Genomic DNA, 144,179 nt, shown 5'->3' with positions numbered 1-144,179 from the left:
CGTGATTTTCTCACTCGAGACATGTGTTTCTGATTCAGCCCGGGAGTATAAATCTATCTAACATTACAATCCAGGCAGTGTATTTTATTCATTGTTATCAAGGAAGCATCTAAAGTTAATGTTTCAGCTGAGATTCTCCCATGTAACATCATCAGTGAAGGGTTACAGCGATATGTCTGCAATGAATTACAGAGAAAAATAATGCATATTGTACAATTTATTATATTTGATAACAACTACTTACTGACAAAATGAGTGTCAGACAATTTCTTCAAATTTAACATGCGTTGCAAAAACATTTTACATGGTGTCTAATTTTACATGGCATTTATTAGAAATTAGTCACTCATTAGACCTGTCATAACAAATGTTATTCGACTCACTGTTGCCATATGGTGACTGTCATGGGGTTCTCTAGCTGTGACTCTTTATAAATAGAAAGGTGAGCACAGATACCAATTAGCCTTTTGTTCCAGTGGTTATCGCTTCTCGGCCTTTTGGCTAAGATCAAGTGTAGTATCTGTTCTTGCACAACCTAATGTTCTTATAAGAACAGTATAAGAGCAGTATCTGTATTGAGGCGTTGATCATTAACGAGGAGCGGAGGGAGGTCAGAAGCACGTGTCTGGTTTAGGGGTGGATCCATGCTGGTTGGGTAACCAACCTAACACCCTTATCCAGATGGGATGGCAGCAGCAAGTGGAGCTGGAGGGCAGGGTATCCGGAATACCCTGTGTGTATCGGTGAAGGACCTCAGGGAGGGGACCCCTTTCTCAAGGGACCTCTTCATCAAGAAGGTGCTGCTGGAGGCCTGTGGATTCAAGGCCGGGGACATCTTCTGCCTCCAGGACTTCCCAGGTAACGGATATTTTGACGTTACCTTCCAGAACCCGGCGGGATGGCAGAAGATGCTGCAGGACTTCCGGGAGAAGGGGAATGAAGCCCCGCTGTCGCTCCTGAAGGTGCAGCCGCTCTTCACCCTCCCCACCCAGAGGGAACGGATGATCACGGTGCACATGTTTAACTCACATGTGCCCGTCGTGGATGTCCTCACCTTCCTTGCGCGCTACGTCGAAGGGGCCGGGAACTGTGTGGACATAAAGGACTTGTTCGGGATCTGGACGAGCAAGAGGCAAGTAAAGGTGAAGCTGAGGGTGGACGGGAAGGGATTCATCATCCACCCTCCCTCGGTGTTCGCCATCGGAGGGAACCGGGGCTAGATGACTTACGCGGGGCAGCCCAGGGTGTGCAGGAAATGCAACAAACCTGGGCACGTGGCGGCAGAATGCAGGACAGTCGTCTGCAGAAACTGCAAACTAGAAGGCCACGAGACAAGGGACTGCAAAGAGAGTAAGAGCTGCAACCTGTGTGGGGAGGCAGGCCACCTTTACAGGGCCTGTCCAAAAAGAGCTAGCACGTACGCACAGGCGATAAGAGGGGCCGCTGCCAGCACACCCAGGGTGGACGAGACGCCTCCTACCACGGCAAAAGCCCAAAAAGGAAAGGAGAGCAGGGGCGATGACAGCGCGACCACCAGGAGCCCCCAACCGCAGGACAGAGCCCCCCAGGCCCCTGCCCACGAGGGCGAGTCGATGGAAGAGGGGGAACAGGAACAGGAAGAGGAGGAATGGAAGGTGGTACAGTCGAGGAAAACGTTGAAGGCTGTGCGCACGGAGAAAAAGCCGGAGGGGGCAAGCAAGTCCCAAAAAAGAGTCCTCTCCCAGGACGAGGCCAGCAACCTCTCCGGGTCGGAGGATGAGACGACCGGGAGGAGCCGACAACGGAAGCAGAGGCAGAGGAAGAAAACGGGGGAGGAGGAAGGTAAGAGAAAGAACGTGTCTGTTGCCCCCCAGCCCCAGGAGACTGGGAGCAGTGCCAATGGGCCACAGCTCCGGGAGACCGGGAGCGGCACAACGGCCAATGGGCCCCAGCTCCGGGAGACCGGGAGCAGTGCAGTGGCCTCGCCAGAAAATACACCCTGTGCTGAGGAAGCCACCAGCCTGTACCACTACCTGTGCGACAAAAATGTGCAGGAACTCAGCCAGATGATGGGCTTGCGGGAGGACCGCCTGGAACTCTAAAGGACAATGGAGCTGAAACTGGCATCCCTAAACGTGCGCAGTGTGAAGAGCACTGCGCGATGTGTAACCGCCTTGCAGTACCTGGCCAAGGTAAAGGCGGATGTGACTTTTCTACAAGAGTGCGGGCTGCCACACCTTCGCTGCTATCGGAGGTGGTCGCGATGGTGGCCCCACGGACTGTCGGTATGGTCGGGGGGCAATGATTGTCGTGCGTCCGGTCTGGGGATCTTGCTGCGGGGAGGGGGCTTCACCATCACTGAGGTAAGGGAGGTGGTGGGGGGGGCGTCTCCTGGTGGTGGATGTTATGTACAGTGGTTCTCCGCTCCGGCTGATTAATGTGTATGCCTCACCCAGGCGGAGCGAGCGGTTGGCCGTCCTCCAGCAGCTCCCACCGCTGCTGGCCACGTCAAGACCGCTCGTTCTGGCCGGTGACTTCAACTGCATCATCGATGCGGCTGGACGATCCGGCAGTGCCAACCACAGACTGGACGGCACCTCTAAACTCCTGGTGGAGACGGTCAAAGATGCAAAGCTGCGCAACGCCTTCAGTGACCCTGCAGGCGGGGCCCAGCCGCGGTTCACCTGGTCAGGACCGAACGGTTCAGCCCAGTCCCGGATAGACTTCCTCTTCACATCGAGGGCCGTCACGGTCAGACACACCGACCTCGCGCCGGTGTTCTTCTCTGACCACTGCCTCCTTCAGGCCACCTGTCACCTACAGGAGGACCGGAAGGCGGGCAGAGGGACGTGGAAGTTAAACGTGGAGCTGTTGACCCCGGAGAACGTTGAGGAGCTAAAGAGGGACTACGCATGTTGGAGAACTGTGAGGCCCCTCTTTGACTCCCTGACACTCTGGTGGGAGGCAACAAAGGAGAACATCAAGAAGTTCTTCGTCTCCAAAGGTGTTCAGAGAGCAAGACAGGGTAAGAGGGAACTGTGCCAACTCCAGACAGATTTGCAGCAACTGCTCCTTCTGCAGAGGAGAGGGGTGGATGTGAGGGAGGAACTGAGAGAGTTGAAGGGCCGGCAAGCTCGGCTCTTTACCTCTGAATCCTCCAAGATCATCTTCCGGTCCAGGGTCCGCCATGTTGAGCAGGATGAGACGTGCTCACGTTACTTCTTCCATAAGGTTCACAGGGAGAGCTCTGTGATCAACAGCCTTAGGGAGGAGGACGGCTCGGTAACATCCTCGCAGTCAGACATGCTCAAGATCTGCAGATCCTTTTATAAGGATCTGTACGATGTAAAGACCACAGACAGCACCGCCTCCCAAGACTTCCTGTCCTCCATCACGGAAGTCTTGGACGACAGCAAGCGGGAGAGTCTGGACCAACCACTGACCCTGGAGGAGCTGACTGGCTCCATCCGTTCCTTTGACTCGAGTAAAACTCCCGGAGGCGATGGCTTACCGGCAGAGTTGTACTCGGCTCTGTGGGACTGGGTGGGCCCGGACCTGCTGGAAGTGTACAACGATATACTTCTAGCCGGCAGCATGTCAGACTCAATGAGGAAGGGCAGCATCACCCTGATCTACAAGCAGAAGGGGGAGATGAATGACTTAAGGAATTGGAGACCCATCACATTGTTGAATGTAGATTACAAGATCCTGTCTAAGGCCATCGCCAACCGGGTCAAGTCTGCTCTGGGGCAGGTGATCCACCCGGACCAAACCTGTGCTGTACCTGGCAGAAAAATCTCAGACAGCCTGGTGCTGCTGAGAGATACCATTGCCTACGTGCAGGACAGACGGGTGGATGCCTGCCTGGTCAGCTTGGACCAGGAGAAGGCCTTCGACAGGATATCGCACACGTACATGAGGGACGTGCTCTCCATAATGGGCTTTGGGGAGGGAATCAGGAAGTGGATACAACTGCTCTACACCGATATCTGTAGTGCAGTCCAAATTAATGGGTGGGAATCAGACAGCTTCCCCGTCAGGTCTGGAGTCAGGCAGGGTTGCCCTCTCTCCCCTGTCTTGTTCGTCTGTTGCATTGAACCCTTTGCCGAATCCATCAGGAAGGATGCGAGCATAAGAGGAGTGACATTGCCAGGCAGTGGGGGCACTCAGGTCAAGGCCTCCCTGTACATGGACGATGTTGCCGTCTTCTGCTCGGATCCAGGGTCGGTCCGCAGACTGATCAGCGTCTGCGACCAGTTTGAGTCGGCCACGGGGGCCAGGGTGAACCGCAGGAAGAGCGAGGCCATGCTCTTTGGCAACTGGCCCGACCGATCTTCCATCCCCTTCACCATCAAGCCTGACTTCCTGAAGGTGCTGGGGATCTGGTTCGGGAAGGCTGAGGCATGTAACAAAAATTGGCTGGAGCGGATAGCCAAGGTGGGGAAGAAGCTGGAGCTGTGGAAGCAGCGCTCCCTCTCCATCACGGGGAAAAACCTGGTCATCAGGTGTGAGGTGCTCTCGGGGCTGCTGTACTTGGCGCAAGTGTGGCCCGTCCCTCCCTCCCACGCCAAGGGGATCACCCGGGCCGTCTTCCGCTTCATCTGGGGGTCGGCGATGGACCGGGTGCGACGAGCCACAATGCACAAGTCGGCAGACAATGGGGGTAACAGCGTGCCCAACGTCGCCCTCATCCTGATGGCCACCTTCGTGTGTGGCTGCATCAGGCGGAGCATAGAGCCAAGGCACGTGGGCACCAAATGCCACTACCTGCTGAGGTTCTACCTGTCCCCGGTGTTGCGAAGGATGGGCCTGGCGCAGATGCCACGCAATGTGCCAGTCAGCTGGACATTGCCGAACCATCTGTCGTTTGTGGACAGGTTCTTCCGGACCAACACCTTTGACCACAAGTCCATCGGGCAGTGGTCAGCACGGAACGTCCTGCAGGCACTGCAGGGGAATGACTCCATGGATCCTGTGGCGTGGTTCCCAGAGCAGACTGCCCAGCTTGTCTGGCAAAATGCCTCATCGCCAGAACTCACCAACAAGCACCAAGACCTGGCTTGGCTGGCGGTGAGGGGAGCCCTCCCAGTCAGATCCTTCCTGCACCGCCGGAACCTCACTACCAGCGCATGCTGCCCTCGGGACGGCTGCTACGGAGAGGAGACGGTGGCTCACCTCTTCACAGAGTGTGGATTTGCCAAGAGAGTCTGGAGAGGTCTGCAGGGGTCCTTGTCACGATTCATTCCGAGCAGCTCCGTCACAGAGCTCTACGGACTGTTCCCAGGGACGCATTCCGAGACTGACATCGAGTGCTGCTGGAAGGTCATCAACTCGGTGAAAGATGCTCTTTGGTCTGCCCGATCCTTGTTGACCTCCCAGCGGAGCGAGCTGTCCGTCAAGGAATGTTGCCGACTGGCCCACTGCAGACTGCAGGAGTACGTGCTGAGGGACGCACTAAAGCTTGGTGCAGCCAACGCGAAGGCCCTGTGGGGGAGGACCACAGTCTAGGGTCCTTCCGCTGCTGGACATGGGGGGCAGGGTGTGGTGGAGAGAGATGCCCCTCCAAATAAGGGATACTGGGTAAATGTCTAAATGTAAGTAAATGTTTAAGTGAATGTCTGTACCAAATGTAACCTCCGGAAATGTCGGATGGGCTTGTTTAAGAATATGTTTTGTGAATGATATTTATTATTTGAATAAAGTATTTTTTGATATTAAAAAAAAAAAGGTTATTAAGTGAACACTGTGAGCCCATGTGCCTTGGCTCTACACTCTGCCTGTTGCAGCCACACACAAAGGTGGCCATCAGGGTGAGTGCAACATTGGGCACGCGTTTACCCCCGCTGTCTGCTGACTTGTGCATTGTGGCCCATCACACCCGGTCCATCCTCGACCCCCAGATAAACTGGAAGACGGCCCGGGTGATCCCGGGTGGCGTAGGAGGGAGGGACAGGCCACACTTGCGGCAAGTACAGCAGCCTCGAGAGCACCTCACATCTGATTACCAGATTTCCCCCCATTATAGAGAGGGAGCACTGCTTCCACAGCTCCAATTTCTTCCCCGCCTTGCCTATCCGCTCCAGCCAATTTTTATTGCACGCCTCAGCCCACCCCCCGAACCAGACCCCAGCACCTTCAAGAAGTCAGGCTTGATGGTGAAGAGGATGGAAGATCAGTCGGGCCAGTTGCCAAAGAGCATGGCCTCGCTCTTCCTGTAGTTTACCCTGGCTCCCGTGGCTGACGCAAACTGGTCGCAGACGCTAATTAATCTGCGGATCGACCCTGGATCCGAGCAGAAGACGGCGACATCGTCATGTACAGGGAGGTTTTGACCTGAGTGCACCCACTGCCTGGCAATGTATCTCCTCTTATGCTCACGTCCTTGACAGAGGAACAAGACAGAGGAGAGAGGGCAACCCTGCCTGACTCCAGACCTAACAGCGAAGCGGTCTGATTCCCCCCATTGATTTGGATTGCACTACAGATATCGGTGTAGAGCAGTTGGATCCATTTCCTGATTCCCTCCCCAAAGCCTATTTTGGAGAGCACGGCCCTCATGAATGTGTGCGATATCCTGTCGAAGGCCTTCTCCTTGTCCAAGCTGACCAGGCAGGCATCCACCCATCTGTCCTGCACGTGGGCAATGGTATTTCTCAGCCAAGGCACGTGGGCAACAAGTGTCACTACCTGCTGAGGTTCTACCTGTCCCCGGTGTTGCGGATGGGCCTGGCGCAGATGCCACGCAATGTGCCAGTCAGCTGGACATTGCCGCACCATTTGTCGTCCGTGGAAAGCTTCTTCCGGACAAACACCTTTGACCACAAGTCCATCGGGCAGTGGCCAGCACGGAACATCCTGCAGGCACTGCAGGGAAATAACTCCATGAATCCTATGGCGTGGTTCCGAGAGCAGACTGCCCAGCTTCTCTGACGAAATGCCTCATCGCCAGAACTCACCAACAAGCACCAAGACCTGGCTTGGCTGGCGGTGAGGGGAGCCCTCCCAGTCAGATCCTTCCTGCACCGCTGGAACCTCACTACCAGCGCATGCTGCCCTCGGGACGGCTGCTATGGAGAGGAGACGGTTGCCCACCTCTTCACAGAGTGTGGATTTGCAAAGAGAGTCTGGAGAGGTTTGCAGGGGTCCCTGTCACGATTTATTCCGTACAGCTCCGTCACAGGGGACTGATTTATGGACTGTTCCCAGGTATGCACTCAGAGACTGACATCGAGTGCTGCTGGAAGGTCATCAACAGCGGAGTGAGATGTCCATCGGGGAATGTAGCCGACTGGTCCACTGCCCACAGGAGCACATGCTAAGGGACGCACTGAAGCTTGGTGCAGCCAATGCCAAGGCTCTGTGGAAGAGAGCCACAGTCTAGGATCCTTCCGCTGCTGGACATGGGAGGCAGGGTGTGGTGGAGACGCCCCTCAAAATAAGGGAAAGGATTCCACACCAGTGGGCCACATGAGTGGCAAGGGTGGGGGGTAATTTTGTGTAATTCGTGTATTGAATGTATTTATAGCCTCCGAGAATGTCGGGTGGAGTTTTGTAAGGAACATATATATTTTGTATATATTTATTTCTCGAATAAAGTATATTTTGATTTTTTTTTTTTAAAGTGGTTATTATGTGAAACATAACCATGGACAGTGAACGGTGAAGAAAACATTTGTTCATTCTTCAAAGATATTTTATACCTAAATTCAAAACATAAAATGATGAAAATATTCAGCAGATCAAGTGGTATTCGTGGAGAGAGAAACAGTTAGCGAATCAGATCAATACCCTTTGTCAGACCCAATAATCTGTTCTCTCACCACAGATGCTGCCTGACTGCCAGTACCCTCACCACATTTTGTTATTTCAGATTTCCACCATGTACAGTTAAAAAAAAAAATCTATTTTACTTTTCTATTATCCTCAGCGACTGCTACAAACATGTTTCAGTCTGAGGAAGGGTCCCGACCCGAAATGTTACCTATCCAGTTCTCCAGAGGTAGCTGACGCAAAATGCTGGAGTAACTCAGCGGGTCAGACAGCATCTCTGGAGAAAAGGAATAGGTGACGTCTCGGGTTGGAATTCTTCTTCAGAACCCATCTTCGGTATAAACCAGCATCTGCAGTTCCTTTCTACACAGTCTCCAGAGGTTCTGGCTAAGTTACTCCGGCACTTTTGTGTCATGCGCAAGATTCCAGCGTCTGCAGTTCCTTGTGACTCTCGAAATGATGAACCTACTCGATCATGAGAAGCATTGCTGTCACACTGTTCTGATCCTCTCAAAACAAATGGGCTCAGCTACTTTGTTCTGGAAATTTAATTGCAGCCTGAGTGTAGTTTATACAGTTGTGGGTTGACATTGGGGCATGATTTTGATTGCTATTTGTGTTTCCCATATTACTGTGCGCCGCAGGTTTTTTTTAAAGTTTAGAGACACAGCATAGCAACCCGCCCTAGGGCCCACCACATCCAAGCTGATCATCGATTACCTGTTCACACTAATTCTATGTTGTCCCATTTTCTCTATACACTAGGGGTGATTTACAGAGGCCAATTAACCCACAAACCTGTATGTTTTGGGGATGTGGGAGGAAACCGGAGCACCTGAAGGAAATGCACGCAGTCACAGGGAGAAGGTGCAAACTCCACACCGAGGTCAGGATTGAACCCAGGTCTCTGGCGTGGTGAAGCAGCAGCTCTCGCAGCTGCGCCACTGTTATCTTGCATTTAGGAATGCATGACCATGACATATCCAGGGCACACAGTGGTGATACCAATACTCATGCAACACTGAGTTGACTTGTTACTGGTTAACTGAGTTGCATTCATCCAAATTCCCATAGAGCCAGGCTTCAGAAGTCTGGTCTGTGATGTAGGCACCTGCACTATTTGAAGGCATCCAATAATAATAATAATAATAGTAATAATATAATAATAATAATAATAATAATAATAATAATAATAATAATAATAATAATAATAATAATAATAATAATAATAATAATAATAATAATAATAATAATAATAATAATAATAATTTCCTTTATTTGTCGTACACCGGGGAAATTTGCAGTGTTACAGCAGCAAAGTGGATAGCAAGAGACATTAACTATAAATAAAAATAAAGTAAGGATAATTGTCATAATTTACTGTGGTTTTTTAAAAACTGTTACTGTTAACTGGTCTGTTGACTGGTCTGCTGGGAGTAGCGCTGGTTGTGCAGTCTCACAGCAGTGGGAAGGAAGGACCTCCGATATCTCTCCTTCACACACATGGGGTGAAGGAGTCTGTCACTGAAGGAGCTACTCAGTGCAGTGACAGTGCCTGCATGGGGTGGGAGTCGTTGTCCAGTAGCGATGTTATCTTTGCCATCATCCTCCTCTCTCCCACCGCCTGTACTGAGTCGAGGGGGCAACCCAGGACAGAGCTGGCCTTCCTCATCAGCTTGTCAAGTCTCTTCCCCTCCGCTGCTGAGATGCTGCTACTCCAGCAGACCACTCCATAGAAAATGGCTGATGCCACCACAGTGTTGCAGAAGGTCCTTAGGAGTGCCCCCCTGCATTCCAAAGGACCTGAGTCTCCTCAGCAGGTAAAGTCCGCTCTGGCCCTTTTTGTACAGTGCATTGATATTTTCTGTCCAGTCAATTCTTGCACTTTTGCTGGGGACTGGAGTGGAGGCGAGTTTACTAGGCACAAATGAACTGCACTTTGCAGTTTAAGAAACTGAGGTCATTTTGGCTCATTATTGAGGTGAAGCTAGTCTATCTAGTTTAGGTTAGTTTAGAGATACAGCATGTGAACCAGGCCCTTCAGCCAACAGAGTCTGCGCCAACCATACTCCCCGGTACACCAGTTCTATCCTCGCAGAGGCAATTTATAGAAGCCAATTAACCTACAAACTCACAAGTCTTGGGATATGGGCAGAAACTGGAGCACCTGGAGAAAACCAACGGGAGAACGTAGAAACTCAAAACAGACAGCACCCGTGGTCAGGACTGTCAATTAAACTTTCTCGAACTTACACAGGTGTGCGGCAGAAGGCATATTGACTGGTTGCATCATGGCCTGCTTCGGCAATTCAAATACCCAGGAATGAAGGTGATTACAGAGAGTGGTAGACACTGCCTACTGATCACATGTACTGACTTCCCCACGATTAAAGGGATCTATCGGAAGCACTGCCTAAAAATGGCAGCTAATATCGTCAAAGATTCACACCAATGCTCCCTCTTTCACTTCTCCGATCAGGAGGAATTGGAGACTGAAAATTGTGATCACCAGGTTCAGGAATAACTTCTTCCCAACAGGCATAATAGTCTTGAACACAACACAACACTAACCTATGAACTATGGACTGCCTTTAGATGCATTAAGGACGTCAGGATTTTTTGCACCTGCATTGCATTTATTAATTTATTGATTTTTTGTTTATTATATGTTATAGACAATGACAATAGACAATAGGTGCAGGAGTAGGCCATTCGGCCCTTCGAGCCAGCACCGCCATTCAATGTGATCATGGCTGATCATCCACAATCAGTACCCCGTTCCTGCCCTCTCCTCATACCTCCTGACTCCGCTATCATTAAGAGCTCTATCTAATGAAAGCATCCAGAGAATTGGCCTCCACTGCCTTCTGAGGCAGAGAATTCCACAGATTTACAACTATCTTTTCCTCATTTCTGTTCTAAATGGCCTACCCCTTATTCTTAAACTGTTGCCCCTGGTTCTGGACTCCCCCAACATTGGGAACACGTTTCCTGCCTCTAGCGTGTTCAATCCCTTAATAATCTTATATGTTTCAATAAGATCCCCTCTCATCCTTCTAAATACCAGTGTATACAAGCCCAGTCGCTCCAGTCTTTCAACATACGCCATTTCGGGAATTAACCTAGTGAACCTACGCTGCACTTCCTCAATAGCAAGAATGTCCTTCCTCAAATTTGGAGAAAAAACTGCACAAAATACTCCAGGTGCGGTCTCACTAGGGCCCTGTACAACTGCAGGACCTCTTTGCTCTTTGTATATTGTATGTACAGCCCTGTTATGCTGTTGCAAGTGAGAATGTTCTACTGTTGATACATAAGGCAATTAAACAGTCTTGACTCTTGAAGGCTTGTAGATTTTTGCGGAGAAATTCAGTTTAGTTTAGTTTATTGTCACCAAGGTGCAATGAAAAGCTTTTCTTACAAGCTAACCAGTCAGCGGAAAGACAATACATGATTACAATCGAGCCATCTACAGTGTACAGATGCATGATAAAGGGAATAATGTTATGGTTAATGTTACAGTGCAAGGCATAGTCCAGTAAAGTCGGATTAAACATAGTCTCAGTCAGTTGGAGCTTTAGCTGAGGTCTCAATGGAACTCCAGGACAGCCAACATTAGAAGGCAAGGGGCAGAAGCCAGGCCTTCGACACGAGGCTGGTAGAGGAGGGCTCTGGCTGGGAAGGCCTATCCTCTGGGTCTTCCACCAGCAATCTTTATCACAGCATTTCCAAACAGCAATGTCTCAGATGATTTTCCAAATAAGTGGTCACTGAGTTCTGCCACTTTGCTGCACACAGCAAAGCACCTGTTCATGGACCAGTCTACATGGGGAGAAGGTTCAGGTGATCTCAGCTTCTAGACCAATCCAGGCAGCAGACAGTGATGTAAGCTGAATAATGCAATGGCAACACACTGCTCCATTTACTCTAGGAGAGAGTCATCCTACTCAAGGACAGGTGTTCATCCCCTTTAAAGCATCAGATCATGCATAAGTAGACAGATTGTTGCTCCCTTAAGGCTCATGAAGCGATTAACCATACTCAACGCTGTTTCCAGTATGTTAGGTCTCCCTGGATCCCATGTGATCTAATCTTCCACAGCAGCCTACCATACGGAACCTTATCAAAGGCCTTGCTGAAGTCCCGAGAGACTGCGTTTATGGCCCTACCCTCATTAACTTTCAAAAAACCCATTTGAATTCATGAGACACAATCTCCCACGCACAAAACCATGCTGACCATTCCCGATCAACTCCTGTCTTTCCAAACGCACGTATATTTTATCCCTCAGAATCTTCTCCAGTACCTTATCTACCACAGATGTTAGTCTTACTGGGGGTCTATAGTTTAGTTTAGTTTAGAGAAACAGCTCAGAAATGGTTTAGTTTAGACTTCAGAGAAACAGTGCGGAAACAGGCCGTTCGGCCTGCCGAGTCCACACCGACCAGCGATCCCGGCATGTTAACACTATCCTACACATAGTAGGGACAATTTTACATTTATACATTTATACATTTTTACCGAAGTCAATTAACCTACAAACCTGTATGTCTGAATGAAACCAAAGATCTCAGAGAAAATCCACGCAGGTCACGGGGAGAACGTACAAACTCCGTACAGACAAGCACTGTAATCAGGATCGAACCCTGGTCTCTGGCGCTGTAAGCCAGTAGCTCTACCGCTATGCCACCGTGCCACCCAATAATTCTCAGTTTTCTTCTTTGCAGCCCTTCTTAAATAGAAGAACAACATTAGATGCCCATTCATCTTCCAGCACCTGCTCATGTCTAACGATGATTGGTCTATCTCAGCCAGGGCTCCTGCAATATCTTATGCATATCATATATATTTATCTTATATGCTGCCTTATAGTCCTATAGAGTCATAGAGCCATACAGCATAGAAACAGGCCCTACGACCCAACTTCCCCATGCCAACAAATCTGTGAAATGTTTCCAGCATTTAAAAAAAAATTCAAGTATATTCTTTAGGCGGGGAGGCTACACTACTCCAAATCAGCTTTTATCAAAGCCGTCTATAACTGAAAGAAGACTCCCTTGCAACACTAGCCAAAATGCCATTTGCTTTCCTATTTGATTGCTATTCCCTCTCCATGAGCTAGCGCACCAAGATCCCTCTTTGATTCCTCTGCCCAATCTGCTTTCTCTCAACATAACTTTTAGCTGGAGTTCAGATTTGACTACACGATGTTGCCATCCTGTGGAACATGAACAAACTGCACTGGTTCAGTGCCAAAAACCCTAACTGGAACCATTCCAAGACATCACTCCTGCCAGATCAACAGATGTAGAAATTATTTTCCATCTAATTTCAGCTATTCTTTAACCTTTTCTCTGATTTTTACATTGAACAGTAACATGAAAAGAATACAAGAGGTTTCAAACATTATCAATGATATTTCCCTGTTGTAGCTCCACCTCAGCTTTCTGGCAAAGTTCCATTACTGAGAATTGTTGTTACATGAACAGCTCGCATGTTGGAAATGCGGCCGGGAACTGGGTTCCCATGCAGCAGAAGATGCCTGCAGCCCCACAGCAGCCAGCAAACCATCCCGCCAGTCCCCCAAAGGCACGTTTGTGTACACGAGTTGTACTTAAGTCGGCCGTTCATTAGCTGAGGAGGACCTATATCTCAAACTAATGTATCTTTTCTTTCCCAGTTCTGGTGAAGGGTTCCAGACTTGAAAATTAACAAAACCAATTTTCACTGATGCCGCCTGACCTGCTGTTTTCCTGTTCCCCTGCTGAAGAGCCTGGTTCCGCGCTGTATGTCTAAACTAAACTAATGGCTTTAATGTTCAACAGCTCCCTGTTTCTCTTCATGAATTTCAATGTTTCTTACACTGCCCACAGCCAGAAAATGCAATGACAAATGGCGCATACGTTAGATACTGTCTGTAAACATGGACCTCATGTGAAGGAAAATAAAATAAATTGACTTCTTGTCAAAAACTCGTAGTACGATACGATACGATAGAACTTTATTTACCCCAGGAGGGAAATTGATCTACCAACAGTCATAAAACATACAAAATACATGAAACATGAAATTAAAGTGATGAATGGAAAGGCTTGGGGGATGTGCAAAGATTTGGGAGGGGGGTGATGGGGAGTCAGTCTCAGTCTCAGTGTACCCCACGACAGAAGGGGGAGGAGTTGTACAGTTTGATAGCCACAGGGAAGACTCCATCTGCTGCTAAACATAAGTAAGGTTTAGGCTTAGGTTTATTATTGCCACGTGTACCGAGGTACGGTGAAAAGCTTTGCTTTATATGCTTTCCAATCTAATCAGATATTCCTATACATAAATGCAATCAAGCCAAACTCAACTACCGTAGGTAGAGCAAAGGGAAAGATACAGTGCAAAATACAATTTTCAGCATTTTAGCACAACGGTTCCAGAAACAAAGTCCAATGTCCGTAATGAAGTTGAGGAGAATCAGAGTGTTCAAATTCAAGCAGCAACACGTGGAAATGATTTTTAGATTAAACAACGGAAAAATATTGGTGGTGAAAATATGCCTACAATAATTTATTCTATAGAGGAGCATTAGGAATAGGTTTAAACATGTGCACTGTGAGAACAAATATTTTAATGCCAAAGAAAACATCATTTGTTTTATTTGGCAAAGTGGAACAAAACTACAGAGGTCATTTCATTTGAAACCTTCTCTGTTTCTCTCTTCACAGATGCTATGTGACCTACAGAATATTTCCAGCATTTCTGTTTCTAATTCAGAACTCGAGCATGTCCAGGTGATGGGTATATTGAATGCGCTGCCAAGGGAGGGAGTTGAGGCAGATACTATGACAATATTTAAAATATTTGGTCAGATACATGGTCAGGAAAGGTTTGCAGGGATATGGGCCAAATGTGGGCAGGTGGAACTGGTGTAGATGGGGCAGCTTGGTCGTCCTGAGCTCGTTGGGCTAAAGGGCCCATTTCTGCGCTGTAGGAATCTATGACTCTATCTGCAATAATTTGTTTCTTCATGAGTTCAGTGGGTTCAATGTCATAATGAAGGACCTGTGATAGCCCTGCAATTGAGGCACCTTTTGATCATGTGCTGTGTTTCAAGTTTGTTTGTATTTTAATCAATGTGAAAATGTAATGTAAACATAGAGAATCTCCTTTGATTGGTGAGCAAAATTGCAGCATCTTTGGAGATAGCATTAAGCAATGCTAGAGAATCTCGTCCAATGTAGGGTACAAACTGACCTAGTTAGTTCACAGAAATAGCATGTTACAATTTCAAAACAGTGTTGGAAACATGTGGGTGAAAAAATGCAAAAATGCAAAAATGCCATCCGCTGGGTATTTGGTATTTTTTTAAAAGCAATCTGTTTTAAAAGTCAGGAAGAAGAGCAATTTCCTCAGCATGCAACTCAGATCAATGCAACCAGTTGTCTAATTTCTTCACAGACGGAGATTTCACAGCAAAAAGGCGCAGAGAGGAAGTCTACTCAGTACTGAAACTGATGAGAATGATAAAAAAATGACAGCATGCATGTCACCTGTGGCAATAACGGAAAGCAGAGCAACATCAAGACAAAAGTATAGCTGAATGTTCAATGCACCAACATGGGCAGCAAAACTAAGATTCAGTGAAGAAGAGCACAGTGAACTTGAAAACATATTCAGGTGAATTAATGAAGACGTGGTCATATTGGTGAGTTGTGAATCACAACAGTCAGCACATAGAAAATTACAATGTGCTGTAACTGATTATAGTAGTCACAAACATTGGTGGGAAAAGGTTGGTGCAGGTTTGCATCTAGTCTGGGGGGAAGTGTTCAGCACTGATGTCTCAAATTCACACTTAGACCTATTATCGGGATATAAAAATTAGCTTGGGTACCCACATGGACATTACAGGTCAAAGTGCCCATATCCATATCCAGCCAGGTACATAATCACTCTATAATAAGCCTTGGTGTGTCCCATGTACATTGAAGAACCAGGTGAAAAAAAGCGTTAAATACATCAGAATGGAACAAAGCTCTTTTGAAGACAAGCCAGTGTGGTGGTAAGAATATAACATCCACCAAGAGAACTGGTGAAGAGCAGTACCCATTGCCTACTTCACAGGATCTATATGTGGAATCAGCAGGAACTAAGGTTTTCATGAAACAAGATTGTATTTTCTCAGCTGAATGATAAGAAGCATCAAACGTATTTGATAGTTAATGCATGAAAGGATTTGTATTCATATATAAAATATTGTTGTGTGAAATTGTCACCAAAGATCTTTCATGCTGCTATGAACAGGAGGTTGGATCATGCAATCAAGATAACATATTTAGAGCTGCAAATACCTCTAAAAGCTTCAGGCAGTTACATAGGAAGAGGGAACCGTACATTTGAATAAAAGTGATTCAACTTGGGCTGAATTCAGAATCAAATGGATTGTAATCTGAGAAAAGGAAAAGTGGAACAGGCGAACAAGGTCTCGACCCAAAACATCACCCATTCCTTCTCTCCAGGGATGCTGCCTGTCCCACTGAGTTACTCCAGCTTTTTGTGTCTATTAAAGGAAAGGTGGAAGCAATTTGAAGTTAAAGGAATCTGGAAATAATGCTGACCTTTGATTATTCCTAGGCATGGTATGCTAGATAAAAGTAACAGTTTAATTAGATTAAAGAATGGAGCAAAGAACAGTTGTTGTTAGGGATGGGTAATTAAATGCTGGCTCTGTGTATAAAGCTCGTTCCTTGAATGACTAAAATGGCTTATCACACAAGAAGAGTCTGGAGCTAAGTCATTGTCACATCACAAATACATTGGAACATGCATTTGATGCCAGAAATTATTTTATAACCAAAGTCATTGTTCTCCCTATCAAAACATTTGACACTGGATGATGTAGAGAAATAAGTGGGTGCTTTTAGAATTGAGATCCATAAGAAAAGGTATCTCAATTCTTTAAATAGCATGCTCTATTGTTTTCCCACAACTATCTCGACTACACTTCTTCCCACCCTGCTTCCTGCAAAGACTCTATCCCCATCTCCCAATTCCTCCATCTACCCTGCATCTACGCCCAAGATGAGGTGTTCCATACTAGAACATCTGAGATGTCCTCATTCTTTAGGGAATGGGGGTTCCCCTCTCCCATCATAGATGAGGCCCTCACTCATGTCTCCTCGGTACCCTGCAGCTCCGCACTTGCTCCCCCTCCCCCTCGTCGCAACAGAGACAGAGTCCCCCTAGTCCGAACCTTCGACCCCACCAGTCATCGCATACAACACATAATCCTCTGAAATTTCCGCCACCTCCAACGGGATCCCACCACTAGCCACATTTCCCCATCTCCACCCCTTTCCGCCTTCCGCAGAGACCGTTCTCTCCGCAGCTCCCTGGTTAACTCATCCCTTCCCACCCAAACCACCCCCTCCCCAGGTACCTTCCCCAGCAACCGCAGAAGATGGAACACCTGTCGTTATACCTCCTCCCTCGACTCTGTCCAGGGACCCCTCCCGGGGGAGGGGGAGCAGGTTAGGCAGAGGTTCACTTGCACCTCCTCCAACCTCATCTACTGTACTGTTGTTCAAAATGTCAAGTCAAGTCAAGTCACACGGTAGCGCAGCGGTAGAGTTGCTGCTTTACAGCGAATGCAGCGCCGGAGACTCAGGTTCGATCCTGACTACGGGTGCTGCACTGTAAGGAGTTTGTACGTTCTCCCCGTGACCTGCGTGGGTTTTCTCCGAGATCTTCGGTTTCCTCCCACACTCCAAAGACGTACAGGTATGTAGGTTAATTGGCTGGGTAAAATGTAAAAATTGTCCCTAGTGGGTGTAGGATAGTGTTAATGTACGGGGATCACTGGGCGGCACGGACTTGGAGGGCCGAAAAGGCCTGTTTCCGGCTGTATATATATGATATGATGATAAGTCAATTTTATTTGTATAGCACATTTAAAAACAACCCACGTTGACCAAAGTGCTGCACATCTGATTAGGAAAAAAAAGAAACATACAGTGGCAGGCAAATGTGGACTCTTATACATCGGCGAGACCAAACGCAGACTGGGCGATCGTTTCGTGGAACACCTTCGCTCAGCCCACCTGAACCTACCTGATCTCCCGGTTGCTGGACACTTTAATTCTCCTTCCCATTCCTACACAGACCGTTCTGCCCTCTGTCTCCTCCATTGTCAGAGTGAGGCTAAATGCAAATTGGAGGAACAGCATCTCATATTTTGCTTGGGCAGCTTACAGCCCAGTGGTATGAATATTGATTTCTCTCACGTCAGGTGGCCCCAGCATTCCCTCTCTATCCCCGCCCCCCACTCAAGTCGCACCAGCTTCTCATTTTCACCCTACAGCTTACAATGGCCTGTTGCCTTTATCATCGTTACTTTTTTGCATATCTTTCATTCATTGTTCTTTATCTCTCCACATCACTGTCTATATCTCTTGTTTCCCTTATCCCTAACCAGTCTGAAGAAGGGTCTCAACCCAAAACATCACCCATTCCTTCTCTCCAGTGATGCTGCCTGTCCTGCAGATCTACTCCAGCTTTTTGTGCCTATCTTTGCTCTATTGTATTGCAGGATCCAACACGTTTTCCCACAATCTGACACTTCGCAACAAAATGATGGGGTGATAGTTGATGTTTGAAGTAAAATGAGATACCACGCAAAATTAGGGGGCAGAATTTAAAGAGTAAGTGTAAATCACTTAATTCCAGCAAGAGATAAACAAAAGGATGTCAAAGAGTTGTGAACATATTCTGGAAGCCAACTGGTGTAAAAAATAACCCAAGATTCTACCAAACTGTGTCAAGAGGTGACATCATCCTTGAGTCACTAAGTGGATACAATGCCAACAACAGAAATTCCTCAAGAAGATCAAAATGACTCAGAAAATGTTTTACTAGGTTTCATCTAGCAATAATGATGAACATTTTTCATAAACTGGGGAGAACAATTTAAAGTAAGAAAATATATGGTGTATCTGTATCTGAGTACGTACATTGTGGTTAGTTGAATGCAGATGCACGTCCCAGCAGGTCTCCATGATTATTTGCGATTATCAACATTCCCTGCACGACCCACAAGAAATATGTGCATAAACACATACAATACAGATTGATAGCAGCATATGTTCATTAAGGTTACTTCAATAGCACAACGACCCCACAAGCTTGACCATTAAAAGGAACATGCGTGTCATAGGAACATCATCACCTTTTATTATCTCTCCGTGCCACACACCACCCATATTGGATACATCTTAACATTTATGTGTTGCTGCTATATTGATAGTCCTGCACCGTTACATAATAAGAACTGGCACAGTTTTCAAGAAAGGCTCACTATCTGCATGACAACACCACAGAGATGGGCAATAAATGTGGAGGGGAACAGATGTACAACCATTAGGGGGCTGTTTAAGGCTTTCCAAGCACCATCTGTAAATCCACTAAATTTGGCTCCAATTGGTTCATCTCAATAGGAGGCACTACGTCACCTCAGAAACCTAAAAATGAGTAAAAGATGAATGATTTCACGTTTCATTTGATGTTAATATCTTATTTTACAGCAATAATGTCAAATTAGATTGTCACTTTTGTTTTTTTAACCTGTTGCAGTGAAATTGAGGTTGCTATCACTCTACTCAATTAATTTTTACCACTTTCGTTCAGCCAAGATAGTATTTAACTCTGAACCTATGTTTTCCAGAATCATTAAGTTTAATGGATGTGCAAGACAGGTTTTTTACACAGAGGGTGGTGGGGCCCTGCAACACATTGTCAGGGGTGGTGGCGAAGGCAGATATGATAGTGACATTGAGGAGATTTTTCGACAGGCATATGGAAGTGCAGGACGGGTCTGATGAGTAAACCCTTGTTATAGCAGAGGGAGTAGTGTCCATTATTGACGATGACTGTAGATGATGGCTAATAAACAAAAGGACACAGTGCTGGAATAATTCAGTGAGCCAAGATCTCTGGAGAATATGAATAGGTGATATTGGGAGCCTTCCTCAGACTGATTCAGTCGACTGAATTACTGAGCTACTGTGTTACTCCAGCACTTTGTGTTGTTTCACTTTAAAACTAGGTGTGGTTACCTTAGGGCTCCCTCCCCTCTCACCTGCTGTTGCTTCGAGGGTGGAGTATGTTGGTGACTCTGGGAGAGGAAGAGGCGGCAGTGGAAGTGGGGGTGGCAGTGGGGGTGGGGGAAGAATCGGCCGACTGGACAGAGCGACGGAAGAAGCAGGAGGTGGTGGTCGACCTATGTCCTCTGGTTCTCGATTCCCTTACAATGGACATGAGACTCTATTCGTTGACCTGATCTATTCCTCTCATGATTTTGTACACCAGAAAAAAACCATGGTTGAAACCATGATTCTCTTTGTGTGCCATGACAAACTGCAGTGGCACCTCAGGCTCCGCAAGGAGTCACTTGGCTTTATCATCCCACATCACCCCACAGATCGGCCAAAGCGGTGAACCTGGCTGTGTGTTGGGGATCTCTGGGCAATTTAATCAACTGAGAGGTGAAGATGAGACGGCCCCTATACAATAGCTATGTGGCATTAAGCTACACAGCTCTCCTAAATGAATGGTGGGTGATTGATTCTTGTTTCCCACCAACAAAAAGAGGATTCCCAAGCTTTTGTTCTGCAAAGGAAATTTGCATTTCTATTGTAACATATTCAAAGAAATCCAAGAACACCTTACGGGCAAAAGCTGCAAGGCAAATTCTAAATGGAGAAGCAGCCAAGAAAGTTTGCTTAAAAAAGTAGGGTCTTTAATTGGAGCGATAGCTTAGCTTAACTATAGCTGGAGGTATGGATCCTATCACCAACTAGAGAGTGGTCCTGAGCTACCAACTACTTCATTGTGGACACTTGGACTATCTTTAATCGGACTTTACTGGACTTTATCTTGCACTAAACGTTATTCCCTTTATCCTGTATCTGTACATTGTGTATGGTTCGATTGTAATGTATAGTCTTTATGCTGACTGGAAAAAGCTTTTCACTATCACGGTACACATAACAATAAACTAAACAAACCTAAAGCTTGGAGGAAAACAACATGACAGAGTATTAAGCAAGGTCCACAGTGTCTGAAGTGGAGCTTCTAGTATTGAAGCATGCAATAAGGGGTGGGCTGGAGTGGGTGTGGAAGCATTTCATGTTGCAGGAGATCACTGAGGAATTGTAAAAAACACTACTGTAGGATTTGGAAATGAAAATGTCTAAAAATCAACTCACTGGGACAGAGGAAACAAGGGGGAGGAGACAGCCATAAATTCAATTATTAGTTTTTAAGACTTTCCCTGACTTCTGGCCACGTTGCAGAATGGTCCTTTGTGGTACACTGGTACCATGCTAATAATGTGAGATTACACAAAGTTGATGTCTTTGGGACATAACTCCTGCATGTATTGTAGGTCCCTGCCTGTTATACTAGAGTTTTGGCAAGATTGTTAATCATTTTCCAGCCTGGAATGTGATGCAATTTTAAATTTCAAGCTTTAAAACACACACCCTTTCCTGTCATTTGGGATGGAGAAGAGGCTTAAAGTGCTGAGCATGATGTCATTCTGCCAGAAATGGGGTACCTATTAAAGCTAATGGTGGAGCAGTTTAATTGTGTTGGAATGACAATACAATTGACCTATTCAAGATCTGGTGCAGCTCACCCTTGACATTCTTGCACACACCTCATCAACAAGATGGTAACATCCTGTGAAAAACATTGTGTGTCCATTCATAGGGTTTAATTTTAAGAGTCATTAGAATCAATGGACATAACTGGTATTGCTTGCAGCTCTTTAAGGTGATGTACTTGCTCCCCCTAAACAAATACTGGAAACCAGTGCATAGATTTAGATTTGTTTATTTTAGAGATTCAGCGCGGAAACAATAGACAATAGACAATAGGTGCAGGAGTAGGCCATTCGGCCCTTCGAGCCAGCACCACCATTCAGTGTGATCATGGCTGATCATTCTCAATCAGTACCCCGTTCCTGCCTTCTCCCCATACCCCCTGACTCCGCTATCCTTAAGAGCTCTATCGAGCTCTCTCTTGAATGCATTCAGAGACTTGGCCTCCACTGCCTTCTGAGGCAGAGAATTCCACTGAATTCATATGTAGTGAAGCTGATTATCAATAATTACAGCGGGATCTTGATCAGCTGGGCAAATGTGAGGTGTTGCAATTTAATCATTCGAACCAGGGCAGGACCTGAACACAATGAATGGTAAGGTTCTGGTGAGCCTTGTAGAGCAGGTCCGTCAGCCCACCAAGTCCGCACCGACCAGCGATCACCATACATTAGCACTATCCTACACACTTGGGACAATTTACAATCTTTACCAAAGCCAATTAACCTACAAACCTGTAGGTCTTTGGAGTGTGGGAGGAAACCGGAGGACCCGGGGAAAACCCATGGGGTCACAGGGAGAACGTACAAACTTCATACAGACAGCGCCTGCAGTCTGGATCGAACCCGAGTCTCTGGTGCTGTAAGGCAGCAACTCTACCACTGTGCCACTGTGCTGCCCCAAGTGACCTTGATGGAAGTGTGACAGATTAGGAGATGAGAGGATGATCTCTGATTTACTGCTCTTGGGTATGGAGCTCCAGGAGTTTTGACCCAACAACTCTATAGGACCAGAGGTATATTCCCAAGTCAGGATGGTGTGCTACTTAGGAAGGAAGCTGCAGGTGATGGTCTCAATAGTCTAGAGTGTTCAATTATCATATGCCCCAGGTCAGACACACGGAAATTCTTACTTGCTGCAGCTTTACAGGTACATCAAATGCAAAAATATAACAAATAAATATTCAATAAATGATCCGCTATTCCAGATAACCAGACTATCATAGTGAAAATCAGTCCATAATATTTCAGTGTTGAGCTAAGGCCATGGTTCAGGTTGTGAAGGGTGTTTCAAGAGCCTGATGGTTGTTCTTCAAACTGGAGGTAAAAGTTCTCAAGGTCCTGAACTTTGCTCCAGGTGGTATGGGAGAGATGAGAGCATGGGCAGGATGGTGTGGTTCCTTGATGATATTAATTGCCTTCTTAAGGCAGCGCTTCCTCTATATCCCTTCATTGGTAGGATGGTTCAGGCTATGTCCACCACTTTCTGCAGTTCCTCCACTCCGTTGTTCCTGAACATTTGAATTACCAGCCAGGTCACGATGTGACCAGTCAGCATACTTTTCATTGTAAACCTGTAGAAATTTGACATGCTGAATTTCCTCAAACATCTGAAGAAGTAGAGGCATTGATAAGCCTTTTTTTGTAATTGCACAAATGTGCTGAGATCAAGATGTTTATGGCAAGAAACTTGAAGTTGTTGACACTCTCCACTGTCGTTCCGCCAATGAAGATAGGTGTAGGGTCCCTCGACTTTTCCTTCCTTAAGTTAACAATCAGTTCCTTGGTCTTGCTAACATTAAAAGCAAGTCTTCTCGTGTGCTCGCTGCCTTTATCTTTTCATAGTAGTAGAGGTCGTGCGATGCTGGTAAAAGTAGTTGAGAATTAACTGCAATGCACTTAGTAAATGTAGCCACTCAGTATTGATAACTAAAGGAGTATAATTCCAGCAGGTACCTGGAGTTATACTGATCCATTCGGGGTGGAGGGTTTTACAATATACTCCCGATGTGAGACATAATGCTACAAGCAGATGAGCCAAAAATTGCAGATCATGCCTTTGGCCTGCCTGTATAGCCACAGTTTTTATGTGCCTGACCATTTGAGTTTCAAATGGAACTTGAAACTCCATTTGCGCCCCATCTGACCTCCAGTATATTGATGGTGGGTCAATCTCAATGGTTCAATGGTTCTTTATTGTCACAAAAGCACAGCAGAGTGTAATTCTTTTCACCACCCACAAATGCACAGTCGCCATATTTTGGCAGTTTTACAAAGACAAAGAAATAGCCCAAAGTCCAGTCTACATATTGGAAGCCAAGGTATGCCCCAGGCTGCTGCAGGCTCTTAACCTGACATCCCTCTCCTAGCCCTGACCGTCTCTGTGTCCCGGGAGGGGTGGGGGGTGGGGGGGGCGCCTCTTCCTGCCGACCTTGAAGACGCTGGAGGCAATACCCTGGTCCCACTCCTCGCGTCAAATCTCTTGTTGGAGATGGTCATGGCCTGGCTCTCGAGTGATATAAAAGTTACATGCCTTTTGTCAGCCCATCCTGAATGCTGTCTTGAATTTGCTATATGCAGACACTGGTTTCTCCTTTTGCTGAGGGGTTGCAAGTGGAAATGAACTGTGCAGTCAGCAGCAAACATCTTCACTTTTGATCGAAGGTAAATCATTGATGAAGCAGCTGAAAGTGGTTGTGCCCAAGACATTCCCTTGAGGAACTCCTGCAGTAATGTTATGGGGTTTGATCTTTGAGCTTCAACAACCACAACAATTATCCTTTGTACACTTATGATCTGGCCATTGGAGTGTTTGCCCTTTAATGGCCATTGACTTCAGTTTTCCCAGAGCACCTTAATGAAAACACTGGTTAAATACTGCACAGATAACACACTCACCTCACCTTTGGAGACTTTAGAGATACAGCATGGAAATAGGCCCTTCGGCCCGCTGAGTCTACACCAACCAGCCATCACCCCGTACACTAGCACTATCCTACACACGAGAGACAATTTTGCAATTTTACCAAAGCCAATTAACCTACAAACCTGTACCTCTTTGAAGTGTTTGAGGAAACCGGAGCACGCGGAGAAAAGCCACATGGTCACCGTGAGAATGTACAAACTCCATATAGATAGCACCTATAGTCAGGATCGAACGAGGGTCTCTGGCGCTTTAAGGCAGCATCTCTATCACTGTGCCATCGTGCTGCCTCTTCAGTCCATCTTTGGACCAAGGCCGTGAAAAGGTCGGGAGCTGAACTGTCCTGGCAAAACCCAATTGATGTCCTTAAGACCAATAACTTTCTAATGGCCACACGATAAACTGTAGATGCTGGATTCTTGTGCAAAACACAAAGTGCTGAAGGATCTCAGCAGATTAGGCAGCATCTGTGGAAGTAATGGATAGGCAACATTTAGGGTCAGGACCTTTCCTCAGACTGATTGTGATAGGGGGAAGAAAGCGGAAAAGAGAGGTGGGGGCGGGACAAAGCCTGGCAAGTGATACAAGTGACGGTTATTTTACTGGCAGATGAGTGGATAAGTGACAAACACAAAGGATGAAAAATAGATAAAATGGTGTCAGATAAGGAGAAAAGAGGAGTGAAATGTAAAGTCTGAGAGAGGGGTATGGGTGGAAGGGATAGGGTTTAGAGTAGTGGAGAGAGAGTAATGGTAATGGTTCTGTTGGCAATGGCAATGTTCTAATGGCTTTCTATTGGCAATGTTTCAGCTGCAGTGGTTATTTTGGGGCTAGGCTGTTGGAGATAATAGAGTAGATGAAGCTGCAGTCAGTCCATTGGTCATCAGAAGCTGTTATGGCATCAATAAGATGGGCATCCTTACAGTTCCTGTTCAGACAAAAACATAATCTAACGAGTGTCACTGGCTGGAACAGAGATGTTGCCACGAGGTTTAGTACTTACCGAACAAACAAGATTTAAAATTGTGTCAAGGCCATGCTCCAAACAATTTGTCAGGTTAGAACTCCACTGGAGTTAGCTTTCTCTACTCCTTCCTTGCTAATACCATCGTGTATTTAGTGTCTCGGACACTGTGGGAAACTAGAGAGGAAATTGCAGGAGCAAAAAAAAAGAACATAGGTGAAGGTGGGAAGATTTAATAGGAGCCAGAAGGGTAACTTTTTCACACAAAGGGTGGTAGGTGTATGGAACGAGCTGTCAGAGGAGGTAGTTGAGGCAGGGACTATAGCAGCGTTTACCAAACAATTAGACAGGTACATGGATAAGACAGGTTTAGAGGGATAATGGATCAATAGGCCGGCAGGTGGGACTAGTGTAGATGGAACATGTTGGTCAGTGAGCACAATTTGGGCCGAATGGCCCGTTTCCATGCTGAATTACTCTATGACAGAGTATCGTGCCTTATTGTAATGTTGAAGTCACCCAGGGTGATCAGTTTGTCTCCATTAAAACAAGGCACTTCAGTTGCAGATCTCCAACTGGACAGTGGTGTCACTCCTGATCACATCTGAACAATTTATAATCAGCTAATAAAATAAATCCTGCTAAAGATGAATAAGACCAACCAAAAGCAGACACAATGGAAACAATGAAATAGCACTATATTAGGAAAAATCAACACAAATCAATGTCATTAGCCAGTATTACTGGATCAAATCTGAAACGTCTAATTTTAGAACTTAAGCCTTCCTAAATCTGAACAGCATATTGGAGCGACAAAATAAAATTATACAACATTTTGTTCAGGTATTTCATCAGCCTGATGAAGCAAGTTCTAGCTGAAGAAATCCTTAAATCCTAAATCTTGTTTCCTCCCCTATCAAATTATTCAAATACTTGATCAAATTACTCAAGCTCAATCTAAAAATGTAATTTTCAGGAAGAAATCTATCTTATTTACCAAAACAGTTATGTTTTGTTGAAAATCATTGTTTTCCAGCACTAACCACAGTATTGTATTCTAAGATTCTATGTCAGATAAAAAGTGTATAAAAACTTCAAGAATTGGCCTACTACTTGTTGGCATGAGACTTCACAGTTTCCTATTAAGAGCTCCTATGTTAAGTCTCATGACAGGACCACACATCATATCATTAACTGGGATCCTAATAACATCGAAATACTTCACATGAACATCATAAATACAACAATTTTACAATTGCAATTAGGTTTAATGAGGCACCTTATGGTTCTTGAAGTCTTTTATTGGCTTTGGGAAGGTTAATTGGGAGTTATAAATGGTTTAGTAATTTGTGCAGGCTTAGAATTCATAGCATATTCATCTTTTTCATTAATTGATGGTTATTTTATTAATTAAAATGAAATATGATTTTAGCATATAATGGAGCAACTTAACTTCTCTTTCTGACCCCATCCATAAAACGCACAGTAAAGAATAAGGCCATTTGAACCCAACCGAACAATGCCAATATATCTATGCTCCGTGTAAACTTCCCCATCCATTTTTATCTGACCCGTATCTACATAGGCTTCTGTTTCAAGAGTGCTTAATTGTCATATGTATCGGTAACCGAACAATGAAATTCTATAATTCCTGCTTGCTGCAGCTAAACAGAGGCGTAAATGCATAACACACAGATTATATATATTAGTCAATAATACAATAAATCAATAACAGAGGGTAATGCTAGGTAACATAATAGTGCAAAACTGAAGTTCGTAATGCAACCAACGACACAGTCCATAGAAAATCATTGTTACTGAGATTAGTGTTGTGTAGTGTTCAAGAGCCTGATGGTCGTTGAGTTGAAGCTGTACTTGAACCTGCTGGTCACGGTTTTTAGGTTTCTGTATCTTCCTGAGGGCAGTAGCAAAATGAAAGCATGGCCAGGGTGGTGTGGGTCTTTGATGGCAGAAGCTGCAATTTTGAGGCAGCTCCTCCTATAGATCCCTTTGATGGTGGGGAAGTCAGTACCTGGGATGAACTGGGCATTCTACGACTGTCTATTCTCCTCAATTTCCGGGCAGTTGAGTTGAGAACCAGGCTGTAATGCAACCAGTCAGTATGTTCTCTACCTTTCACCTGTAGAGGTTCGAAAGAATACTCGTCAATATAGTGAATCTTTGTTTGTTTGTTATCTATTTATTTGGCTTCCTATCAAATGCATTAAAACAGATCATCTCCATATCTCCTCAAATTCTAATTGTGAGATGATGATGGTTCCCCTAATTTTCCTCTTCGATACCCTTTATTTTCCCATAATATTGATCTCCACAACACATTTCATTACCATCACCTATATTCTGTTGAAAATATCATCTCTGTTATATTAGCATTCTTATAAATGTTTTTACCTTATCCAGCGCCTTTAAATGATCTTCTAAAACAGTCCACAATGCTCCAGTATTTCTTTAAAATAATTATATTCACTCTGTTTTACAATTCTTTCTCCCAAGAGATAAAACCCAGTGATTTATTTAGATTATTTGGCATGATTAACCTGCTTTATAGAAACGTAGAAACATAGAAAATAGGTGCAGGAGGAGGCCATTTGGCCCTTCAAGCCCAATTCATTGTGATCATGGCTGATCATCCACAATCAGTAACCTGTGCCTGCTTTCTCCCCATATCCCTTGATTCCACTAGCTCCTAGAGCTCTATCTAACTCTGTTTTAAATTCATCCAGTAATTTGGCCTCCGCTGCCTTCTGTGGCAGACAATTCCACAAATTCACAACTCTCTGGGTGAAAAGGTTTCTTCTTACCTCAGTTTTAAATGGCCTCCCCTTTATTCTTAGACTGTGGCCCCTGGTTCTGGACTCCCCCAATATTGGGAACATTTTTCCTGCATCTAGCTTGTCCAGTCGTTTTATAATTTTATACGTCTCTATAAGATCCCTTCTCATCCTTCTAAACTCCAGTGAATACAAGCCCAATCTTTCCAATCGTTCCTCATATGACAGTCCCGCCATCCCAGGGATTAACCTCGTGAACCTACGCTGCAATGGCTCAATAGCAAGGATGTTCTTCCTCAAATTAGGAGACCAAAAATCCACACAATACTCCAGATGTGGTCTCACCAGGGCCCTATACAACTACAGAAGGACCTCTTTGCTCCTATACTCAAATCCTCTCGTTATGAAGGCCAACATGCCATTAGCTTTCTTCACTGCCTGCTGTACCTGCACGCTTACGCTCAGTGACTGGTGTACAAGGACACCCAGGTCTCGTTGCACTTCCCCTTTACCTAATCTGACACCATTGAGATAATAATCTGCCTCCTTATTTTTGCTGCCGAAGTGGATAACCTCACATCTATCTACATTATACTGCATCTGCCATGCATCTGCCAACTCACTCAACCTGTTCAAGTCACCCTGCAATCTCCTAACATCCCCTTCGCACCCAGCTTTGTGTCATCTGCAAACTTGCTAGTGTTACTTCTAACTCCATCATCTAAATCATTAATATATATTGTAAATAATTGCGGCCCCTGCACCGAGCCTTGCCTGCCATTCCGAAAAGGACCCGTTTATTCCTACTCTTTGCTTCCTGCCTGCCAACCAATTCTTCATCCATATTAATACCCTACTCCCAATACCATGTGCTCTAATTTTGCTTACCAATCTCCCATGTGGGACCTTATCAAAGGCTTTCTGAAAGTCTAGATACACCACACCCACCTGCTCTCCTTCATCCATTTTACTTGTCACATCCTCAAAAAATTCCACAAGATTAGTCAAGCAGGATTTCCCCTTCATAAATCCATGCTGACTTGGACCAATCTTTTTACTGCTATCCAAATGCGCCATTATTACCTCTTTAATAATTGACTCCAGCATCTTCCCCACCACCGATGTCAGGCTAACTGGTCTATAATTCCCTGTTTTCTCTCTCGCTCCTTTCTTGAAAAGTGGGATAACATTAGCTACCTTCCAATCCACAGGAACCGCAATGTCATTTACGTATAATTTGTTTTTGTGTGTTTGTCGATATGCTTGTGATGCTGCTGTGGGCAAGATTTTTCATTGTACCTCATCATATTTGTGCAGATGACAATAAACTTGAGACCATCTTGAGAGATCTCTCTATTATCTGCACCATTTCCCGCTGATACAGGTCACCCCTACATCCCTCAGCAGATCCAGGTTGGCTTTGAGATGGGGGAAGCTTTGAATAAGGCTCTCTTCACTCTGATTTTCCAAGATGGTAACACCAAAGGTACAAATGTTGATTGGTTATGATACTGGATTAGCAAGCAGAGGTTGAGGGTTCACATCGCCTCATTTTAACTGAACAAATATAACCAACCAACATATTAGGAAATAGACGAATGAGCCAATTATCATGCACTTGAGAAAGGGTTTCAATTTCCTATGCCAAGTTTCTGTATAATTTCCCATTGCACATATTTTCAATGCTGTACCCTTATAAGGAACCTGGATTTCTTTTGGTCCGATCAAGAAGCGCATTTAGGGCAGAGTTATCTTGGCAGAGTACACAAGAGAGAAATACATCAGAAGAACAATTTGCAGTAAATTAATTTACTGGTGCCAAGAACACAAGTCACCTCAAGTGAATGTGTGAATGGGCAGCTGGAAGGAATCTTCTGCTAGCAATGCAGATGATGCATATTTTCATTATTAGCCAACACATTCACCCCTATACTTTAGTAACTTGGCACAGAGAAAAGGCAGAAAATGAGCACAAGCATTCACCAAATGCTGGAGTAACTCAGCAGGTCAGGCAGCATCTCAGGAGAGAAGGAATGGCGGCCCCCTGACATCAGTCTGAAGAAGGGTCTCGACCCGAAACGTCACCCATTCCTTCTCTCCTGAGATGCTGCCTGACCTGCTGAGTTACTCCAGTGTTTTGTGAATAAATACCTTCGATTTGTACCAGCATCTGCAGTTATTTTCTTACAAGCATTCACCAGATCAACACCTGGCAATGTTCTATGAATTATTTTTCTATGATGGAGTGAAATATGAAAAGCATGTGATCTTTTTTACAACCTTGTATGGACCAGGCGTGACTTCTTGAACTGCTTCCAAATTCAACCCATATGGTAAACTGCGTTGATGTAAACTTGTTTTCCTGATATATGCTACTTCAGGGGAGGTGTTTATGGCAGGATGATCATATCCTTCATATCAGTCAACACTCTAAGTTGAAGACTGCCAACATGCAAGGTCATCATGTCTAGAAAAGAACTGCAGATGCTGGTATATGTTGAAGATAGACACAAAGTGCTGGAGTAACTCAGTGGATCAGGCAGTAACTCTGGAGAAAAAGAATGGGTGACATTTCGGGTCAGGATGAAGAAGGGTCCTGACCCGAAACGTCACCCATCCTTTTTCTCCAGAGATGCTGCCTGACCCGCTGAATTACACCAGCACTTTGTGTCTCTTCAAGGTCATCGACCTGATATGCCAACTCTACTTCCCCCTGATTGGTTGAGCACCCTTAGCATTCCCTGTCCTCACATTGCAACTGACCAATTCTGAAACAAACTAGAAATGCCATTTATCCAAAATTGTTGAATTCATAATTGAGTCCCAAGAGCTGCACTGTACTTACATCACCAATGAGATGTTGTTCCTCAAGCCTGTATTGGGTTTTTGCATTACATCTTCTTGATGTGGCCGTTTCTTCATCAGTTGGACTAAGTGCAAACTATGTAGCCGCTTTGCCGAGTACCTACCCACTATCCACCATGGCCACCTGGAGCTCCCGGTCGCGAACCATTTCAATTCTCCTCCCCGTTCCCAGACCAACCTGCCTGTCTTCGAAGATAGACACAAAATGCTGGAGTAATTCAGTGGGACTGGCAGTATCTCTGGAGAGAAGGAATGGGTGACGTTTCGGGTCGAGACCCTTCTTCAGACTGAGAGTCGGGGAGAGGGAAACTAGAGATATTTAAGGGTACAAAGAGCATGTAAGGTGTGAACTGGACAGATCAAAGCAGATGCTGTTCAAGGAAATATACAATGGTTCAGTGTTGGCTGAGGGGAAGGTGATAATGAGGCATACAAACAGTAAAATTAATCAGGGCAGTGAAACTAGTCGGAGAACTAGGGTGTGGGAGGGATGGAGAGAGAGGGAAAGCAAGGGTTACTTGAAGTTAGAGAAATCAATATTCATACCGTTGGCCAAACAAAATATGAGGTGCCCAAACAAAATATGAGGTGCTGTTCCTCCAATTTGCTTTTGGCCTCACTCTGACAGTGGAGGAGGCCCAGGACAGAAAGATCAGTGTAGGAATGGGAGGGAGGGAAGGTTAAAGTATTTAGCAACCGGAAGATCGCATAGGCCCAAGTGGACTGAGTGAAGGTGTTCAATGAAATGCTTGGTTCAGCGAAATGTCCGTGCCTGTTCTCAACCTCCTCCATTGCAGGGTGATGAGAAATGCAAATTAAAGGAACAACCCTTGGGAAGGAAAGCTTTAGAGGGATATGGCCCTAACACATGACCAGCTTAGATGGTGTATCTTGGTCAGCATAGACAAGTTGGGCCAAATGACTCTATGACACTTCATATTCCATCTTGGTATTAGTATTTATATTTATTTGCATGCTATCCAGTCAGATTATACTGTACTCTAGCAAATTCAAACCATCTACAAAAGGCAAAAAAAAAATACCAGTGCAGAATATCGTTTTGCAGTGTCATAGCATTACAGTTATAGAAAGTGAACACTGAATTCTCTTTTTTCTAGGGGTGGTACAGTGGCTCAGTGGTAGAGTTGCTGCCTTACAGCGCCAGAGGCCCAAGTTTGATCCTGACAATGGGCGATATCTGTATAGAGTTTGTACGTTCTCCCTGTGACTGCGTGGGTTTCCTCCCACTCTACAAAGACATACAGGTTTGTAGGTTAATTGGCTTCTGTCAATTGTAAATTGTGTCTAGTGTGTAGGATAGTGCTAGTGTTTGGGTAATTGCTGGTTGGTGCGGACTCGGGGAGCCAAAGGGCCTGTTACGCGCTGTATCTCTAGTCTAAAGTAAAGACTAAAGGTAACCAATTCCTCCTCAATCCTTTTATCCACCAAGAGCCTCTCTTTCATGCCCTTCGTTCCCACAACTCCGCAAACCTCTCAACCACTTTCTTCCCCACCCACATCATCTGCCTGTCATCCACACACTCATCCCGTCCTGTCTCCCGTTCCATCTCATCCCCTCACTTATATGGCCCCGTACTCCAACTTTCTTTCAGTTTCCATCATCTGTGGCCCCTGGTTATCTCCACCCCTCCATTCCCCACCTGACTCCATTTACCAATCCACTCCTCCTCACCTTGATCCACCTATCATGTGTCACCACTTGCACTTCCCCCTCCCCACCTCTTTATATAGGCTAGAACCCCCTGCTCCCCCCCCCAAAAGCATTCTAAAGCCTGAAAGGTTAAGCAGGATGGGGTGCAGAGATTTACGAGGGTCTGAGCTATTTGGAGAGTTGAGTAGGCTAAATTCCTTGTAGTGTAGGAGGATGAGGAGTGATCTTAGACAGGTGTATAAAATCATGAGTGGAATAGATCAGGTAAACTAGATAGTCTCTTGCCCAGAGTAGGGGAATTGAGGACCAGAGGATGTTGGTTTAAGGTGAAGGAGGAAAGATTTAATAGGGATCTAACGGATAGCTTTTTTTACACAAAAGATGGGTGTATGGAATGAGCTGCCAGAAGAGGTAGTTAAGGTAGGCACTATCACAACATTTAAGAAATAATAGATTTGCTATGTGGTCTGTGCATGAGTGATGGATGGATAGGACAGGTTTAGAGGGATATGGGATAAACGCTGGCAGGTGGGACTAGTGTAGCTGAACACGTTGGCTGGTGTGGGCAAGTTGGGCCGAAGGGCCTGTTTCCATGCTGAATGAGTGTGACTCTAACTCTATTAGAACACTTTTCTTCCTCATCTGCCTTTGCTGCTCTCCTTCTGCATCATTTCAGTTAGTTATTTTCAATGGTTACATATTTCACATTCTTAGCACTCTGGGTAAAAAAAAAAGTTTCTTCTGAATTCCATTTTGGATTTGTTAATGAAAGTTCAAAGAGAAAGTGAACAACTCAAGAACAAGAGCTGAAAAGGCTTTGGCCCAAAAGGAGTACAACAGATGCCACAAAGAAGTGCGAAAGAACATCAGGAGGAACAAGAGAACACTGGTGGAGAGGCTAGTCAAGGAGGCACAAATTGCGGCAACTCAAAGGAACACGAGGAAGTTATGGACCATCACAAGGAAATTGTCCGGGACATACCTGCACAGTAATAAACCAATTACAGACAAGAACGGCCAACTGCTTTCAACCCAGGAGGCGCAGCTCGACAGATGGGTGGAGCATTTCGAAGAAGTCCTAAACAGGCCACCACCGGCAGTGCAGCCACATATTCCCAAAACCAGGATACCACTACATATTAAATGTGATAGACCAACAAAATCAGAAATAAAGGCTTAAATCAAGCAACTGAAAACTGGCAAGGCTGCTGGCCCTGACAATATTCCACCTGAAGCCCTGAAAGTAAATATAGACTCATCAACAGACATGCTTTACGGCTTCTTTGGGAGAATTTGGGAATAGGAAAAGTCCCCCACAGAATGGGCAGAGGGATACATTATGAAACTTCCGAAAAAAAGTGACCTAAGAAAATGTAACAACTACCGAGGGATCACCCTACTTTCTGTACCCAGTAAAATTCTCAACCGGGTCATCCTCAACCGTGTTCAGGAAGCTGTAGACGAGAGGCTATGGGACCAGCAAGCAGGATTCAGGAAAGATCACTCATGCACAGACCACATAGCAACACTACGCATCATCATTGAACAGTCACTTGGAGAAAGCGCTTGACAGCTTAGACAGGACAACACTATGGTGCCTAATGGACCACTATGGAATTCCCATCAAGATCATAAACTTAAGAACACGTATGATGGAACCTCATGCAGTTATGAATGCAGGCCAGCTCTCCCAGAGCTTTAGTGTCAAGACGGGCGCCAAGCAGGGATGTCTACTGTTACCATTCTTGTTCCTCCTGGAAATTGACTGGATCATGATGGAAACAACTGCAGGGAAAAGAAATGGAATTCAGTGGACAATGTGGGAGCAGCTAGATGACCTTGACTTTGCAGATGAATAAATATGCATTTTTTTTATTGCAGTTTTTTCTATTCCTTTTTATCACTTAAATAACATGGAAATTAGAATTATGCTCAGGACTTAAACATGACCCAGGCAAAGTTTAAGACGACATCTGTTGGTCAATTTTATCTCTCTATAAATTAAATTGCTTCACTTTTTAAAAGTTGCCCCTTTAACCTGCAGAGCTACAGTGGTGACCTATCCATCTGTACTCTGAACCCTTATTGTTTTGTAGTTAGCTTGCTATTTACCAATGTGTTCCCTGGCCTTTGCCTTAATAATGAACTTGTCTTTTTAAAATAAGGGCGCATGCCATCTGTTTATGTATTATCATATGCAACTTCAGCAACTCAAAGAAACTACGTGGTGTCAATTTTTTTCTTAGATCACAAAAAATAAGTTATTTCAATAAAACTTGTTTATTTGTATATGTTATACAATGGTTGATAAAGGCTGCATATAATCATTTATTGTATCTGAAAATGTGATGTGATTAGGAATGTTCTTTTTTTAATACAAACTCTATTACAAAAGTTGCAAAATGTATATGGTTGTTTAACAACAGTGAGGCATCATTCCCAGAGAAGCTCAATGAGTTCTACACATGCTTTGATGTTGGGTTATATATTGGGGTATTGAACTTTTTTTGGTTTTTATTATATTATCTATTGAGTACTGTGTTTACAAACAGTAATTTCATTTTTTCCGTTCCAGTACATATGACAACAAAGCACTCATGACTCTCATATAATTGGAGTTGTAATTGGTATAGTTTAGTTTATAATTGTCACATGTACCAAGGTACAGTGAAATGCTTTTGTTGTTGTGTGCTGTCCAGTCAGTGAAAAACACTATACATGATTACAATCAAGCTATCCACAGTGTACAGATACAGGATAAAGGGAGTAACATTTAGTGCAAGATAAAGACCAGTAAAGTCCGATGAAAGATAGTCCGAGGGTCTCCGATGAGGTAGATGGATGGTCAGGACCGCATTCTTGTTGGTGAAAGGATGGTTCAGTTGCCTGATAACAGCTGTGAAGAAACTATCCATGTATCTGGAGGTATGCTTTAACACACTTCTGTACTTCTTGCCTGATGGGAAAGTGGAAAAGAGGGAGTGAGATGTTCTTGATGATGCTGGTGGCCTTGCCGAGGCAGCGTGAAGTGCAGATGAAGTCAATGGAAGGGAGGTTGGTTTGCGTGATATTCTGGGCTATGTCCACAACTCTGCAATTTCTTGCGGTTTTGGATGGAGCTGTTCCCAAACCGTGCTGTGATGCATCCCGATAAAATGCTTTCTACGGTGCATCTGTAGAAGTTGTTGGGGACATGCCAAACGTTCTAAGCCTTCTAAGGAAGTAGAGGCATTTGTGTGCTTTCTTGGCCATTGTTTTGATATGGCTAGTTGAGGACAAGCTGCTGGTGATATTTACATCTAAGAACTTTCAACCATCTCTACTTTGGCGCTGTTAATGCATAATGATAATTAGATGATCAATTTCATTCCTGTGCTCCGTCTGTTCATTATTTGATAACCGGCACACAACGGTGGTATCGTCTGCAAATGTATAGAGTTAGTTGGATTTGTATTTGGCTGCACAGCCGTAGCTGTATAAGGAGTAAAGAAGGGGGCGGAGAGCGCATCCTTGTGGGCACCATTGTTGGGGATTATGGTAGAGGATGATTTGTCATCTGTCCTCATTGATTGTGGTATGTTGCTCAGGAAGTCTAGGATACAGTTGCAGCGGTGAATGCTGACTACAAGTTCTACGAGTTTGGAGATGAGCTTGTTTGGGATAATGGTATTGAAAGCAGAGCTGTTGCCTATGAATATAAGTGTGATGTCGGTGTCTCTCTTATCCAAGTATTCCAGGGATGAGCATCGGGCCAGTGAGATGGCATCAGCCATGGACTTGTTGTGGCAGTAGGTGAACTGCAGTGGATCAAGGTTGCTTGGTAAACTGGATTTAATGCATTCCATAACCAGCCTCAAAGCAATTCATGATAGTGGATGTCAAGGCCACTGTACTAAAATCATTAAGGCATGGGATCTTGCTTTTCTTCAGCACTGGAATGATAGTGGTCTTCTTGAAGCAAGTTGGCACCACAGAACGGAGCAGGGAAAGATTAAAAATGTCCGTGAACACTCCTGCCAGTTGGTCTGCACAGTTTCAAAGTCCTCACATTTAATATTAGCTGTAAATCCAGTATTTGTACTTCATGGCGCCTCTCTTACTTAATGTGCAATATAACCACAAAGTCATTGAGGGATCAACCATTAATTACAAAAAAAGATATGGGGTAATCGCCTGGCTCATCGAAACCAGTTGTAATCTAAAACAGAGAAAACTAGTGCCCATACTTGATTAAGAGTGAAGTAATGATCATCTTGTCCTTGGCTCACTGTTGAAAAGTCGCAGAATCCTTGAGTGCCTGTCAAAATCGGACATACCTTGTAGACACAAAATGCTGGAGTAACTCAACGGGTCAGGCAGCATCTTTGGAGAAAATGAATAGGTGATGCTTCGGGTCGAGACCATTCTTCAGACCCTGAAGAAGGTTTCGACCCGAAAAGTCACTTATTCATTTTCTCCAGAGATATAGCCTGATCCGCTGAGTTACTCCAGCATTTTGTCTCTGTCTTCGGTGTAAACCAGCATCTGCATTTTCTTCCTATCCACAATACCTTGTATATATTGTTCCCGATTTTAACGTATGATGTGGAGTGTCCTCTGAATGATGTGCGTGAAATCAATAAAAATCTTAGAAAGGAAATAATGTCAACATTGTCATCATAAAAAAAAGCTGGTATTTACTCTTTATAGCTTTACTTCCAGTTTGAGGACTTGCAGTTCAAAACAAGAGAGGTGCATTTCAAACAGCAATCCTCTCCCCAGGGCGTACCATGTTACAGACATTTTAATGTTAACAAATTAAGATATGTTGTCAAGGCGATTTCTAAGAAAGATCAGTCTGAAGAAGGGTCTCGACCCGAAACGTCCCCCATTCCTTCTCTCCTGAGATGCTGCCTGACCTGCTGAGTTACTCCAGCATTTTGTGAATAAATACCTTCGATTTGTACCAGCATCTGCAGTTATTTTCTTATTCTAACAAAGATGTCGGTCAAAGGATCATTTTCACATACCAATATTAACCCAGTAATGGAGAGCAGAGAAGGCATCATGACAGAGCAGAGCTTCTACACTTCAACCCAGTCCTGGCGCGCCCCCCTCAATACCGCCCCCTGGCGTCCGCTGGACGAAGGGGCAGCCCGCCGCAGGATGAGAGACGCCTTGCTATTGGGCGACTGCAAGGGAGGGTTTTCTCTGGAGGGCTGTGATTGGGTGGAGGTGCCTCATCCTGAGCTGCTCGCCTGGTGGCTGACTCTGGCTCCCGAAGGGGGGGGGAGGGGATGGGGGGAAGCGAGAGACGGAGATGGCAGCGGGCCGACGTGAGGGCGACCGTGTGGGGCGTGTGTGATAGCTGCCGGCGGAAGGGAGGCGAGCAAGGCCGCGGAGCTGGAGGAATCGAGAGCCGGCGCCAAGGCAAGGCGAGGCGGGGAAGGGCAGGACGGGGACGGGGACGGCGCCTGAGACCCATCGGAGGCGGACGGGGAGCGGCTGCTGAGCGGGCGATCCCGCCGCCAGACCCCGGGCCCGAGTGGCGGCTCGGTGTTGGCGCAGTGAGGGAGGCAGAAGGAAGCGGCGCCGGCGGCTGCTTCAAACAAGGGATCCGATAAAAAAAATTTTTTAAAAATTCCTCCACGGCCCGGCACCAGCGGTGGGGAGACTGCAATAAAAAAAATAATAATAACCTTAAACCCAGTAGTTGCAACAACAACAGCAGCAGCAGCAGCAGCGAAGGCCCGGATCCCCCCCGAACCGCCTTCCACAGGATGAACTCGGTCAGGGCAGCCAACAGGCGACCGAGGCGAGTATCGAGGCCGCGCCCCGTACAGGAGAGAAACAACGCCGCGGGTAAGAGAGCGAGTGCCGTGGGGAGGAAGGAAGGAAGGAAGGAAGGGTGGGAGGAGGAGGCGGCGGCTAGGCTGTGGACCATGAGTGAGGGCCCGAGATCATTCCCTCTGCCGGCTCCCCCTGAGCAGCCGAGCGCCCCCAGGCTACAGACCGACCGGAGAGACCGAGGCTGCCCTCCAACAGCTTAGGCCGCGCTTTGTTTGTGGTTTGGTACAATCCTATGGTGGTAGCGTGTTTGACCCCCCTCACCGCCACCTTTCCACACAGATTTCATATAAAATGGAGCCGATGCCTTTTTCAGGGAGAGCACAACATTTTAAACTCTCTGTATTTAAAATGAACATTAACTATTTAAAATGTGTATTGTGCTGTTAAAATTGTGCGTGAAATCGCACTTCCCGTATGCTGTCGGGTTCACTTTGTCTTTCACTCTTTAAATAGTCTCTCGGTGTCTGAATGTTTGCTGCGTAGTTGCCTGAAAGTGATCGAATCGAATCAACGGAATCAATCAATCCATCCTGTGCCACTCAAAGTGCATGTCTATATTTGAAGTGGCTTTCTCTTTAATTTAATCGTGTGTTTTTGTTTTGTTCCAAAGCAACTGGCTTGAAGTTTTTTTGTGTAAAGTTTTGCGTTTTGACAGGCCTTGTTTGCAGACTAAAAAAACAACATTCTGGCGTTTCGTTATTAAACCTTATATGCGAGTTACTTTTTCATAGATATCTTTGCATTGACATAAACGATCACTTTAATTTGCTTTCAAGCATGACAAGTATCAAAAATGGTTACAATTTTTGTACAGGTAATATGATAAGGTCAATATTTTGTCAGGTCTAGATATTAGTTTGTCACAATGTGGGAAGAATGCACACACCTTAACTAGGTTTGTCCATTGAGTAACTGCTGTAATGGCTACTAAAGGCTGATCATATGGTGTTACATCAGATCTCAAAATGGTGTCAGATTAGAAGTTATAACTTATATGCATAAAATTAATTATCCCAATTGATATCACTTCATCTATGTGCAAAATGTTAAAATATGCAAATTGTTTAAACATTTTATCCAGCAGTTTTTGCTTTGATTTTTTTGTGCAGTTATTTTTGTCAAATTTAATATTTCAAGAGTATGAACAGTATTTCTGTATTTTAGTATGTACGAATTTCATGGTAATTTTGACATAACATTTTTCAAACATAAGTAACATACTCTTCTAAATTTGTTTTTTTTAAGCGAAATCCCACTTATTCAAAATTTGTTGCTTTCCACACAAGCAAATAAAAATAAACATATTGAAATAGTTGTGGATTTGTATTCCTCTGCTGTCAATACATATGGTGATATATAAATGAATTTTGTAAAGGCATTGCAGCAAAAAAGATTGTTTATATTAAAAAGTAGTAGTATGTGAGATGAGCATGGTCAATATTCGAGATAAGAAGATGAAAGGTTGTGAAGATGTTGAATGTCCTCGATGGCTCTGGAGATTTGAATACTGAGCTGTACTCAAATCTGCAGCAAAGGTTACCCAGGGCCTGCTATATGTTGTTTGATCTCAACTGGGGGTGAAAGAGGGTTTGTACAATTGTTTTTCCTGTGGAAAATTGTGGAGTTCCTATTTGCTTCAAGAGATAGTGATGGCACTGTACTACAGTGACTGTAGAACTCTGATAATAAGATTGCTTTTGAATGTGACAGTTTTTCTTGATGAGTAACCTGCTGACGTAGTGAAGATTGGTGTGTATAATGAGTTTGTTGGAAGCACCATCAGTGGGAGAGTATCTCAGCAAGATGGGGAAAAAAAATAAAGGGTACATTTGAGAGAGGGGGGGATAGATGAATGCAACACTTGAACATTTCTTGATTTTTATTATGAAGGAGCATGGCAGGTTCCATTACTGTACTTAATGTTATTAATAACTTGCTACACTTATTTTTGCTGGTGTCTTGTCATGAAACTTAATTGACAGATTGTTCCATTAATAACCGTGTAATATGGCACAATCAAATTAAGCATCGAGCATAGCGTCTCGACCCAAAACGTCACCCATTCCTTCTCTCCAGAGATGCTGTCTGTCCTGCTGAGTTACTCTAGCTTTTTGTGTCTGCGGTTTTAACCAGCATCTGCAGTTCCTTCTTACACAAGCATCTAGCATACACTGGAACATACTAAGATGATTGAAATTCATAAAGGCAGCCGTATCATTACATATTACTGATAACTTTGAGGCAACATCATATAAATTTATTAAAATGTACATCAAATGTTTTTCTTGACCATAGTGCTTATAATGGAGCTATTAGATGTATTTCAATTTGCAGAAAGTCCTTGACAAGTTGCCTCACAAAAAAAGGTTAAGTCGCAAAAACCAATGGCAATGGGAGCAAAACATAAACAAATGTAAAGGAATGGCTAGCAGGCAGGAAACGGCATGGTGGGATGAAGGGTGCGTTTTTAGGTTGGCAACCTGTGTCTAGTGGACGCCACAGAGATCATTGCTGGGATAGCAGCTGCTAATAATATATTACTAATGACTTGGAGAAAACAAGCAAATGTACAAGATAAATTTGTGGGTGACACAAAAAGTATAGGTGGAAAGGCAAGTTGTGAGCAGGATACCATTTAAAGAGATATTGATGGGTTAGGTGAGTGGGCATAAAATTGCCAAAGTAAGATGATGTAATTATTAAGTCTATTTATTCACAAAATGCTGGAGTAACTCAGCAGGTCAGGCAGCATCTCGGGAGAGAAGGAATGGGTGACGTTTCGGGTCGAGACCCTTCTTCAGTCTGAAGAAGGGTCTCGACCTGAAACGTTACCCATTCCTTCTCTCCCGAGATGCTGCCTGACCTGCTGAGTTACTCCAGCATTTTGTGAATAAATTGATTTGTACCAGCATCTGCAGTTATTTTCTTATACTAATTATTAAGTCTAATTTGGAAGAAAGAACAGAATAATGTTAATTCTAACAATCTTGAGTTTTGCTATCATTGACTGATTTCTTTCTAGTTGAGGATGTCTCTTTCCCACTCCCCCCCCATCCCATCTGGCCCCCAAGGCTTCTTCTCTGCCTTTGGCAGCCCCTGCTTGAGCTTCTCTCAGGGACCTGGACCCAAACTGTCCCCAGTTTTCACAACTGAGAGAGGGCTATAATATGAGATTTTCATTTTAGTGGGAGGAATAGAAAACCATATTTTTAAAACTGGGAGCAGCTATTAATTGTTGGTCTTTGGGTGTTCTTGCACAGGAATAATCAGTTTAGCATGTAGTTGGAATAGTAAAGGGCAATGATGTCTTAATTGCAAAGGGATTGGAGTACCACACAATGTTTTGTTACAGTTGTAAAGGACTTTGTGTTGACCATATGTGGAACATTGAGTAGAATGTTGGTGTCCTTACCTCAGAAAAAAACCTACTGGCCTTGAAAGCAATTCAACAGATGTTTACTAGATTAATTCCTGGGATGAAAGAGCTATCCTTTGAGGGATGGGTGACTGGAATAGATCAATATTCTCTGCAGATCATGTTTCTAGATTGAGCTAATCAGAAATGATCTTTTTAAAGTGAAGGCCCTTGACAGAGTGGGTCAGCGTTTTTTTTTCTTGCTACAGAATCTGGGTATGGGGCAGTGAAAAGGATCAAAAATTTAGAACTGAGGCTTGGAGAGTTTTTTTCCACTGGATAATTTTTGACTTTAATTTCTTAACTGAGAGGGTTGGGGATGGTCAGTTCTTAAGAGTATTCAAGAGTAAGATGAATAGAATTTTGCAATCCAGTAATGTTGGAGAATATGGGATTGGACAGAAAAATGAAGATGATCAGAAGACCAGCCACAGTGTTTTCACATTCTACCTTTGCCTTCTGTAATAAAACCACAATGTGTACAAGAAACAACAGGAATAGACCAATAGGCCTGTTCTGCCATTCATCAAGATCACAGCCTATCTTTTGCCTTTGGCACAATTTTCCAGCAATATCGCTTTCTCTCTTGATTTCCCTAATACCCACAAATCTATTGTCTCTTCGAAAGAACATAATGATTAAGTCTTGTTCTTGTACCAGGGATAGAAAATTGGTTGGCGGACAGGAAGCAAAGAATAAACGGGTCCTTTTCGGAATGGCAGGCAGTGACTAGTGGGGTACCGCAAGGCTCAGTGCTGGGACCCCAGTTATTTACAGTGTATATTAATGATTTGGACGAGGGAATTGAATGCAACATCTCTAAGTTTGCGGATGACACGAAGCTGGCAGTGTTAGCTGCGAGAAGGATGCTAGGAGGCTGCAGAGTGACTTGGATAGATTAGGCGAGTGGGCAAATGCATGGCAGATGCAATATAATGTGGATAAATGTGAGGTTATCCACTTTGGCGGCAAGAACAGGAAAGCAGAGTATTACCTGAATGGTGACCGATTAGGAGAAGGGGAGATGCAACGTGACCTGGGTGTCATGGTGCACCAGTCATTGAAAGCAAGCGTACAGGTGCAGCAGGCAGTGAAGAAAGCGAATGGTATGTTGGCATTCATAGCAAGAGGATTTGAGTTTAGGAGCAGGGAGGTTCTACTGCAGTTGTACAGGGCATTGGTGAGACCGCACCTGGAGTATTGTGCGCAGTTTTGGTCTCCTAATCTGAGGAAAGACGTTCTTGCCTTAGAGGGAGTACAGAGAAGGTAAACCAGATTGATCCCTGGGATGGCGGGACTTTCATATGAAGAAAGACTGGATAGACTAGGCTTGTACTCGCTGGAATTTAGAAGACTGAAGGGGGATCTTATAGAAACGTATAAAATTCTTAAGGGGTTGGAGAGGCTAGATGCGGGAAGATTGTTCCCGATGTTGGGGGAGTCCAGAACCAGGGGTCACAGCTTAAGGATAAGGGGAAGTCTTTTAGGACCGAGATGAGAAAACATTTCTTCACACAGAGAGTGGTGAGTCTGTGGAATTCTCTGCCACAGAAGGTAGTTGAGGCCAGTTCATTGGCTATATTTAAGAGGGAGTTAGATGTGGCCCTTGTGGCTAAAGGGATCAGGGGGTATGGAGAAAAGGCAGGTACAGGTTACTGAGCTGGATGATCAGCCATGATCATATTGAATGGCGGTGCAGGCTCGAAGGGCCGAATGGCCTACTCCTGCACCTATTTTCTATGTTTCTATGTAATAGGAGTGAGTTGGTGATTTGTTGGAGACCAGGCCAAAGGAAAACATGAAGCTATGGTTGATCAGATCAACATTTACAGAAGTTGCAACCAGCAAGATTAAGAAAAACCATGCTAAGTGTGCTGATTTAGTAATATGGGGGTAAATAAATGTCTGTTTCTGGGTGAAAAGAAAGAGGTTAGAGCGTGCTGCCCGACCTGCTGAGTTACTCCAGCATTTTGTGAATAAATCGATTTGTACCAGCATCTGCAGTTATTTTCTTATACAAGAGGTTAGAGATGTCTGTGTTAAACAAAGGATGGCATTTTGTGAGATTCGCCTTGAAAATGAATAAACATTTTTCAATGCCGGGAAATATTTAACAATGACAAGAAGTGTAAGCATATTCAATGGAGTTTGTACAAGAGGAACATAACTTGAAGTCACCAAGAATGAAGAGTTTTTGTGTTTAGAGAGGAAAGTAGAAAAATTATTCTGTGAAACGAATTTGGGGCTGGTTATAATTATTTTAAGTGTCAAGAAATGTGGAGCAAAGTAAGCACTTGACAAGCCACTAGCATCCAAGTCTGAGGGAATGTCAGGGCATGAATTTGAATTGTATTCTACATTATTTTCATGAAGACAGTTGTGAAAATGGAGTAGATTCCGAAGGCTTTGGGGGAGAGGGGTGAGAACCAGACATATTGGCTGAAATACATTAACGCACATGGAGATGATTAGCAGTTGTTTGAGATTCCTGCAGTAAATTCTAGCCTTCCTAAAAATGAAAATGTGTGTCTGCTGGTAATGAGAAGGAAGAAAACGCAGCTGAATGTGTGTTCCTGATTTTGTGAAATTTAGGTTTATTATTATTGTCACATGTACTGAGGTACAGTGAAAAGCTTTATTTTGCATGCTATCCAAACAGATCAGATATATCATACATAAATACAATCAAATCAAACTCAGATATAATACATAGAGCAAAGGGAATATACAGAGTGCAGAATATAGTTCTTAGCATTGTAGCACATTGTAGTGCTACAGTCCATTGACAGAGTCCAATGTCCTCAATGGGGTAGAGATGAATCGGACAGTACCATAGTTTATGGAAGGCCCTTTCAAAAGCCTGCTAACTGGAAGATGCTGTTCATGATTCTGGTAGTGTGCATTTTCAAGCTTCTGCCAGATGGGAGCAGGGAGAAGGAATGACTGGGGTGGGACAAGTCTTTAATTATGTTGGCTGCTTTTCTGAGGCAGCATGTAGTGTAGATGGAGTCAGTGGTGGAAGACTGGTCTGTGGTGGACTGGGCTACACCCACAACTTTCTGCAATTTCTTGCAGTCTTGGGTAGAGCTGTTCCAAACCAAGCTGTGATACAACCCGACAATATGCTTTCTAGGGTGCATCTGTTGACGTTTGTAAGAGTCATTAGAGATATGCCGAATTTCCTCAGGCTCCTCCGGAAGTAGTGGTATTAGTGTGTTGCCTTGGTTGTTGCATCAATGTGGTTGGTCCACAACAGATCATTGGGAATATTAACGCCAAGAAACGAGAAGTTCTAAACCATTTCCACTTCTGCACGATTGATTGGGCCATATACTTCAGCATGCCCTTTACAATGGTTGCAGCATAAGAGACTGAAGTGCACTGGCATTTAGTGTCCTATCAAGTCTGGTTATTGAAAATTCAATTGCATGCTTGTTACGGTCAAGCATGTACATGGAAGATATTGGAAAAGGTGGCAAATTTGGGAGAAATACCAGGAACAAGTTGAAGATTTGGTTACCAGAATATACAGTTTAGATGCAAGTGGAAGTAGACTAAAGTGACAAGAAGAATTATTTAGACATTAAAAATGGACTGATTTAGAGTGGTGAAAAAAGCTTCAGTTAGTGATTTTCAAAAAAGTATGAGATTACTACTTGATAGAGGAAAATGGCAAAATACAGTGAAAAAAGCAAAGTGTGTAGGACTAATTGCACAATCCCATGAAGAACAGCACAAGTGGCTGAATGGCCTACACTGCCTGCCTCAGGCCAAACTCCAAGCAATATAGAATGAACCCTATGGGTGGTGCAGCCGGTAGAGCTGCTGCCTCACATCGCCAGAGATCCAGGTTTGATCCTGACCTCCAGTTCTGTCTGTGTGGAGTTTGCACGTTTTCTTTGTGACCACGTGAGTTTCCTCTTGGGTGCACCAATTTCTTGGCACATCCCAAAAATGTGTGCGTTTGTAGGTTAATTGGGTTCAGTAAATTGCCCCAAGCGTGTAGGGAGTGGATACGAAAGTAGGATAACATAGAAATTGTGTGAGTGGATGATTTATGGTTGGTGAGGACTCATTGGGCCAAAGAGCCTGTTTCCATGCTGTATCTAAAACTAAAATTAAAACACAATAATAGTGAATTCAACATATTTGGATTATAATCAAATACTGTAAGAATATTGATTAAGCCTTTCAAACTTTTAAGTTCACTTAGTACTAAATTCTGTATTGTGCATGGTCTGCAAGGTTCTACAAATGGAATATGTAGTTGTGACCACAGAAAAGAAACTCTGGAAAAAGGTACCAGTGTCAAACAACTCTCAATCAAATGATTGGATACTCTATAAAGAATTAAATACCATACCATGTGATGGATGCCTTTCAATGTGTTTTAATGTCTTTTGTATTATCTTTTACACCGTGCATAGAGGTGTTTCTCTCTTAACCTGAAGAATTAAGAACAATTGCATTGCAGATGCTTTGATAGGTGGGACTGAGCATCAGAAAGCTGATCTCAAGTGAGTTTTCTGAAAGACAGGAGGTCTGTAAAATCAGCAGTCAAGAAGGATTTGAAATTACTCGCACAAACTGATATTTTAAGTATAAATACATAAAACTGGTTCTCAGATAAGTCATATGAAAAATATTGCTTCCTTGTGTGAAGGTAACTACTAGTTTTCTTTTGTATTGGACAAAAGAACTCTCTTCACAATGTTTCCTGTTCTATCTTCAATCACTTCCAAATTGTTTCTTTGGGCACTTGTTCACAGATTCTTCCTATTTGCATAAATTTCATCAGTCCCAATACCCAATTGGAAATTTGCCTTATTACCGACCTTCATAGGAATAATTCAAAATCTTAAGATGAGAAGAAAAAGATTTGTAAAATAATTTGAGACCTAATAGGATTTTGATTGTTAAGTGTAGTGGAATGGATGGGAACATAATGGACTGGTAAAGGTGAGATGGATGAGGAAAGTAAAGTTAGAAGGAGATGGAATATTCAGGAAATGTAGCTGGTGAGGTACTATCAAAAAGATATTTTAAAAAAAATGTGATTCTGTAGGATTTGTATTTGTGTAACTTCTCATGTACACCAATTAACTGTGATATATTACAGCATAATTGCACATGGGTTGAAACAAACATTTTCCTTGGATATTCAGATGTGGAATGTTTCTGTTAAAGGTATTAGAAGGATAAAAGAGGTGCAATTTGTAAAGCCAGAGGAAGGAATATAGGGGAAGGGGAAAAATGGGTGTAAATTCAGTCTTGGTTCACTCAACCCTGCCCACCCAAAACTACCGTGTCCCCAGGTACATTCCTTTGCAGCCACAAGAGATGCAGCACCTGTTCATATACCTTCTTCCTCGCATCCATCCAGGGACCCTAGCAATCCTTCCAGGTAACTCAGAGGTTGAAGTTCATCTCCTCTACCCACATCTATTGCATTTGTGGTTTCTGATGTGGCATCGTATAGACTAGGCAACTTGTAGTCCGCCAAGGCCCACTGGATCTCCAGGTTGCTAACCATTTTAACTCCTCTTATTCACATTTTGTTCTGGGTCACCTCCATTGTCAGAATAAGGCCATACACAAAGTGGAGGACAACACCTCGTATTCCACTTGGGTGGCCTCCAACCTAATGGTATGAACTTTGAATTCTCCAATTTTAGGTAACTAACCTACAACCCCCCCCCACCCTTTTATGTGCCCCACGTGGATTCACACCCATTTCTCCCCTTCCAACTATATTCATCTCTGGCCTTCGTCCAACCATTTGCCTATCAACCCCCCCAGCCAAACCTACATCCACATCACTCTCCAGGCTTTGTCCTGCCCCTCTCTTCTAGCTTTCTCTCCCCTCTCCATCGCAAATGGTCTGAAAAAGGGCCACCTGTCCATATTCTCCAGATATGCAGCCTGACCCGCTGAGTTACTCCAGTACTTTGTGTCTTTTTAAGATATAAATTTATATCTGTTGAAGATGTAAGTGGACGATTAAAAAACAAAGTCTTGTTTGGTGTTCCTCACATGTGTGTTGAAATACTTCACAAATTGACAAGATTGCTTTAATACTATGAAATTGCTGTGTGGCATTAATATGGTACATATGTTTTTCAAAAACCCTCAGACCAGTTACTGTAAGTGGCATAAACATGTGCCATTTAACTTTGGAAAAACTCTTGAAGTTTAGATTTGACGCTACGTGTAAGATGGAAAAAAGCCTTGGAGGACTTTTTTACAAAATGCACATTATATTATGAAATGGACATGAGCAAAGCAGGTTCAGTGCAAAAATATCTGAAGTTAAAGGATCCAAATACAAAAAGCTATTGCAGATAAGATTGTTTGATAGCAAAAAGCAGAAAATATGTAGGAATGACAATATTGGATTTTTAAACAATTGTTTTTTTTAATAGTTCTATAAGAACTATAATTTCATTGCCAAGGATGGCTGTGGAGGCCAAATCAATGGATATTTTTAGGGCAGAGATTGACAGATTCTTGATTAGTACGGTGTCAGGACTTATGGGGACTAAACAGGAGAATGTGGTTGAGAGGGAAAGATAGATCAGCCATGATTGAATAGTGGAGTAGACTTGATGGACTGAATGGCCTAATTCTGCTCCTGGAACTTGTGAACTTAGATACTTATTATAAACCACATCAGAGAAAGGATATGGTGGCATTGGAAAGGATGTAGAGAACATTGACATGGATGAAACCAGAAATGTAAGGAAATACCTATCGGCAAAAGGCAAACTATTTCTCTTTTCTCTCGATTCAAGAAGACTGAAGGGTGACCTGCTGAAGGCCCTCAAAATTGTGTTAGGTTTTAATAAAATAATTGAAGAGAGTATTTTTCCACAAGTGGAGAAAAACAGAATTAGAAATTATCAAGTGAATGGTACAGATGTAATTAAGCAGAGTCTGGGCACAAATAAAAAGGAGGAAGAGAATAGTGAGTTATGATGCTAGATTAAGAGGAAAGATTGGGGATGACTTAGAAACTGTTTATTGTCAGAGTTTATTATTGTTTGCCAGTGGGAAATTGACTTTTAAAGTTTTCCTATAAAATCCTAAAACAACACTCTGAGGAGCTTCAGTCACAAATCCACAGCTTCATTGTCTGTATCTGGGAAGAGGAGAATATTCCAGTGAACATCAGACGATGTAGTCATAGCCATCTTCAAGAAAGGAGATAACTGCTAACATCAGGTGTTCCTGTTGTCTGCCGCTGTAAATATTACATGGGTTTTCTTCAAACTCCTTCCCAGTTGCTGAAGAGCTGTTCCTGAAATTGCATTGGAAATTCTGCCCATCCAGTGGTGTGGTGCTGAGAGAGCAGCCTTAAAACATGGTATTTTTCAACCAAAGCTGTAACTCCACTAATTGGTTTGGACAGGATGAATCCTCCTCAAAATTGTCTGCATGCAGAAATATGTCTCCATCTTGCATTTGCTTCACAACAGCAAGTAAGATGAAACAATCGGTTTCGAACGGAACTATTCCCTGAAGATCAGTATCAAATAAGGCTGTGTCTTTGACCGACACTTTTCTCAATCCTTCTCGCTGCATTGTTGCATCTAACCTAACAACCCTCCTGCTGGAGTGGAGCTAAACATCACCCATTCCTTCTCTCCTGAGATGCTGCCTGACCTGCTGAGTTACTCCAGCATTTTGTGAATAAAACTAAAGGGAATCTCTCAGCCACTGGGACACTCTGGAACCAAGTCAGACTCCTGACTCAGCTCTCCGTACTAAGTTAAGTGGGGAGGAAGATTCAGGACACAAGTTTAATGCATGTGGTGATACAACATTTGACAAAGTAATACTATCACTCTTGAAAAATATCAGGTGGTCTTTGGAAAAGGTTCAAAAATGTGTTCAATTCCTCCTTGAAGAAATGCTTGTTGACTTCTGTGATTGCTTGGCTTATGACTGGTTAAAATGGAGCAGAGCCGTCAGTATGGTGTTGAGAACTTGTGTCCTGACCCGCTGAGTTATTCCAGCTTTTTGTGTCTATCTTCGGTTTAAACCGGCATCTGGAGTTCCTTCCTACAAAATCTGTTCCACTGCAAAATCTCCTCAAGGTATGTCTACTTTGAAGAAGTTCTCCTTGTTTCTCAGAGTTCTGCAACATCCTTTCTCACTGCACCCCCTCTGTGCATTTGTTCTATATCTCTCTATGTTACCGTCTATATCTCACGTTTCCCGTTCCTCTGGCTCTCAGTCTGAAGAAAGGTCTCGACCCGTATTCCTTTTCTCTAGATATGCTGTCTGACCTGCTGAGTTACTCCAGCTTTTTGTGTCTATATTGAGAACTTAAGGTTATGAATTGGGAGTAAACTGAGATCCCACATAGTGGCAGAAGGGATGAGCCTCCTCACAAATAGCCTGTCCCTTCTAGCCAACTTCGCTTTCCAGCTGCCTGCATCTCCAGCATTAACCTCATTTGCTACTTCAGTACCCACTAAACTAGTGGAAGCAAATCATCCTCAATGCCAAAAGACAACCTTAAAAAAAAAAAAAATCTTATGATATTCAAAAGTGTCTATTTGTATCTTGTGCTTACACAGTGCCCTCCATAATGTTTGGGACAAAGACCCATTATTTATTTGCCTCTGTAATAATGTTTGGGACACAGCAATGTCACGTAAATAAAAGTCGTATTTTGTTGCATATCCTTTGCATGCAATGACTGCTTGAAGTCTGTAATTCATGGACATCACCAGTTGCTGGGTGTCATTTCTGGTGATACTCTGCCAGGCCTGTATTGCAGCCATCTTTAGCTTATGCTTGTTTTGGGGGCAAGTCCCCTTCAGTTTTTTCTTCAGCTTATAAAAGGCATGCTCAATTGGGTTCAGGTCGGGTGATTGACTTGGTCATTGAAATCAACAAAGAATTGATCATTTTTTAGCTTTGAAAATCTCCTTTGTTGCTTTCGCAGTATGCTTAGGATCATTGTCTTGCTGTAGAATGAACTGCCGGCCAATGGGTTTTGAGGCATTTGTTTGAACCTGAGCAGATAGGTTGATAATAATAATAATATAATAATAATAATATTCATTTATTGTCATTGCAACGAGTACAACGAAATTAAAAAACAGCCAATCCTGACGGTGCGTACAAACATATATGCAATAAATGCAAAAACAAATAAATACATAAATACAATTAAATTAAGTACAAGATTTTTTAACGGTGTTGCCTAGTGCACAGGTAGTGTTCAGTTCTCGTATGGCCCTGGGGTAAAAACTGTTCTTAAGTCTGTTTGTTCGGGATTTGATTGACCTGAAACGTCGACCAGAGGGCAGATGAACAAACAGACGGTGGCCGGGGTGGGATGGATCTTTTATTATTTTGCCTGCTCTACTGAGGCAGCGCAGGCTGAACAGGTGCTCCAGGGAGGGCAGTGAGCAGCCGATGATTTTCTGGGCCGTCGTGATGACCCTCTGAAGGGCCTTCCTGTCCTTTTCTGAGCAGCTGGCATACCATGTGGTTATACAGTATGCCAGCACACTCTCGATGGAGCAGCGATAGAAGGACAACATGAGCTTCTCCTGCAGGTTGGTTTTCCTGAGGATCCTCAGGAAGTGGAGTCTCTGCTGTGCCTTCTTTACTGTGGTGATGGTGTTGGTAGACCAGGTGAGATCCTCTGCGATGTGCGTACACTTCAGAATTCATTATGCTACTTCCATCAGCAGTTGTATCATCAATGAAGATAAGTGAACCAGTACCATCAGCAGCCATACATGCCCAGGCCATAACACCCCCACCACTATGTTTCACAGATAAGGTGCTATGCTTTGGATCTAGGGCAGTTCCTTCTCTCCTCCATACTTTGCTCTTGCCATCACTCTGATATACGTCAATTTACGTCTCATCTGTCCACAAGACCTTTTTCTAGAACTGTGGTTGCTCTTTTAAGTACTTCTTGGCAAACTGTAATCTGGCCATCCTATTTTTGCAGCTAACCAGTGGTTTGCATCTTGCAGTGTAGCCTCTGTAGTTCTGTTCATGAAGTCTCCTGCAGACAGTGGCCATTGGCAAATCCACACATGACTCCCGAAGAGTGTTTCAGATCTGTCAGACAGGTGTTTCGGGATTTTTCTTTATTATAGAGAGAATTCTTTTGTCGTCAGCTGTGGAGGTCTTCCTTGGCTTGCCAGTCCCTTTGATGGGTCACAGAAACATAGAAAATAGGTGCAGGAGGAGGCCATTCAGCCCTTCGAGCCAGCACCGCCATTCGTTGTGATCATGGCTGATCATCCACAATCAGTAACCTGTGCCCAACATCTCCCCATATCCCTTGATTCCGCTACCCCCTCGAGCTCTATCTAACTCTCTTAAATTCATCCAGTGATTTGACCTCCACTGCCCTCTGTGGCTGAGAATTCCACAAATTCACAACTCTGTGGGTGAAAAAGTTCCTTCTCACCTCAGTTTTAAATGGCCTCCCCTTTATTCTAAGACTGTGGCCCCTGGTTCTGGACTCGCCCAACATTGGGAACATTTTTCCTGCATCTAGTTTGTCCAGTCCTTTCATAATTTTATGTCTCTATAAGATCCCCTCTCATCCTTCTAAACTCCAGTGAATACAAGCCTAGTCTTTTCAATCTTTCCTTGTATGACAGTCCCGCCATCCCAGGGATCAATCTCGTGAACATACGCTGCACTGCCTCAATTACAAGGATGTCCTTCCTCAAATTAGGAGACCAAAACTGTACACAATACTCCAGATGTGGTTTTAGCAGGGCCCTATACAATTGCAGAAGAACCTCTTTACTCCTATACTGACATCCTCTCGTTATGAAGGCCAACATGCCATTAGCTTACTTCACTGCCTGCTGTACCTGCACGCCAACTTTCAGTGACTGGTGTATAAGGACACCCAGGACTCGCTGCTCTTCCCCCTTACCTAACCTGACACCATTGAGATAATAATCTGCCTCCTTGTTTTTGCCGCCAAAGTGGATAACCTCAGATTTATCTATATTATACTGCACCTCCCATGCATCTGCCCACTCACTCAACCTGTCCAGGTCACCCTGCAACCTCCTAACATCCTCTTCGCAGTTCACACTGCCACCCAGCTTTGTGTCATCCGCAAACTTGCTAGTGTTACTTCTAATTCCTTCATCCAGATCATTAATATATATGGTAAACAGTTGCGGCCCCAACACCGAGCCTTGCAGCACTCCACTTGCCACTGCCTGCCATTCTGAAAAGGACCCGTTTACTCCTACTCTTTGCTTCCTGTCTGCCAACCAATTCTCTATCCATGTCAACACCCTACCCCCAATACCATGTGCTCTAATTTTGCTCACCAAACTCCCGTGTGGGACCTTATCAAAGGCTTTCTGACAGTCTAGATACACTACATCCACTGACCCTTCACCCATTTTACTTGTCACATCCTCAAAAAATTCCAGAAGATTAGTCAAGCATGATTTCCCTTTCATAAATCCATGCTGACTTGGACTTATCCTTTTACTGCTATCCAAATGCACCATTATTACCTCTTTAATAATTGACTCTAGCATCTTCCTCACGACCGATGTCAGGCTAAATGCTCTGTAATTCCCTGTTTTCTCTCTCTCTCTCTCTCTTGCAACAAATTATCAGTTACACTCGGGGAAAACCAGACCATAATAGTGTATGTCAAAGTATGCAGTGCAACCGTAGTAGTACAAAGTCCATAGTAGTTTGGTTCTCATGTAGAGTTGTGCAGAATGTTCAGGTGACCAGTTGATGGGAAGAAGCTGTTCTTGAATCTGGACTTCATGGTTCTCGGGCTCCTTTACCACCTTCCCAAGTATCAGCAAGATGAGAATGGTGGCCAAGGTGGTGTGAGTCTTTGATGATAGCAGCGTTCCATGTAGATCATTTAGATGGTGGGGAGGTCAGTATCTGTGATGGAGCGGGCAATGTTCACATTCTTGGGCATTGAAATTATTCAAACCCAGCTGTGATGCAACCGGTCAGTATGATTGGAATATTCAACAACATGCCAAATATTTTGGTGTTCGTGAACTTTCCTTGCGATTGCATTAATGTGCAAGGCCCAGGCCAGATTATCAGAGATATGGATGCCCAGGAACTTGAAGCTGTTGAATCTCCACTGACATCCCGCTGATGACGATGGGTGCATGCCATTCCGCCTTCCCTTTGGAAGTAAACAATCGGCACCAAGTAGTCAAGCGCAGAGTGGAGGGCCAGCAAGGCAGCATTCACTGTATACCTGTCTGTCTATCTTTGCTGTACACCTGTTGTGGGAATATGCAAATTAAAGTGGGTCCATATCCTTATTAAGATGAGTTGATGTGCATCATAACCAACCCCTCGAAGCACTTCATCATAATGGATGCGAGTGCCACTGATCAGTGAATGTTGAGGCATGTCACCATACTCTTTCTGGGCACCAGTATTTTGGATGTCCTTTCAAAGCAAATGGCGACTTCGGACAGTAGCAGTGAAAGGTTGACGATGTCTGTGAAAACTGCCGGTTGGCCCGGGCGGGTTTTAGGAACACGGGCAGGTACACAATTAGGGCTGAATTTAAATATGGAGTTGGGATTGTGTCCGGCTGCACAGTCATGGGTGTAGAGTGAGTAGAGCAGGGGACTGGTCACACAGCCTTGAGGTGCCCCTGTAATGATGGTTATTGAGGAGGAAGTGTTGTTGCCAATTTGTAGTGATTATTTTCTGTTGGAGAAGTTGAGGATCCAGTTGCAAAGAGAGATATCATCTCCCAACATCATGATATCTTTTAATTCTACAAGACAGAGTATATGCCTCTGGTTCAATGGTTTTTATCATCATATGTATTAAGGTACGGTGACATTTTGTTCTATACAGTTCAGTAAATTATCACTATACATTAGCACAACCCTAGATTAAGTATAAAGTGTACAGAAATACCCTTCTGAGACCATATACAAGAAAGACAAGAGGTCCTAACTGTTTGACATTCTCTCAGTACTGTCATTTTTTTTGTCCTTCATTTTTTTGATTGTTGAACAAGTAACTCTCAGTCTGAGGCAAGAGTGCATCTAGTTGATCAGGAGATAACACAACAGTGTCTTGATAATTAACAATTGCTCGTTATACTGCAGTAATTTCACATCACTTTTCTGCAATCTTTCCATATCTCTTGACTTGTACTTTAAATATCTGTTATTCTACTGGAGTCGTATCATTCCTTTTGAAAGACTCTGAACTTTTACTACTTTATATTTTGAATCTAACTTTGATATTTAATTCATACAGAAATATTCAAACAGCTGAAAGTTATTAACGTATATTGGTATTCTATAAGATATTTGAACTGCTTACATTCTGGGTCTGTTGTTCATATACATCACAGAATCCTAAATCGGACGTGCATTTCTCACTGGGATTCCAGTACACCTCACACCCACATTCTTGATGATCTACAAAGGCCTTGTATTCTCTCCCTCCTCTCCCCATCCAACCCACTTTCCTATCCTCTGGCAATTAATTTAACATTAGCATTCTCATCAAATTCTCATTGGCACCTAGTTGTACCAGTTTGTGTCCCTTCTGCCTAAGCCTCTGAGTTACTCCAGCACTTTGTGTCTTTTTTCTATTCAATTTGAGTTTGGTGTGGGTTTGAATTGCATACCTGAGCAAACCCTATAATTGGACTAATTACATTGCATTCTTGAGCTGATACGAATGGAGTATCTTGGTAGTAAATAATTATTTTCCTTATTTTACAAATTTTGAATGAAGTTTACTGTTTAGGCACTTTGTAGGACATGTGAACAATAATGTACATTATGTAAATGGTGCAAATTTTGAACTAATGGTGCAAATTTCCTCCTCAATAACCATCATAACAATGCCATGCTAGTTTTACTTGTCACCTTAAGTATTGTTTGCAATAATTGAAGTAGGTAATTTTATTACCATTGCTCATAATTCCAATCATTTGGAAGCTTCTGTTGTTTAGTTGTAACGTCATTTATTTCTGTGCTGACACTACCTATACCACGTTTTTACATTATTCTTATTGTGGATAGCTATGGTGATTAACTTAAAAGGAGATTGTTATTGAAACTTGCCTGATTTTTAAAGCAATGTTATTAAGAATAGTTATCACTTGTGGTTCATTCCACCCTACTATCATTTTTCCGATACACTTTTAAACTTCTGACTCTTTAGTGCTATCTCTTGAATTAAAACAAAAAAAGCCGAGTAATACAGCATAGTACTATGCTAGTTGGTATAGCCTCCTTGTAAATGAACTTTTAAATTTAAGTTATTCATTTGGTGATCATACAATGAGCTGCTTTCAAGGTCTATGAATCCTTCCAAAGGTTTAGTGCCTACTTTGCTTTAGTTCTTGCTTTGAATCACAGTTTAAGAATAAGGGGTAGGCCATTTAGAACGGAGATGAGGAAGAACTTTTTCAGTCAGAGGGTGGTGAAGGTGTGGAATTCTCTGCCTCAGAAGGCAGTGGAGGCCAGTTCGTTGGATGCTTTCAAGAGAGAGCTGGATAGAGCTCTTAAGGATAGCGGAGTGAGGGGGTATGGGGAGAAGGCAGGAACGGGGTACTGATTGAGAGTGATCAGCCATGATCGCATTGAATGGCGGTGCTTGCTCGAAGGGCTGAATGGCCTACTCCTGCACCTATTGTCTATTGTCTATTATCATTGTATTCTATGGTTCATTGGTACTTTTGTTGTCACGTGCAAATGCACAGTTAAATTATTTTCTTGCATACAGTCCAGTATATTATTGCCATACCAAAGCACATGCTCGATTAGCAAGTGTACAGAAATAATCAACTTTTAAATCCTTCTTCCCCATTTACATGATATTTTTATAATCGTCTGTCAGCGCTATAGCAATGTAAATTGTGGGCGGCGCGGTGGCGCAGCGGTAGAGTTGCTGCCTTGCAGCGCTTTCAGCACCAGAGATCTGACTGCGGGTGTTGTCTGTACGGAATTTGTACATTGTCCCTGTGACTGCATGTGACAGTAAACTAGTTTTCTGTTGTTATAATTCCGTGCAGGGTTTCTCTGATCAGCTGACCTATTGAAGGATATACAGTAAATTGTAGAATTTACTAAACAAACATTATGTTAAATATTGTATGATTTTCTGTTTTGTTCCCCTTGCCTTAACGATGCTACTCTAGTAATTGAACTTGTGAGCCTCTATTGGCCCCATCATAACATCTGCATTGTTATCAAAATCTTAAGGTGCCTAAATCTTGAACTTAATATTTGTTAACATATTGCGCAATTCGGTCTTCTTCCAGTTATTTGCTGGCTTTAATTTTGGTAAGATTGTGCTCTTGTTTTGGTAATGCTAAAACAAGGGCTCAGTCTTACCAAAATAAATGTCAGCAACTCGGGATGTTCAGACATTTTTTCTTGTTATAAATGCTGACATCTGGTAATAATTCAGTGTCTTATTACTTTATTTTTTATCTGCTATCTTGTCATTAACTGTATTAAGGGATGGTCAGTGGGTTTGACAACCCCGTTTTCCTGATATAGTTAAATCTTATGTTTTTGAGTTGTATCTTGGACATTTTCTTTTGTGCTTCCATTTTCTAGCTCTTATGACACTTTGACAATTCTTGTATCCCTCTGAATAGCCATAATCTCTATTATTTTTAATACATTGTCCTGTAGTTTTATGTTGCAAGTAGGAATTGTCAGCAGTTCTGGTCTTCTCTCATTGTAACCATTAACATATTTGACCACTTCACAGTGGACAATCTCTGTCACATGGTATCAGACCAGACTTAAATCTATCAAGAAACTATTTCTCAGAGTTACATTGAGCAAAATAATTTTATAATTTCTGTTAAATAAATCTTCACACTCCATTTTGGTATTAACGTCATCGATTATTAGTTATTATCAAATGTAAAATGGGCTCTCCAAAGTAATAAGCCCCAAAGAAACTGTTGTTAAATTGAGGATGCGTAAATACTGTCTGCACTTCAAAGGTACAGTAATATTCTGATGTTATTAGTTTTGCTTGTCTCAATCTATATGAAAGTTACACATTCTCAGCAACCTCAGCATTGCTAGATGTAGGTTAGTGGTACAAAGCTCTCTATTAAAATAAATACAATGCCCTCCATAATGTTTGGGACAAAGACCCATCATTTATTTATTTGCCTCTGTACTCCACAATTTGAGATTTGTAATAGAAAAAATCACATGTGGTTAAAGTGCACATTGTCAGATTTTATTAAAGGCCATTTTTATACATTTTGGTTTCACCATATAGAAATTACAACTGTGTTTATACATAGTCCCCCCATTTCAGGGCACCACGATGTTTGGGACACATGGCTTCACAGGTCTTTGTAATTGCTCAGGTGTGTTTAATTGCCCCAATGCAGGTTGAAGAGAGCTCTCAGCACCTAGTCTTTCCTCCAGTCTTTCCATCACCTTTGGAAACTTGTATTGCTGTTTATCAACATGAGGACCAAAGCTGTGACAATGAAAGTCAAAGAAGCCATTATGGGACTGAGAAACGAGAATTAAACAGAGACATCAGCCAAACCTTAGGCTTACCAAAATCAACTGTTTGGAACATAATTAAGAAGAAAGAGAGCACTTGTGAGCTTACTAATCGCAAAGGGACTGGCAGGCCAAGGAAGACCTCCACTGCTGATGACAGAAGAATTCTCTATAATAAAGAAAAATCCCCAAGCACCTGTCTGACAGATCTGAAACACTCTTCAGGGTTTAGATGTGGATTTGTCAATGACCACTGTCTGCAGAAGATTTCATGAACAGAAATACAGAGTCTATACTGCAAGATGCAAACCACTGGTTAGTCGCAAAAATAAGATGGCCAGGTTACAGTTTGCCAAGAAGTACTTAAAGAGCAACCACAGTTCTGGAAAAAGGTCTTGTGGACAGATGAGACGAAAATTAACTTATATCAGAGTGATGGCAAGAGCAAAGTATGGAGGAGAGAAGGAACTGCCCAAGATCCAAAGCGTACCACCTCATCTGTGAAACACGGTGGTGGGGGTGTTATGGCCTTGACATGTATGGCTGCTGAAAGTACTGGCTCACTTATCTTCATTGATGATACAACTGCTGATGGTAGGAGTTCTGAAGTGTATAGACACATCCTATCTGCTCAAGTTCAAACAAATACCTCAAAACTCATTGGCCGGCAGTTCGTTCTACAGCAAGACAATGATCCCAAACATACTGCTAAAGTAACAAAGGAGTTTTTCAAAGCTAAAAAATGGTTAATTCTTGAGTGGCCAAGTCAATCACCTGATCTGAACCCAATTGAGCATGACCTTTATATGCTGAAGAGAAAACTGAAGGGGACTAGCTCCCAAAACGAGCATAAGCTAAAGATGGCTGCAATACAGGCCTGGCAGAGCATCACCAGAGAAGACACCCAGCAACAGATGATGTCTATGAATCGCAGACTTCAAGCAGTCATTGCATGCAAAGGATATGCAACAAAATACTAAACATGACTACTTTCATTTACATGACATTACTGTGTCCCAAACATTATGGTGCAGTGAAATGGGGGGATTATGTTTAAACACTGCTGTAATTTCTACATGGTAAAACCAAAATGTATAAAAATGGCCTTTATTAAAATCTGACAATGTGCACTTTAACCACATGTGATTTTTTTCTATTACAAATCTCAAATTGTGGAGTACAGAGGCAAATAAATAAATGATGGGTATTTGTCCCAAACATTATGGAGGGCACTGTACATGTTTAGGCAGCTAAACTTAATATTTGTATAGGTCGTATTTGGGTTTCCTCCTGTTATAGTAATCTCTATCAATGATTTGAAATTTTTTGTTTAAAATTTTAAAATTCTGTAAAGGCATTTTTTGAAACTTAAATTATCTGAGGAAAGACAAATTTGCTCTCAAGATGAGGCTTTCCACTGTAGGAGATTCCCCCTGCAATTGTGGTTGCAAGCTTCACTCCTGTCACCTCTATTTCCCACAGTTCTGTTCCTACCCCTCACTTTCCCAGGTAGAATAGGGACACAATGCCCCTGGTTCTTCACTTTTAACCCCAGCAAAATATCTTAATAGGTCCGATTCCTCCAATATTCCTTGTAAAAGCTGATTACATGCTGATTACATTTTCAGCTTCACAAGAAGAGAGGAGACAGAGTAGCAAGTTTAAATCTCTTGAGGAGAGAGACTTTAAATTTGATTAATTACTTTGGAATACAAATTATAATTATGTTTTGGCATTGATGGAACTTTTAAATTAAGCCATGTGATTCCAGACATCCAAATGGTTGAATTTTAACTACTCTCCAAATTGCAGAGCAAGCAACTCATTGCTGCGATAAAACTCAATAAAATTAAAACTGGATACCTGACAGACATAGGCACACGATTTGATCATGATACAGGTTATGCACCCGGTTCTGTCATCAATGTTAATTCTCTTGAAAATATGTGGATATGTTTCTCAGTTGGTACAGCTTTTTCTCAAACTAGTTAAACTGTATCCTAATGCCCTCTCAAAGTCATATCTTTCATCAAATTTCCCAGATTCCTCTGTCATAATCCATGGTACTCTTGACTATCACTGCAACGACACAGGAGTACACAGCTGGCAGAGGGTGATATTGTTCATACTCGGCACTTCTCCAGCCCTTGGCATTGGATCATGAGCAAGGAGGCTTATAGATTGCTACCTACTAACCTCCTGCAGCTGATGAATTTTAAACACCATTTGGAACTTGCAACGAGGAAAGCAAGGCTACAGAATATGTGCAGGTGCAGAACTTTAATACCCAGCATCAAATGTGGCTCAAACATAATCGAACTGGCAGAGTCCCAAAGGACATTGTTGCTAGACTGGGCCAAAAACCGACATTTAAAAAAAGCCTCTGTGTCTTTACTGTACACCTGGGCATTACAATCTGTTTGTGACGGTAAAGGTAGGAATGGTTTTCTTTTATTTGTGAACACTCTCATTCTCACACCCTTTACATTGTGAGTTGTGGCACTACATCCGAGTCATATTTGTACATGAGATACTGGGCTTTCCTTGAGATGACGCTGAATTATTCTCCAACACATTTTATTTTTTCATGCCATGGCATAGCCCTCATTCTGCCATCATCAAGTAAGGAGATCTACTTTAGCTTAAGGAGTGCCGTAAAGCATGCCAGGAACAGGATAAACTGGATATGAACATGAGCTGCCAACATATTGAAGCTAAAATCCATGATCCATTTGCTTAACAGCAAATACTATTTACAGAGCTGTGGGATCTTACTGCAGTTCAAAGGGCTGCAGTGAAACCACATCTGGAATATCGAATCCAGGTTTTGTCTTCCTACCCAAGGAAAGACATTCTTGCAATAGAGAAGATTCATGAAGGAGATTGTTTGGATTGAGAATTGTCCTTTGAGAAGAGATTATACAGACTGAGCCTGTGCTTTCAAGAATATAAGAATAAGGGGTGATCCCATTGAAACATGGAAATTTGATAGATTCATGAAGAGATAATGTGCAAGAAGGGTCTCGACCCGAAACATCACCTATTCCTTCTCTCCAGAGATGCTACCTGTCCCGCTGAGTTACTGCAGCTTTTTGTGTGTATCTTCATGAAGCGATAATGTTTCCTATGCCTGTGTTGTTTGGAAGCAAGCATCACAATCCTTCCCCAGAGGAGGGTGGAGATGTTCAAGACATAGGTTTTGAGATAAGGGAATCAAGGAATTTGGGGTTAGTACTGAAAAGTTGGCATTTGAGGCAAAAGATCAGCCAGGATCATATTGAAAGTCAGAGTAGATGCTGGCAGCCAAATGGTCTATTCCATCTCAAATGATCAAATCAAAGATATGTGATCATGCCATTTCCAATGCTAGGCAATTGATCAACATGGGAATTACTCCCTGATGTTCCACGTATTCAATTCCAGCAAGTGAGTTCAAATGATAAAAGAGAAGTGCATGCAGTAATCAGACATTAACACGGTGTTGCAAACTTTCATTCTAAAGTAAGTTTAAAATCTTACACTTTTTTGTCTCTTTGAAAGTCATAGAGACACATTGAATCTTCATTTTCCTTGTCCAATTTGGCTATACATAATATATAATATTTATCTCCACTTTTCTTTCTCCAATTTTAGATAACGTTTTTGAAAGAATAGATTATTGCTCCCAGTCACCGAGGTTCCAAATGCTTAATTTTTCTTGCTATGCAGCTACCAGCTTGTGCTCTCAGAAAACTGATGGGAAAAAATAATGAAATAGAAACGTGAATGTCTTTCTATTAGTTAAATCTGGGCCATTACGTAGACGAATTTAAGTTAGAACTGAGTTACACCACTTTCCAAGAATAGAATTTTATGATGCACAATTGTGCAACATATTTTTTTTTAAATCCATCTGTTCGTTCTGCTGACCTTGAGATATTATTCTTTCAACAAATTACAATGATTCTGCCTAAAGCAATCTTACTAGCTTTTGTCAGAAGCTTTTGTGATCGCCCTTTTCAAGGTTTTCAGTAATGTTGCAGTTTGGTTTATTTTTAAATGATGAAATATATTTCTATCCCTTCACTTCACCACAATATGAGCTCTCAGTTTTGATTGCAGCCACAGTGTGTTGATAACATTCTTCCAATTCGTGAGCCTAGGTTTTCTGTCTATATAAATAGCTCGTTGAAAACATCTATGAATTGCAGCATGTAGCACATCTTGCAAGTCTTTTGATAAAACCAAGATAATTATCATCAGCAAAAGCTCTGGATAAATGATAATTCCATACAACTTATTCCTGATCATTTCACGAGTTAATCATTTCTGTTCAAGTTGGCAAACCTGGCAACACGTGCACTGCCTAGGTGAAATCTACTATATGATTTTTTTGGGTTGTATGCAATATAAAGCATTTCACGGTACCTAGGTACATGACAATAAAGTGTCTGAATCAATAGTTGTTGCTTTATGCAGTCTTGTGCCACGATAATCTGTAAACAGCAGGCGTTTTCTCCACGGGGGGGGGGGGGGGAGATATTCTATAAAGTTCTATAAACCAATATATCATAAACCAGTTGGGTCATGAATGAAGGTCTAGATACATTGACCAACATCTCTATTGATGTAGGGCTGCAAATTGCATCCTGGCCTCAATGTATAATGTATCTTTGAGTTTCTTGTATTGAATATTCTTTCTTCCTTTGAAGTTAAACTTGCTATGTTTAGGATGTTGTGTATTTCTGGGTCCTCCGAAGGTATTTGGAGTCGATCATTAAAATGTGAAATTCGGGTTGCTTAAAAGTCACTGTGTGGGGTGTCAAAAATTTCCTTCCTTAAAGGTTATTAGTGACTTAAAGGTTATCAGTTGGACTTATGGCACAGTCTATATAATTGGCACAGTCTATATAATTATATAATTATTTTCAGTTATTATTCCTTGAATTGTCAGATTATTTGAAATTCACATAAACCACTTGTCAGAGTAGAAATTACTAGGGAGTCTTTTTAATTTGCTTTAACTGCAATGGACGGCATGCAGTTCATTTGCCATGTTAGCCAATATAAGTGTCTAGATTTCAAAAAGTAACTCATTGGTTGTGAGATTATCTTGAAGTATTTTGATGATATGGTGAGACAGATGCAGTTTATTTTAGGACCGATGTTTGCATAGTGTTACTTACAGTGCTATTTCTTTTATAAAATCTTCAGTTAATGGCTTTGAAATGTAATGTGATTTCAGAGCTACAAATCAGACTTCCTGTGGATAAACCTGTTGAAATGCAGTACGCATTTACTCTTGCATGATCTGTCGGAAATGATTAAAATTTTAGCACAGCAAATGATACTTTAGGGATTGTATAAAATGAGCAAATTGCTTGGATTATGTTGAGAACAGTAGGCACAAAAAATTAATTTGCTGAAACAGCTTCCAAGAAACTCCCCATCTATAGATTAAGAAATTTGTGATTTTTGTATATTTACCATTTTTGGACAGTGTGGCTTCCTGGGTTTGCGGAGTTTCATTAATGTAAATATTTATTCTGCCAAATCTTGCATGACAGTGAAAGTCAAATCTAGCCAATGCCATTAAACTTTTATGGATGTAACACAAAAAACTGAAACGTTCGAAATACAAGAGTTTCCTGTAGCAATCTTTTTGATGTTGAAATATTTTTCTGTGAATGATTGCGGGGGCCATGTTTTTCCTGAGTAATTTAATATAATATTATGTTGTCTACTAAGTTTAAATATTACAACCCTGTTAACAGACGTAAAAAGCAAGTCGTCAGCATAGCTCGCAAAGGCTGGTACTCTTGTTATGAATGATAACAAATTGTTAGTATTTTAAGGATTTGCTTAATTTTTGTTTTGCTTGTAAACCTGGCTTCCTGGGTCGGATGGAAAGGAAAGAGGCTGTGCAGATGTTTCTTCCAACTATATTTCCAGATGCAACCTATGCAATAATCTCTTACTGACTCACAGGCCTACTTCTTTTGGTGTTCATACGAGTTGATGCCAGGTTACTTCAAAGTTCACACATGCATTTTCATTTAATGCAAGCTGTTCACTCCAGACAGTACTTGGCTACCAGGCTACAGGCTGTATACAAATTGTAAAGCTGGGGGAGGAGGGGGAATGAACAGCTCAGCACCCTTCAAGGCCCCTAAAGAGAAGCCGCCCCTTCTAAGAGCAGGCCTTGTATTGTCTCATTGGAATTATGTGTAATTTGTGTAGATTTAGCAACGCAAATTGCGCTTAAAACTCATTTGGAATTGGCTTTTACTGCTGAATATAGAAACTTCTAATCTATATTTACATAATTTTCGCCTTTGTAGCCCTCACCCTGGCTAACCTAGATTATGTTTTCAAATGGTTTGAAAAATCTTTGTTTGACTTTAAAAAAAAAAAATCAGTGTTGTAATGTAAGGGTTAAACAGACTATGTCAGCTAAAATGGAATTGTCAGCTAACTTAGCAGCACCGCATTTCAAACCCTGCTTAGGAAAACAAGTAGATGTTTTCGAAGAATGCTTAGGCTAACTCGAAGGGACCAGTAAATCATGAGGCTACCTGCGAGGTCGCTAAGATAACCTTTGCCTTCCTAGAGAAATCCGAGACTAGCTCGGCATCTGATTAGGCACATAACTCATGCCATCATGGTACCAAGGAGGAAAGCTGGTTTGACCCATAGTCACCTGTTGTTCTTAAAGATGAACCTTATATAAGTGCATGCTTCTACCATTAGGGCCGAGCTTGACCTTCAGGGAGAAACCAGAGCAGCGAGAAAGAGTGTTATAGAGCAAAAAACAAAAGGCTAGAGTAACTCAGTGAGTCAGGCAGCGTCTGGAGAGGGAATGGACAAACAATGTTTCGGGATGAAGATGGTGCAAATGTCAGAAATGATGTGTTAGTCTGGTGGGGTGAAAGACCAGGACCAGGGATCTTTATCATTGTTCAGTCTGGAGTGAGGAGGACTGAAAGCAGAGCTGTGGAATACAGGAGGCACGGGTGATGGTTCCATCCAAAACAGCAAGGCAGAAGCCAGATGTACTGAAGAAACAGGACATCTCTGATGCTCGAGGGTGGAAAGCCTCATCAGATGTGGTGGTGGAGGAAAAAATGAGAGTATGGGATGGTGTTCTTGCAAAAGAGGCATGGTGGGATGAGGTGTAATCAAGGTAACAGGGAGTTGGTGGGTTTGCAGTAGACACAAATTGATAGTCTGTCCCCTATGATGGAGTCCGAGATCGACAAAGTGGAGATGGCTGTCAGAGATAGTCCAAGTGAATTTGAGGGCAGGATGGAAGTTAATAGTAAAGTGGATAAAATCAAAGAGTTCTGTACGGGTGCAGGATGTAGCCCTGATGCAGTCGTTGATATAATGGAGAAAGAGTTGGTGACTCAGTGCCAGGTTATGTTTGTAACAAGGAGTGTTCAATGTGACTATCAAAAATATAGGCACAGCTGGGGACCGTGCTAGTGCCCATGGCTCCACCTTTGACTTGAAGAAAATGAGAGGAGCAAAACAAGAAGTTGTTCATGTTGAGGATAAGTTCCACCAGGTAGAGGAGGAGAGTGTTTGTTGAAGGGATTAGATTGGGTCTGTGTTCAAGGAAGAACTGGAAAGCCCTGATCCTTTTCTAATTTGGAATGGAAGTGTAAAAGGACTGGATGTCCATGGTAAAGATGAGGTGATGGGGGCCTAGGAATTAAATGGTGAAGAGTGTGTAAGGTGTCTCAGATGTGGGTTGGAAGGCACTGGTTGGGGAGGGGTCGAACAAAATAGAATCTAGGTATTTGGAGTTAAGTTTGATGGTGTCTGTTTAGAATTTCCCTGTGACTGTATGTGTTTCACTTAGGTAATCTGGCTTCCTCTCGTGTCATCTGGTTTCCTCATGTCCTAGACATATTGCGTTAACAGATTAATAGGTCGCAATAAATGGTTCCTTTTGTGGAGGTGAGAGGTAGGATCTTGGTGGGAGGGGTGGTTGGGGTTTTGCGAATGTGAAGAAAATAAAATGGTATTTGTGTAGCATTACTGTAAATGAATGCTTGTTTATTGGTGTGGACTTGGTAGGCTAGAGGGCTGCATCTATGCTGTATCACTGTGAATCTGATGGTTCATAAAGATTATTACTGATGCTGCTTATTGTATTTCCAGAATTTAGAAACCATTCCAATTCTTAATTTCAATTGTTAAGGGTATAATTGTGTAGTGGTAGTCTATTCTTTTTGAACGAATTCAAATTTTGTTCAAGAAATAAAATCTGTACCGATCTGTACTGTAAGAAATGATTTGTTACATACCAATGTCCAAAGTGTCTTGCAACAGTTCAGTTCATGTTTTAATTATATGGAGGGTCCCAGTTTGCACCATAATTTATTTCTGTACTTTCTCGAAGAAAAGGAAATTTGTGCAAGGATGTTAATTGTGGTTGATCCTGTGAGATTGTGTAGTTAGCTACCTTCTGGTAATACTGTTACATGCAAGAAAAAAATTACATCACCTCTGCAACACCTTACAAGACAGAAGTTTGATTGGTGTGGAATTTTTATTCTGCTTCTGTCTCCACTTATAGCATGTTGACCAAACATGGATCTTTTGCTTGTCAGCAAAGGCAATGTAAGGAAGTGTTCCCATCTTGTGGTATCTGATCCACTTAGAGATTGCAAAACAAAAATTACAGGGATACAAGAAGCTTTAATAGCAGAGGTATCTTAGTTTTTTTTTAAACAGTGAATGTTAATTTTGATACCATGAACTGAAATTATGCCTGCTTTCATGGAGATCGTGGTGTTATTAACTGAAGTGAAATTTCCAGTGATCCTCTTTTGCCGAGATAAACGTCGTTGCAGAATGAGAGCAAATACAGTCAATTGAGAGGTAAATATGAGCAGCTTGCTGTCTTCTTCTGAGGCTTTACTCTTTAAGACCATTGTCATTCCTGAGTTCTGTCCCACTCTCACTCACTCTCACAGTAAAGGAACTGTGAAGTAAAACAAGTACAAAAGCCCAGTGTCACCTTTGTATAGTGGCTGAATAATGTATTTTACCCGGGAGTTGCTCTTGAAACCACTTATCTCTTCTGTGGTGGTGAACACTGCCCAGTCCATCATGGATTCTGACCACCCCACCATAGAAGGGATTTACAGGAATCACTGCCTCAAAAAGGCAGCCAGCATCATCAGAGATCCACACTACCATGGCCACACTCATTTCACCCCTACCATCGGGAAGAAAGTACAGGAGCCTGAAAACTAACGTTCAGGAACAGCTTCTCCCCCTACAGCCATCAGGCTGTAAACACTACAACCTCCAAATAAGCTCTGAACTACATAAACTTGGGGGCATTGGTTTTGTAGTTTTGCACTATTGTTTTTCGTGTGTGTGTGTGTATATGCTTATGAATATGTATAGACATGGTCATTGAACTTTTTTCCTCGTTTACAGCGTACCTATGTATACATATTCTGGTGTGCTGCAGCAAGAATTTCATTGTTCTATCTGGGATATATGACAATAAAACAATCTTGACTACTCGTGTAAGAAAGAACTGCAGGTGCTGGTTTAAATGGAAGGTAGACACAAAATGCTGGAGTAACTCAGCGGGACAAGCAGCATCTCTGGAGAGAAGGAATGGGTGATGTTTCGGGTTGAGACCAGTCTGAAGAAGGGTCTTGACCCGAAACGTCACCCATTCCTTCTCTCCAGAGATGCTGCCTGTCCCGCTGAGTTATTCCAGCATTTTGTGTCTATTCTTGACTACTCTCCTGTCATCAATAGGCAATTCCAACAGGTTTGTGTCAATATCCTGGAAATCCATATCCTGCTTTTTGAAATAACTGCAACGGTTCAAGAAGATGGATCACCTCTACTTACTTGTAATGGGTAATAAATATTCGTTTTGTCAGTTATGCCCTCGACCCATAAATTAATTTACAAATACATCATTAAAACAATCTGATGTCATCAACCTGGACCTGAAAACTCTGACCTGTTTGGAAAAATGTTGAATGTGCATCCTTCGCATTCTTCCCTTGCACATTCTTTTTGTTCATCTTTCTGAAATCTTGCTCTCTTACTCACTTTCTGGAAAACTCACTAACATTATGATAATGTTCCATGCATTCAAGTCCATTAAATACATGTAGAACAAAAATAGGCCAGGCACTGAGTGAAATGAAGTGTCCTTCCCTATGTAAATGGGATTGAAAATATATTGCTCTGCAGTAATCATTTTGTTTTACCTTGGAACCAATTTAATAAATAGTTTAAAGATATCCTTGGTGAGCTTTCACCAATTTGGTGCGATTGGAGGCGTTATTCGGTTTATCACGTATTTGTATGATGTGGATTGCTCGATTGTAATCATGTAGTCTTTCCGCTGATTGGTTAGCACGCAACAAAAGCTTCTCACTGTACCTCAATACACGTGGCAATAAACTAAATTCAAACTACTCTGCTTCATTCTGTGCCTTTGGACCTATTTGTCCAGGTTGCAATCTGGAAGTGGAAATTTGTGTTGGACCCACAATAGGCTTGAAATTGCTGCATTAGGGAACTTCAGAGCATGAGAAAAAAACCTGTCAACATTGAGAATCTATCTGAATCAGCTTTCTACTTAACGTGCACACACGCTTGCATGCACACATTTTGACCATGGGGGTTTTGCGCTTGAAAAGCTGTACATAAATTGAACACATTTGTGCTATTCTGTAAATAGGAGCATGTAAATTAAACTTCAGTGGTAATTAGATAAGCGTGTTTTTCTAAAAATGCATAAATCAAGCATGCGTAAAATGCGAGGTGCCTTTATATGTATATTTTCTCCCCTTGGTCTTGCACACTCAATGTCACAATCACTATATCGTATTCTAGTTCATATTCCCAACCAACAAACTTAAATCCTGCCATTGAAAAGCAAAAATTGTTGTTGCTGGAGATGTGAAACAAATATAGATAATGCTATAAGTATGTTAGGTTGCCTCTATGGAGACAAAAGAACACCAAATTAATATTAGAAGTGGATGACCTTGCATCATTATTAGCCATTCAATAAATCTGACTAATATTTTCTGCATTAATCCTGTGTCTTTTGGTTCAATTAATTTCTGAAAAATTTATCCATCTTTGTCTTGTATATACTCTTGTGTACATTTCACGTTGTGAATTTCAAAGATTCACCAGTGTTTGTTTCAGGGTGGGAAATCTGCCATAATAATCCATTGTGGGCCATGCTTTACCAGAAGTCTTGGAGTAATTCATATTTTTGGGGTCATATGTGGTCTGTACACAGTTAGTGTTTGTTGTGAAGGTGAAAATGTTTTGGTAAATTGTAAGTTGAATTAAATGGTATGTGTGGGCATGAGTTCTTCCCCCTTGCTCTTACTAAGAACTATATTTTTCTGCTCATTATAGATGAGGATGTCCCTGCAGACATGATTGTGGAAGAATCAGGACCTGGTGCACAAAACAGCCCATACCAACTCCGGAGGAAGTCTCTATTGTCTAAAAGAACAGCTTATCCTACAAAACATAATATGGAGGTGAGATGTACTGTTGTAATGCAGAAAACTGTCTTTTGGTATTACCCCCTAAGATCATCCTTACCCACCTTTAGGTTTAATTTTTGAAAGCTTGTCTGACACAATTGTGTAAGCTATCAATTGCCATATTTTTCCCAACTCACAATCAGTATTGGGGGGTGGGGATGGTGGAAGAGGAGGAGGTAGAGGAAAAATCTCATGCATCATTTACTTTACTTTGCACAATAAAATTACTGCTTTGTAGACTTGAATGTTGGAGGCTGTTATGTATTGCTTTTTGTTTTCTAGCAAGTCAGGAATCAGACCAGTAGTAATGCAGTGAGAGATTGAAGTCAATTATAGTCAATAAGTTAAGCAAGGAAGAGCAGGTAGGGGCATTATAAAACAGATAAGTTAAATAGCATTGATATTAATGCAAAGAACCTGGTCGATAAGGGTGGTGTACTTAGCAATAATATTGCAAATTAGTGTTCTATTAGAAATGTGGTTGAAAAAAGGGCAAGACTGGCAGCTCAGTGTTCTGGGGTATATTGGTTTCAGGTTTAACAGGTGGGTATAGAGGTAACAGAGGAGGGGGCACTGCAACCGTGATTGCGGAGAATATCACGACTCAAAGAGATCGTTAAGTGCTAGGGGCTTAGATGAGGAAGAAATTGTCGAGAGTTTTTTGAGCCAATATTCAGTTATACTCAAAAAGGAATTTTACTGGACTTAATCTTGGGAAATGAACCCAGGCAAGAGATGGCAGTGTTGGTGCAGTTGAAGCCTCTTAAAGGGAGATAGTGAGAGTTCCAGGCCAACATGGTCCAGTGAGGATGAAAGGTAAAGGTGGCAGGATTAGAGAATGCCAGATCGCTGAAGGTGTTGAGAACCATCAAGAAAACGATGGTTATAGGCAACAGAGAACATGGCAAAGTCACGTGAGGAATATAAAAAAGCATAAAAAGAAAATTGAGAGGGCAAAAGGGCCATGAAATGTCATTGGCAGTTAAGATTAAGGCAAGTATCAAGGAATTTTATGTATATTGAGGAAGAATGTTACCAGGGAAAGAATAGATACCAGAGACAGGGAACTGCAGATACTAGAATCTTGAACAAAACACAAAGTGCTGGAGTAACTCAGCAGGTCAGGTGGCAACTGTGGAGGGAATGGATAGATGATGTTTCGGGAACTTTCTTCAGATGCCCTAAGAGGGATGTGGGCAATGTCTCAAATCAATATTTCTCATCTGACTTCAAGAAGGAGTTGGCAGAGTCAGAGATCACGTGATATTCTGGCATGCATATTAACATTAGGAAGGCTGGATGTTTTGGGAAGCATAATGGTGGATAAAACCCCAAAGCCTGATGATCCTCGGCTGCGGTGGGAAGTAAGAGAACTGTTCGGGCCTTGACAGATATTTTTGCATCTTTGTTGAACATGACTGAAGTGGTCACAAAATGCTGGAATAACTCAGTGGGACAGGCAGCATCTCTGGAGAGGAATGGGTGACATTTTGGGTCGAACCCTTCAGACTGATATTAGGGGAGTGGGTGGTACATAGATAAGGAAGTGTATAGATAAGGAAATGTAAGGTGTGAAAACAGGACAAAGGGAATGCAGATCAAGGAACATGTAGAATAAATCATTGTTAGTCGGGAGAAGGTAACTACAAAGCAAACAGATAAAATGTAGTCGGAAACTGTAAGGACTTGTCGGAGAACTGCGAAGGGGGAGGGGAAGAGAAAGGTGAAAGCAATATTCATACCGCTGGGGTGTAAACTGCCCAAGCGAAATATGAGGTGCTGTTCCTTCAATTTGTGCTGGGCCTCACTCGGACAATGGATGAGGCCCAGGACAGAAAGGTCAGTGTGGGAATGGTGGGGGGGGGGGGGAAGTTAAAGTGTTGAGCAACCGGGAGATCATATCATCATATCATATCATATATCTACAGCCGGAAACAGGCCTTTTCGGCCCTCCAAGTCCGTGCCGCCCAGTGATCCCCGTACATTAACACTATCCTACACCCACTAGGGACAATTTTTACATTTACCCAGCCAATTAACCTACATACCTGTACATCTTTGGAGTGTGGGAGGAAACCGAAGATCTCGGAGAAAACCCACGCAGGTCACGGGGAGAACGTACAAACTCCTTACAGTGCAGCACCCGTAGTCAGGATCGAACCTGAGTCTCCGGCGCTGCATTCGCTGTAAAGCAGCAACTCTACCGCTGCGCTACCGTGCAGGTAGGTTTAAGCGGACAGAGCAGAGGTGATCAGCGAAACGATCGCAGAGTCTCGCCGATATACAGGAGATCACACCTGGAATAGCGGATGCAGTAGATGAGGTTGGAGTCTGCAAGTGAACCTCTGCCTTACCTGAAAAGACTGTCGGGTCTTTGGACGGAGGAGAGGGGGGAGGTATAGGGGCAGGTGTTGCATCTCCTGTGGTTGCAGGTGAAAGTACCTGGGGAGGGGGTGGTTTGGGTGGAAAGAGACGAGTTGACCAGGGAGTTGCGGAGGGAACGGTCTCTGCGGAAAGGGATGGAGATGGGGAGATGTGGCTAGTAGTGGGATCCCGTTGGAGGTGGCTAAAATGTCGGAGTATTATGTGCTGTATGCAACGGCTGATGGGGTGGAAGGTGATTAGGGGGACTCTGTCCCTGTTATGAGCGGGGGGGGGGGGGGGGAGGGGGAGCAAGAGCAGAGCTGCGGGATATCGAGGAGACCCTAGTGAGGGCCTCATCTATAATGGAAGAGGGGAACCCCCCGTTCCTAAAGAATGAGGACATCTTTGATGACCTAGTATGGAACACCTCATCTTGGGTGCAGATACGGGTAGTCATTCCTCCATCTTATCTATATACCTTTTTATGTACCGCATTTTGGGTCTACGATTTAAACCAGCATCTTCACTTCCTTCCCACACATGACTGAAGTAGTGATGACTGGTGAATAGCAAATGTTGTTCTTTATTTAAGAAAGGCTGCATGGTTATGCCAAATAATGAGAGGACATTGAGTCTTGCATTTGTGGTTGGCAAACTTTTGGAATAAAATTAAAAGGGATCGGATTTATCTTCACCTGGAATTTCAGGGATTAGTTAGGGATTTGTTAGCTGGAACACAGTTTTTTATCCAATAAACTTTATAAACTATGGTGAAAGTTTCAAAAGCTGTCCATTGATCTGAATGGAATCTGCTTTGAGAAAAGTATTATTCAAATATTTTGACCACTGGAAATATTTAACTGTTGTGAACACAATTTTAGATATGGATTTGGATTATTTTGAGCAGTTTTTTTCAGTTGGGACTGAAATTGTCTTGTTTCAGGTGTTCATTTTTTTCTTAAGTAAATGTTTTGTTCCTAACGATCAAAAGGTTTGAGTACAAAATGTTCTTTTAGAAGCTTCATTCTCATTCTCATGCCATTGAAACACATTTTTTGTTCTCCAATTCATGCTGAGGAAGGTGAATACAACACGTGATAAGCATGCATAGACTAATGAGATCATGGTGAGAAAATAATTACGAAGAAAGTTATGGCATCGTTTTTTTTCCCCCTGAACCACAGCTTCAAATTATTTCTTTAGTTTCTAAATTTTGCATTCGATCTCTGGTCCTTTGATTTTTCATGTTGTAGTGATATGGTGGAACATGTCTGCAGCTTGTTCTTCAGAGGTCTGTCAGGCAGAAATTCATTGTCTGTGTACATACTTGTATAGCTTGTCTGAGATTTTCAAAGAATCTTAAAAGCAAGTTAAGATCCACTAATCCTACAGTGCACATCAGGATTCTTAGTTTCACTGACAGTCATGGCACAGTAGCAGGCCCTTCAGCCCAGCTTGCCCACACCGACCAAGGTGCCCTAGCTACACTAGACCCATCTGCCTACATTTAGCCCATATCCCACTAAACCTTCTTGGTTCAGCAACAATATAACTGGGGAGATGTAGTTAATAGTATAGTATACACAGTGTTTTTACATTTACATTTTTTACATTTACATTTTTTACAAAATGCTGGAGTAACTAAATGGGTCAGGCAGCATCTCGCGAGAGAAGGAATAGGTGACGTTTTGGGTCGAGATCCTTCTGACTGATGTCAAGGGAGGGGACGGGACAAAGATAGGATGTAGTCGGAGACACGAAGACTGGTGGGAGAACTGGGAAGGGGGAGGGGATAGAGAGGGAAAGCAGGAACTATCTGAAGTTAGAGAAGTCAATGTTTATACCGCTGGGGTGTAAACTACCCAAGCGAAATATGAGGTGCTGTTCCTCCAATTTGTGCCGGGCCTCACTCTGACAATGGAGGAGGCCCAGGACAGAAAGGTCAGATTGGGAATAGGAGGGGGAGTTGACGTACTGAGCCACCGGGAGATCAGGTAGGTTAAGTGGAGGTGTTCAGCGAAACGATCGCCGAGCCTGTGCTTGGTCTCGCCGATGTAGAGAAGTTGACACCTGGAACAGCGGAAACAGTAGATGAGGTTGGAGGAGATGCAGATGAACCTCTGCCTCACCTGGAAAGACTGTTTGGGTCCTTGGATGGAGTCGAGGGGGGCGGTAAAGGGACAGGTGTTGCATCTCCTGCATTGCAGGGGAAAGTACCTGGTGGTTTGGGTGGGAAGGGGCGAGTGGGAAGATGTGGCCAGTAGTGGGATCCCGTAGGAGGTGGCAAAAATGTTGGAGGATAATATGGTGTATGCGACGGCTGATGGGGTGGAAGGTGAGGACAAGGGGGACTCTTGTTACGAATGGGGGAGGGGGAGCAAGAGCGGAGCTGTGGGGTATTGAGTGAGAGCCTCATCTATAATGGAAGAGGGGAATCCCCGTTTCCTAAAGAATGAGGACATCTCCGATGCCCTGGTATGGAACACCTCATCCTGGGCGTAGATGTGGCGTAGACGGAGGAATTGGGAGTAGGGGATAGAGTCTTTACAGAAAACAGGGTGGGAAGTGTAGTCAAGATAGCTATGGAAGCCAGTAGATTTGTAGTAGATGTTGGTTAATAGTCTGTCTCCTGTGATGGAGACGGTGAGATCCAGAAACGGTAGGGAGATGTTGGAGATGGTCCAAGTACATTTGAGAGCAGGATGGAAATTAGTCGTGAGGTTGATGAAGTCAGTGAGTTCTGCATGGGTGCAGGAGGTCGCACCAATGCAGTCGTCAATGTAGCGGAGATAAAGTTTGGGGATAGGGCCAGGGGCGGCACGGTAGCGCAGCGGTAGAGTTGCTGCTTTACAGCGAATGCAGCGCCGGAGACTCAGGTTCGATCCTGACTACGGGTGCTACACTGTAAGGAGTTTGTACGTTCTCCCCGTGGCCTGCGTGGGTTTTCTCCGAGATCTTCGGTTTCCTCCCACACTCCAAAGACGTACAGGTATGTAGGTTAATTGGCTGGGTAAATGTAAAAAAATTGTCCCTAGTGGGTGTAGGATGGTGTTAATGTACGGGGATCGCTGGGCGGCACGGACTTGGAGGGCCGAAAAGGCCTGTTTCCGGCTGTATATATATGATATGATATGATATGATATACCTGGAACAGGGATTGTTCGACGTACTCTACAAAGAGGCAGGCATAGCCAAGGCCCATGCGAGTGCCCATAGCTACGCCTTGGAATTGGAGGAAGTGGGAGGAGTCGAAGGAGAAGTTGTTGAGGGTAAGGACCAGCTCTGCTAGGCAGAGGAGAGTATTGGTAGATCGAAATTGGCTGGTTCTGTGGTCGAGGAGGAAACGAAGGGCTTTAAGACCTTTCTGGTGGGGGATAGAGGTAAAGTGTAGTCTCCTCAATTACTTCCGTTTTCCAGGCCCCCACTCCCTCATCTACACTGTGGATAACGGTATGAACCTTGACTTCTCTAACTTCAGATCGTCCCTTTTTTCCCTCTCTATCCCTTCCCCCTTCCCAGTTCTCCCACTGGTCTTCCTGTCTCCGACTACATTCTATCTTTGTCCCGCCCCCTCCCCGACATCAGTCTGAAGAAGGGTCTCGACCCGAAACGTCACCCATTCCATCTCTCCCGAGATGCTGCCTGACCCGTTGAGTTACTCCAGCATTTTGTGTCAACTTTCGATTTAAACCAGCACCTGCAGTTTTTTTTCCTACATATTCCTCTGTCTGTTTTTTAGACTGTTAAAATCATCGTAATGCATTTTTCTTGTTGTCCTTGGTCATTCTTTTTTGTATTCACTCCATTGGCCCTATGTTATAATGATCGTGACCAGAACTGTGCACAGTACTCGGTGGTTTTTCAACTAATTTCAGGTCCGAGATATTTTGTAAGTTTTCGCCAGCCCCCACACTCCATACCTCTCCACCCCTCAACGGACCAAGCGAGTCATTCCGGCTGCAAATTTAGAAATTAGTTTTAATTTGAAAACCTACAGTGCCCTCCATAATGTTTGGGACAAAGACCCATCATTTATATTTTGCCTCTGTACTCCACAATTTGACATTTGTAACAGAAAAAATCACATGTTTATACATAGTCCCCCCATTTCAGGGCACCATAATGTTTGGGACACATGGCTTCACAGGCATTTGTAATTGCTCAGGTGTGTTTAATTGCCTCCTTAATGCAGGTATAAGAGTGCTCTCAGCACCTAGTCTTTCCTCCAGTCTTTCCATCATCTTTGGAAACATTTATTGCTGTTTATTAACATGAGGACCAAAGTTGTGCCAATGAAAGTCAAAGAAGCCATTGCCTGAGATTTTAATGTGGAGCATGTCAGCGATTTGGGGGTGGGGGGGGGAGGAGGAGGAGGTTGAGGGGACAGCGGAGGAGGGTGGGGAAGAGTGTGAATAGACAAAGTGATGGCCAACAGGAAGAATCGGCAGCTGGTGAGAGGGGAGGGAGCCTCGTGGTGACAAAGCATGTCCTGTTGATGGCTGTGACCTGAAGAAAGTGCTGTCGGATAGGAGCTGTTGTTGTTGTTCGCCCTTCGGGTTCGAAGATGACCATGACTTCACTTTCAATCTTATTATTTCGACCGCTGATTGGGATCCCCGCCAGCCGCGTATGCTGGCCGAGGTTGAAGTCATGGCTTGCGCTTAACTTGGATTTAAGTGAGGGGGAGTTGCGCAGATCGTCGGCCTCACTCTCTCGTCCCGGCCTATCGGTTTCCAGCAGCAAGACATAGTCGAGACGGCTGAGGACAGGTCAGGATGCAGTGGATGGTCAGAGGTGTCCTACGTATCTCACTCTGCCCTGTTTGCGCCCCACAACGCTTTGCTGGGATCGTCTTTCTGCACGTTGAACCTTCTGGTGGTTTCCTCCGCGCAATCCGCCGAACCCAGGCTTCACATGCTAGGTAGACAAACCCTAAAGCCGACTGTGGCATGCACACAAGACAGTGGAGAAACTGTGGGGGCGGGGGTAGTCCTGCGGCTGATCCCATGGCTTGGGGGGACGGTCGAGACCGGGGCGGTTCTCTCCTGGCGGTGTTCCGCAGCCCCACGGGCGGGGAGCGCCGTCCGCCGGCTGCTGCTGCTCCTCAGGTCCCAGGTACGGGTCCCAGGCCGCCGGCTCCAGTCTCCCCGGGGCGCCGGCGAGGCTTCTGTCCCGGCCCGGGAGACCTGGCCTCCAGTCGCCTCCAACCCGGCCGTGCTGCCCCCAGGAGGCCAGGAGCTACAACAGCCGTGGCAATCGGACGGTGCGGCAGCTGGTGAAGGGCTTGCTGGTGCACCGTGCGAGCCTGGGGTGGCGTCGACAGCTGGGGCTGTAAGCGGCCGTGGAGGTGGTCTGAGCCAGGGGTGGCATTGGCAGCCATCGGTTGATCTGGTCTGTCTGCTAGAACCGAACTCCATTATAATGAGGTCCATTAAAACAAGGGTGTACTATATAGAGACAACAGAAGTGAGAAGTAGTGTTGAATGTTGCCACCATACAGACTGATAGAATTAAGATGAGAAATAGGAGATGAAGGATGATTCCATTGGTAACCAGATGCCAGCAAGAAAAATGATTTCTTGGAAAGGCAGAAGCAAAATTGAGCAGGGGGTTTTCTCCAGTGGAACAATAGAAGAGATTACATTGAAATAGAAGAGATTTAATTCCAAGGAAGATGAAATGGTCAACAAAGACAAAACAGGCTGAAAAGGTTGACAAAGACAATTATATTTGTGACCTTGGGGCATTCTTTTTGCACCATGGAAGGAATGTAAAATTATTTGAGATTCTTAAAGTTGCTTGAAAATTAGGCAGGGTGTTGAAGAAGGTACCTGCCAGTACTTGGCCGAAGGAAAGGAGGTTGTAAGTTAAGGATGGAATTTGAATAGGAGTGTTTTTAGGCAAAGGGTAGTTGGAAGATGTGGGTTTAGTTGGAAGAGGGGAAAGGGTTAATGATTAAAATAAGCTGGCACTGTGGAAGGAAATCAGAATAAAGATAATGCAAAACAAGGTTTAGGAGATTGTGTTAAGATTGGGTGTGTGGAATGATGGAATGCTGCAGAATAAAAAACATTCATTTGGGGCTCCTCATTCTTCATGGGGAGAATGGTTTGCAGAGATAGGGGATAGTGAAGAGAAGCGTTTCCAGCTTTAATTTAATTCTTGTAGGATCTTGGAGTAGGAAACAGTATTGCAAAAAAGAGCAGAGCATGAACATGCAGTATGAAAATCTGAAAAACTGTAAATCTGAAGATGTATAATAAAATGTCTGTGTCCCGTGCATAGCTCAGTAACAAAGCAACCTAGAAATCTGAAACTTTGCATGTTCGCAATGTTTAGCATAAGGATGTGCACTACACTTAATATTTTTAACTCGCAATGTCCCAAATGGGGCTTAATTTTAATTTTCTTCCCCATTGAAAATGGCTGACAGTTTTTTTCCAGATTTTTTTTGAGGAACTTGATATTTGCATGGACCTTTAGTCTACCTGAACCACAAAAAGAAATGGAAAATTTATGTGGGAGGCCAGCTATGATTTAAACTAGTTAGGCGAATATATTTAGTTTAGTTTATTGATGCAGTGTGGAAAAAGGCCCTTCGGCCCACCCAGTCCACGCTGACCAATGATCACCCATACACTAGTTCTATCCTACACACTAGGGACAATTTACCGAAGCCAATTAAACTACAAACCTGCATGTGGAAGGATACTGGAGCACCCGGAGAAAGCCCATGTGGTCTCAGGAGAACATACAAACTCTTTACAGGTAGCACCCATAGTCAGGATTGAACTTGCATCTCTGGCGTTGTAAGGCAGCAACTCTACCTCTACATCATCGTGTTGCCGTTACTCCACTGTGCTGCCATGAGAGAAAAAAAATAGTTTAGTGAGATACCAGATTCTATTACAGAGTCTGATTGCAATGTCCAAAGAATCGATTTGTTTGGATGCTTCTGGTGAAACAAGAAAATCTTTTCTTATTGATCTACTTTGGGCAAAAGTTCAAAAACAGAACATGATTGCCATGGCTCAGTCATCAGGCATTGCTTCAACACTTTTCATGAGGGGATGGGGGAAAGAATGACATGTTTGGCTTTTAAACCCCCTTTAAATTTGATCAAAATGTAGACTCTAACAATTAATGTTGGTTGGCGAACTGGAAAAGAGAAAATTCTAAAAGTTTGCAGCCATTTTGTCTGGAATGAATGTGCAATGGCTCACAGCATAGCAATTGAAGCATTAGGTCGAACATTTCAGGATCTTGCATACAATGTAAAATTAATGGGTGTTACTTTAATGCTCGCTGGAGATTTTAATTAAACGCTACCAGTAATTCGACAAGGTACTAAAGCAGATTAATTGAAAGCATGTAGTAAAACATCATGTATTTAGGAAAATGTTAAATGATTACGCTTGAAAACCATTATGCAAACGCATTTACTGATGATCCATCTGTGAGAGTGTTTGCTTTGAATTTATTCAAATTAGGAAATAAGGGAAATTCAACATGAATGTTCATCTGGAATGATTTTGAAGAACAGGTTGGGCTGAATTTATTTCATGAAATCATGAATTTCGTGATCTGACATAAGTTGTTTCCCCAGGTAGATAGCATGGTCAAAAATGTTTTGGGCACATTGTCCTTCATCACTCAGGGTACTGAGCATAGAAGTTGGGAGGTCATGTTACAATTATATAAGACATTGGTGAGGCCAGGCTTCATTTAGACAATAGACAATAGACAATAGACAATAGGTGCAGGAGTAGGCCATTCAGCCCTTCGAGCCAGCACCGCCATTCAATGCGATCATGGCTGATCACTCTCAATCAGTACCCCGTTCCTGCCTTCTCCCCATACCCCCTCACTCCGCTATCCTTAAGAGCTCTATCCAGCTCTCTCTTGAAAGCATCCAACGAACTGGCCTCCACTGCCTTCTGAGGCAGAGAATTCCACACCTTCACCACCCTCTGACTGAAAAAGTTCTTCCTCATCTCCGTTCTAAATGGCCTACCCCTTATTCTTAAACTGTGGCCCCTTGTTCTGGACTCCCCCAACATTGGGAACATGTTATCTGCCTCTAATGTGTCCAATCCCCTAATTATCTTATATGTTTCAATAAGATCCCCCCTCATCCTTCTAAATTCCAGTGTATACAAGCCCAATCGCTCCAGCCTTTCAACATACGACAGTCCCGCCATTCCGGGAATTAACCTAGTGAACCTACGCTGCACGCCCTCCATAGCAAGAATATCCTTCCTCAAATTTGGAGACCAAAACTGCACACAGTACTCCAGGTGCGGTCTCACCAGGGCCCGGTACAACTGTAGAAGGACCTCTTTGCTCCTATACTCAACTCCTCTTGTTACGAAGGCCAACATTCCATTGGCTTTCTTCACTGCCTGCTGTACCTGCATGCTTCCTTTCATTGACTGATGCACTAGGACACCCAGATCTCGTTGAACTCCCCCTCCTCCTAACTTGACACCATTCAGATAATAATCTGACTTTCTATTCTTGCTTCCAAAGTGAATAACCTCACACTTATCTACATTAAACTGCATCTGCCATGTATCCGCCCACTCACACAACCTGTCCAAGTCACCCTGCAGCCTTATTGCATCTTCCTCACAATTCACACTACCCCCCAACTTAGTATCATCTGCAAATTTGCTAATGGTACTTTTAATCCCTTCGTCTAAGTCATTAATGTATATCGTAAATAGCTGGGGTCCCAGCACCGAACCTTGCGGTACCCCACTGGTCACTGCCTGCCATTCCGAAAGGGACCCATTTATCCCCACTCTTTGCTTTCTGTCTGTCAACCAATTTTCTATCCATGTCAGTACCCTACCCCCAATACCATGTGCCCTAATTTTGCCCACTAATCTCCTATGTGGGACCTTGTCGAAGGCTTTCTGAAAGTCGAGGTACACCACATCCACTGACTCTCCCTTGTCAATTTTCCTAGTTACATCCTCAAAAAATTCCAGTAGATTTGTCAAGCATGATTTCCCCTTCGTAAATCCATGCTGACTCGGAATGATCCCGTTACTGCTATCCAAATGCTCAGCAATTTCGTCTTTTATAATTGACTCCAGCATCTTCCCCACCACTGATGTCAGACTAACTGGTCTATAATTACCCGTTTTCTCTCTCCCTCCTTTCTTAAAAAGTGGGATAACATTTGCTATCCTCCAATCCACAGGAACTGATCCTGAATCTATAGAACATTGAAAAATGATCTCCAATGCTTCCACTATTTCTAGAGCCACCTCCTTAAGTACTCTGGGATGCAGACCATCAGGCCCTGGGGATTTATCAGCCTTCAGTCCCATCAGTCTACCCAAAACCATTTCCTGCCTAATGTGGATTTCCTTCAGTTCCTCCATCACCCTAGGTTCTCCGGCCCCTAGAACATTTGGGAGATTGTGTGTATCTTCCTCAGTGAAGACAGATCCAAAGTAACGGTTTAACTCGTCTGCCATTTCTTTGTTCCCCATAATAAATTCCCCTGCTTCTGTCTTCAAGGGACCCACATTTGCCTTGACTATTTTTTTCCTCTTCACGTACCTAAAAAAACTTTTGCTATCCTCCTTTATATTATTGGCTAGTTTACCCTCGTACCTCATCTTTTCTCCCCGTATTGCCTTTTTAGTTAACTTTTGTTGCTCTTTAAAAGAGTCCCAATCCCCTGTCTTCCCACTCTTCTTTGCTATGTTATACTTCCTCTCCTTAATTTTTATGCTGTCCCTGACTTCCCTCGTCAGCCACAGGTGTCTCTTACTCCCCTTAGAGTCTTTCCACCTCTTTGGAATAAATTGATCCTGCAACCTCTGCATTATTCCCAGGAATACCTGCCATTGCTGTTCTACCGTCTTCCCTGCTAATGCCTCCTTCCAATCAATTTTGGCCAGCTCCTGCCTCATGCCTCTGTAATCCCCTTTGCTATACTGTAATACCGACACTTCCGATTTTCCCTTCTGCCTTTCCATTTGCAGAGTAAAACTTATCATGTTGTGATCACTGCCTCCTAATGGCTCTTTTACCTCTAGTCCCCTTATCAGATCAGGATCATTACACAACACTAAATCCAGTATTGCCTTCTCCCTGGTAGGCTCCAGTACAAGCTGTTCTAAGAATCCATCTCGAAGGCACTCTACAAACTCTCTTTCCTGGGGTCCATTTCCAACCTGATTTTCCCAGTCTACCTGCATGTTGAAATCTCCCATAACCACCGTAGCATTACATTTTTGACACGCCAATTTTATCTCCTGATTCAACTTGCACCCTATGTCGAGGCTACTGTTTGGGGGCCTATAGATAACTCCCATTAGGGTCTTTTTACCCTTACAATTTCTCATTTCTATCCATACTGATTCAACATCTCCTGATTCTATGTCACCCCTTGCAAGGGAATGAATATCATTCCTTACCATCAGAGCAACCCCACCCCCTCTGCCCACCTGTCTGTCTTTTCTATACGTTGTGTACCCCTGAATATTCAGTTCCCAGCCCTGGTCCTCTTGTAGCCATGTCTCAGTGATCCCTACAACATCATACTTGCCCATGACTAACTGAGCCTCAAGCTCATCCACTTTATTTTTTATACTACGCGCATTTAAGTACAACACTTTAACTTCTGTATTTACCTCCCCTCTCACATCGTTCACAATTGGCCCTGCCCTTAATTTCTTTTCCCCTCTAGAACTTCTGTTCCCATTCTTCCGAGAGTCTTTTGCAATATCTCCTGTATTCCCTTTTACCTCATCTTCATATTCACAATTTGTTAACCCCTCCCCCCCACTACTTAGTTTAAAGCCACAGGTGTCACACTAGCAAACCTGCCTGCCAGAATGTTTGTCCCCCTGCTGTTAAGATGCAACCCGTCCCTTTTGTACAAGTCACCCCTAGCCCAGAAGAGATCCCAGTGGTCCAGAAATCTAAATCCCTGCTCTCTGCACCAGTCCCTCAGCCATAAATTCATACCCTCTATCTCTCTGTTCCTGGCCTCACCAGCACGAGGTACCGGTAGCAGTCCAGAGATAACCACCTTCGACGTCCTACTTCTCAGTGTTTTTCCCAACTCTCTAAACTCCCGCTGTAGCACCTCCTTCCTCTTCCGCCCGACGTCATTCGTGCCCACGTGCACAATGACTTCAGGTTGATCGCCTTCCCTCACCAGGATTTTCTGAAGCCGGTCCGTGATGTGTTGAACCCTGGCACCAGGGAGGCAACAGACCATCCTCAAGTCCCTCCTGCTGCCACAGAATCTTCTGTCCGTCCCTCGGACTATGGAGTCACCGACCACTACGGCTCTTCCAGACTTCGGTCTCCCCTGTCTAGTATCCTTGCCAACAGGTCTGCCACTCGGACTGGAAACGTCTTCTGCCCCGACAGTTCCCAAGAGGGTATACAGTTTTGGTCTCTATGTTATAGCAAAGATGTTGTCAAGCTGGAAAGGGCGCAGAGAAGATTTATGTGGATGTTGCCAGAAGTCGAAGGCCTGAGGTATAAGGAGTGGTTGAGCAGGCTACAGCTTTATTTCATGAAGCGCAGGAGGATGAGGGGTGATCTGATTGAGTTGTGCATAATTATGGGGAAAATAGATCAGGTAAAAGAAGAGTCTTTTGCCCAGAGTAAGGGAATCGAGAAGCAGAGGGCATAGATTTAAGGTGAGGGTGGAAAGATTTCATAGGAACCTGCGAGGTGGCTTTATTTAGGGTGGTGGATATATGGGACAAACTGCCGGAAGAGGTAGTTGAAGTTGGTACTATCGTAACATTTAAGAAACATTTAGGAATTTAAAGAAAGCAGGTAAGATCTCAAACTGAATTAGGAGGGCTAAATGGGTCCATGAAATGCCTGTGGGCCATCGGGTTAATAGAAATTCAGAGGAATTTTATTCATAGATTTACAAACAAGAGGTTAGCTAGGATGGACTAGGATCACTTGAGGATAACGGAATGAATTAATGCCTTGACTCAGAGGATGTAGATGTGGTACAAAGCCATTACTTTGCATTGAGTCTACATATTGAACAGGTACAACAATGAGTGGTGCTGCAACAACAATCTCTCACTTGGCATAAACAAGCCTTGGAAACTATTTGTTAACTTCAGAAGGGAGAGTTAGAAACATAGAAACATAGAAAATAGGTGCAGGAGTAGGCCAATCGGCCCTTCGAGCCTGCACCGCCATTCAATATGATCATGGCTGATCATCCAGCTCAGTAACCTGTACCTGCCTTCTCTCCATATCCCCTGATCCATTTAGCTACAAGGGCCACATCTAGCTCCCTCTTAAATATAGCCAATGAACTGCCCTCAACTACCTTCTGTGGCAGAGAATTCCACAGACTCACCACTCTCTGTGTGAAGAAATGTTTTCTCATCTCGGTCCTAAAAGACTTCCCCCTTATCCTTAAGCTGTGACCCCTGGTCCCAACATCGGGAACAATCTTCCCGCATCTAGCCTCTCCAACCCCTTAAGAATTTTATATGTTATAAGTGCATCATGTTTATGTATAACAGGTTGCATTACTTTGGACGTGGCTTCCAAAGCTCTCTGCAACTAAACTTTTCTTCATAGAGTCTGGGTCGGGAGACCTCGCACCAGTTTTCATTGGTGGGTAGGGCGTGGAGAAAGTAGGCTGCATCAAATTCCTGGACGTTAACATCTTGGATAACTTGTCTTAAGCCCAGCACATAGACATAATCATGAAGACGGCATCCCAGTGTTTCTACTTTCTTAGAAATTTAAAGAGAATTGATTTGTTGTTATATACCACAATAAACCTTTGCTGATGTCCTGTAGAAATTATCCCGACTGGTTGCATCCTGTGCATTGGTAAGACAATTCCAACGCACAAGAATGCAAAGGATGCCAAGAGTGGTGGACTCAGCCTGCCCCATCATGGGCACAGCTCTCCCCATCATCAAAAGCATCTACATGAGGCTTTGACTCAAGAAAGTGGCATCTATCATCAAGGCTTACTACCATCTGGGCCATGCCCTCCACCATCAAGAAGGAGATAGAGAATCTTGAAGATGTACACCACCAAGTTCAGGAACGCTACTTCCCTAAATCCATCAGCTTCTTGAATTTACCGACGTCTAATCCTACCTCAACAATGGAGCAGTACAGACCATTTCTTGCACTACCATGGCTGGATGTATCTTTATTGTGTTTTGCACTTTTTTCCCCTGGTCCCTTTTCCATTTTCTATCTTGTGTAATTTGTGTATAATTTATGCCCAGTTTGATTTGCATGTTTGAGTCTGTACTTGTGATACGGCTGAAACCACATTTTCATTGCACCTGTACTAATGTACATGACAATAAACTCTTGCGTGAGGTGGTGTTGGGTCTATTGATGAATATTAAATTGGATAAGACCCCTGGACCTTTCCTAGTTTATTAAGCGAGGCAAGATGGTGGAGGGGGAGGAGGGGGAGGGAAGGTACTAGGTGGCTGCCTTGAGAAGGATCATTTTATCTCCTGTAGCCACAGGCAAGGTTATGGAGGATTCGTGAGTGCCAGTGTTGTTCCTTTGTCTAAGAAGGGCAATAGGAATAATCTAGGAAATTACAGGCTGGTGAGTTTTACATCAGTGGTAGGGAAACTATTGGAGAGGATTCTTGGGGATAGTATTTACTTATATTTGGAATAACATTAACTAATGAATAATCAGCATGGATATTGCAGGACAGGGCATGTTAACACACTTGATATTAGTATTTTGAGAAGGTAATAAAGATGATTTAGGGTAGTGACATCAGTAAGGCATTTGACAAGGTCCCCCTGTGGTAGGCTGATCCGGAAGATTAAGATGCATGGGAACTTGTGACTTGTAGATTGGATTCACAATTTGCTTGCCTGTATAAGTAAGAGGTGGTGGCGGTGGTGGAGGGGTGTTTCTCCAACTGGAGATCTGTGACCAGTGGTGTTTCACAGGGATCAATAGTGGGACCTCAGTATCACCCAGAGGTATCCTGGAATCCAGATGGGCTGATCTTTGTACCAGGGTGTTACTGGAATTGCGAGCTTGAGTTTTTGGGAGATGGTGGAAAGACTGGGAACTCTTTCATTCACTGAAAGCCAACATGTGGTGCAGAAGGTTTTTATGAAGATAAATGTTGTGTTAGCTTTTATTACGAGAGTATATTTAGTCTAGGAGTAAAAACGTCTTACTGCTATTAGAGTTCCTCCGAGAGATTATACCGTAACCTAAAAAATATGCTTATGATATAAGGAATCCAAAGACGATTCACTATACCGTTAAAAAAAACATTGGATTAGGCCACACTTTTAGGTTTATGCTTATTATTGTCATTTGCACTGAGGTACAGTGAAAAACGTTTGTACGTTATCACATTTGGTCCATAATCAACTCAACCCTTCCTTTCCATCTACATGTCCAAAGGCAATTATATTTGTTTCCTTTGGGGCATCCTTTTTGCACTATTGGAAGGAATGTAAAATTATTATGTGATTCTTCAGTCTGAAGAAGGGTCTCGACCCAAAACGTCACCCATTCCTTCTCTCCTGGGATGCTGCCTGACCTGCTGAGTTACTCCAGTATTTTGTGAATAAATACCTTCGATTTGAACCAACATCTGCAGTTATTTTCTTACACTATCTGTTGTTCCACTGCGATTTCTCCTCAAGGTATGTCCACTTTGAAGAAGTTCTCCTCTCTCCAGTCTGAAGAAGGGTCTCGACCCGTAACGTCACCCATTCCTTCTCTCCTGAGATGCTGGCTGACCTGCTGAGTTACTCCAGCATTTTGTGAATAAATACCTTGGGTGTCCTTGTTCATCAGTCATTTAAAGTTAGCATGCAGGTACAGCAGGCAGTGATGAAAGCTAATGGCATGTTGGCCTTTATGACAAGAGGAGTTGAGTATAGGCGCAAAGATGTCCATCTGCAGTTGTACAGGGCCCTAGTGGGACCGCACCTGGAGTACTGTGTGCAGTTTTGGTCTCCAAATTTGAGGAAGGATATTCTTGCTATTGAGGGCGTGCAGCGTAGGTTCACTAGGTTAATTCCCGGAAGATTATTAAGGGATTGGACACATTAGAGGCATGAAAAATGTTCCCAATGTTGGGGAAGTCCAGAACCAGGGGCCACAGTTTAAGAATAAGGGGTAGGCCATTTAGAACTGAGATGAGGAAAAACTTTTTCAGTCAGGGAGTTGTAAATCTGTGGAATTCTCTGCCTCAGAAGGCAGTGGAGGCCAATTCTCTGGATGCTTTCAAAAGAGAGCCAGATAGAGCTCTTAAAGATAGCGGAGTCAGGGGGTATGGGGAGAAGGCAGGAACGGGGTACTGATTGTGAATGATCAGCCATGATCACATTGAATGGTGGTGCTGACTCGAAGGGCCGAATGGCCTACTCCTGCACCTATTGTCTGTTCTGAAGTGAAACCTGATGGCTTAGTGCAGCTCCAATCTGCCTCACAAATCTAAAGTCCTTAGACTTGCAACATCTTCCATTTTCATCGCTCTCTTGCTTTTTTTTTAACAAGGAGATTGTTTTTTTAATCTTTTTCCTAGCTCCTTAAAATCCATGGGCAAGATCTCATCCTTTGTGTATCAATATTATTTGTGTTGTTGTGGCTCACAACTTCGCCCTCTTTTAGATTTCTCTGCAGCCTTCGAGTGACAGCCTTGATCCTGATGCCAGGGAGAAAACATACCATTGTGTAGTTACTTCTACGGCACAGACCACTCCTCCATGTCCACATAATTATTTGAATTTCCAATCACTCAGGGAATTCACTCAGGGAGAAGAGGGAGTGGCCAGGGTGTGACTCATCCTTGACTATGCTGGTGGCCTTGCCGAGGCAGCATGAGGTATAAATGGAGTCAGTGGACGGGAGGTTGATTTGTGTGATGGTCTGGGCTGCATCCACAATTCGCTGCATCCTAAATGATTATTAATCCAACAGTATACTAAAGGAACTATCTGTCAGTGATTGACTAATTGTTTTGTGTCTTTAAATGTACTGTATGGTACATTTATAAATGTTAACTAGACCAAGTGGACCCATTGGGCCCAAACCTCTCCTGCATTGGTGCAGGGGCGGCACGGTAGCGCAGCGGTAGAGTTGCTGCTTTACAGCGAATGCAGCGCCGGAGACTCAGGTTCGATCCTGACTACGGGTGCTGCACTGTAAGGAGTTTGTACGTTCTCCCCGTGACCTGCGTGGGTTTTCTCCGAGATCTTCGGTTTCCTCTCACACTCCAAAGACGTACAGGTATGTAGGTTAATTGGCTGGGTAAATGTAAAAATAAATAAAAATTGTCCCTAGTGGGTGTAGGATAGTGTTAATGTACGGGATCACTGGGCGGCACGGACTTGGAGGGCCGAAAAGGCCTGTTTCTGGCTGTATATATATGATATGATGATATGATATGATAGCACCCTCTCCACCCCTCTCCCACCCTCTCCCCCTCCCCCCTACCTCCCTCCTCCCCCTATCCTCTCCTCTCCCCCAAATCCATCCCCCTCAACCCCCCTTATCCTCACTCCTCCCCCCTCCCTCCCTCACCCCCCTCTCTCCACCCCCTCCCTCCCTCCCTAGGAGATCAATTTAAAGTTTAAAATGTGAATAACTTAAAAAATATAACACTGATTTCAATGAAACTTCTTCCATTAACACCAAAGGGACGATGGTGAGTAAGGTGGGCCTAAAATTGTTGCGCTATCGTGTACCGTTTTTAGCTGTAATTCAGGAACAAACAAACAAACAACCAAACGAGAGTTTTAGTATACTTTGCCCCATGCAAGATTCCAACATCTATAGTTCCTTGTGTCTCCATTTTATTGCTTTCATATAACAGTTCGTTAATCTTCATTAAATGGGGTTGACAGTAGAGACGTATTCTGATTCTAAATTAGTTTCATTCTGCAAAAGTTTTCAGTTTTTAACTGTAAGTACAGATGATGGCCATTGTACTTACTGAAATCTCTATTCTAATTAATAGCCTTCAATAGGATCAATTTGCATGAATGTTGAAGAGCCCATGGGGAGTGCTTTGCGAGTAAGGTGGGCCTAAAATTGTCACGCTATCGTGTACTGTTTTAGCTGTAGTTCAGGAACAAACAAACGAGAGTTTTAGTATATAGATAAAGTATACATTATGGAAAAGAAAATTTAATTTGGGGACGATGAGATGTCAAGCATGGACACTACAATAGTTCGAAAAAGGGTCCCAACATCGCCTATCCATATCCTCCAGAGATGTTTCCTGACCCACTGTGTTACTCCAGTACTTTGTGCCCCATGCAAGATTCCAACATCTATAGTTCCTTGTGTCTCCATTTTATTGCTTTCATATAACAATTTGTTAATTCATTAAATGGGGTTGACAGTAGAGACGTATTCTGATTCTAAATGAGTTTCATTCTGCAAATGTTTTCAGTTTTAAACTAAGTACAGATGATGGCCATTGTACTTACTGAAAATTCTATTCTAATGAACAGCCTTCAATAGGATCAATTTGCATGAATGTTGAAGAGCCCATGGGGAGTGCTTTGCGAGTTGAACAGCTTATCAAATCAAATAAGGAAAGAAACAACTGTTAAATTATTTTATTTGCAGATTCAGTCCATATACACGCACAATACCCAGTCATCAATCCTTTCCTCATCTAAACTGATTATGCAAGTATCTATCCTGATGTATTCAAGAGAGAGAGTTAGATATAGCTCTCCGGGCTAACAGAATCAAGGGATATGAGGAGACAGCAGGAACAGGGTACTGATGATCAGCCATGATCATATTGAAAGGTAGTGCTGGCTCGAAGGGCCGAACAGCCTATCCTGGCACCTATCTTCTATGTTTCTATCCCTTGTCCTACATCTGGGTGGTTGTATTGCTGAATAGTGCAAAGCTATCAGTAATCTTATTCCCTGAATTTAATTGCTCACCAATTGACAATGGAGCCATCAGATGGTAAGGCCTTAGCTCTGGAAGTTCTTCACTGGATCTCTATGACTTTCTTTCTCACGTTGACCAAGCAATTTGGCATTATCTACGTTTCTCTTGTCTGGATGATACTTTGCATGAAAATACACTTCTAAAGCACTTTGAAAGCACGACATATAGATTTTTGTCCTTAAACCGTACTAAAATAGCAAGATGAATGAAAAGGATGATATTAATCTACAGTTTGTGGTAAATATTTGTTGTTGTACCCTTTTGCAGGCTGCCGCAAGGATCAGTAATTCAGTTCATATTGAGCAGAATTGGTCTCTGCATTTTTACCTACCCATCAAGAAAACTCGGACTTTAAAATTAAAATTGAAAGTTTAAAACAGGAGCACATTGTTGACTGTCTATTGTTCTAATTCTGAAGTTGCAAGGCATGGAAACTTTGGAAATAGTTACCTGTTTAATGACATTGTAGAGCCATATGGTAAAAGGCCCTTTGGCTCAATGGGTCCATGCCGACCAAGATGGCCCATCCAAGTTAGTCCTGTTTGTCTGCACGTATCCATATCCCTCTAAACCGTTCCTATTCAAATGTCTTCTGAATACTGTTATTGTACCTGCCACAACTATCCCATCTGGCAGATCGTTGCACATACCCACCACCCTCTGCATGTAAAAGTTGTCTCTCGGATTCCTATTAAATAAGGTCATAAGTGATAGGAGCAGGATTAGGCCATCCGGCCCATCAAGTCTACTCTGCCATTCAATCATGGCTGATCTATCTCTCCCCCCCTCCCAAACTCCATTCTCCTGCTTTCTCCCCATAACCCCTGACACTCGTACTAATCAAGAATCTATCTCTGCCTTAAACATATCCATTGACTTGGCCTCTACAGCTTTTTGTGGCAAATAATTCCACAGATTCACCACCCTCTGACTAAAGAAATTCCTTCTCATCTCCTTCCTAAAGGAACATCCTTTAATTCTGAGGCTAGGACCTCTAGTTCTAGACTCTCCCACTAGTGGAAACATCCTCTCCACATCCATTCTATCCAAGCCTTTCACTATTCGGTACGTTTCAATGAGCTCCCCCCTCATTCTTCTGAATTCCAATGAGTACAGGCCCAGTGCCATCAAACGCTCATCATGCCCAGTGCTGTCAAATCTTTGTATTCTATCTTGGAGGATTGGAATGTCTTTTTAAAAATAATCTACTTTCCCTCCTTGTATGATTCCAGTGGTAAGCTGTTGAATTTAAAAAAAATTATATTGTGTGCATTTTTTTTCTGTCTTACAGGGTGCTTCCACTTCAACCTCAGATAATTTTGGTCATAGAGTAAAACGTGCAAGGTTGTCAGGAAAGTTACAAGATCTTCCAGGTAAGTAAAATCGAGAACTTGAAAAATACAAGATTTTCTAAAGTACTACCAGAGTTCAGAAATGTATTATCATTAACCCTTGAAATTAACTTTCAAGTGCCCAAGAAATTGTTATTAACATTATATTTTTCTAGTCCTTAAGTATTGGAAAGGAGGGGGAGGGGTGGCCGAGGGGCAGACTCGTAATTAACCTTCCGAAGAGACAGGGTGTGTGAATTTTGAATCCCATCTGGTTGATTAGTTTGTTTGAAGATGGACACTGAACCTGGTGAGTGGAGAGAATGGTGCAATGGTAATTGATTTAGTTACTGGAGCCAGAACTTGGAAATAGAGACTTCTCAATCGCCCACTATTGCATTAAGAAGGGAGTAAGTTAGCTATGGTGTTGCTTTGCCTATTATTTCTTGTATCCCTTCTTTAAAATCTGTTCTGGTCCGACATGACCGTAAAGCCAAAGATGAGGAAATATAGATGGGTCCAAATAGATTTTAGTTTTGTCAGTCTGACAGATGAGTGGAAATTTTGAAGTCATCCTAAATCACTTGTACCATGGTTTAGTCTTCCAAAGCTGGCTGAATAAGAAAGGACTAATGGTGGATTTACCTAAAACAGCTAATCAATTTGTCTTAACTTAGTTAACTAGTTATCACAATGCCATTGATTACTGAAGACAGAAGAGACTGTTGATGCTGTAATCTGGAGCAAATTGCAAGAAGAACACGCTGGATGAGGCAGCATTCGGTAGTTCATTGACTTGCACTATTGCAGATTCTGTCAGAAAAATTGAACATTTCATTTGTATCAGTGAACGCCGCAGTAGATATATTAAAGCAAAATCCTTCTATATTAATTTTATATTGTTCATGCACCATACTTTTTTTTAAAAAAGGCTTTGTATCCTACAGTTCTTTTATAATTATCAAGTATTTCAGGGAGGAAAAGTAATTGAAGTGGACTGACCTCTATAATTTTCTATTCACAAGTGGCTAAGTTATTTCAGACCTCATTATTTATATCTTTGTCTTGAGTTTCAAAAGCAAATTTTAAATAAACCATACCATATCTGGTGATGTTTGAATACTACACAGGCCTAGTTCAAATCTATCCATTCACACTTTGGATCCATAACTTAGTGTGAAGAAATCTATTTGGAATTGATTTTCTGTTTGTGATAATCCTATATTTATGTCCACTTTGTCCAGAACAATTAACAAGGGAAATAGCTTTTCAGCATAAGATCTTTATCGACTCTTGCTCTTTTCTTGAGAAATGGAGAGCCTGCACATCTTAAATGTTAAGGTTATATCCCAAACTTCTGCTGTTCTATATCTCTTCATTTCCTATCTTCCAAAGAAGGGCTTTCTCACTGCTATTATCCAACTACTGCCTCAAATTTCATTTACATATATTCATTGAGGTTGAAAGTCTGTCTTATTTACTTGGATACAGTCCACTATCTTTCAATATTTCTTGCAGGCTTCTTTCTTCCTGATAAGTTTGAGTTCATCTTATTTTTGCTGCATCATCTGTTTAAAGAAAATTGGGTAGATTCCTAGTTATTTCCATTAGCAATTAACTATTTGTTTACCTCAGCCCTTGTGTGAGTTTGCTTCTTTCTTCTTGCAGAATGTAAAACACGGTTATTTTACTCTTCTGTCGTTGTATTTCTCGCATGTGACTGTTATGCTGCTATGTTCTTTATCTGTAACATCTACCTTGATGTGATCTGTTGGTGCAGGGTCCATTGCTCTCTGTAGGATAGTTTCAAATATTCTGCTAAATTATTTTTTGTCAAGATTAATGCATCTAGTGTCCCCATTATAACAACCTATTTTGGTGATTGTTCCCTTGTTATGGAAATATTATTCCTAGTTACATTGGTTTCCATCTCTAATCTTTCCTCGTTTATTCTGGAGATTTGATGCTAGTACTAACTTATTTGCTTTCATAATCTGCACTTTCATTTCTATTATTACAATTATTTCATTAAACCTATTGATCCATGGTTGCATTTCCCATTCTATTAGTTTGTTCGTGTTAATTTCTGATCATCCTGTGGCCAATTCTAATCTTCATCTCCATTTTTTTTTGTTATCCATTTGGCATTATCTGGTTTCAGGTTTCTCAATCCCATGAGCTCCTTTTTTATCTGATGTACACTTTTCAATTTTTTTTGACAATTTCCATTTTTAAAGGTTGTAATTAAATTTAATGTATTTTGTCACTGTAACCGATTTTTGCAACAAAAATGTCAATGCTCCATGGAAAAACTAAGAGCTGCCTTTTTCAATCTATTCTTTATTTTTCCAGAAAAATAATTGGAGATAGTAATCCATGTATTTTCCTGTGGTGTCAATTTAATTGATGAAATCTTTTAGTTGTTTGGCAAACACCACAGTGCCATTGCTCCATCATGATTGACCTTGTTACGGGATGAGGGCGCTCAATGAAATTCATGGTCTCTTTAATTTACCTGCGCATTGTGAGTTTATGTTTGAATTTCAGCACCCTGACAGCACATCTATTTTTACGAACTTGTAAGGATTGATTGGATCATGTATGGTCAAACTTGACCATACATGATCAGGTATAGGTAGGTATTTTAAACAGGTATATTAAATGCATTTCTGACAGAACAAGTGACCCATTGGTGAGAGTTTCTATAATAAAACAGAAGCCTGCTATTTGGCCTATTGGGTCCATGCAGTCTTCTTCCAAGGGAGCATTTCATTTCTTCACATTCCCCTGCTCCTTCTTTCTCTTTCCCCACAACTTATTTTCTCTCTCATGTGTCCATCAATTTCCTTGCCCAGTTGAGAGTAAATGGGTGGGTTAGCAATTTATTAAAACTTATTGAAAATGTTTTGGAATACTGGTGCCTATATTTCATCTTTGCCGGTTTTTATGCACTCTGTTGATTTTGCACTTTCAAAATTATTCTGCCAGTCATTTGGAACTGTAGTTAAAAAATTAGCCCAAAGCTTCATTTGCCTTTGATCATGTGAAAGGCAAAATTAAAGCTCTAAGTATTCTCAGATAGTTTTCATCACATCTCAAGGAGCTCTGGTTTTGATTTTGGATTGATATGGTTAAAATCATTTGCATTTTCAGCATTAAATTTGAAAGAACCTACTGGAGAAAAATCGATCCTTTCATTAGGCAGAACTATAGAGTCATACAGGAAGTAGTATTTTTCTGCCTTTGACAAATTGTGTTACAATTAATTAGATCAGTAATTTATTAAGTAATAGAAATATGATTTTTAAAACATGCCTTCACTGATTAATCTAACCATTGGTTTGAAAAATATCCCAAAATTGTTGGGAGTGATGGTATGTGTTTAAGCCATCTATCCTTTCAGATTAATTAAGTTGTTTTAAAATACAAATGAGTCCCTTAATAATCTAGATCAGACATTTTAAAATTAAAATGATGTGTCCAATCTTTTAATAGCATCGCCAGCCGAACAATATCTTCAAGTAAAATTACCAGATGAGGTGGTTATGAAGATCTTCTCATATCTGCTTGAACAGGACCTTTGTAGAGCAGCTTGTGTGTGTAAACGCTTTAGTGAACTAGCAAATGATCCAATTTTGTGGTAAGTGGGCCTTGATTTATCCGCTGCACCTCTTTTAAATTTGTTTTCAGTCTTTCCTTAAGTTTTAAAGAATAAATTTGAACTATAATTGCAGACATTTCTTTTTGTACTTATCTTGCAGATAAATCTTGTATAATGCTATAATTTTTCTTGGACACTGTCGTGTTACATTAGAACCAAGTCCATTGTTAGTTTAAAAAAAAGATAGTTAAGTTCAAAATAAATGTATTTTGCAATCTTAAAATATTTATCTAAAATTGTGTATTCAAGAGTCAAGTGTTTAATTGTATGTATCAAAATGGAACAATGAAATTCTTACTTGCAATCATATCCAAAATTCAAGGAGATTTTCATTTTCTGGATCGATCAGACCAGCAATGCCTAATTAACATCAATAGTTCCCGCACATGACATTGAACGGGTTAAAATACATTCTCATTGACTCTCCATGCTCTCGAATTGAATGGGTGGGACATATGTGGTGAATTTGCCTTGGGTGGTTTGATGAGCCATTCTGTTGATGTTCCATCTGGTTTAGAAATGAAACAAAATGACTACAACTACCAGTTCTGACTAGTAAAAGTTGTCCATTTCTTTTCTATGTTTGAGTCCATCCTTTTAAAATGTGTTTTATTGTCCAAGAGCTCTTTGCACATTTTTGCTTGTCACGTGCAGTGAATGTAAAGGTAATTAACTGATTTTATTCAGAATAAAATGTTTTAGAAATGGCCAATTGCAGTTTCTGCAGTTCAACATTTTTGAATGCAGGGACCAGCTTTACCACTTTGAGAAACTGTCTTCACAAACTAAAAATATTGTTATAATTTCCACATAATTTAAGTGGTATTTATTGAATTTTAAATTTTCCAAATAGGTTTTTATAATTAGAGTGACCATGACTTGTTTTAAGATTAGATGATTTGATTAACAATGGACTGAAATGTAATGGGTGGTTGAAAATATTCAAAATGCTGTGTAACGTTTGCAAATGTAATCGAGCATTTTATATGTAAAATGGAGAAAATATGTATTGGGAGACATGATGATTCTAGATTTATTTAATTAATCAATGTTAGTTCTCTTGTTGTACTGGTAGGTTTGAACACTGGTCTTGCACATGCTTTTTAGTAGCCTAACCATGATTCCAACCAGTGGTTAATCCAAGTAGATATTTGGCTTGCATTGGAGGGTGGCAATGATCAAAAGGGTTTTTGCATAATTTTGAGTGGATGAAGATCACTATTTGTCCATGGGTTAAATGTGCTTTGATTTCTCTTAAAATGACCATGTGTGGTAGGGGAGGTTGAAGTCGAACAAGGCCTTCCATCTATTTATATTGGTGTTAGTCTTTTTGCCATTGGTCTATTATTGCTCATTTGTCATGGAAACCTCTGCTTAGTAGTGAAATTTAATATCTGAGCATATTTAAGTATATACATTTTGTTCTGTTTGGAGTGTCATTTAAAAGAGCAATATCTGTGGAACTGTGATGCTACTCATCATGTTACTCAAAAGGATACATGTACCATTTGAATTGAATTGAATTCTACTAAAAAAAAAGTGGAAAATATGGTGAGCATGCTAAATAGAAATGTACCTGGACTTGCATTCCAACGTAAATAGATTTATGATATAGTGTACATATTAACTTATGTAGTGACATTTTGGGTCTGAAAGTAATTGGAATATCATCTAGTCAATGTTTGTTCCATTCCTTGGCCATGTTTTGGGATACATTTTACATTTCATTGGCTTCTTTTGTGGGATATATTATACATTTCCAATTTTACCATACATAATTCATAAAGTGTAGAGTAATTATCTTTCCAGGAAACGTTTATATATGGAGGTGTTTGAGTACACCCGGCCAATGATGCATCCTGAGCCAGGCAAATTTTATCAAATTAATCCTGAAGAATGTGAACATCCAAATCCATGGAAAGAAAGCTTTCAACAATTGGTAAGTCATTACAAATTCCTTTCCGAATTAAAAAAAAACGTGAGCAATATTGTATTAATTGACAGTTAGAACTTTTTTGGGGGGAGTAAAAGTGAGTTAAGTGAATTAATTTTGTAAATATAGATATTTTCTTCAGTTGATAAAAAAAATGTTTATTAAATTGGTCAGTGCCCTACTCCAATGCAGTTCTGGGTCCACTACGGTAAGGTGAAAGACTAAGCACACAGGATAATAAGCACGATTTATAATAACTATTGCTCATGACTTGAAATGTCAAGTGTTTCTGCGACTTGCTGAATATTTCCAGTGTTTTCTGTCATTATTCTATTAGATTACCACTAAAATATTTTAGTTTTATTGATAAGTAGGTTTGAAATTATGAACGAGTCTTGTCATTTTAATGTATCTTCAGATAAATGAACTACACAGACTGGGATGGGCAAGAGAAAAGATATGAGGGAGTGTACTGTTTTCGTTAGTATATTTAGAACATAGTACAGCACAGGAATTGGCCCTTTGGCCCACAATGTCTCTGCCAAACATCATGTCATGTTAATCTCTTCAGCCTAAACGTGATCCATGCGCCTCCATTTCCAGCATATCCATGTGCCTATCTAAAAGCCTCTTAAATGCCACTGCCATGTCTGTTTCCACCACCACCGCTCCTGGCAGTGAGTTCCAGGCACCCACCAGTCTCTTTGTAAAATAACATCACCTTTCAAATTTGCCCTTACCTTATGGCCATGCCCTCTAGTCTTTGATATTTCCACCTTGGGAAAAAGATTGTGACTGACTATCTTATCTATGCCTCTCATCATTTTCTAAGAGGTTTCCTCTTAACCTCAAACACCAGAGAAAACAGAACAAGTTTGTCCAACCTCTATAGCTAATACTCTCTAATTCAGGCAGCATTCTGGTAAACCCCTCCAAAGTCTCCACATTCTTCCTGTAAAAACAAAACTGCACACAATACTGAGATGAGGCCTAACCAATGTTTTCTAAAGCTGTAACATGACCTCCTGATTCGTGTACTCAATGCCTCGACCGATGAAGGCAAGCATACCAAATGCCTTTTTTAGCACTCAAATCTACTTGTGTTGCCATTTCAGGATGCAATGAATTTGTACCCCAGGATCCCTCTATACATCAATACTGTTAAGGATAATGCCTTTCCTCTTGAATTCGACCTCCCAAAGTCTGACACCGCAGACATTCCATCTGACATTTCTCTGCTCATATCTATAACTGATCCTAATTCTGCTAGATCCTTTGACAGCATCTTGCTCTACACAACTCCACCAATTTTGGTGTTGTCTGCAAACATACTTACCAATCCATGTAAGTTTACATCAAATTTTAGTAGAATAGTTTTGCAGATGCTCATACGATTGTTAAAATATAAGTTGAGAAAGAATCTGTTTCTATTCAGCCAAGACCCACAAAAAGAAGGCGTGACATCAGCAAAAACAAAGAGAATGAGAGATAGCAGCTTATAATGGGGATGATAAAGCAGCTTGCATTTCTCTCTATGCCTCCCAAGAATATGAAACTAGTAAGCCTGTCCATTTACCTGAATCGAATGGAATCGAATGGAAATTGAACAAAAAAGCATCCAGGAGAGATATCAATGGAATAAGCCGCAGAAGAGAAAGCGAGGCAGAAATAAGAAAAAAGATTACAGATGGGCATGAAATGTAATCACATCCCCTGATGTACTGTGTTAACACAAGATTAAATTAAACTTAAATCCAACATGAATCAGTTTACTAATTTTACCGGAAAAACTTGCATTTTTACACCGTCTTAAAAATTGTACGCCATTCAAGTTGGTTAAAGCTGGTTAAAACCAGGATTAATGTCTGCAGCTCATGAACTTTGGAGAAAGTTGCAGGAATTATTTCTAATTAAGTAAAACAATAAACTTCAGAGTGTGGGCACAAGGAACTGCAAGCGGCGGACTCTTAAACAAAACACTAAGTGCTGGAGGAACTGGGAGTCAGGCAGCATCTGGTAGGAATGGACAGATGACGTTTTGGCCCAGAACCCTACTTCATACTGGTTGTAGTAGGGAGGAGAAAGCTGGAAAAGAAAATTGGGTGGGGGGAGGGGGTGGGGGTGGGTGGGGTGCGATGCGATGGGGGGGGGGGGGGGGGGGGAGGAGGGGCAGCAGGAAGAGGTCGGGAGAGACAGCCTGCCAAGTGATGGGTGGAAAGTGGGGTCTGCAGTGGAGACCGAGGAACGGTCCTGACCCAAAATATCATCTGTTTGTTTGCCTCATCAGATGCTACCTAGCCTGCTGTGTTCCTCTGGCATTTGTTTTATTTTGTGCATTAAACAGAGGTTCTGCTAAAGAATATTAAGCATCTTTGGTCGTGTATTGGTTTATTTTGGTCTGACAAGATGATGATTATCAGTACAAATGATTCCATTATAGGAAGTATTTGTTTTGAGCTTTGATCGGACTTCTAACTGAAATGCTGTCTTACATGAATATTTTACTAGTTTTTCACTTTGTATTTTAGTATAAAGGAGCTCACGTAAAGCCTGGATTTGCAGAACACTTTTACAGTAGTACAGCAAGGTATAAAGGAAGAGAAAATATGTTGGTAAGAATGGCTCTTTCTTAGAATCTACACTACAAAAACATGTAGTACTTGAGCTAAATTGTGTTTATTTTCTTTATAGTATTATGATACAATTGAAGATGCCTTGGGAGGTGTTCAGGAAGCTCATTTTGATGGCCTTATCTTTGTACATGCTGGTACATACACTGATGAGTGGATCTATATCGAATCCCCTATTACTATGATTGGTGCAGGTAAATGTGCAAAGCAAAAAAATGGCATTAAAATATATTAGTTGTGTTTTGACGGTGTGGATATTTAATTCAAAAGTTAGGCTGTTTCCCTTCCATGATGCATAGTTTAAAGTATAATATGGCTGAATTCCTCATCAGTTTACAGTGCTAATTAAGGTCATAAAGTCACAGAGATGTACAGCACAGAAAAGCATGTTGGCACAACTCATCAATGCAACTAAGAGGTAGAAACATAGAAAATAGGTGGAGGAGGAGGCCATTCGGCCCTTCGAACCAGCACCGCCATTCGTTGTGATCATGGCTGATCATCCACAATCAGTAACCCGAGCCTGCCTTCTCCCCATATCCCTTGATTCCACTAGACCCGAGAGCTCTATCTAACTCTCTTAAATCCATCAAGTGATTTGGCCTCCACTGCCCTCTGTGGCTGAGAATTCCACAAATTCACAACTCTCTGGGTGAAAAAGTTCCTTCTCACCTCAGTTTTGAATGGCCTCCCCTTTATTATAAGACTGTGGCCCTGGTTCTGGATTCCCCCAACATTGGGAACATTTTTCTTGCATCTAGCTTGTCCAGTCCTTTTATAATTTTATATGTCTTTATAAGATCCCCTCTCATCCTTCTAAACTCCAGTGAATACAAGCCTAGTCTTTTCAATCTTTCCTCATATGATAGTCCCGCCATCCCAGGGATCAATCTCGTGAACCTATGCTGCACTGCCTCAATTACAAGGATGTCCTTCCTCAAATTAGGAGACCAAAACTGCACACAATACTCCAGATGTGGTCTTAACAGGGCCCTATACAACTGCAGAAGTCTATCTTAGGCTGCCCTATTTGCTTGCATTTGGTTCATGTCCCTCTTAAAACATTTGCTATCCATGTACCTGACCAAATGTTTTTTAAACACTGTAATTGTACCAGCCTTCACAGCTCATTCTATATACCCACCATCCTCTGTGGGGAAAAAGGTTGCCCCTCGTGTCTCTTTTAATTCTTTCCCCTCTTACCTTAAATCATTGCCCTCTACTTTTAGACTCTGGTTCCCTACCCTGGGAAAAAGATTGTACCTAACCATTTTATCTATGTTTCTCATGATTTTATATACCTCTATAAGGTCACACCTCCAGGGATAATGTCCCAGCCTATCCAGTCCCACTTTATAACTGAAGCCTTCCAGTCAGATCCTCCTGCATTTTTTCTACACTCTGAAATTCCTATAGCTGCATGACCAGAACTGTACACAGTAGATAGACACGAAAAGCTGGAGTAACTCAGCGGGAAAGGCAGCATCTCTGGAGAGAAGGAATGGGTGAAATTTCCGGTCGAGACCCTTCTTCAGACCTGAAATGTCTCGACCCGAAACATCACCCATTCCTTTTCTCCAGAGATGCTGCCTGTCCCGCTGTTACTCCAGCCTTTTGTGCCTATCTTCGGTTTAGACCAGCATCTGCAGTTCCTTCCTACAATGTACACAATAGTACGCGTGGTCTTACCAAAGGCTTCTCCAGTTGCATCATGACATTTCAGCTCGTGTTCTCAATGGCCGATAGATGAAGACCACCATGCCAAACGCTGCCATCACCACCCTGTCTCCCTGTGTAGTGACTTCAAGAGAACTATGTGCCTGAACTCCTTGGTCTCCCTGTTCTACAACACTCTCCAGGATCCCACCGTTTACTGTGCGTATTGCCGTGGTTTAACTTACTAAAATGCAACACTTTGCACTTGCCTGAGTTAAATTCCATCTGCTATCATTGACCCACATCTCCAGTTCATCTAGACCCTGTTGGAATCTTGGATCACACTTTTCAGCCTTTACTGCACCACCAGTTTTAGTGTTGTCTGAAACTTACTAAACATGTTATCAACATTGTTATACCGATAATTAATATAGATGACAAACAACAGTGGAACACTACTGATCCCTATGGCACAACGCTGATAACAAGCCTCCAATCTGAATGTCAGCCTTCCACTACCACTCTCTGAATTCTTCCACCAAGCCAATTTTGCTTCAAATTGGTTAGCCAATGCTGGATCCCATGTGATCTAACCAAGTGGGACCATGTCAAGGGCATTACTAAACTCTGTGTAGACAACGTCTACTGCCCTACCCGTATCAATTAACTTTGTCACCACTTCAAAAAAAAAATGCAATCAAATTTGTGAGACACGATTTCCCATGCACAAGACCATGCTGATTATTCCACATCTGTCCTTGCCTTTCTAAATACAGATAGATCCATCCAGTATTTTGAAATCCCCACCAGTAACTTTCCCACCACTGTTCTTAGACTCGCTGACTTTTTGGTGCCTGGTGTTTAGAAGTAGAAACAAGAAATGGCAAATACTGGTTTACAAAAAAAAAGACATAGTGCTGGCGTAACTCAGCGGATCAGGCAGCATCTCTGGGGAACACTGATACCCATGGAGATCCCACCCCAAGGGTCTCAACCTGAAGCTTCATCTGTCCATGTTGTCTTTTGATTCTTGGTGTTTGTTGTCTCTTGGCCTGAAAGGGAGAATGAACTTGGAGAAGCGGAGCAGAGATAAGAAAAACATTGAATAAGAGTGAGCCCTAAAATGTATAGCCAGGGTCCATTTAAAAAAAAAAGCATTTTAAATAAAGTTAAAAAGGGAGTTCTGATTGTATTGTAGGCAAAGGGAAAAAGTTGTTTTAATTAACTAGAAATGGGTGTTATATTATTTGATTCGTTATGGATAGATATTAGCAAAATACGCCTAAATGCTAAATGCCCCCTCCAAGGGGCAGCCATTTGGGTGATGGATATTCACACTTATGGAATTCACAAATCACCATTCAAAAATTTGAGATATGGAATAAAAATTCACTCTTGCAAAACTCGTCAGAAAGATAGATAGGTAAATAAATAAATAAGTAGTCGCAAAGTATGCAGAGAACTGAACTAGTTTACCAAGGCTGCTGGTTCACAGCAGATGGTCATTTAAGGGAATTGCTTTGGAAACAGACAAAGCAATCTCTATAAATACTTGAAATTGTTACTTTATCAAATAATATAACACCCATTTCTAGTTAATTAAAACACCTTTGCTTTTTCCTACAATGCAATCAGAACTCCCTTGCATATTGTGGGGCATTACTGTCGAGAGAAAAACTTACCATGGAAACCATCTCCACATACTATGGGGTTCAATCGGGGAAAACAATTTGCACTACAGAAATTTGTGGTACAATGGTTTTCTAGGAATGCAGGGATACACTATTTAAAAGGTCATTTATGTGGACAGTAGTGTATTGCTAACTTGTGTTGTTTCAATGCACTTTCAGCACCAGGCAAAGTTGCAGATAAAGTCATAATTGAAAACACTAGGGATTCTACCTTTGTATTTATGGAAGGTTCAGAGGATGCCTATGTTGGATATATGACAATTAGGGTAAGTGCAATGAAATTAATGGGTTTGAAATAATTTGATAATAGAACTAACCGATAGACAATGTACTTAAACATGCGCTTCTTTATTCTAGTTTAATCCTGATGATAAATCAGCACAGCACCATAATGCACACCATTGTTTGGAGATCACAGTGAATTGCAGTCCAATAATAGATCACTGCATCATTCGCAGTACTTGCACAGGTCAGTATCACCTTTACCGGCTTAATGAGCCTGAACGTGTTTTAAGCTTTGCTACTAACATTCAGACTTTGAATGTCTTGTATTTATCGAGTGCCCTGTGTTTAGTACATTTTTGTTATAAAATAAGTAAACTGATGTTTACTGGATTTAATTTTAACTTTGTTTTGTGTGCTGTTAACACTTACAAAATCAATGAATACGTATGTGGAAGTCAATAAACCTGTAGATGTTGTAAATGAGAAATAAAAAACAAAATGCTGGAAACACTGCAGGTCAAGCAATATCTGTGGAAAAAAACAGTTGAGGTTTCAGGTCAAATACATGAATATGTCCATTGCCCGAATAGAAACATGCAGGGATTCGTCCTTAATTTTTAATGTTAGCATGTGTGACTGAGCATTGACAAAACTAAAGGTTTCCCAAACTTGTCTGCTGTTCCACCAAATATAAGCAACAAAATGAAGTGGTAAAAAAAAAATGCATTTCCCTCCTTTTGTCACTAACCTCACAGCTACTTTTGTTCTCTCTCGTCAACTCTTCGTCTTTATTGGTCTGTGAGATCCATTTACTTGAAGGTGCATTAAAACATCAGCTTTAAAAAAAATCTATATGATGGGTGTTGTAAATTACCTTATATTCATGAATTCAGCCTCGAATGATGTTCATATATTAATTTTACCCTCTTGGTCATTTTTTCCTCATGTCCCCCCCCGTCCCCCCCCCCCCTTTCACAAAAGTTTTGATCATGGACTGGATGTTGGTGGGGGTTAGATTTCAGGTGTGGGCTGGTGAGAAAAAGGAAATAAATTAGAGCTCTGGTATATATTGCCAGCGCATGTGTGTCTGGTACCTTATCATGGGTATTATTGCAGCTGTTGCTTTATTGGTGTACTTTGGATATGTAAATAGTACAACAAAATAAAGAACCATTGAGCCATTGAATTTGTTGGCTTCATTCAATTAAAAATGGAGGTACTGCATTTAAAAATAAAATTGTATCTTCTGGCTCTTTGCAGATTTTTAAGTTGATAACCAGTCCATTTGTGACATGCTGTTGTTTTAAAACATAATCCTAATCTTTTCCATCCCAGAGACCACTCCGACCTACTGCTGTAACATTAATTGTCTCTTCAGCTCATCCCCTCTGCCACTGAAGCCATCAGCTGCACACATTAATTTATCAGTGCCCTACTGATCATTATCCCAATCCAGTGAACTTAATGGTGCCTAAATCATCCCGTCGCTATTCATCCTGCTTGCTTACAGCCTCTTTCATGCTGACTTATTTAGCCGTTTGGGATCCCCAATTACTTAATTTTTAAATTTAAATTCTACATTTTAATTCCCTTCATGAGTGCTCTTCCTGTACTAGCCACTCACAGTGGGAGCCACATCTAAAGCAGCTTTAGCCCATTCTTAGGATTTTCCCTTTAGATCATCTTAACCTACTTTAACCTAGCTTTTAATTTTTCCCATTGTAATAAATGGCTCTTCATTTAATATCTCCTTCTGTATCAAGTCTCTGAAGTCTCTTTGGTATGATTAATAAATACAAATGTAGGTTATGTATTTATAAAATATTTGTTTATTCAGAAATCCAAAAATAATGTATATTAACTTTGAAATTGAATTTTATAATGTGCCTCAAGTTTGCATATATTCCCAGGTATCATCCTTTCTTGTGGAAATGGTGAAAGTTGATTTACTCTGTTTGTTGCAGTTGGCTCTGCCGTGTGTGTCAGTGGTCAAGGAGCATCTCCTACTATCAAGCACTGCAACATTAGTGATTGTGAAAACGTTGGGTTATATATTACAGATCACGCACAGGTATGAGAGTGCATAATGAAGGTGACTTTTTATTGAACAGTTTTGTTTTCGACCCATAGCTTAGTATAATCTTTTTATATTGTAGGGAATTTATGAAGACAATGAAATTTCAAATAATGCTCTTGCTGGAATCTGGGTAAAAAACCATGGAAATCCTATCATCAGGAGAAATCAAATTCACCATGGGCGCGATGTTGGTGTCTTCACATTTGATCATGGCATGGTAACTCTTACTACTTTCGATAAGAATTTGATAGCTGATTAATTGGATAATTACTGAATTAATCAACAGAATGAGTGTTTGGCTTAGGATGTAGCAATTCATCAGAATTTCAACTAGAAGTATTTACTTTTGCATGTTACTATGGATGTTGATTAAAATCAATTAGGCTTTTTAATGGTGATGTGTCTTTTTCATCTACCACTCCCAACCCCAAAAGGAAGGAAATCAATTTCCTAAATGGCAACTAGAAATGGTTTATTGAAGCTTCACAAACTTGCAAATATTTATACCGCTGCCACAAAGTTTCTGGTACACAATTAATGCCGTGATTAATTTACTTAAAATAACTGTTTTTGACATTTGATGACGGGAATAGGGAGCAAGACATATGCCAATTATTTTTGGTATGAGGTTATTTATTGCCATGATCTTGTTAACACAATTTGTATGTTTTGCTGACAGTGTTAAATGAAGTTTTGACTAGATTGCTTTTATTCTGTTCGTCTCTCTGTTTCTTAACAAGATGAATTTGGCATATTTCAGTCCAAAGATGTCCTATGTTAAATTTTTTCAAGCAAGTAATGTAAGGACTTGTAATTTATTTCTGTGATATGTTTGAGGGGAAATGCAGTGGAGGAACTGGGGAAACAAGAGACCAGAGATGCTGGAGGAACTCAATGGCTGAGACAACATATGTAAAAGAAAATAGCCCAGTCTGAAGAAGTATCCCGTCGCCAAACATCATCTGTTCCATTATAGACACAAAAAGCTAGAGTAACTCAGTGGGACAGGCAGCATCTCTGGAGAGAAGAAATGGGTGGCGTTTCGGGTCGAGACCCTTCTTCAGACTGAGGTGCTCTGTAGAAGGGAAAAATAATACACATATCATCTGTCCCGTTTCCTTCCACAGATGCTGCCTAATCCAGTTCCTCCACCAGTTTGTTATTTGCACTGGTAGGCCTGCTGCCTCACAGTTACATTGATCTAATTCCAATCCTGAATTTGAGTGTTGTTTGTGTACAATGTACATATTCTCCTTTGACCAGGCGAGTTTCCTCCCACATCCCAAAGATCTGTGGGTTTGTAGTTTAATTGGCTACTGTAAATTGTCCCCAGTGTGTTGATGAATGTTAGAATATTTGGGGAGCTGATGGAAATGTTAGGATATTAAACAATTGGATTAATTTAAATGGGTGGTTTGGTGGTCCAAAGTGCCAGTTCTTGTGCTGCACAACTGAAGAAGGGCCTCAACCCGAAACATCACCCATTGCTTCCCTTCAGAGATGCTGCCTGTCCTGCTGAATTACTCCAGCATTTTGTGTCTTACCTTCAATGGTTCTACCATCAAAAGCTAGATTGTAGGAAGGAACGGCAGATGCTGTTTTAAACCGAAGATAGACACAAAAAGCTTGAGTAACTCAGCGGGACAGGCAGCATCTCTGGAGAGAAGGAAAGGGTGACGTTTCGAGTCGAGACCCATCTTCAGACTATCAAAAGCTAGATGTTGGTCTCGGAGAAATTAACTCATGATTCCATCAGTTTGCAACTTCCTTTAAACCTAACAAAGTTCTTCCATATATAACCACTGGAAGAGTTTGCACATCAATTCCTTCAGAATCCCTTGACTTAATTGCACATTTCTGTTTAACCAGTGGTATTGATATTGCCACACTTTGCAAAATCTGTTTTTGTGTTCATTGGAACTATCTATACTTGTGGCTTATAAAAAATGTTTTTGATGCATTCAAATTTTACTCAAGAAGTGCTTTTGAGCAAGATGGACAGGACATTATTCTTCAGTCATTTCTGGAGTAATGAAGTAACTGACACCTAAAAAGTATCTTTTATATCTCTTCAAGATCTCGAAATGTGTTTCATAAAATGTCCTGTCGTACATCGTTTACCATAATCAACATCTGTCCATAGAATTATCACAGTTTTTATGAGCAAATTTTTAAGCTGCTGAGGTATTCTTGAGAATACCTCAAAAATTGCCTTCCAATTATAGTTTTTTATCCATTGCAATGGTTTTATATATAATTATAGTCACCTAAGTGTTCTTGTTCAATTTCATTTATTTAAGATTATAATTCTATTTAGGTCTTTTAATATTGAACACACACACGTTCACCTTTAATGAAATTACAGCTCTTAAAATACAGCTCATAAATTACAGCTCTTAAATGTAGCATGTTCCTGAATCAGCCTTCAAACTGAGATGTATGATTGTGTTAACCATAGTTATATGCTTAAATGTTGAATGGATGAAAGGTTGTAGCATGGAGATAATTTTACCTGACCTTTACTTTTGAGATGAACATTTGCAAAATTTATATAAAATTGCATTTGTTGAAGTATGCAGATGCACCTGGCGTGAAAGAAAAACATTTCAGTCCTAGCAAACTGATTTTTTTCCTCATCTCTCAATTTTCTAGCTTTGCTCACCTTTAATCAGATGACATTATTAGTCAGGTTTTGCACTGAGGAGCTGACATAATACACTGGCTCTTCAATTTTGTGTTAAGTGATTGTCTTGGATTGTTTTAATGATATGAGGCAAAAGGACAAAATGTAATTAAATCCTTATGTAGGTATCTCACCCACATCTGTTGTTTATGTTTGGTTTGTCATATCCTTGTGTCCAGGTAACGGAAAGAATATAGAAAGGTGCATCTTTTTCCTCAATGTGCGCTGTTTGCCTGCCGTGTCATAACTTCATCTTTTAAAATTTGCCACAACTCTTACGTTTTGGTTGCCTTCTGTTTTCATGGACTTTGATTCTTGTGGTTCTAAACCTCACAGTCCAATATTTTTCTTTGCTTTTAAATGGATCGAGAAAAGAGGGTTTATGATAAAATGGCAATCATGAAGTACATTTCACAGTGGTTTTGAACTGTTCATCAAAAATATCAGTGGTTTCTGCAGAGACTAATCATAAGATGGTCTGGTTATTTTGGAAAAGTTCATCTTTTCCAAGGCATCATTAAATTACATAGTGTAGTGGGTGCGGTCACCGCGGTAATCAGGCCAGACGCCAGGTGAGTAGTTAATATACTTTATTACCTAAGGCACCAAACACCGCACTCAAGAACTCGTGAGTCGACACACCCAAAACCTTTTATAGTCCCAGACCACCTGACCCAAGGGAACTGACCCAGGAAGTGACCTAATCCCTCCCATCCACTGAGTGCCGAGTGGAATGACCAAGGGAGAGGCCTAGCCCCCGGGCGCCGCCACAGGACCCACCCCCCCCAAGAACCGAAGGCACGAAACGGACAGGGGGACGGATGAAACGGCCAGCCCGCGTGCGCGCCACGGCGGGCGCAGGAACCGGAACCACCCCGCCAGGGGAAGGCACCCGCGGGAACTCCAGGGGTAAGGGCCGGGACGCGGGACGACCCCGAGGGCGAGGCTGCGCCAGTAGAACCGGCTGGCTAACGTCCACGTGCGCCGGCTTCAGCCGCGAAAGAGAGACCGTCTCAGGACGACCACCCATGTCCAACACGAAGGTGGCAGAGCCCCGCTCAAGCACTTTGAACGGTCCCTCATAAGGCCGCTGAAGGGGTGTCCGGTGGGCATCCCGACGCAGGAAAACAAAAGGACAGTCCTGCAGGGCGGAAGGGACATGTGACCGCACCGAACCGTGGCGAGACGTCGGCACTGGCGCCAGCGAGCCCACCGTCTCCCGAAGGCGTTGCAGGGCGGCCGAGGGCTGTTCTGCCTGACCCTGGGCGGAGGGAACGAACTCCCCGGGCACCGTCAGCGGAGCCCCGTACACCAATTCCGCCGAGGAGGTGGCCAAGTCCTCCTTGGGGGTGGTGCAGACACCCAGTAAAACCCACGGCAACGCGTCAACCCAGTCCGGGCCAACGAGCCGGGCCTTCAGAGCGGCCTTGAGCTGGCGGTGGAAACGCTCCACCAGGCCGTTCGCCTGCCGATGGTACGCTGTGAACGTTAGCCAGCTGGTTCTACTGGCGCAGCCTCACTCTCGGGGTCGTGGAGGAAGGGTCGGACCAGGCGCGCGGTGGCCGGGTCGAGGGCGCTGACCACTTGAAAGTACTTAGTGGCGTCGGCAGTTATGCCCCGCAGCTCCGCTCTTGCTCCCCCTCCCCCCACTCGCAACAAGTACAGGATCCCCCTCGTTCTCACCTTCCACCCCACCAGCCAGCGGATCCAACAGCATATTAGGCAGGTGGTCATAATGTTTTGGCTGATCGGTGTAAATGCCAGTTCCCAAAATGAGCGAAAAGAAACATAGCTATCAGTGTTATTGTCACTTCAGTTTATCGCTACCAAAAGCGAAACAGATTGGAAGTGTATTATGGACATCATAGTTCCGGAAGAAAAAAATAAATCTGGATAAATAAAAAGTATGAAAAAAAAAGTTTTGAAAAAAACTGTGCATGCACCCATTTAAAAAAAACTTTTTTGTACTTCTTATTTGCTCAGATTTAAACAGTCTGGTACAGCAACTGCAGTACAGATAAGAGGACTTAAAGACCGAATTAGTTTGCAACTGGACAAAATATGGATAGCCTGAGGATTTTTGTTCTGATTTGCATCTGCTAACTTTCATTTTGAATGTTCTTAACGTAGAGTCATAGAGCATGGAAACATGCTCATTGGCTAAACGCGTCCATGCCGACCAGCATTATTTACCCACATTTTGCCCATTTCCCTCAAACCTTATCCGTGCACATGTCCATGGAAAATGACTCAGTGGCAAAAGATCAAATCAAACATCCCGGAATGATTGGGAAAAGTAACTTATGAATTCACAAAATGCATTTGCAGTATGTTGTCTTGAAGTTGTACAGGATTTAGTAGGTCGTGGGATTTGGAAAGGAAATGTAAGTGTAATGCTGAAAAGGTTTGGTTTGAGATGACATAATTGAAATACAAAAATAAGTTTGGAAGATTTGCAAATGAAAGTTAGGACGTGGATAATAGTGATTAAGTATATTTAAAGTTTTCATGGGATTCTTAGATGTGGATTGAGAACTAGAAATTTTGGATCGATGCATGGCAGAATGGAGATGAGATTGCAAGTGGGAGGTTAATGTGAAATTCTAGATGAGGCTGGAATTTGTGTGAAGTGAATGTCAGGAGGCTTGTAAAGATCTGGCTGGCATGGTTCAGTAGTTCAAGTGGACGCTTTCTGTGTTATGCATAATGTGTATTAGGGGTTGCCATGGGAACCCATTCAAAATTAAGTGAATTAAATTCTGCGTGTTTATGGCAGTGTTATGAATGTAAAATTAGGCTCTTTTGGGAACAGTAGCCACGTGGGATTTTATAGTTAGCTCTGGGTGGAACAGGAGAGTCATATTGCACACTTTGAGCTGGTGTAAGTGAGAAGGAAAGACAGATATAATTAGGAGCTATGGTTCCCAGTATTCAGGTAGAAGGAGATTTGCCTCATTCATGACTTCGCATTTGTTAGTTTTATTGCAGTTACAAAAATGATAGTATTCAATAAAATTGACACTTATTGCAAACATGCAAACTTCACCATCGTAATAGACAGTGATCCTGGATGCAACCTGTAGAAGATAACGATCTCTGAAATTTGTATTGGGAAACAGAAGTTGAAGGACGGCAGTTTAATGCTTTAAGCGATACTTCATCTTGATTTTTTTAAAAAAGTGGTTTGATTATCTATCTCCTATATGTATTCTGCCATCCAGAAAAAAAGTAGAGTGGTGCGCTGTGAGATATATGTTGGTAGTTCAGTTTAGTTTATTGTCATGTGTACAGTGAAAAGTTTTTGGTAGGGAACTTAAATGGGTAATTTCTGATTCAAAAGTTGAATTTTGATTCCTTTTCCACTGGACTTAAGTGAACAAACACAAGGTGGTTCAAATCTAATGATTTAATTATTTAGCATTTAATCTAGAGTTTAGATTTTGAGGTAGATTGTAGACAACCTCCATCGTTCTGTTTGGGGTAGCACTTTGCTGCTTGCTCAGGCAAGGACTGTCTGAGGTTTGAAGCTCATATTGGTGTGGAATTTTACCACACTTTAATGAAACAAAATGTCTGAACCTGCATCTTGATCCAACAGTATCTCAGGAAACAAATTATAAAAACCCTTTGTATATTTTGATGGAAAAGTGAGAGTATGAGAGTATCTTCTCTGTTTCCTTCAACCTAAACTTAAAAAATAGACTGAGGAGAGAGAGGTATTTTGTGATTAGAATTTTGATTCTTCCAGCATCTGTAAGACACGCAGCAAAATGCTCGGATTGCTGCAATCACATTTATAGTCAATGCACTTTATATTTATACCTTCACCACAAATGATCGTAGAATATTGGTTTTATTTGTTTCAGGGTTACTTTGAAAGCTGTAACATTCATCGTAATCGAATAGCTGGTTTTGAGGTGAAAGCCTATGCAAATCCTACCGTGGTTAAATGTGAAATCCATCATGGTCAAACAGGAGGAATTTATGTTCATGAGAAAGGACGAGGACAGTTCTTAGAGAACAAAATATATGCAAACAATTTTGCTGGTGTATGGATTACATCAAACAGTGATCCAACAATTAGGTAAGTCTTTGACTATCATTATACTTAGCAAAATAAATGTTCTTCTAGACGTGTTAATGTTTATTTATCCTTTTTTTGCCTAGGGGAAATTCCATTTTTAATGGAAATCAGGGTGGAGTTTACATCTTTGGAGATGGTAGAGGCCTTATAGAGGCAAACGACATTTATGGTAAGTTGTGGAATATAAATGCCTTTAATCAAGCTTTTGCATTTTTAGTTTATAAGTATACATTGGTTAAAAATTGCACCTTTTTTATTGTAGGGAATGCATTAGCTGGAATACAGATTCGAACAAATAGTTGTCCAATTGTCCGTCAAAATAAAATTCATGATGGTCAACATGGAGGTATTTATGTGGTAAGTCTGTAATGAGGAAATTGCTGATCTAGGCATGGGAATAGTGGATTGGTAAGACTAAACTGAACCTTAAAAGAAAATTAAACTATCATGATTTTCTTTTCTTTGAGGTACCATAGCATGTGGAAGTTAAATTTGTAAATGTTTCTTAACCATCCTAAGTTAACGATTTATAACATGAAAATCTCAGTGATAGCTTTTTCTTTTTTTCTGGTTTTATGAATTTCTGTTGAATGAATTGTCAAGTAGAGTAATGAAAGTAGAACCAGGAAAATTAAAATTACAAAAATAAAATGTAACTAAAATGCGCATGTGATTGAGTTACACAGGTAATTATAATTTCCACTGTCTTAGTACACATACACTTACTACATACTCTTAATAGGCCTTTTTTCCAGAATTTTCTGTTTAAATGTCTGTAGAAATGGTACTATTATTTGATTAATTGAAAACAACGTCTTTTCCCGTAGTAACAATGTAATTTTTTTAAATGTCGGTAATTGCAATTGCTGTTCCAGGAAAACCGATTTACTATTTTTGCCACAGTACCTTAATTCTTTTAAGGGGATCAGATATATGAATCACCAAAAGAATGGTGCACAGCAAACTCAAATCTGATTAAGGGAGGTGGACTGGCGAGAACGAGATTTGTATAATTCTGTACAAGTCGACACTCTATGTTTTAAAATTTTGAGCATAAATTGGTTTCTAAATAATTGTAGTGTCTCAAATGATGAGAAATGTGTATGGGCAGTCTGCACTAATTTCCAAATTATTGACTTCTGTTGTTAAGCATGAAAAAGGGCAAGGTGTAATTGAAGAAAATGAAGTATACAGTAATACCCTGGCAGGTGTGTGGGTAACGACAGGAAGTACGCCCGTGCTACGGCGAAACAGAATACATAGTGGAAAACAGGTAGGTTTCAATTTTGTTGGACGTTTTCATGAATCTTGTGGGTCACCAATGCTACAGTATCCATGACAAGAGTGTTTGTTTTGTAAGGTGGGTGTTTACTTCTATGACAATGGCCATGGAGTGCTTGAAGATAATGATATCTACAATCATATGTACTCAGGGGTTCAAATCAGGTAAGATGCATGTTCATCTTGGTCACTGTTGTAAATTTAACATCTGATTCTGTCTTGTGCTTTCAATCATTAGTACAGATGGGAAGAAAACATTACGCACAGTAATCCGTAGTTTATCGCGTAGCTGTAAAGTGTACCCTGTTTACTTTTTAAGAGTCAAGAAGCGAACTGTGCAGTCAGATTGCCTTTTGGCTGCTAGGTCTTACTTTCTACAAATAGTTTCTTGTACAAATGGAAAAAACATCAAAGAATGTTTCATATTACACAGCTAATGATCATTTTTTTAATCTGCCAAGTTTTACTTGTATCCACAGTTTCCCTCCAAGCCTGCGATAATAGCATTCCTAGTATTTCAGTGTTTGAAACGTTTTTAAAAGTTTTTGCAATGTGACAATGCAAATGTAAATTGTAAAATGATTTGCATCAAGATTAATTTGTCACATTTACAGTGCAGTTGATTATGAACACCGCAAACCAAGGAAGATTTGCTTTCCATTTGGATGCATTGAATTAGAAAGCAGTTTGTACTTTTATATAGTAACTGCACTGTAGACTTGTGGTTTATCTGTATGGGGGCATCAGACCAGATCAAGAAATTGCAGCAGAAGAGGATTTCACATACAAATGCTCGGTAGCTGTATTATACTAAACATTGCAATGCTGTCTATTGGAAAAATATGTGAAAGCACTTGCAATACACATTGGAAGGTAAGGTGTTTGTAAATGGGTAAACTGAATGGAAATGAAATCAGTGGAAAATTCTACTTTCACTTCTTTTATTCTGAATTACTTGCAGTGAAAAATCTCCTGTAATTCTGATGTCAATAGTTTTTTAATTTCTTCAGGTTGCTGGGCTCTGAAATATGATGCATTTACTCAGATGATAGCAATCCACGTTATTTTATTGAAAGCATTGAGTCAGGTTGGAAAGGTACATAAATAGAGGAGAGAATGCTAAGAAGAATCATGAAAAGGACAAGAAATCTTCACTGGGTACCTTTGCACCTCACGCCATTTAGGTCCCTTTACAGTACAAGAATGACTGGATTTGTGGATTGTAGTTCAGTACAGTAAAACCACTGTCCTATTATATTTTCTGCTCATGCTATTTTGCTTATTGAAGTGCTCTTCCTGGAGTTCAGCTACAGAGTGCAGCTTTGTTCTGGGCAAATGCTGTAACTTTGTTGTGGTTGAGAATACCTACTGTGATCTGCCCCATGATTTAGAAGTTACATGACTCTGTGCCTAATTTACAATGAATGAACTCTGTAAATGGAAACATTTGCAAAAGATAGTGGGATGGCAGAGGAATTGGAAGAGGCTGTTTAGAAATCACGGATTAAAATGAGCAAGTAAGTGGATTGCAGATTTTGATTCAGAGAAGTGTGAGAACTCCCCATTCACCCTTGATCTGCTTCCTGGAAGTCAGATGGGGACCAGAGGACCTTCATGAGCGATTTCACTCTGGTGTTAAAGTGTATCTCTAATTTGTTAATTTGGAGATTAATTTTGTTGGCATCTGAAACCTTTTTAACAATTTTATTAATCAGAATGCCAATACCATAAAATAAAAGCTGTAGTGCATCCTCCATAATTATATTTAAGGTGCACTTCATATCATATCATATCATATATATACAGCGCGAAACAGGCCTTTTCGGCCCACCAAGTCCGCGCCGCCCAGCGATCCCCGCACATTAACACTATCCTACACCCACTAGGGACAATTTTTTACATTTACCCAGTCAATTTACCCAGTCAATTAACCTACATACCTGTACGTCTTTGGACTTATTGACAAAACCGTCTTTGCACTTATTGACAAAACCGAGTCTTAATCTTTTGATCAGATGTTGCTGCTTTCTCCTTTATCTGGAAGTACTGAGATGTATTAAATTGTGAATATCAATGCTAGATTCATTTTTACATATCTCATAAGTTGCCTGGACAGTGGCAGTGGGTATTGACTGTCATGACTGAAGAAGGGTCTTGACCCGAAACATCACCCATTCCTTCTATCCAGAGATGCTGCCTGTCCCGCTGAGTTACTCCAGCTTTTTGTGTCTATCTTGACTGTCATGAGCATCGGACCCAAGTTCAGTCAGATCAAGACCGCTGGCGTGCTTTCTACTCTCCATATAGAGCACCTTCCCATTGCTTTGGTTGTGATCTGCTAACTGAGAATGTGCTATGGACTGAACATAGTACCGTTTTGTTTGTGGTTATGTTCATTTTAATTTGTTTTGTACATTTTGAAGTGCTAATTATACAGCACGGAAAAAAACAGAATTTTACAATGTATGGTTATTATTTCTATTAATTGCATGAGTCAATATATTCTATAGTGTACTTTATCTTCCAGAGATTTTTTTCCTCATTCCGCAATATGGTAGGTCAATTCTCATAGTATACTCGCAGTGATAAAAGACTTTGTCATAAATTAACTTTTAAATAAGAAATCATAAGCTTTTTAGGTTTGAGGCAATTTTTGTTATTTAAGATTTACTTTTAATAATTTTGCCTTCTTCCTATTCTCTATAAACGATATACTAGATTTACTACATGTAGACAATTACAATGTTTTTGTATTGTGGATAGTTTTATACTTTATATAAGAACATTTCTAATATTACACTTGAATTTAGAAAATGACTACAATTATAAAGTTTACTTCTCTGAAATATTTATTTCAAGTACAGTGATATCAGTCTTAGCCTCGTTTAACTTTGATTCACAGAACTGGAAGCAACCCTAAGATTCGACGCAACAAAATCTGGGGAGGACAGAATGGAGGCATTCTTGTATACAATTCTGGTAAGAATCAAATATGGTTCCAGGTTGATTCAGTGTTTTTATGTTGTGTTTTATTTTCTACCTTTATTTCAGATCCAAATAAACATATTTCTTGATGTCAATTAATACAGGTCTTGGGTTTATAGAAGATAATGAAATATTTGACAATGCAATGGCCGGTGTTTGGATTAAAACAGACAGTAATCCCACACTCAGACGGAACAAAATCCATGATGGCCGTGACGGGGGTATCTGCATATTTAACGGAGGCAGGGGTAAGATTTCTAGCTTAAGATTTAAAGTAAATGGCACAGTTTAGCTTCCCAAAGGGCAGTCTGTCTGCTATCAAGCCTTGAGGCCCCTAGTTCTGTCTGGTGTAATCCACGGCTTGTGGTGTGTTAACTGCTGTCAGTGAGGCAAATAAAACATTTCCAACATTCCTTTTCCTTGGAGTAGAAGAGTGAAATTACTTTGGGGTTCCTGTGGGTTACCAATAAAATGAATACGTCAGATTATAACAAGAATATTTCATATTCTTACGAAAGGCTTTCATACTCTTAACAATCGAGTTTCCTGCTTGCTGTCGAGATCTCTCGAGTATGCTTGTTTTTCCTGAAGTTCAAGAACTGTGGCATACATGGAGCCTTGAACCTGCATACTATCATATTTTTGAATTATAGCTTCTCACGTTTTTGCAAGTGTTGCAAATTTGAAGTAAAACTACTTTTAGTTGCATTCTAAAAGGAATGTTATAATGTCTTGGAGCCCTTGTTGATGCAAAACGCAAGTTATAGAACCTAGAACAGTACAGCACAGGAACAGGCCCATGGGCCCACAATGTTTGTGCTGAACATGGTAATACATATCCCTCCATTCCTTGCATATCCATGCGCCTATCCAAAAGCCTCTTAAAAGCCACTATTTAGCACTCACCGCCCTCTAGATAATTAAAAACTTATCTCCCACATCTCCTTCAAACTTCAAACACTTCTCCTTGCACTTCAAAAAGAATCTGTCGCATCAACTTAAGAACTAGATAAGTAACAGTAAAAGTCTTTATTTTCTTTTTTTAATTTTATACATTTAACAACAAAACTGGATAAATTTGGGTTAGAAGTAATAGGTAGAATTATGTGGGGGGAAAAAACATTCCCACCATCTATTTTAAACTAAAATATGGACTCTCTTCGTAAATTTCTTTGTTGCCAGCTTTAGCTTCTAAATTGTCTTAAACACAACAACCAATGATTGCTCATTTGTTTGCGCTCCGGAAGTAACAAATGAAGCAAAATCACACTGCAACCAATAAATAGTCTCCTCACATTCATTAAAAAAATTGAGAGCAGCAATTTTGGTGCTGATAAATTGAACACCTTTCAATCATGTTTGAATCTAGTTACCTGGAAATTCAATTGCACAGGATGCTGTTGTGTACATGACGTAATCACTTTAGTGATGGGCAATACTGCCTTTTCCAGGTTGATTCACATAACTTGGAAAATTATTATTATTAATTTGTGTCATCACACAGCTGTTTGCCAATAGCGAGCAAATTTTAGTGCCATCGTTGGCCTCTGCTAGATCCTTTACAGTGCATGTGTCATGCAGCATGTCACAGCTCAGGAGAGGTCCATACTCTGGAGGCCCCGTCCGCACTCGCAGTCTGCCGCATCTTCAGTATATCCCCACTTCAGCATGTTCGATGAGCTCCTTCCCATGCCTGTCCATAGCGGAGCGTTCTCGTCGCGGTCCCAGTCAGATTCTACAAGTATCTGTGAATCCTGCTACCACACCACACACTGTATCTATCGCTACTTGGAAAATTGACCAGGTTCTTTCTACCACTAGCATTCAGGATGTGATTTCTGCTTTGTCACAAGGAATGACATCATTCTTGACATTATTCTCTTTACAATGCTCCTTTTGGAGCACCACAGACCTTTGATGTTGATAAAGGGAACATGCTTGTCACTGAGTGATTCTTAGTCTCATCCTTACATTTTTCCCTGCCACTCGTGCTCCCTTCCCCCCCCCCCCCCCTCCCCCCAACTCAAGGTAGGCTGGGCTATTAATTGGTGCAAGGATTTCCATAGTTACATAGTAGTGTTCCTATGTGTCTACTGCCATTCAAGCTAGCTGTGGGAAGGAACTGTTTTATTCATGGTGCACATTGCAGATACTCCTTGTAGGTGGTTGATGTTTAGGATAATGATTAAGGTGCGATCAAGTGGGGTGCTTTATCTTGAAAGGTTTTGACCTGCTTGAATGCCATAACAACCCGACTAATTCAAGAAAGTTACACCATTGGCTTGTAACCTGTACCGAAAATACCTGCATCTGCAAAGAGAGAAACTGAAATAAACACGTCATGATCATGACTTTGTTTGCATGTACTTGACATGCTGAGCATTTCCTAATTTTGGATTTGCAACATTCAACCTTTTCTACTTGTACCTGGAGTTGTCCAGCCTGAAAAGGAGTTGCATATCTCAGTTCAACACCTGGAATTTCACATTTAGCTGCAGTTGTGTTTGATGGAAGTGGCAGTCTAATGTAGAAAAGGTGGTGAGGTTATTTTCCACATGAGATTCTTGCCTGAGGCTGAGCATATTTTCTCCATTTTAAGAATATATTGCAATAAATTTACTTTTGGTCATGAAATTCTGTACATACGAGGGAATGGTTACAGGAAAAATAATTGGGGAAGGAGTTAGGACTGATGATGTGATTGCTCTGGGATGTGCTGAATGGCAGTCCTTTATGTTGTAACAAAATGTGAAAAAATAATGTACTAACTTGAGAAATCAAATCTGACTTTGCATCTTCAATGGATCATGAAATATGCAAAATAACGTAACTGTTTAAACTATTTTAGACCCAGCAAACATTTTGCCAACCACTTGCGCTCGGTCTGCCAAAGCCTGCAGGATCTCCCAGTTGTTATCCATTTTAATTCCTCTTCCCATTCCTAAACTGACCGTTCTGCCCTGGGCCTCCCTCATTGCCAGAGAGAAGCCACACACAAACTGAAAAAGCAACACCTTATATGGCTAGCCTACAACCCAATAGTATGAACATTGAATTCTCCAATTTATGGTAACCACATAACCCTCCCTCTCGCCCTTCCTTCTTCTAGCATCACAATTTACAACAATCCATTTATCTCACACCTTGTGTCTTTTTATCTGTGGCCTTTGCCCAACCATCTGCTTGTGAAAATACTCTCCTGGCCTATTACCTGCCAGGCTTTGTCCTGCCCCTCTTCTCTATCAGCTTTCTTCTCCACCCCTCCCACAGACACACAGACACACACACACACAAAGAGTCTGAATTTGTTTTCCATTGGAACCTAATCAGATGTACAGCACTTTGGTCAACGTGGGTTGTTTTTAAATGTGCTATACAAATAAAATTGACTTGACTTGACTTGACTTGACTTGAATGAGGGTCACAATCTGAAATGTCACCAATCCATATTCTCCTGAGTTGCTGCCTGACCCGCTGGGCGACTCTAGCATTCTTGTCTTTAAAACTATTCGTCCCATATCTGCTTTGAAACAGGAATTGACTTCACACATCCTTCCATTACATAGCATGAGGCAGGTAACAATATTTGGTTAATAGCATGTCATTCAAATATGAATACGATTGGTTCACAGAAATTTTAGTTGGAACTTTGAACTGAAACAAGAAAAATCAGTGAGAAAGACCATTGAAATGATCAAGCCTGGCCCTCTGGCCAGAGGTGGGTGATGATGCTACAATCTTTCACAGACTGTGGAAACATCTGTAAAACCTTTTCTCTGTCTGCCTTGAACTCTCTTGCTATAGTGTAGTTTGAGTGCATATTTGGGGCATCTGGTGTTGGGAATGCAGATGTAGCCCGCCCATCAGAACTAAGAGAGTGCCTCACTGCTGGTGATGTTGGCCTGGAAAAGGGCATTGTCATTGATTAGCCCACCCCGTTGATGGATCTGGGGGATTCTGCAGAGACAGCAATGGCACTGTTCCTCCAATACCTCCTGAATCAAGATCTCATTAAAAGCACACCTCTGGTATCGATACATCCTCCTTAAAATCACTGGTAAACTCTTTTTCTTCCTGTGTTAGTATTTATTTTCTTGTCCATTGCAATTTAAAAATAAATATTCAAGGATTTGCATAAAGGTTTTAATTGCTAAATAGTTGTGGATTGTCATAAAGCTATGGACTTTTATGACATTATACTATATTATGCATCACTTTCATTTGTAGGACTTCTTGAAGAAAATGATATCTTCAGGAATGCTCAAGCTGGTGTCCTTATCAGCACAAACAGCCATCCTGTGTTACGGAAGAACAGGATATTTGATGGATTTGCAGCAGGTTTGTGACTTTTAATCTAATCTGGGATCAAATTATTTATCTTAATCGGTGTTATTTAATATGAAAGAATGTATTCAATTACAAAACATCAGTTGGCTTGAAGAGAGGAAGCAACATGATATGTAGTTTCTAGTACAAAGACTGAATTCTAATAAAATTGTGACTACATTTACATCGGCGAAACCAAACGCAGGCTCAGCAATCGTTTCGCTCAACACCTTCGCTCAGTCCGCCTTAACCAACCTGATCTCCCTGAGCACTTCAACTCCCCCTCCCAGTCTGACCTTTCTGTCATGGGCCTCCTCCAGTGCCATAGTGAGGCCCACCAGAAATTGGAGGAACAACACCTCATATTTCGCCTGGGCAGCTTACATCCCAGCGGTATGAACATTGACTTCTCCAACTTTAGATAGTTCCTCTCTTCCCCTTCCCAGTTCTCCCTCTATCTTCCTGTCTCCACCTATATCCTTCCTTTGTCCCGCCCCCTGATATCAGTCTGAAGAAGGGTCTCGACCCGAAACATCACCCCTTCTCTCCTGAGATGCTGCCTGACCTGCTGAGTTACTCCAGCATTTTGTGAATAAATACCTTCGATTTGTACCAGCATCTGCAGTTATTTTCTTACACTACTCTTTTTGAGCTGTCTCCCATGCTGTCCAATTGAGATTATGGGATGTAATGCCCTCTAAAGAAACTGTTAGAATGGTGTTCTGGATGAAAAATATTTGTGATTTTTAAAGCACATTTATATTGCCTTAGCAAAGAAACTCGATTAGCAGGAATAATTGCTATAGTAATTTTAATCCACTGAAATGAACACGACTTTTAATACATCCAATTTCCTTCCACTATCTTCTTTATCAATTTGTATGCTCTCTATCTTGTATTTTTGTGTATTAATGTATTGTCCAGTCCATTCTTTTCACGAGCGTTAAAGGTCTCAGAAAACCAAAATTGTGGGTCAGGTTTTACAGAACCAGATAACTATCATGCATTGTTGCTGGTTATCTTGGTGTTCCATAAAGTAGCAGCTCCAAGTAATGGTCAAACTTTGGTGAACACAGGAACTGGGATCCAGTGTTGCATGCAGCAATTTCCATTGAGCATTGGAGGTGGCATAATTGTATTTTTTCCTAGTTGAAGCTAAGTGCAGGCTGGCTGGAATACCCACTCTTTCTACTTCTGTACCCTGAGTGGTTGGGATACTGGTGACCAGGTCAATACCCTGTCCATACACATGTATTGTTCAAAGACTGTAAACACTAACAATCACCTATTTATAAAAGGGTGCTGATTTCTATTGTGCAGATTGTCCTTGACTCTTTGGGGCGGCACAGAGTGCCTCAGCGGTAGAATACTGCCTTACAGTGCAAGAGACCCAGGTTTGATCCTGACTATGGGTGCAGTCTGTAGTTTGTACATTCTCCCTGTGACCACATGGATTTTCTCCGGGTGCTGGTTATCCTCCCACATTTTGTAAAGTATAAATTGTCCCTAGTGTGTAGGATAGTGCTAGTGTATGGGGTGATCGCTAGTTGGCGCGGACTCGGTTAGCCGAAGGGCTTGATTCAATGCTGTATCTCTGAAGTCTGGCTTTTGAATGAATCTTTTCCTGTCTGTCTTCTCTCCCCATACAATCCAAGGTGCATTCATTCTAGCTGATTTGAATTATTGCCCTAGAGTATCATCACAGACCAAGTTCCAAATGCATTGATGGACTACAAATCTAAATTCCAATGTAGTTAATTGAAGCAATATTGAATCAAAGAATTTGCCTCAAATGCATTGAAAACCTAATTTACTAGAATAAGTCCAGAACCTACTTAATTTAGAGTTCCAGCTGCATTTAATCATTGGCCTTATTTTGCAGGTATTGAAATAACAAATCATGCTACAGCTACTCTAGAAAACAATCAGATATTCAACAACCGGTTTGGAGGGTTGTTTCTGGCATCTGGCGTAAATGTTTCAATGAAAGGTATAAAACTTGTTTTTCCATTATTAGTGAGTTAAATGAAAAAGATTTGTATTTACTTATAAAATGGGATATATTGGATACAAGTGTAAGGAAGTAGGTCCTTTGCAGGAGTATGTAGTTTGCTCTTTCTGACTAGGTTTTCTCATTGTGTTCCAGTTTCCTCTTACACCCCAAAGGCATATTGCTTGTTAGGTTAATTGGTCTCTTCAAATTATCCCTGATGTAGGTTAATGGTGAAAGAACAGGGGTCAGTGGGGTGTTAATATGCATGTGTAAGAGAATAGGTTAAAGGGTTGGGGCAAAGGAATGAAGGGGTATTTTTAAAATTCAGCAGAAATACAGTCAATGTTTCAGGTCCAATCCCTTGTCTTTTGTGATTCCAATATAGTTGGAGAAACTGGTGGAATTATAAACCAGGATACTCTATACATTTTGGCACATTTATATATTTTAATTTGTTTAAAAATAATGGAAGAGGGTAAAAACCCAGAAAATGAAATGAAGTGGATATTAATTTTGTAGATAATAGCGAGTTAAACAGTCGCTGTGAAATCAAATTCTGTTAAGCTAATGCTAGAACAGGTAGCAAAAACAGAAAATATATAATTCCATAAGATGAAGTGCGAGGGGTTGATTATCTGGTTATGTAACATGATGGCTCTTTGTCTTTTAAGATAATAAAATAATGAACAATCAAGATGCGATTGAGAAGGCTGTTAATAGGGGCCAATGCTTGTACAAGATATCCAGTTACACCAGCTACCCAATGCATGATTTTTACAGGTAAATTTTGTGGAATATCTGGAAATATTTTTCCATGGTTTAAGTCTCTTGTTTTGAATTTAAGTTTTAATACCAGTTGTTCTTTTGATTATCCCCCAGGTGTCATACCTGCAATACAACAGATCGAAATGCAATCTGTGTAAATTGCATTAAAAAGTGCCATCAAGGACATGATGTGGAATTCATTAGACATGATAGGTTAGTACTGTACAGCAAACCTTCACTAACTGCACGCCATGAATGTTAGAAGCTATTGTGTTTCAATTGGGCAAATAGCCTTCCAGGATATTTGTTTTGTGTAATTGTTTATTTATGGTTCCTCTGTTCTATTTGCAACAAAAATATAAGCTTGTATGCCATTACTTGCATTAATGACTTGGATGAAGGGATTAAAAGTACCATTAGCAAATTTGCAGATGATACAAAGCTGGGTGGTAGTGTGAACTGTGAGGAAGATGCTATGAGGTTGCAGGATGACTTGAACAGGTTGTGTGAGTGGGCGGATGCAGTTTAAGTGTGGATAAGTGTGAGGTTATCCACTTTGGTGGTAAGAATAGGGAGGCGGAGGCAGAGACGTACAACGAGATCTGGGTGTCCTAGTGCATCAGTCACTGAAAGGAAGCATGCAGGTACAGCAGGCAGTGAAGAAAGCCAATGGAATGTTGGCCTTCATAACAAGGGGAGTTGAGTATAGGAGCAAAGAGGTCCTTCTGCAGTTGTACAGGGCCCTAGTGAGACTGCACCTGGAGTACTGTGTGCAGTTTTGGGCTCCAAATTTGAGGAAGGATATTCTTGCTATTGAGGGCGTGCAGCGTAGGTTTACTAGGTTAATTCCCGGAATGGCCCTATGTTGAAAGACTGGAGCGACTAGGTTTGTATACACTGGAATTTAGAAGGATGAGAGGGGATCTTATCAAAACGTATAAGATTATTAAGGGGTTGGACATGTTAGAGGCAGGAAACATGTTCCCAATGTTGGGGGAGTCCAGAACCAGGGGCCACAGTTTAAGAATAAGGGGTAGGCCATTTAGAACAGAGATGAGGAAAAACTTTTTTTAGTCAGAGTTGTGAATTTGTGGAATTCTCTGCCTCAGAGGGCAGTGGAGGCCAATTCTCTGAATACATTCAAGAGAGCTAGATAGAGCTCTTAAGGATAGCAGAGTCAGGGGGTATGGGGAGAAAGCAGGAGCGGGGTACTGATTGAGAATGATCAGCCATGATCACATTGAATGGCAGTGCTGGCTCGAAGGGCCGAATGGCCTACTCCTGCACCTATTGTCTATTACTAATTGAAAGTGTTTTAAGGGATTAGTACAGGAATAACCCACAGATCTGAAATTCTGTTCCACCTCCCTTGTTTTTATTGGAAGGAAACTTCAGGCAATACCCACCTAATTCATCCTCCTTGGTAGTTTGCATGATTCCAAGCCAAATCTAATTTATCTGTGTAATATTTAACCACGACTTGTACAAATGGTTCATAATCAAGCTTGGGAATATTTGCTATTAATATAAAATCTCATCCTCAGCAATATGTATAACTTGCCCCATCAATATCTAACCAACTGCTTACAAGAGATGGGCATGAAATATTGCAGTTCAGAACTTAATGGTGTGCAGTCACATTTAATACCTAGTTAAGGTTATCATCATGGAAATATTCAGAATATTTTTTCTCTGATTTCCCTGACCTTTACATGTTATAGTATCTGCTTAACCCAACTCCCTGCAACAATAGACTAGTGAACTGCAATTTCACTTGTTTTGGTCAGTGTAAATATGATGTATATCAACAATCGGGCAAATAGTGGGGTTTTATGTGCTCTTTTTCCTTATTGCCTTTGTCATGTATTTCATTAGGGATACTGCAATGTAAAGAAAAACTTTATTTTTCCCCCTTTCCTTGCAGATTTTTCTGTGATTGTGGTGCTGGAACACTTTCAAATCCTTGCACATTAGCTGGAGAACCCACGCATGATACAGACACTTTGTATGACTCTGCACCACCAATAGAATCCAATACCTTGCAACATAATTGAGTTTGTGTATCCTGCCATTCTAATCAAACAGAACTCCATTTGTACAAAAACACTCTGGGGGAAGAAAAATATAATTTGCTCAGATCTTCAGGAAGAATGTGTCATAATTTGTTCAGCAGTCGTGCATGTGTGGATGACACTGGAGTCCAGTCGGGTGTCCTGGCAGTGAAGGAAAGGAGCAATCTGCTAACTCAGGATTAAGAGAAGGCTGGGTATAATTAGCATTACTACAGACTAAACAGTCAGCAGTGTACTGTCCATGGGACAAAAAGGCTTACACTGGTTTTTGTACCCCAAATGCCATCTTGTGCAGCTGCATTGCAATATATAGGAAAACTGTTGTTGGACACAGCATCACCGAACCACAGGACTATGCTACAACACCCATGGCCAATGGGTACTGAATGGGTTGGTATGAAATTGTGATCTACCACTTCTATGTTTTTGATTTTTTTAAAAAATATTCAACTGAGACAACTGATTTTAATGCTTTTTCTCATGTAGCTTTTTTGTAAGTTCAAGCAAAACATTGTACTTGAATGTGTCCTGTTTTGTTAGCAGAACTAGACTTGCTGTAACTATACTTGTGTCCCAGTATCTTAAGTTCTTTCTATGAAAGAGAAAAGAAACACTAATCAATTGTATTCCTGAGCTATTGATTATTACAGAACATGGATATGTTCTTTTTAAAGTTGTTTCCATGTCAAACTTATACTTTTGAGACTGATGGGGCTCAGTGGAAAAAAAAGCATCTGAAATAGTATCAGTATTTTCTTCCCTACTAAAGGAATTAAATGTTTCATTACCATGTAAATATTGTTACAAAAAGTAACTTCCAGTGCCATTTTGGCAATGCTTCTCCCTGTATTGAAGCATTTAAGTATATATGTACATATACTCAGTCTCTCTTCAATAGCTATTCATTAATGCGTATTGGTGACAGTGGGTAAAATCAACAGCTTGAAAGTGTATGCATGTACCATAACATCCTAGACTTAATATATTGTGGAGTATTCAATAACCATTATGTAGATGCTAGGTAACAATAAAAGGGTTTAATTTCCTAGGACTAGAGTCTTATTTTTTAAATGCTTTATTGGTATAATTTTGTATACATTTGTTTATTTGGATTCAGATTTTGGCAATCTTCTTCAGCACTGGCTGTAGCTTGAGAAGATTAACATCTGCATCTTCAAACAAAGAACATATTTCCCTACAGAAGGAAAAGAAAGATTAACATTTTAAAATATGGGGATTTTAAAACCACTGACTAATGCATGTATCATATCTTGTACTTACTTGAAGAGTCTCAAAGAAACAATAGTCTTCTCAAATTCTTCAGCTTTCTTATGACCCTTTTGAATTATTTCCTCAGGAATATTCGCTAGTCTTGCTGCATTAAATCCATAACTCTTTGGACAGGCTCCATCAATAAATTTATACAGGAATGTGATGGTTTCCTGGCTCGGATCATCACATTCATTCTCGACCATGCAAGCCTGTGGTGCAAGAGTTCACAATAGGATATTAAATGTTTTTCACATTTATAAAGCAGCTTGGTGCTGAAAATAACCAGTTATGAACAACCCTACCCAATTTGCTGAGTGATATGCTAACCACGCTCTCTGTTCCCCTGCTTTCAATGGTTGATGTTACGGATTAAAATTACAAGGCACACAATCTTTTTTTTTGCCAATCACAAAACCATCTATGTATATGACCTAAGATAGACACCAAATGCTGAAGTATACTCAGCAGGTCAGACAGCATCCCTGGAGAAAAGGAATAGGTGACGGTTTGGGTCGAGGCCCTTCTTCAGACAGACCCAAAACGCCACCTATTCCTTTTCTCCAGAGATGCTGTTTGACCTGCTGAGTTACTCCAGCTTTTGGTGTCTATCTTCAGTTTAAACCAGCATCTGCAGTTCCTTCCTACACTTATGTACATGACCTTGCAGGTAAAGCACATTGCTTGCTGGAGCATCCACAGGTAGAGTTGGGATTTCAGGAGTAATTGGTTACCTTGCTGCTCTCTTCCCTGCTGCAAGTTATAGGTTTGGTTGCTTTCTCTAGGGAACCACATTCTTTGAAAGGACAATCTCTACCAACTCTTTTTTACATTCCCTCCAGGAATGTTATAGCAGCAACTTTGTCCCGGATTTTGACACCTTCAGCCATAACCAGCTATCAAGATCAACTATCCAATCTAAATATAATTCCAAACAGTTACTTAACTAAACCTGGAATAAAGATGGCATTGTTAAAATACCAGATTGTTATAGCTGCTTGGTTCACTAATCTCCTTTAGGAAAGGTCATCAGCATACAGAATGACCTATGATATTCTATATTAAAGCAAATTGGTCAACTATTACACAACTCAATTTAAAGCAGGTTGATTTCTATACCTCTGATAACTGAACAAAAATGTAGATTAGCTCATTTCTACTCTCACCATTAGGTTTGCACTGTTTGTGCTATGAGCTACAAAAGTGATTGCCTTCATTCTTGAAGCCCTTTTAGGCTGTGGAATTTTTCATAAATTATTGCTAAGCAGGTGACGAGAATGCATTACAGGTAAATAAGGGGGAAATGCAACTGCAATTGATCAGAACCAATTGCAGTGGCATCCTACATAATGAATGTAAATGTACAATAACAACGCTTCTCCAATCTTTATAAACAAGTGACATACACTTACCATATGTCCTAAACTGACTGCAGAGGAATGAGAGAAATCTTCCACCAGGGAATGGTAGTGTGTAGAGAACAAAGTGCGGCATTTGGTATTTTCAGCAAGCTCCTTAACCACTGCACTAGCTATTGCTGTGCCATCGTATGTTGCTGTACCACGGCCTGGGATTTTAAAAAAAAATTGAACTTAAATGAAAGGAAGACTAAGATTTTTTGTTAATGTTCACAGCCAAACTTCCCACTCTAATATTACAGAAATTAAGGTAGCACAATCAACACCATCTAAAATGTAGTTTTAGACACTGATTAAGTTCCTTTAAAATAAAAACAAGTTGCCATTAGAGCAACACAATCTCATCTAGAATACACAAGGAACTGGAGATACAGGAATCCTGAGTGCAAAACAGCGCTGGAGAAACTCAGTGGGCTAGGCAACATCTATCTTCTAGCCCACCGTGGGACACAGACTCCAGAGATTGTATTTTGCTCATATCTAGGATGTTTGCAATAAAATAAAGATTTTGAAAGGATGGGTTGATATCTCTCTCGGCCCTTGCCCAGATACAGCCATATTCCAACTTACTTAACCCCCCAAAGCCTTTGTAAAGAATCTAAAAACAAATAACTTAAGACAAGTGTGAATTCAGAAAGATGACTAATTAAAAGACAACCTGATGTTTTTTTCCTGACATTTCCCAATAATAGATACATGGGACTCAGCATTTTCTTTTTGATGTCATGACTTTCCAGTTTTATCACATTAACAGGGTTGACTCTTAAAGACTATCTGAAGTGGTTAAGTAAGCCACACAGGTTTACCGTAATTGCTATATTAAAGGCACCAAATTTAGTCAACAGCAAAGTAATTATCACAAACAGCTGGGAATGGGTATGTAAACTGGGAGTGCTGCCCACAGACTAATCAAGTGACAACCTGACAGTTGCACTCTCAGAATTATTCCTGAGAAGCAATAAGTCTCAACTCCTTACCCCAATCCTCAGGAACATCCTGTATTGACATGAGGCACAGACAGAAGGGAATAACTTGGGTTGAGTCAGGACAGAAACAGGCCTGTCCGTTCAACCCATTTCATCTAGCTAGTCCCATTTGCCTGCATTTTGTCCATATTCCCCAATTTTGTTTTGAATGCTGTTATTGTTCTGCCACAGCTACTTCCTCTGGTAGGTCATTCCATATACCCACCATCCACTGCATGCAAGAACTGACCCTCAGGTTCCTACTAAATCGTTCCCTTCACCGTAAACATATTCCCTCTAGTTCTTGAGTCCCCTCCACCTGCGCTCCAAGGAGCAAAGTCCTAGCCTGCACAACCTTTCCTTTAGTTCAGTCGAGTCCTGGCACCAACCTCGTAGGTCTTCTCCCTCACTCTTTCCGGTTTAATGGCATCTTTCCTATAGAAGGGCACAAAACTCCAAGTGGGCCTCACCAACTTCTTGTATAACTGATAGAATGTCTCAACTTCTATACTCAATTCCCTGGGCAGCATGTTAAAAGCATTTTATTCACAAAATGCTGGAGTAACTCAGCAGGTCAGGCAGCATCTCGGGAGAGAAGGAATGGGTGACGTTTCGGGTCGAGACCCTTCTTCAGACTGATCATAGCTCACGAGAAAAGATGCAGAGTGCAGCAACACTTGAACAGGCATTTTATCAAACCACTACACGCATAAATACAACTCCATGAAGACATGCGATGCTGCAGATCTGAGCATTACCCAATTCATCCAGAAGCACGAGGGAATGCTGTGTGGCGTGTTGCAGGATGCTAGACGTCTCACTGAGCTCCACAAAGAAGGTGCTTTCACCTGGAACGACAGATCATATATTTTCAGATGCTGCCACACAACCTCAATCAAAACCCATTGCAGTAAACCCTCGTTATTACAGACCTTTTTCAGTTATAGCAAACTGTTTAAAACACAGGCTGCTAGTTACACTGCGGAGGCTATTGAAATCGATACGGCATTGAAATTGACTAGCAATCGCTCTGATCGACTCATAACTCTCATTAAACAGCCTTTGGTAATTTTAGCTTGCAGTAACAAAAATACATTTTTAGATGTTAATAAGAACTTTGTATTTGAAAACTCATTGTTTCACGTGGTTGGAGCAAATCCCTTACAGTGGACAATCGGCAATAACGGACACCGTATCCCCCCCCTATGGTCCATTATAATGAGAATTTACTGTATAATAAAGATCACTATATTTCAATTCATTCCTTAGTAAGAAAGGAATACATTGTGTTTTTTTTGCCACCCCATGTGGTGAGGCTAAATGTGACAGGATGACAACTCCCAGCAGGCACACACACGCAAACCACAAAAACAAATTCGGATTTAATTAATTAATTAATTTAACACAAATATAAGCCAGAGGCCTACTGTCTTTACCAATAAATCATTTGGGTTGGGCACAATATACTTCTCACCACTGCAAGCCCAAAATCTCTTTACAGTAATGATGAGGGAAGTATAATGATAGCTCAGTGGCCAACCGGGACGACTGCCTGACAAGACAATAGGGCTTTGACTCGTACTGGTTCAATTCAGCTCTCATATGGAGAGTTAGATATAGCGCTTTGGGCTAACGTAATCAAAGGATATGGGGAGAACGCAGGAATGGGATACTGATTTTGGATGATCAGGTATGATCATATTGCATGGCGGTGCTGGCTCAAAGAGCCAAATGGCCCACTCCTGCATCTATTTTCTATGTTTACGTGTTAAATAATTAATTAAATCCTATTTGAATGTACTGAATTAATTCGATCTGAAGTTGAGTGATTACACCTTTGACCACAGTAGAGGAACTTGGGATAAAAACTTCTGCCATCATTTAACTAACTATGGAGCAGATATCAGCCGTGTTTAAGTTGCCAAAATTATTTATTAACCAAAGAAACATCCCCAATTTTCCTTCTCTACTGCAGAACATTTAAACCAAGCTCCATTACCCTGCAATATTACAATAAAACTTTGGGTAAACAGCTCAGCATTAAAAACATTATTAAAATTTAGATTATTTTTAGGGAAGCAGGCCCTTCGGTCCGCGCTGAACAGCGACTGCCATATACTAGCACTATCCTACACACTGGGGACAATTTACAATCTTTACCAATTAACTTGCAAAGCTGTACGTCTTTGGAGTGTGGAAGGAAACTGGAGCACCCGGAGAAAACCACACGGTCTCGGGGAGAACGCACAAACTCTGTTCAGACAGTACCCGTAGTCAGGATTGAACCTGGGTCTCTGGCACTGTAAAGCAGCAACTCTACTGCCGTGCCACCCCTGTAGCTAAGTGGGAAAAGAAAGACTGCTTTAAGAATAAATCCTCTTACCTGACATGATTCTATCCGAGGCCCCCAGGCGTGTGAAGACTCGGTCAACTGGGCTAAATTTGCAGCTTTCAGCAGGCACATAGCACCCCATTTGAGCCATGATGACCAATAAGCCAACCTGATGAAACCAATCAGTTTCCCATTGAATAGTTTCCAGTCATATTTAATTAATAATTGCAATCAGAGTCATACAGCACTGAAACAGGCCCTTCAGCCCAACGCAACCATGCCAATCTTTTTGCCCAGTAACACTAATCCCATTTGCCCACATTAGGTCTCTAGCCTCTATTCCCTGCTGCAACCCCTCTTCCCTGTACAGCACCTGAAGCACAGCACCACTGGAAGGGCCGTTTCTAGATACAAGATCTTTTATGACACCACTACAAAAAGCAGCAGCCTCACACATCAATATTCTTTCCAACACCAACAATCACCCACAGATCCTGACAAAAGGTTATCAATCCAAAACATTAATCTTGTTCCTCTTTCCATGGATGCTGCCTGAATCAATTTAGTATTTTCAACATTTTATTTCAGACATCCAGCATCTGCAGCATTTCACTCTGGGACCAACTTTGATTTCCGTTCACTGGGAAAAGGTAGCAACAAGGAACTACAGATGTTGGTTTACAAAAAGGACAAAATGCTGGAGTAACTCAGCAATTCAGGCAGCATTTCTGGAAAATGTATACAGGTGAGGGTTCAGGACATGTCTCCTTTCCATATTCTCCAGGGATGCTGCCTGACCTGCTGAGTTACTCCCATTTTTGGGGGGCACAGATCAAAGCTTGGCAAGTGATAGGTAGATAAAGGTGAGGGAGGGGGGAGTTTTTGATTAACTGACAGTTTGGACAGAGGCCAGAAATGAAAAGACAAATGGGTGTGAAATCAGTATAGAGGTTCAAATTGTGACGCTAGGTGAAGGAATGTAGTTGGAAGGGGAGGCGAGAAATTGGCACCAATCCAGGTGGAGCACAGGGGGAAAAAAAGGGGGAGCATTTGGTTGGTTACCTCAAATTCAATGATCATACTGGTGGGTTGTAAGCTACACAAACAGAATATGAGGTGCTGTTCCTCCAGTTTGTGTGTGGACTCACTCTGGCAATGGAGGTGACCCAGGACAAAAGGTCAGTGTGAGAATGGGAAGGGGAGTTAAAATGGTTAGCAACCAGGAGATCCAGTAGGCCTTGGCGGATCAAGGACAAGTATTCAGCAATAAGGTCGCCGATGACGCCTTTTCTCACCAATGTAAATGGTGCCACGTCAGGGGCAGTAGATGCAGTCGAGGAGGCTTACATCAACGGTCTCACCTGGAAGGACTGCTGGGGTCACTGGACTGATGTGGAGTAGGTGGTCTAGGGACAGGTGTTACATCGCCTTCGGTTGAGGGGAAAGTACCTGGAGACGGGGTGGAATGGGTGGGAAGGGACAAGCAAACCAAAATTGTGGAGGGAGCACCTTTTTGGGAAGGCTGAAAGGGTTGACAACGGCAAGATGTGCCTGGTGGCGGGATCATGTCGGGAGAATGATGTACTGGTCGTAGAGGCTGGAGGGGTGAAAGGCGAGGACCAGGAGAACTCAATCCTTGTTCTGTCTGGGGGAGGGTGAGAGCAGAACTACTGTACAGAGGAAACATGGGTGAGGGACACATCAATGACAGCGGGGGGGTTACCAAACCACGTTTACTAGAGAATCACTGGATTTTGCTCTGCAGAAATATACTCCAACAGGATGAGGCAGGTGCTACACAATTTGATTGAAAGAAACAGCATGGAAATGGGCCTTTCAGCCCACATCGACCATTAATCATCCATTCACCCTAGTTCTAGGTTATTCCACTTCCTCATCCATTCCCTACACACTCGGGGCAATTTACAGTAACCTACAATCAACCTATAAACCAGTAGATTCCCCTTTGGAATCTGGAAAGAAACCAGAGCACCTGGATGAAACCCATGTGGTCACAAGGAGAACGTGCAAACTCCACACAGGCAGCAGAGGTCAGGATTGTGGTCTCTGGCACCGTGGAGCAGCAGCTCTGCCACTTGCACCACTGTGCCTGCCGCAAGTAAATTAAAAAACCGCACAGCATTTTCTAAGCAAGTCTCTCTCACCTGTCTCATGAGTGTGGATTTGCCACCCATGTTTGGTCCTGTTACAAGCAAGCAGGAAGCCTGTTGGTCACCGGGACCATTTTCCAAATCTTTGGTGCCCTTGTAGCCAATGACCACATCATTCGGGATGAAATCCCCCAGGAAGGTTTTCAAAATGCACGGGTGGCGCGATCCTTTAAGCTCCAGGAATGGTTGGGTGCAGTCAGCATCGTATGATACCACGGGTCTGCACATGGAGCCCTCTCCACTCTGACTGTAGTGCATTAGACTCAGCAGTACATCTGTAAGAGGAAGCCGCTGTAAGAATGAGGAATGGTAGGGACTCATTCGTTTAGAGATATGGCGCTGAAACAGACCCTTTGGCCCACTGAGGCGCCTTCCAGCGATCCCTGCACACTAACACTATCCCGCACACACTAGGAAAATGTTACCAAACCAATTTACTTATAAACCTTTGGAGTGTGGGAGGAAACTGGAGCACCCGGAGAAAACCCATATGGGTCTCTGGCGCTGCAAGGCAGCAACAGTACCACTGTGCCACCATATCTCCCAATCCTGAAGCCCAGAGCCTCAGTAACGGGCATTGTGCAAAGAGCAATCAAATCACTTGTGTGAGTTGGTAATGTCAAGGGGCCAGGGTGGATGGTCGAGAGGTTGTGGTACATTTGCCTCACTAAGCCTCTCCATGTGAAAAAGCAAGGTATTCCCCTCCCTGAAGTAGAGTGGAAAGCTGGAAGACTTGCTTATTGTCATTTGAATGTCTGGGTGATTTGTGACCCAAACCAGTTTCTCCTACAGTTCAAATCATTATTTCAAATTTCCACCATAACGTGTCTGGAATAGTTTCCAGAAATGATTTGGGGGGAAAAAATTGGAAGAGCTAACGTCTCCTGCCGTGTGGTATACAGGGAGGGCACGGTGGCACAGGGGTAGAATATGTACGTTCGCCCCATGACCTGCGTGGGTTTTCCCCGAGTGTTCCGGTTTCCTCCTTCATTCCAAAGAGGTACAGGTTTGTAGGTAAATTGGCTTTGGTAAAGTTTGTACATTGTTCCTAGTTTGAGCAGGATAGTGCTGGTGTGTGGGGATTGCTGAAGCGTGTGGACTCGGTGGACCACAGGGCCTGCTTCCACGCTGTGCCTAAACTGAACTGAAACTACAGAACTACAATACATTTACCCACAATACAACAATAACCCCCCCCCCCCCCCATCCCATGTACTCCTCAGTTACCCATGGGCAGCAGTTCCTGGTCCACCAGGCATCACTGCAGGGAGAGGACACAGGCCCCGAGGGCCGATAGGGCCTGCTCCCACCCTTCACCCGGGGTGAGCCCCAGGGAGTCCATCTCTGACACCAACCCACGAAGGGCCGGGGGCAAGGGAGTGCCCAGTGCCTCCCATTCACCCTCGCTGAAATAGCCCTCCTCCACTAGCACCTACAATGCAATCGCTGAAAAATATTCAACTTGCTGACGAGTCCCCTGCAGCCCTCCCTCCATCCCATATCTGGGCCAGCCTTTACACTGCTGATCCAAGCCACCGTTTGTGAAGGTGACGTTCAGACGACCACGGGACGGCTCGACTCACCGAGGACGGCGACGCAGTCCACGGCTGCCTGCCAGTCTTTGTAGTTTCTGTCAAAGTTGTAGAAGAGCCTCCGCATGCAGTCCTGGAGCGAGGCATCTCTCCTCTCCTCAGCGCCGCTTATCGCCTCCAGCAGCCTCTCGATCGCCTTCGTCCAGTAGCGTTTGAAGCCCTTCTTGGTGGACTTCAGCTCGTACTCCTCGGGCACGTGGCGATTGGCCGTGCTCTCAGGCACCTCCAGCTGGTAGCGGTTCCTGCCGCTGCCCCAGTAGACCACCGCGCGGCAGGCCAGCCTCTTGCGCTGCTTCTCCAGATACTCCTGCAGGCTGGTGTCCGTCTCCTTGATGTCAGCGAGGGCCCGGTCATAATCCGGGTCGAAGCCGGCCTTGGGAGTGATCACGCCCGTGTTCCTCGCCTTCTGGTGGTCGAAGGCCGCGCCCCACCGCAGCAGCTCGGCTGACAAATCCGGGAAGAGGCCGTCGGTGCCCATCCCCTTCAGGCTAAGGATCTGTTTCAACAGCTTGGACTTGAAGCCCGCCACGGACGGCTCCACGACCTGCAGTAGCTCCTGGAACAACTTGAAGCCTTCCAGGGCGGAGAGAAAGTCCGCTATCTTCTTTTTGCTGTAGGTGGTCTCTTCATAGAGCACGGCCCGGCTGTCGGGATGGTTACTGCTCTTGAGGGGCGACCCGAGGCTGTGGATGCGACTGAGGAGCCGCTCCAGGTCGGGCACCTTCTTCAGCAACTCCAGCATCTCCGCCGTGGGGCCGGGCGCGGCCATCAGGTCCTCCACGGCGTGCAGGCGGTCCTCGATGGCCGCGGGGTCGCAGAGTGGCGCGCACAGCCACTGCTTCAGCAGCCGCTTGCCAAAGTAGGTGCAGCAGCGGTCCAGCTGCTCCAGCAGGGTGCCCTCCAGGGAGCCTGTGGTGCCGTTGCGCAGCACCTCCAGGTTGGTCAGGGTGACACCGTCCAGCACCAGGCGCTGCCCGCTCCGGATGCGGACCCCCGCCGGCCCCTCCCCCGCCACGTCCACCGGCACGTACTCCTCGAAGTTGCCCATGGACAGCAGCTCCTGGTCCACCAGGCATCGCTGCAGGTAGAAGACGCAGGCCCCGAGGGCCGATAGCGCCAGCTCCCACCCTTCACCCGGGGTGAGCCCCAGGGAGTCTGTCTCCGACACCATCCTGCGCAGGGCCGGGGGCAAGGGAGTGCCCGGCTTCTCCCGTTCACCCTCGCTGAAGTAGCCCTCTTCCGCCAGCACCTTTAAGGTCTTGCTGGCGTCCCAGAACTGGGCGCCTGCCTGGAGGGTCTCCTGCAGGGCTGAGAACAGGCATCCCTTCAGCATCTTCCTGGTCTCTGCCGACGGGTTGCCCTTCTCCACCAGGACCTGCACCGGGATGTGGTGGGCCACCAGCATCCTCAGCCGGGAGCAGTGCCGGTCATCCGCAAACTGCCCCACGTGGAACTTGCCCATCGACGTGTCCACGAAGCAGACGCCGTAGGAGCGGCAGTGGCCCGGCACAGCGTTGCTGCCGCAGTGCGCCGGCGCCTCCTTCAGGCACAGGAGGTAGTTGCTGCAGCTCTCTGAAGAGTTGCCGTCCAGGACGCTGTAGGTCTGCGTCCCCTTGGTGATGATCCGGCAGACCTCCCTCCGCACCACCCGGTCGAACTTGGTGGGGTGCGCGGTGGCACGGCACCGAGCCTCCATCATCTCCGGTGTCTCCATCTGCTCCACCCGCCCCACCTTGTAGCCCTTCTGCACCAGCACGTCAGAGAAGCGGCCAAAGGCGATCTCGGGGAAGCCGGAGTGAGCCCAGCTGCCCCTCATGTAGGTCAGCCCCAGCTCGGCAACGGCACACACGGCATCCATGTGGTAGAGCTCGTAGAACTTGCCGACCTTGTAGAAGATGACCGTTCCCAGCATCTGGGACTTCAGCTCCCACCACCTCCGCATGCCCGGCGTGCACTTGTTCAGGAAGTCTTCCGGCACGTAGAGGGTGGATCCGTCGTAGTCGGGATCCCCTTCCCGCCGCCTCTGTGCGTCCTTCCTCCGGCCGGGTTTCAGCCACTCCAGCCTCTCGTGGTCCCACACGGCTGTGGGGGCGGGGCTGCCAGAGGCACCGCCTGCCGCCTGGCACTCGAAAGTGTCCGGGGCGGAGAAGGCCGACAGCCTGGACTTGGTGCCCGTGGACAGCGGGGCAGGTCTCCTTGGGGCCTCCGGAGGGGAGATGGAGGTGCTTTTGGCCATGGGCGGGGCTGGGGCCGCAGCCGCCCTGCGCTTCCGCTTGAAGGGTGTCTTCACCAGGCTGTCGGGATCAGTGTCTGATTCGGGTTCGCTGATGTCCTTCTCATCGACACCGCTGCTGCTGCTGCCGCTGCTGCCCTCATCGCTGCTCCCCTCTTGCTGGTCGGGTTTAAACTCGTCCTCAGAGCTCTCGGCCTCGCTGTCAGACTCCACCACGACCCGCCTCTTCTTGGCCTTGACGGAGGCAGAGCGAGCTGCTCGTGAAGAACGCTTCCTTGGCCTGCTCTCCTCCTCACTGTTGTTCTCCTTGTCCTCCTCACCATTATTCTCCTCATCTTCCCCGCTCTTGTTCTCCTTGTCTTCCTCACTCACCGTGGACTGGTCTTCCACCTGAAAAAGCAAAATTTCCCTGGTTTACTCAGTTTTGTGGGGGGCAGTGGCACAATGGTAGAGTTGCTGCCTTACAGCGCCAGAGACCTGGGTTTGATCCTGACTGTGGGTGTTGTCTGTACGTTCACCACTCGATTGGGTGGGCTTTCTCCGGGCACTCCAAAGATGTACAGGTTTGTAGGTTAAATGGCTTTGGTAAAATTGTGAATTGTCCCTAGTGTGTGTAGGATTGTGTTAAGTATGCAGGGATCGCTGGTCGAAGCAGACTTGGTGGACCGAAGTGCCTGTTTCCATGCTGTATCACTAAACTAAACTAATGCCCAGTTGTACACCAGAGTCGGCGCACAACTCCGTTGATTCTACAACCGTACTGCAAGCATGCACCACAGGAACAGGCTCTTCAGCCCAACCGAGATACCCATCTGCATCAATTCCATTTTGTTGCATTTGCCCCTTAATCCCTCTATTCTTTCCTGTCCACGTGCAGTTTAAATGCTGAAATTCTAACTGTCTCTACCGTCTCTTCTGGCAGCTGGTTCCAACTACACATCACCCTCTGTGGAAAAATTTACCCTTCAGATTTACATCTTTTAATCTTTCCCCTCTCACCTCTAGTTTTAGACTCCCCTACTCTTGGTAAAAAAACATGACTATCTACTGCCTATGCCCTTCAGTTTTATAAACCTCAATGGGGTAATTCCTCAGCTTCCTGCATTGTTCAAGTCTATACAATCTCTCCTTGTAACATAGCCCTTTCTAGGCAATATCCTGGTGAATCTCTTCTGAAATTTTCTACCGCTACCATATTTCTTCTATAGCAACAGAATTGCATACAATGTTTCAAGTGTGGTCCAACTTGTACAGCTAAAATGATATCTCAACTCATACTTAATAACCTTGCCTAAGGCTGGTGAACTTTTGTCTGTACAGAGTTTGTACGTTCTCCCCGTGACCTGCGTGGGTTTTCTCAGAGATCTTCGGTTTCCTCCCACACACTCCTAGGACGTACAGGTATGTAGGTTAATTGGCTTGGTAAATGTAACAATTTTTTTTGTCCCCAGTAGGCCAAAAGGGCCTGTTTCCGCGCTGTATCTCTAAACTAAACAATGCATAAGTAGGACAGGCTCAAAGGGCCACATCACACACTGTTATGAGTGGATTCACCAACCTCCATTTCTACGTCTTCTTCAACATCATCATCTTCATCCTCTGGTTCTGAGGGCTCGGTGCACACTGCCAACTCTAAACGCTTCTCTCGTGACTTCTGATGAGCACGATCTGCCTCTACCATTGCCCTTTGGATTTCAGGCTTTCCACTGAAGTAGACACCACCTCTCTGGACTTCTTTGGAGTCCGAACCTGCAAGATCAAAAGATGTTTCACAGTAAAATATCCTGTAGTTTAATACTTGAAAAATAGAAAGATTTTAGGGACTGAATAGGCTGGGTCTTTATTCCCTGAGGGGGGTAGGAGGCTTAGGGGTGACCTTATGGAAGTTTATATAACCTAAGGGAAGGTGAATAGCTACAGTCACCATCGCCACCCCGAAGGAAAAGGAGTCTAAAACTAGAGGGCAGTTTAACACAAGAAGGGGAATTTTTTAAAGGGAACTGACTGGCAACTATTTCCACACAGAAGGAGTGTATATGTGGAATGAACTGCCAGAGACAGGGGTAGAAGTGGGTACAATGGCAACAGTTAAAACTTAGACTAGTTCAGTTTGCTGGGATATGGGCCAGGCACAGGCAAGTGAGACTAGCTGGGTTACGCAGCGGGGTCAGCATGGACAATTTGGGCCGAATGGTCTGTTTCAGAGCTAAATGGCTCTATGACTAAAAGTTATCAGCTGGTCTTGGAGCAGTTAGAGGGGAAAATTAAATAACCTTCATTAGAAATATAGAGAGAGCGACAACTAATTGTAAACCCCAACAGTACGCTACAATTCCAAGAAATTAGACCCTTGTTTATCTCACTTCTAACAGTAATACTGGTATGATATTAGTGGCGCATTCACCTTTATCGTGGTGCATCAGTTAATGGTAGCTCCAGCAACCCAGGCTTGATCCTAACCTCCAATGCTGTCTATGCGGAGTTTGCACTCACCATGCAACTGGGTTGGTTTCCAATTTCCTCCCACATCCAAACTGGACATTAGTAACTGCAAATCAAGCTTTACTATAGGTTTGTGTAATAAATAATTACAACCAAAGAGGATAGATGCGCATGAGAGATTGTACTGGTTACAGGGAAATAGGAGGAAGAATGCATGGACCTGATGAGCCAAATGTCTCTTCCTGTAGTTAACCAAGTTATCTATTCAGGTGTGATTGAATTAGGCCTTTTACAACCAAGCCAAACACTGTTTCTACCTCAATGAGACACAAAATGCTGGAATGACTGAGCGGATCAGATAGTATCTCTGGAAAAAAGAAATAGGTGACGTTTCAGGTCGAGACCCTTCGTCAGCCTGAGAGTCAGGACAGGGAGAAATTGGAGGTATGTAACGATTCAGAACAAATCGGAACTGGCACCGATGACCAAGGAAAGATGGAGCCCACAATGGTACATTGTTGGTTGTGGAAGAGGTGATAACAAAGGTAGACATGGATGCAAATAGTAGAACTAGCAGGACAACTAGGGTGGTTGATGGGTGGAGAGAGAGAGGGAATGCAGTGGTTACTTGAAATTTGAGTAATCAATATTCATACCGTAGAGGTTGTAAGCTGCCCAAGCGAAATGAGGTGTTGTTCCTCCAATTTGCACGTGGCCTCACTCCGACAGTGGAGGTGGCCCAGGACGGAAAGGTCAGTATGAAAATGGGAATTAAAATATTTGGCAATCAGGAGATCCTCCTTACTTTCTAATCCCCCAAGTACAAAAGATCCAACAATTAACCACCAACATCTTTTAGTACAACATCTCCAGGTCATCTCGAGTTTAGTACTTAACTCATTTCCAGCTTTACACCAGTTGGAAAGTATTCAATGAGGAATTCAAAGCACAGCAAAGACAGTACATTGCACTATGGTTGTGAATAGACTTTTAACAATGGGATCAGCAGTTTGAAGTTAAGATGCATACGGTTCTAGATCTTCTGCAATTAATCACGGCTGGCAAGAGTAACAGAAGAATGACGTAAAGAGGATGACTTGCACCAACCTCTCGTTCTAAACGCGAGCCCTAAACTAAAGGCACATCGCTCATTCACCAACCAGGATAAACAACCAAACCAGAGGGACTCAACAGTCATTTTCCACTACTGATGCTGCCTGACCCACTGGGGTCCTCAAGCAGTTTGTTTCTAGGCAATCTTGCCAATATTACCCACATCATAGAAACCCAAGGAATGAACAGCATAGAATAAATGGGCACTGTTGGCACATAGTAATTTTATTGGAGCCTCTGTCAGTGTAAATATGAACTGAGTTTCGAGGGACAGATAATGCAACTGCTCCTAGTTTCCAAGTAAAATATTACAGCTACCACTGTCGTTCAGGCCAGTTTACCCAATTTTGGGGCACATTCCACACCCAAAACAATACGTGCAATGAAGTTGTACAGGAAGTCGGGTTAAAGACAGCAGATTTAATATTCTGCAAAATCCAAACAGAGAAACCCACAGGATCACAATCTGTGGAATTCTTTGCCACAGAAGGCTGTGGAGGCCATTTCAGTGGATATTTTTAAGGCAGAGATAGATTCTTGGTTAGTTCAGTTGTCAGAGGTAAGAAGGCAGGAGAATGGGGTTAGGAGGAAGAGGTAGATAGATCAGCCACGAGGGAATGGCCGAGTAGACTTGATGGGCCAAATGGCCCTATTCTACTATCACTTATGACAATACATGGATGCAGGCTTGAACCTGTAACTCAAACAATTCAAAACATGAACATGTTTTCAGAAGGTCAAACATGATAAGCAAGCCTCCTCTTTTGTCAGTGGACATAAAATGCTGGAGTAACTCAGCGGGACAGGCAGCATCTCTGGAGAGAAGGAATGGATGGCGTTTCGGGTCGAGACCCTTCTTCAGATGAACCGCACATCTTCTATTATATCAAAACCCCAACATTATTTTATTAGAATTGTCAGTCAACCCACATACTGCATGGTGGAACAGGGGTCCTGACTTTCCGTCTACCTCTTTGCTTGGACTTCAACAGCAGCAAGGTTTACCTTTCAAGGAACCCATCTCATGCATTACAGTTCCGTACATTTAAAGTAAACCCAATCTAATTTATTAAAGGATTATTCTATCCAGGAAAGATTCTTACCTTTGTTTTCAGCAGTGTCTAATGTCATGTCCGAGCAGTGAAGGATTAAAAACAGGTTAAAACCTCTACAAAAGTCAGTATTTTATATCTTGCCTCTTACCTGTGTACTTCTTTGCATATTTTACACTAACCCAGCTTCGTGTTGGTGGATCATCAAAGAACTGAACATGAATACGGAGAGATTTTCCTTTCCCCCTGAGGTACTCATTGGCAGTAGGGTGGTTATAAATCAGACTTGGCCACCACGGATATCCTTCCAGCTTGGCCCACACCAGATCTCCAGGAACAAAATCACACGCTTGACTGCAAGTGAACAAGAGAGTAGAGTAGGGGGGGAGACATTAACCGTTCCAACTTTTTGTACAACCGTTTTTATTTTACTAATAGTTTTGTTCTGCAGCTTTGGTTCATAAAACAGCCTACATTACCTCAAACACCAATCAACTCTGGTGCACCTAACGCTTTGCATTTTATATCGCATGAGATTCATTCTTCAAAGTTACTACACCAAAGGGTTTCATGTCTCCCGACATGGAATTCCAAGGTAGAAATAAGGAACCGCGGGTGTTGGTTTATACACAAAAAACACAATTTGTCGGAGTAACTCAGCTAGTCAGGCATCTCTGGAAAACGTGGAACATGATCCATCTCCAGAGATGCTGCCTAACCCGGAGTTATGCCAGCACTTACTGTCCGAACTGAGAAGGGTTTTGATCCGAAACCTCACCTATTCCTTTCCTCAGATGGTGCCTGTCCCCCTGACTTACTCCAGCATTGTGTCTACCCGCTGTTACTCCAGCATTTAGTGTAAACCAGCGTCTGCAATTCCTTCCTACACTCCAAAGTGGTCACTTCAGATGAGGAAGCGTACAAAACATTTCATAAACACAGCGAGCCACGAGGTAAATGCAAGAATTAACTTTTTATCTCAATTTTCCAAAACACCTTCCAGTGTGATTTTATCTGCGTGACCATGCCCACAAAACGAGATGATCCTTTCAGATATATTTCCCAAAGAGTTATCAGCACAAGAGGCATCCCACAGTGGAGTGGGGAATTTATAGCTCCGTCAGGATAGTTCGTGTTTGTTTTTATGTCATGACTGTTTTTGTAAGGCGTCTTTGAGCACTTGGAAAAGCGCTATATAAAATAAATGTTTATTATTATTATTATTATTATTACTATAGCCGCTTCCGAGGTCAACATGATTCAAAAACAAACTCACAGGTAGAAAATTAAATCGCAGTGAAGTTTGCTCTGCAAAGCCCGACCCTTAAGCCCTCGGCTTAAGGAGAACTCCTACGACCCCAACCTGAACACCAGGCTATCTCCAGGTCTTACCTCGGGGCGACCGTCCGGGGGCTGGCAACCTCTTTGTGCACTGCCTTCCGTCCTTTAGTGAAGAACGGGCTGGTGGAAGCGGCAGCGGTAGACCGGGGCCTCTTGGGCGGGCTCCGGCGCAACCTGCAGGCTCCGCTGTCGTTCTCTTTGACCGCTTGCCTGGGAGAGATGTCGGCCTTTTTGGCGACAGCTTCGGGGCTCGGCTTGCCTCCCCTGGAGCTGAGGGGCGGCGACTTGGTGAAGAAGCTGAACAAGGTGCGCTGCTTGGACATGGTACCGGTGGCGCGAAACGTCGCCGGCACTGGCGGGAAAAAGGAACGTTGGGACAGAGGGAGGAAGGAACGCTGAGTGTTGCCTCGGCCAATCAGCGGCTGGGGGCTGACCTGTTACATGTTCCCGCGCAACCCGCTGTAACAATTGAAGATACAAAGATAACAGAGGAGCAAGGTAGACCACTCGACCCTAAAAAACAAAGATAATAGAGGAGCAAGGTAGACCACTCGACCCTAAAAACCGTAGAAGGTGATGGGTAAAGTTCAGCGCCATTTTAGGAAGCAGATTCTGTGTGCTAGTCTGGGCAGTGTTCATAACT

General features: G+C 42.6%; 2 protein-coding genes and 1 pseudogene across 4 annotated transcripts; 2 read left to right on the top strand and 1 right to left on the bottom strand.

Annotated features, from left to right (window-relative positions):
• The first annotated feature begins 481 nt into the window (after window positions 1-481).
• On the top strand, window positions 482-593 carry LOC144597085 (U2 spliceosomal RNA; annotated as a pseudogene).
• Window positions 594-37,892: 37,299 nt separating this feature from the next.
• LOC144596568 (F-box only protein 11) lies at window positions 37,893-126,653 on the top strand. The gene is made up of 23 exons (XM_078405028.1): window positions 37,893-38,448; window positions 69,772-69,899; window positions 91,507-91,588; window positions 95,042-95,186; window positions 97,017-97,146; window positions 99,669-99,752; window positions 99,832-99,964; window positions 103,277-103,383; window positions 103,475-103,586; window positions 105,307-105,413; window positions 105,499-105,636; window positions 111,969-112,186; window positions 112,270-112,355; window positions 112,449-112,543; window positions 113,337-113,459; window positions 113,547-113,632; window positions 116,370-116,446; window positions 116,557-116,700; window positions 120,680-120,790; window positions 122,661-122,768; window positions 123,443-123,551; window positions 123,651-123,749; window positions 125,461-126,653. Exons 1-23 carry the CDS (start codon window positions 38,367-38,369, stop codon window positions 125,588-125,590), a joined length of 2,634 nt encoding a protein of 877 aa, XP_078261154.1. The 5' UTR covers window positions 37,893-38,366; the 3' UTR covers window positions 125,591-126,653.
• Window positions 126,654-126,679: 26 nt separating this feature from the next.
• On the bottom strand, window positions 126,680-143,904 carry msh6 (mutS homolog 6 (E. coli)). Of its 3 annotated transcripts, XM_078405021.1 has the most exons (10): window positions 143,588-143,904; window positions 142,347-142,549; window positions 139,147-139,337; window positions 135,347-137,978; window positions 133,758-134,038; window positions 131,644-131,761; window positions 130,019-130,108; window positions 128,290-128,444; window positions 126,890-127,089; window positions 126,680-126,803 (listed from the first exon to the last, which is right to left on the bottom strand). In XM_078405021.1, exons 1-10 carry the CDS (start codon window positions 143,857-143,859, stop codon window positions 126,722-126,724), a joined length of 4,224 nt encoding a protein of 1,407 aa, XP_078261147.1. In that variant the 5' UTR covers window positions 143,860-143,904; the 3' UTR covers window positions 126,680-126,721. The 3 variants fall into 3 exon arrangements, with proteins under 3 accessions (XP_078261147.1, XP_078261148.1, XP_078261149.1); XM_078405022.1 differs by lacking the exon at window positions 130,019-130,108; XM_078405023.1 differs by lacking the exons at window positions 142,347-142,549; window positions 143,588-143,904 and adding an exon at window positions 140,687-141,127.
• Window positions 143,905-144,179: the final 275 nt, after the last annotated feature.

This window comes from Rhinoraja longicauda, chromosome 9, assembly GCF_053455715.1.
Source record: "Rhinoraja longicauda isolate Sanriku21f chromosome 9, sRhiLon1.1, whole genome shotgun sequence".
Classification (NCBI taxonomy): domain Eukaryota; kingdom Metazoa; phylum Chordata; class Chondrichthyes; order Rajiformes; family Arhynchobatidae; genus Rhinoraja; species Rhinoraja longicauda.
The sequence above is the reverse complement of the archived record's forward strand: the minus strand, read 5'-3'. Positions and strand labels throughout refer to the sequence as shown.

Excerpts from the sequence above, each read along its gene's own strand:
- LOC144596568 (XM_078405028.1), top strand. The coding sequence starts at position 38,367 with ATGAACTCGGTCAGGGCAGCCAACAGGCGACCGAGGCGAGTATCGAGG. Across the intron at positions 97,147-99,668 it reads AAGAAAGCTTTCAACAATTG|TATAAAGGAGCTCACGTAAA; the intron begins GTAAGTCATTAC and ends TTTGTATTTTAG. Across the intron at positions 103,587-105,306 it reads CATTCGCAGTACTTGCACAG|TTGGCTCTGCCGTGTGTGTC; the intron begins GTCAGTATCACC and ends TGTTTGTTGCAG.
- msh6 (XM_078405021.1), bottom strand. The coding sequence starts at position 143,859 with ATGTCCAAGCAGCGCACCTTGTTCAGCTTCTTCACCAAGTCGCCGCCC. Across the intron at positions 139,338-142,346 it reads ATATGCAAAGAAGTACACAG|GTTCGGACTCCAAAGAAGTC; the intron begins GTAAGAGGCAAG and ends TTGATCTTGCAG. Across the intron at positions 131,762-133,757 it reads AATCCACACTCATGAGACAG|GTTGGCTTATTGGTCATCAT; the intron begins GTGAGAGAGACT and ends TGGTTTCATCAG.